A 144,179-nucleotide genomic window follows, 5' to 3' on the forward strand; every position below is an offset into this window, starting at 1 on the left:
AGCCAGAAAAAGTGTAGTGTGTTGTATGTGAAAAGTGTTGTGTTGGGTTCTGTTGTTATGATCTGGATTCTTAGCCGCAAGGTCCCTAGTGGGACTCCACGTTGTCCGCCATCACCACTGGGAGGTGAGCCAGGCTATCCACAATACTCTGGCTGCTCTTCATTAGGGTTAGCCTGAGCTATCTGATGGAGAACCGGGGAAAAAAAAAAAAAAAAAAAAGAGGTGAGATCGAGTGAGGAAGATAACACGAGAGTGGAATCAAAGTGGGAACAAGGCGGAGGACGAGGAAAGAAGGCATCCTCCGGCGGAGCAAAGAGGTGAGAGGGAAGAAGTGGGAATCACCCGTGACATTGGAAGCCCACCCATTGCCTGGGAAAGAAAGACAGTTTTTACAACAAGGGAGGTCTGCAAAGGAGAGCGCCATGATGGAATCCGACATCTGGCAAGCCAGGTGTCAGTGGCACCCGACCAACCCAAAGGTATTCAGTACGAAGCGAGGAGTTAGCGTTGTCAGTTGGATTGTGCTGGAATTGGTAATGTGTGCCTCGGGTGGGAAGAACGCCTTCTCTGGAATACACCTTGATCGAACTCAGTGAGAGCTATGTAGAAGTTTTCTTCCGTGAGAAAAAGGTGCTCAGAATTTCGGGGATTTTCCTGTAAATAGTCTAGTCCGGTAGTCATCATACTGGGGGACAGAGGTATATGACATGTTCCCAGTTTCCTTCTTCCCCACAGACAGAATAGGTTTTCTTCAGTTCCGAACGTGGTTATTTATGTGTAAATAGGCTATGCCCTGTGAGCATGAGCAGGAAGGTGACCTGGAGTCCTGGTGAAAACGAGGGAGGAGGTTTTGGGTACGTCAGTGATACAGTTGGAATAAACTTTTTAGTTACAGCTCCTTTTTTTTTGTCGAATCCCGGTGACATTGCCATATTTCACGCAGTTTGTCTGCTATCCTTCTCTTTTCTTCTCCACCTTGAAGTCATCAAGACTTCAAGGTGGAGGGGCGTATAGCCAGCCAGGACTTGGAGAGCGGGGGTGCTTACACTGCAACAAGCTCTTGTGATGGTTAAGAGCATATAACCCAGTTTTTTGCGATTTCTATCAAGGATGACTCTGTGACACCACACAGCTGCACCGTAACAGACTATGGGAAGGAAGATAACTCTGTAGATGAGAGAGAGTGTGCCGCCCGTTTAAGTCCACAGTCCGCTCGGCTAATGAGTGCAATCATGAAATTTCCCACTTGCAGTAATTGCAAGTGGGAAAAAATGTTAGCTTTGAGTCTATCAAGATTCCGAGGTATTTAATCTCAGAGTGGAGCATGATTGGTTCATTTATGATCTTGATTGTTGGAGGTCTTGAAATCTTTCAAAGTTCCCTTCAACAGGATTAACTTGGTGTTTTCTCTGGAAATGGGGAGTCGATGTAGCGCAGCTCAGTCTTGAGTTTTCTGATTGCATGGTTGGATATGGATTTCAGCTGTGCCCTAATCTCGGCATAGACTATCATAACGAGGTCATCAGCAAAAGCCATAAAGGAGGCTTGCTCAAGATCTAGCCTAATTTTATTTTAAGTATTTAAAATTTCAAGTAGTATGAAGCCACCGACTCATTAGTCTTTCGTTAGGCGTGTTAAGCGCCAAAGTCACTAAGGCGTGTATTGTTTAGTCGGTTTTTCTTTCAAAAAACCGGATTTTACCAAGATCATCTGCAACAAATCTCAACTACATCTCATCATTTTTCCCCTGGAAATGAACATGATTAAATTGCAAATAAGGGACCTTTTGAAATCTTCCAAGAATTTTCAAAAGAAATCTTCGACGGCGCCAGCTAACCGGCTTCCCTAGGATATTAACCCCAGGGGCTCATATCTGGTGAGTATGGGCTTGGCACACCCAGGGTCCTGAGCTGGATATCATCATTCTTCTCTTTCTTGGTGATTCCCTTCTACTTCTGACTCTCTCTCTCTCTCTCTCTCTCAGGGTAATTCAGAAATTTTTTTTTTTGGCTGGTGCAGCATAAGCCTCAGGCTTCCTTGCACCATATGGCTAATAATAATAATAATAATAATATCCGCCTTATAACTCAATTATAATTTCTTATGATATAGTTACCTGCCTCCAACAGAACTTATTGATTAACATTCTTGTTTTTACCCAACTTCATATGTTTCTGGCGTCTACCCGACTGAGGCTTCTGTTTTGCCTGTGTCGTCCTGGTCAACTGTACCCGAAATTTTAATTTACAAAAACGACTATCAGGCTTTGCCTCCTGATTTTCTCCAACGAATAGCCTGCTAATTGCAACCCCCAGACTAGGCTACATGAAGACTGCTAAACAGATCTATCTCGTGTTCCATACTCACTTCTCTTTTCAATATTCCTGCTGGCTTGTTTTTTTTCCCCCTTTACTTTTTGTCAATTTAATTTTTTTTTTATTATTTGTGTGTATTTATTACTTTATTTTAATATACTTATTTATTTATTTACCTTTTTTTTTGTTGGTACCGCCGGATTGGGCTCCCAGTGGTCGAGATTTGCTGGCATCCACTGGAATCGATTTTTCCTCCAGTGGATGGGGGATTAATTCAAAAAAATTATTTTCTCGAAATTTAAATTAATTCAATTACCAAGGGAGAAATACAGTACTGTTTTTCATTTGATAAAGAACGTATGCAATCTCCTTCATGACTCAAAATCATTTTCACGTTGGCTGTAAGTCAGAATTTTTTATTGTTTACAATATCGAGGCATTGTCTCTTAAAAATCGCGTTTTGTGGTTTGAAAACGTCCTAATAAATATGGAGCGCCGAGATAATTGGCTAAATGTATTATTTGCAACCCTACTCTCTCACAGTACATGTAGAGAGCTGAATTGTGCGTTGGATTAGGATATTAAAGAATAGGAAGCGCCTTCTTTCTTTATATTTGTCTTTTGTAATGCATGCTGATTTATAACGCATTTCGTTTTGTTGACTTCTGGCAATTCGTTTCAGGAAAGAGATGAATAAGCGACTACGAGGAAGCTATTCAGGAAATAGAACAACGAGTTGTAATGGCTAATGTTCCGGGGATTTTATTGCAGCGGACCATGTAAAATTCTAAAATGTTTGGTTCAAAAGAAATGATTCGTTGGTTGTATTGTTCAGATGCAATGATGAGTTAATCACATGAGACAAAATAAAAGTTAAAGGAATATTTCTGAAGTACATGGTAACGGAATCAGTGCAAATTTTGTTCTTGATTTATAAGTTTTGGGAAAAAAAAATAATAATTAATTATGTAATGCGGGACAACGTTCAGTAGAATTAAAAAGAAATGTCACTAGAAATATCTTTTTTCTTTTTTTTTATCGAGGTATTGTACTTGACGAAAGCAAGCTTACAGCCACCTCTAGCGACATTCATGTTATGATAATAATTTCCCAAAAATAAATAAATAAATATATAATAATAAATTATTATTATTATTATTATTAACAATAATAAATAAAAATCATTAAATTAAATGCTCACTAAAAATTTCAGTAAAAACTACTCCAGTAAACTTAGATAAAAAGTTCCGAATTCGAGGGTTATAAAACAATGCTGTGCATGTTCCAAAAATCTCAATTATATACACTGTGCTGCCACTTTATTAGGTACACCCCTGCTGTGCACACAAATGGTTTGTTCCACAACGTTGCAAGACACATGACCACAGTTGTGGATATAAATGCAGTAGAACAACATTTCTAGTATCAGTTAAGCGTGCAAACCGTACCAAGAATGGGGAAAGGTGCGCTCTAACGGACTTCGAACGTGGCATGGTAGTAGGTGCAAGACGTGCTGGACAAAGCATCTCTGAAACGGCAGTTCTCCTGAACTTTCACGCATCACAGTTTCATGGATGTATCGAGAATGGTGCAAGGAATAGAAAACATCCTCTCAACGGCACTCCTGTGGAAGAAAATCTCTTGTTGATGAGAAAGGTCAGAGGAGGATGGCTAGAATTGTGGAAGCAAACAGACGGGTCACAATGTCGCACATCACGTCAGAATAAAACCTTGGTGCACAGAACAAAATATGATCACTAGTCGCAAATGATCACTAGTCGCACCTTGTCGCGAATGGGCTACAACAACCGACGGCCACATCGCGTACCTTTGTTATTAATGAAGAACAAGAGAGCACGCCTCCTGTGGGCACAGCAAACCAGCACTGGACTATCGAGGATTGGAAAACAATTGCTTGGTCTGACGAGTCGAAGTTCCCGGTGCATCATGTTCATGGAAGACTCAGAATTTGGAGAAAACAACATGAATCCATGGACCCGTCATGTTTGACGACTATTGTGCAAGGTGGTGGGGCAGTGTTGTAGTGTGGGGAATGTTTTCTTGGCATTGGGTCCATTGATACCTAGATTCACGTCTGAATGCCACATCGTACCTAAACATCGTTGCTGAGTAAGTGCATCCGTTTATGTTGACAGTTTATCCTCAGTCAGATGGTTATTTCCAGCAGGATAATGCGCCGGTGCACAAAGCCCGAATCAGTATGGAATGGTTCCAGGAACATGACAATGACTTTTCTTTGCTGCAGTGGCCTGCTCTGTCTGCGGATCTCAATCCTATTGAACATCTCTGGGATGAGCTCGAAAGGGCTGTTCGCTGCAGGCCTACACCTCCGTCGAATCTCAAGGAACTGCATGACACACTCATGTCTGCATGGTACTCCATTCCTGCACAACGTTTTCAGCATCTTGTTCAATCCATGCCTAGACGAATTTAGGCTGTTTTGAAGGCTAAAGGAGACTCAACACCACAAGTGCGCACCTAATAAAGTGGCAGCACAGTGTATAGCAAAGAACAAATCAAGTTTGCTACAATTCACATTGATCTTGTATTGCTTCTCAGTACCAGACAACTGACTGCCAGTTGTGTCGGTCGTGCATTTAAAATAAAAAGAACTGCTCCATAGAACCAAAAGAAGAACCCAAAAGACTCTTCAGACTTTCGACCCATATCGATCAGTTGTTCTCTTTTAAAACTCTTCGAAAAAGCCATTCTTCCTTCTTTAATAGAACATTGTTTTGCGCACCCCACCTCCATACCGTAGTACCGAGACGATCCACTACTACTAATTTGTTGGAGACTCTACAGAATGCAACACGCTTTAATTGAAAAGGCCCAAAGTGACGTCATATTCCTTGACATAAAGGCAGTTTTCGATAATGTGTCGTTACCTGCCCTTGAAAATATACTTTTATTTCCGCATTGAAGGAAGCTATTACAGATTATCAAGACCATTTTGAAGCCAAGGCACCTAATTGTGCAACATAAAGAATTCCGTGCAGAATACACCATCATTTGTGGAATACCTCAGGGAGGTGTCTTATCAGCTTGGCTGTTCGCTGCCGCCCTGGAACCCTTTCCAGCTCAGAACCGTAATTTTATTTCTTATGCTGATGATATAAAGTATTTCGTTGTCTCTAACGAAAGAGCTCTTGTGTTCAACGTCTATATCCACGCCAACGCCAAGCTTCACGAACTGCATTTATACTTAGATAAAATCGGTCTATGGGTAAACTCTGACAAGTCAGCACAACTGACAATAACTAACAAGAAGATAAAAAATCAAATTGAATTATCTATTAATGGAGCAAAGGTGAATAAAGTCAGCTCTTACACCGACCTGGGAATGACGTGGGACGAGGGCCTCACCTTCCAAAGACATTTTCAGAACACCAGATCAAAAACTCTTGCTGCCATATGGGCTGTAAGACAGGAAATAACTGGGATTCGAAACCAGCAACTAGTATATGACCCAATATATTCAAAGATGTATCGTTCTTGTATTCCTATATGCTTCAACAATTTGGTTCTCTGCCCCAAATACTAATATGTATTAAGAAATTTCTCAGCCTGGAATACTGGCCGCTCCGGTGGCTGAATAGGATTTTCCAGGAAGTCCTTCACAATTTCAAAATCCATACTCTATGCAAACTTGAACACAGCTCCGTGGATTCAGATGGTCACCTTACGTACCACCTGCACGCTGGCACAACTTCTGAATGGGAGTTTAGATGCCCCTCAAATCGCAAATATTGTGGTCAGGCTCCGCCCAGGAGCCCGGCTCCACTGCCCTCATAGTCTCTGAAGCGCTCTCCATAACACGGACGGATTAAGGCGAATGTTTCTTGCCAGTACTGTGGTAGCTCTTTAGAGTCTTCAAAATAGACCCGGGCAGGTACTGCCATGACATTGCAGCGGATCTGTACACTAAACTACAAATATAATGAAGAATGCATTTCAAGAAAGAAGAGTTTTGTTCATAGCAAAAGACTTCAAAAGCCAATGAACTCATAAAAACTATAGTGAACGCTTTATAGTGTCTTCAAAAGACTCTTATAGGACTGATGATATTCCATTCAGCAGAATGACTATGACATTCAATTCAGGTGTAAAATGACCGTAGTTATTCTTATTCATTTATTTAATAATTATTTATGTATTTTGTGATATTTCATTTTATGTAACTATATGTGTTCCTATCTAATAAGTTATGTTCGATGTATGTATGAGCCACCCTCCTAGATAACTTCTGTACAGGGGTGTTTGATTAATAAACTGATGATAATGATAGTAATAATAATCATAATTATTAATCTTGTAAACCTTTGTTCTCTTATGTTTTTTCGACATATCGTCAATTTTTTTAAAGAGTTTCCTTTCTAGTGATATGGGATCGAAATCGTTCATTTATCTCCCATTACATTCTTTTTATAGACAGTAAAATGTGTTTTAAATGTCACTAATGTAAAGAACTCTGCATGCATCGCATAAACCCATCTGACCTGAGTCACCTGACCGTCGGCTTGTATACGAGAATGCAACGAGTTCCGAGACTTCCCGAACCTTCGGAATAATTGCAGTGGAATCCTTCTCAAGAAGCAGGCAGTTTCTTGAGAAGGTTTTCTCATAACATTCCTGAGTAATGACACAAGGTAATTAATGCCAGTTATCCAATTACTTAATTGGATACGCTACAGGTTACTCTTACATAAAATAGAGGCACGTGCTGCACGTTTTTAGTTCCATTCTTGAATTTTTTTTCAGTAAAATGATTTCGCGAGATATAAAATACACTTTCTGCGAAATTTATGTTGGAATTTGCTGACTCCATGTTCAGAAATGTCGGCTCACTTTTTATATGTCGTACTCAGATCTGAATTAGATATTCATCAAATATTGATCAGAACAAATTCACTAACCTATGAATTCAAGCCGAATTTAAATGGAAACTGCATAAGTGAGTTCATAAATAGATTATTTGAATTAAAAAAAAAAAAAAAAAAGAAAGAAAAAATTTACAGTTTGAAGCAGTATGTGGACATGTGTTGTGTCTTACGCACGGCGGCCCCTGAACGTTATACAAGACTCTATACAATGGCCAGAAATGAGTGTAGTGTTATGTTTGCGTAGTGTGTTTGGCCACTTTGCTACCAGGAAAGCTGCTTCCCAGTACCAGTCCACGCCACGAGGAGGCGGCCCCAACTATACACGTACTAAACTAAATGTAATATTTCAAGCACCCATAGGAATAAGCGCAAGTCTTATGGGTGCAGCAGTCCCTTTTAATCACGTACGGTGGTGAATACCACAAATAATCCCGCACCACTGCAGAAAGTGTAATAGCAATGGATGCCAGCAGTTCCAGTACCCAGGAAGCCCAAATCTGGGTACAAGCAGTTTAAAATCAAATCCCGTCTCTAATAAACTGGAAAGCAGTATAAATATTTTTCTTTTTCTCATTATTATTATTTTTTTTTTATGTGCTCGCCCACTCTTTTACTGTTAAACTACTCGCTGAAATTTATAAATCGGTAAACCTTTGTAACTTTCCTTAAACGTTCACCTGTTATTTTTTTATTACTATTTTTTTCATTTGCTATATACAATAAATAACTTCGCAGTAGCACAGTTGCTATAACCACCGTCCTCCCCACACCAACTGGAAATGACCTGAGTTTGAATCCTCAATGGCACGCGGAATTTTTATGGGCCTTTTTTTTTTTTCACAACATGTTTAAATTACTCGGTCTCAGTCGAGGGTAGCATGGTTTTTTCTCCCGGAAACTTGAATTTTTTTGTCCAGTAAACAGGCAAATCGACCACAGAACACACGCAATTTACAGATATAATACAAATTTGTACATATGGCACAATATGGTCTCAATCGCTGATGCGCTAAAAAAAACCGACAACTCAGTATTTTTTCCTGTTGTGTATACTTCGAGTCAAAAAAAATATATTTCTGCTTTCCTTACTTTGATCACTTCAAATCTACAAATTTAAACTCAATTGGAATTTAAAATATCTATTAAGTTTTTGACCGATTGACCTCTGTAAGCAACAATTTAGGTTAAAATGTGATAGTTATTTCAATCAGTGGAGAGAACATTCACTGGCAAGCCTAAATATCATTTCATGCTGTCCACATCCAAAATTTACTCAATATAATCAGATATATGCTGATGGCTGGCTCGAAATCAAACAAAACAGTAGGTGAGTGCTGCTGCAACCTTAAAATTTCAATTTCAGTTTTGCAATTTCTCTGCAGAACGTCTTGCTGTCTACCTAGTTCTTAGCAGTTAAGATTCCCTACACAACACAAGGCACACTATACCGATTCTTTAAGTTCTATAAACTGAATGCAGAATGAAACACACAATTACCATCCCCTACCTGAAACAAGATGCAAAATCTCAAATAAGATACAGATTGATTCAGCAGAATACCACCCTGTGATGGTATATGGTGGTATTCTGCTGGATCCTAGCTCATTCTGGAATGCTGTACTCCTAAACGAAAACGCAGATTAGGCAGCAAAACCATCAATAAATTCAATTGTGATTAATATGAACATTCCTGTTCAAAACTAAAAAAAAAAAAAAAAACATTATACGAAAAGCCTATCATTTTCATTGGTAAAATATATGGCATAAATATAACAGGAAAAAACCTATGAAAATTAAGATCCAGCCGTTCTTCTGGACTTCCAGAACCATGAAATTAAGACAAAAAGAAGAGGTTTTTTTAGATCTAACACGCAGCGGACAGTCACATGACTCATCTTTGCCCTCTCAGAAGCGAAGGCTCTCCACTGTGTATTCACTGCCATAGTATTCTTATAATGAAATCTATTTTACTCGATTGTCCCAATTCGTACAAAAACGGTTTATTTTGGATATCTCACTTCCGATCAGCATGTTCGGCTAAAAACTTACAAACTCGAACCTTTTATAGTATTAACTTGAAAAAGGCACAATATGGCTGCTGTAGCCCTTGTGCAAAAAACCGGCATCAGCAACGACTTTTCTTTCTTGCAGTACAATATATTATTGGTCTGCTAACTTTATTTATTCATATTTATTATTATTATTTATTTTTTTTTTTTTTTTTTGTGTGTAAAAACATTGGAGTTTTTAGTAATTTCCTTGGAAATGTAACAAAATTCGTCTGAATATTTTCATGAAGCTGCATATTAATCCAGAATTTGTTAGAATGCATTTTTTATTACAGATATGTATAAATGCTTTTATGCGATTAGAAGAAAGCAACACCGTTCACTTTTTTTAATTTTTTCCCTTAATTAATATATAGTCTTACTCTTTCTTTCTTTTATTTCTTCCTCTTTTCAACCCCCCTAGCAAGTGGATGTGATGATTTCTTTATCCAGTACTTGCTACTTGTTCTCTCCAGCTATGCCACTTCGTTCAAGGTTAAATGCGAACGTCTGCACTTCGCTCTCTGCATATTTCCGTTCTCTCTCTCTTTCTCTCTCTTTATCTACTTTTTCTTGTTACAAGCACGACTTAAACATCTTCGGGGCACATTCTTATTTTGTGCTACTTTCAAAATTCGTCTGAATTCGTCCTAAGCCTTGCATCTCAAAAGATATGCATCTCAAAGGATATGCATTCCCTATATATACAAATCACGAACTATGTAGAAACAACCATTTCACAGTTTGGTGCGAATTTTTGGTATTCTGAGTACTTTGAAGACGAAACAAAACTGGTAATGTGACGTAACTGTCTTACCACAAAGCTTCGCAATATCAGGAATCGCTGGCCAAAGGTTAGGGTTACTAGACGTCTTAGCCGGATGGTAAAAATTAAAACAAAAGTTCCGGATTCGGCCGGCTATGAAAACAAAAAAAAGAAAGAAAGAAAAATCAAATTATAAATCATTTATAAATGAAGTGATTGAAAGTGTAAAATATATAAATAGAAACAGGCAAATTGACCAAACAGTCTTTATTATAGACAGTATACACAATCGGCTTTTGTAGCCTTTGTGTCAAAAGTAAAGTGCAGCAGCCTGAATATTAGCATATTATCGATTAGTGAATATTGTTCAGTGTGCCGATCTTATTCAGAAGGACCGATCCATTATTTTTGGATTTTTTATTGCAATTCGTGACAAATTGAATGTTAGCTAGCACTTTGCCGGAAAGATTTGTTCTCTATCATTAATTATCCGACAAGACAGTGCTTTTTAACCAGGATTGAAATTCAGCCAGGAATTGCAACTTGAGATCCTATGACATACACCATACAAATCCTGATTTTCTTATGTTTGGACCACAAATATACTTCGAGAGCACAAGTTCAAGAATGATGCCGAAATTCAAAATGGGGTGCATAAGAGTAACTGTCTATATTGTTTAACAAACTTTTTTCTCTGATGAAATCATAAAGCTTGTCATTCACTGGAATAAAAGTAGAAAGATACTTCCGGCAGTATAGTGTTGACAGCAAGAAGGAGTTCTTCTTGTCTGGATTGAAGACCCTTCCGCTCCTCCTTTGGTGGAATTTGGGACCCTTTATAATCTGGACCTATCTGAATTTCACCCCAAGCACTGGCCCTCAAGGTAGGAGGTGGTTAATGGGGAAATAGTCTGAAATGTATCATACATTTCACGCTTAGTGATTGCCTGACGTAGTCGAGTGGTCAGGTGTCTGAGCGAGTATAGGTCCAGATTTTACCATTCTTACAGTAGATCTGGAGAATTAGGCAGCCAGGGTAGATGTTGGAAATATTCTTCGATCCATTTAGATACAAGTTTTGCACAGTAGATAGTTTCGTTATCATCCGATACGACAGAAAGATCCTAGAGCCTCTTCCATGCATTGCAAATTTGGTTCCGATCAGACCATAAACTGTTGTTTCCAGAATTATTGCCGAGTCAACTAAGGCTTATTAAGGTGAGTCGCTTATTTACTCACCACTCATTCAAATCGACCATGTTTCCTGTAGGGGTATGGCCTGTTTGAATAGATTACAAACTTTATATAAACTGTAATTTAAATTGTACATGAATCTACATATAAGCCCGATGCATACAGATAAAATCCAAACGCGTACAGATGAAAATGTGTACAGATTGTCAGAAAAATAATAAGGAAACACTGTTATGCCAGCAGGGCATTGCAGATAGAAAAAGAACAATCAAGCAAAGACATTCCAAATGCACATTCAATAAAACGTAGAGTAATATGTACTTTGATCATTGACAGTAGAGCAAAACAATCCCACAAAAATTTTTTCTGGGATTGTTTAATGAACATTTTCACAGGCTTCCATATCGCAGTTTTTGATGGTACTTTATGACAGCAATTGCCTACAAAAATTACGGTGAATAGTTTTAAAGTACAGTAATGTTCCACCATGATTACACGTTCTACGCTTAACGCTATACAGTATTCATTTTCTGCTTGCAATGGGCATCCGAATTCGTAGTTCTACAAGTTTCCGACAGGTAGCGACACCATGCACAGAATAGAGACTATTACTTGTAAATTTCATGTCTCTAGCATTCTTTTACTCGAAGTTATTCGAATTTTCATGGGTTCTCATTTAAAATTATAACTCTGATGTGTTAGATGTACCACCCCTATTCAGCAACATATCTTGGTCTGATAAAAGATAACATAGAGTCTTAATTACGTGAAGCTTGAATTCTTCATTCTGTAGAATACAAGTTCTCTGCTACTTGTCTCAATAAACTGGAGCAGTGTGTTCAAACTGTAGATTGCGTCCTTTTTAGCAGCGTTAGCATATATATGCGCAACTCGCATATTGTCTTCACTGTGTCCGTCCGTCCGCATGTAATAACTCCACTCTCAGTGGATGGATTTTTATGAAATTTTATATTTGGCTCGTTTCGAACGATTTATTGGGCCTTCTTAAATTTCAATGAAATGAGACATATAATTGCTGTATTTCCAGTCGAAACCCAGCAAATATTTATTTATTGTCATATCATATAGGCTATCCATATACCGTGTATCGTAGTGAAACACATCATGTTTGTTGCTATGAGCTAGTTGGAGGAATGAACAGCCAATGTGGCGGATGCGCAGAAACGAAATGTTCTCCGTCCGTAGTAGTTTTTTTTTTTTTTTATATAAATCATAAATTATTATTATTTGCTAAGTTGCCTGAAATGTATCCTACTTCGTGCATTAACTATTTTGTTTTTAAAATAGCTGAAGGACAGTAAATACAACGAATGAGGTCTATTTAATTTCGAAACAATGGATGTTAAATTTTTATATTTTTAGTTTTTCTCATTTACCTACGGTATAGCATAAATGTATAACTGTTATTTTTAAACAAGTGATCGTTTAGGTGATATAGAAGTTTAATGTAATGCCTCAAATTTATATTGTGTCCTTTTTTTCAGTTTAGTTAAACTGGTCCAAACTGAATTATTCTGCGATTATTTAAATAAATGCTGGTGAAAACAGTTTTAGCACATTAATAGATTCATAATTAACATTCAGGAGACGGTACGTTGAATTCTGGACACTCAGACGGCAAGGAGGAGTAGGCTAAAAGTAAAGAAAAAAATTACAACGGGAAGTGTATGACTTAACAAACCTGTTTGTTATTTGTTGTACCTGAGGATTCAGCGAAGGTCAATGACGAGAGGACGTTGCCCCAAAACATCTAGGGATACTACATACATACTAACAGGTATTATGCGTGCGATGGTGACATCTCTGGGTATTACTATTTTCATAACAGAATCATTTGCAAATAAAATTATTTACGAGTATCCTTTAGGGTTCTTCTCACATGTGCAAACTGTGGAGGTATTCGAAAAATTCGTTCGCGGGATTGTTTAATGTTTATAGTTTTTAATTTTGAGAGTCAAAGGACTCCTTTATTAATATTTCTGAATTTTTTATTTCTAACCAACCTAGTCACAATTTTAATGTCGTTAAATGCATTTTAAATCCATGTTTATAAAGGGTTATTTTACAAAAATGCAAAAGTTGTTGATTAAAGGCATAGTTATCCTCAGGAAGTGCTTCAAAAAGTTTTACCATGCCCCCCCCCCCATCTCACAAACAACGAAATCAGTGACATCATGTCACATTAACTGGCAACATTTGATTCATAGTTGGCTATCCAGGTGTTTCCGTATAGTCATTTCCTTTTGACTGATTCTAATCTGTAATGTGACCCACTCCTGCAGTCATCGATGGGTGGTGCTGAAATTTTTGAACTTCAGACTTTGATGGCAATCACCGTGAAGTTGGAAAATAGTTATATTTTCGATATATAATCGACCATGCCTTTTCTGCTTCTAAGTTCACCTTAAGAATTTATTTTACTTCTTATGAATGGGAGAAATATGGGAAATAAGTCGAAGTATCTTGTTGCTTGGGAGGAATTCAGTATTACATGCATGACAAATTGGGAAACGTTAGCCACATGGCGTTCGATAAGTAATCGATATTTGATATTGCAAAATGTTTACCTATTTCCTTTTTTTAACTTTTTTGTTTGTTGTTGTTGTTGATTAATAGGAAATATCTTGTTAGTCCAGAGGCAAATTGTTTTGGAAATTATTGTGACAAATCTCTTTGAATAATTTATAAATTATCTTGGAGCTAACAAATGATCTTTTTAAAATGTTTTTATAATTTTTAATGAACACTTGATAAAAAAATATTGCTTACTATCTAATGTAGCGACTCACAATGGGAGTATCCCTTGATCCCTTCCCCTGGTGATCATAACCTGGAAGTCTGAATTGGAAGATATTTCATGTCTTCCTGAGCAATAAGAACTTATAGATAGATACTGTGTCTTGTGCGGTATTCTGGAGGTACCAGAGGTCAACTTATCCTCCTATTTACTCTGAGGTGTAGCTTACTATTATGGTGTGTTGTTAGATTGGCCGCTTTGCGATCAGGGAGAACAACAGAAAGGAGGCCTCTCTGGTTCTCGTTCCTGTCACGAGGAGGCAGGCCTTTCGTCTATATAGCGTGGCTTCTCCGGTTCATAAGAGCATGAAAAGAAGAGCCAAAATGCAAAAAAAAAAAAGAAGAGTGAACAAAAAGACGAAGATAAAAATAACAAATAAGGGAAGAGAAAGAGGGAAGAAACGAGTATCCATCCTACCTCCAGACAGCCGAGGTCAAAAAAGAAAGTGAAAATGGGAAAGAAAAGGGAGAGAAAAGGAAGGACTAAAAGAGTAAAAGAAGGGGAAACTAGTGAAAGAAAGTACAGTAATTCTCAAGCTATCCCACATCTAGCAGTTAGGAGTCTGCAGAGGACGATGAAATTAGGAGTCTGCAGAGGACGATGAATAGATGAAATTCATGAGTTTGTGTGTAGTAAATGGATGGCCAGTGCTCAAAACAGAAGGAACTGGAAAGTTGCTGGAGAGGCCTTCATTCTGCAGTGGATTGAAAATGGCTGATGATGATGATGATGAGAGGACGATAAAAATTTTTGCTCAAAAAATATCAAGTAGAAAAAAAGTTGTGGGGGGGGGGAGAGAGAGAGAGAGAGAGAGAGAGAGATCAAATCCAAGGAAATGAATAAGTAGAAGTTAAGTTGTCAGTTTGCATAAGATTTCAAGTTATGAGAATTCGAAGAGGTGTAGAGCCAGCCCGAAAGGTCTGATGCAACTAGGATAAAGCCAAATATTCAGTTCAGTTGACTCTCGGGTGGCCCTAATCCAAGTATTTGGATAAGTAGGAATCTGCCTGACATCCAAAACCTTGACTGTGTTCTCTGGAAGTTTGCCACCTACATAACCTACAAGCATTCTGTTCTGAGTGCTTCCCTAGCTACCATCTACCTGATGTAATAATTCATGTCGTCTAGATGTGCTGTCATCTAGAGAGCCTGTCGAGATCATGGTGCCAAAATTTGCTGCCGGTTCTTGTAGATAGGCCTTTTGGTTGCCTGTCTGCGTTGGATGGACTTCGCCAGATTTGAACAATTTGTCGAATTCTTCAATAGAGATCGATTTTAATCGTGTAAAATGTTTGTTAGCATTCATAATAAATTCTTTCCAAAGCGATTTTCGTTGTCGTAGGGTTTTGGGCGCATCAGCAACTTAGGCCATATTGCGCCGTAGAATGAAACGAGAATTATTGCTTACCAACGCGTTACTACTGCACATGTAAACAGCATTCATATTGTGCTGTTGCTTGTTTTTCTCTACAGATTACTTTTTGTTTCGTTGCAGTCGGTTAAGTTTTGATTGAACTGTGTCTCTTTAAGTGTACGTTAATGAAACCATGAATCGGCCACATGTGTATGAATTGCATAAACGGTTCAGAGAGGGACGGGAAGATGTCCACGACGACAAGAAGACAGGAAGACCGCCATCTTCACTAACAGACGAGAATGTTGAAAAAAATTGGAGAGATCGTGCGCCAAGACAGTCGATGAGCATTCGACTAATCGCAGGACAGAGAAACAAAGAAACAGCAAGAACACCTTGGACACAGCGGTTGGGAATAAGAAAGGTGTGCGCCCAATCCGCCGTGTCATTCCTCTTTCTCATTGAGAGATTTTTTAATGAAAAACAAGCTCACAACATTGGAGCACTCGACTTATTCGTTATATCTGGCGCCACGTGGCTTTTTTCTGTTCCCGAAAATCAAAATAAAATAAAATAAATTTTCTGTTTATACTCCGGGACGACCAAACGGTCAGTTCAAAGGAAAACAATTTGAGGACTTAGCAGACATTCATAAGAACACAACGCAGCAATTAAAGGCGGATCTAAAGCAACAGCGGAAGTCCCCAGAATATTTTCTGGAGACTTCCGCTGCTGTTTTAGATCATGGAAATCGCGAATCTACATAGGCACGGCTAGAGAGTACTTTGAAGGGAATAAACATTGAAATTGTTTCATTTAAAATAATCAATGATTTCAAAAATATTTCTCGTTTCTCTTGCACCTTTATGGATGTAAATTGCGTGTGTTCTGTGGTCGATTTCCTGTGTGTTGGACGAAAAACCCGAGTTTCTGGGAGAAAAAACCATGCTACCTCGCCTGAAACCGACTAACTTAGCCACTTCTCATAAAAATTTCTCGCGTCATTGACGGTTTTCGAACTCGGGCCTTTTCCACTCGGTGTGAGAAGGACCGTGATTATATCAGCTGCGCCACACGCGAGGACTGTGATTGATGTTAGTGACACCACCAATCAGATTTCGATCGTTTACAAGCAGCTTACTTTTAAGTGAACCGTAGATTGCGAATTCTGCGAGGCAATTGAATCATAAAATACACTCAATTTATAAGACGCCTAACGCATTTTGATTTCACATGGATTCGGCAAGGAGTGCGCCAGTATCTCTGGCGATATTAGTTTATTTCTGTCCGAGAAGGATATTGAGATCCGTTGAGCTCGCTGGGTTGCTGAGGCAATCGAAAAGATGTTGGATAACGTTGTAGTCGACTTTTTACCGTTCCTGCACAATTCGCACCTTGCGTTCTATGGTATTTTCATCCGGGAACAGTCTATCGCCAACTGAATAAAACTGCATATTATCAGATGAACTTAACACCATGGATATTAACATGCATCTCCAGGATAACTATGGCCAGATATTAATGAGCTAAAAAGAATCTTCTCAGCCAACACTTAAGTTTTTACAACAAGTTGATGGTTGAGTCAAATAAACTTCGTGAAGATACCAACTACGGACGGTAGATCCTGGGTAACAGGTATCCATTGACCAGTTATAGTGACAGGTCCCATTGACCAGCTATAGTTAAACGCTTGAACTAAATGCTCTTTTTCGAAGGTATGTAGCATTGGGTGATTGGATAGACTGCTATTACGAGTAACTTGTGACTGGGACTATTATAGCCAGAGATACACTCAGTGATCACTGAATTATGACCGCCTACCTAATACCGTGTTCGGCCACCGTTTGCACGGAAAACAGCCGCAATTCGCCTTGGAATTGACTCCTGCAACTCCTGCAAAGTTTTTCACAATGTCGGAATAGATGACGATTGCTTGGCCATATGCCTCACTTTCCATTCCAAAACATCACACAGGTGTTCCATTTGATTGAGGTCAGGCGAATTTGGAGGCCAATCAAGATGGGTAATATCGTCACTGTGTTCCTTGAACCACTCGTGGACAGTGTGGGCCTGATAACACGTCTCATTATCGTCTTAGAAGATCCCGTTTCTGTCCGGATAAAAATGCAACATGGCAGAGTGCACACGTCTTCTAAGAGCTTCTGTTAGACTTCACCAGCGAAACATTGTTCCATACGCACCAGAAGTCCTAGTTCTTGCCAGCAAAACATGCCCCTACTATGCGACAACGACTACCACCTGCCTTGACAGTGGGCACCATTCACGATGGGTCCACGGAATCGTGTTGCTTGTGCCACACACGATGGCGTCTGTCGGCGTGTTGTTCCAGGTATTTGGAGCCATCCGACCAGCACACTCGTTTCCAGCCCTCCAGTGTCCAACCTGCGTGTTTTTGACACCAGAGCATTCGCCGTCGACGAAGAGCAGCGGTGAGGAGAGGATGTCTCTTGAGTCATCTGCTGGAATCCCATGCGTATGAGTGTGCAACACATCATCATCATTTGGGATATTATTCTTGCATATTGCGATGTCAACTGTCGCACAGTGATCCACAGATTATATCAGGGGAAATAAGTCGGCCAAAACTACCAGCTGCAGACTGGTAAAGGGACCGAAGCCATGACAGAAGGAAAGACTTACAAATACCTGAGGGATGATGCAGGCTCAGAAGGTAGAGCACAAGGAGATCAAGGCCTGCCTGACCGAAAAATACTATTAGCAAAGCTGAACGGAGGGAACACAGTTAAAGGCATAAACATCTATGAAGTTCCAGTACTAACATTCCTCTGGTATCATAGAATGAACTAACAACCGGAGGAGATCATGAGAAAGATAAGGATAATAATAACAAGAGCAGCGAACAACTCTTCCTCCTTTCCGAACTAAGGTCAGTCTGACCATAGTTCGGAAAGAAGGAGGAAGTGGCTTGATAAACTTCATCGGGCAACAGAAGAAAGCGATTGAGAACCTAAAGGATTACTTCCAGAAAAACACAGCGCCATTCTTCCAGGCCATAAGGAATATAGACAAGCGGCATGCCAACTCAGCCTAAGCGAGGAGACCTCCCTCTTGTTTAGACAGAAAAAACTAAGCTAGAGAGATGGGCAAAAAATATACTCCATGGCAGACACTACAATGACCTTCATCAAGACCTTATAGATAAAATGGCTTAGCTTCCAATGCACGAGCCGGACATTCTTCCCCGAGACTGAAAGATTCATGCTCGTCATTTAAACCAGGTAATTGACATCAGAAACTATAGAAAATATATTGCCATGGTTTCGAATTCTGAGTGACAGATGATATATGTCGATGTTGCCACCTGTCCCCAGAAACAATCCAACACATCACCGCAGGATGATCACCCAGACGGAGTACACTCATAGACGCGAGCAGATCGCCAGGATACTACATCAAAAGCTAGCGAGAAAATTCTAGTTGATCAAAGAAATTGTACCGTATTACAAGGACGAACACCTTTCTGTGCTAAGAGACCCAAACCCACAAGATGTACTGGGATCGCGAGGAACTTTAGTGGGCTCTTTTCACTCCGTGGCTGAGTTAATCGGTCTCAGGTGTAGATAGCAAAGTTCCCCCCCGGAAAACGGTTTTTTTTCGTCCAGCAAACAGGCAAATCGAACCGGAGAACATACGCAATTTATAGACAAAAGGGACCCTAATATCATAATTTTTTTATTTTTTTTTGTACTGGGATCGCACCATAATAACGGACAACACAATCCTGCACAACCGATGACCGTGTCGACGACCGGTGTGGTGCCAAAGACAAGAGTCTGGAAGCAATAGGTGTCCCAGAGAACGTCTACAAGGAACTCCATGAAGTCGAAATCCTGAACACCAGTAGGACAGTCTGAGTTCCTCGACCAACAGTAGTAATATAACGACCACCCTGTACACTGGGTACCAGTATCCGGCAAGGGGTGGAACTCTCCCCTATCTAATGATAATAATAAGGGGGTTCAATTAGCGCTAAATACATTTAACATTTTATGCACCCACAGACTGATAATCTCTTTTATGCACCCACTTAAGACTGATAATCTTTCTATGGTACCTTCCGATACCTATAGCATGGGCGGGTACCATAGAAAAATTACCAGTTATAAGTCAGTACTTAAGAAATTGACACCTATCATTCGAAGTTGATTTTTGCATCCATGGCGGACCCGACAGGCCCATTGGAGGAGTAATTTCTTCCTGCGGCACTTGTTCTTCCAGTTGCTCTTTGCAGTAGTAATTGAATGCAGATCATAGACATTGTCGACGTCTATATGAGTGAACCTCGCTGCTGCCCATAGCGATGCTTCAGCTGCACGAGATTTCTAGTCGTGTATGAGATCGCTGATTAAAAAAAAAAAAATAAATAATAATAATAATCAAAATAAACTTTTTTTATACTCCATTAAGGCCCAAAAAGGCAGAGAAGTTCTGTCTCATTGCAGCTACTTTATTGTAGCCGATATATCAGCGCAACAAGAAGGGCTGCAGTTTTTATGGCAGCATATAGTTTGATCTCATAAAGTGTATATTGACGTCCTCTTTCGACTTAAATTATTCCACCAAGCAGCTGTTATATTCTGTCATATGATGGCAATGCAATGAGTGTAAAATGATCAGAAATATCCCCCCCCCCCTCATTGCAAGCTATAGTACTACCCTCGAACCTTTCAAGAGTTAACAGGTCAGTCAGCACTCCCCAAAAAATATATCTATTTCTTCCTTTGCAACCTGCAGCGCGGAATTGGGTAGAATTTCTTTTTGATTTCCCTCCCCCCCAATGAAAATTTCTGGTGACGCACCTGTATGTAAGTACATCAACAGACATCATCTAGACGTCACGATCGTCTACAGTTCGCATTGTCAGAAAGATGTTTATCTTGAATCTGTACTTAAGGAAGCTACATGTATTACAGCCGAATTCCCTCTCATATACGCAAAGTTGTGTTTTCTTCACCTTCAGAAACTATATTATCTATCTCCAAGAACCCCCCCCCCCTTGAATGTCTGACTGTTCGTATTCTTCTAAGAGTATAACATTTGTAGTGAGGGCTTGCGAATTCCAAAACAAATGTATCCTATGGTCCAGAAAAATGTAGTAATTGCTTTTCCAACGTCTGAAAGAATTGGGAGGGTAATTAGATTTCTGTTTTAAAATAACTTTCTCCCTGAAGGGAGTTAAAAGAGGTTGCGAAATGTTAGATATTTAATCCTTTATCTTTCTTTCCAGTAACTGACTACTCACAATTAGTTGCCCTCGCCATATTCTCCAACATGCGTTTTCAACTATGTATTTTAAACACTATTGGGTGCATTTGCTAACACAATACTGGTGTTGCGTTAGCAAATTTTACTTGTAACTATGGTCTGAGGATGGGTTTCGGCAAGGTTCTCGAAACGTTACCTTAATGTATAGTGATTTCGTTAATAGCTAAATAAATTCTTAATATTCACGTGGTATAAGAGTGGTTATTATAGAAATCTGGATTCCATCGAGTGCCTAATAGTACCATAAAAGTGGTAGATGTGCAGTGAAGTTTTATAATAGGCGTCTTCCTCAAGGTGACTTTGTCTATGCGACAAAGACAACAACTCTCTGTGACTCGGGAGATTACGCTGATACCTCACAAAATCCAGCAGCTTCTACGCACTAGCGGCTTCCCTTTAATTAACCAAACCTGTGTTCTTGCAAAAACCAAATCCTTTACTGGCTCTTCCTTCAACACAGATAAAATCTACAAGAAGCCACGAAATACATTGCTAGTGGCGAGCTGCAGATTTGTTAGCATGTTTACTATGTTTATAAATTACTCCGGCCCTATATGTCTGTCCTGAAATATAAACAGACAATTTACTTATAATTTTAGTACGTTAGGTTTAGGTGGTGCTCCTCTCCTAACTTTTGACAACTAAGAAGGTGACTTATGCCTCTGTGTGAATACTATCGTCTTCCCTCCATAACTTTTTTCACACCGTTGCCGAATTACTCTGTCTTAGACGAGGTTTGCGTTTTTTTACCCGGAAACTCGTAGTTTTTACCCACAAACGGAGACACCGGCGACAGACGCAATTTACAGACAATAAAATGACGCCTCATGACCTGAGTCGCCTCTGCGAAAATATTAAATACACTAACCACCGCTGCTATCCAGTTTGTTTCTTTTACTGACAAGGTGAATTACCAACACTAGCTCCTCTCAGGGCGTAAACATGAACAGCATTCTAATGAAAGCTATTAGAACCTATAATATTTTAGTATTGCGTATGGGTTTCAGGTTCAGAAACTCATTTGTTAATATTGGACTTGTGTATGAAAAAAGGTGGTTAATCCAAAGAGCAGAAGTAGAAGGATTAAATGAGGAATAGAAAAAGTTAGTTCTGTGCGTGTGCAGTTAAACTGTGAACGAATGTTGACCGTTGAGGGAGATCGAATTACAGATATAATTCAGAAGAACAATTCCCATGGAAATATCTATAGAAAAGGTATACAACAGAAACTTAATTCATAAGGAGTGGATTTAAGTTGTTTGATATGTCATGATATGTTGATATCATGATCAGGATTCATGATAGTCCTTGCTCACTTTAAAAATTAATAACTCGAAAGTTATTAATACATTAAAATAGCATTAAATTGCATTAAAGCAGAGTTTTCTTTAAGCAATAAGAAATATTCGAAATTTAACTACCACGGGCGTGCAAAGTTAATAATTTAGAAAAATAACACAAAAGTAAAATTTTCACCAATCTTTATGGATGATAACTCTTGCAGCGACCACCATTATTTTCCAATAAGCAATTAAGACGGGGTTTTGTGTTTCCTACAGCTGTCTTCAAAATTTCCCAAGGAATGGGAAATTTTTAAGACAACATGGGTTTCTGACAAAACCAAATGGGTTTCTGAACCTGAATGTTTCCACCTCCTGACGAATTGCGTTTTTCAGATCTGCAAAGTTGTTGCATCTTATTAGCATCACTGTTGTGATGTTGAGGAACGAATACTTCTAAGATTAGAAGTTAGAATTAGCCTTCTTCCAAACTCTTTACAATGTTTAATACGGTTTTTTCGAACAATGAGCCTTTGAGACATTTTTATTTTTCTTTGATAAGCCCTGAGAGCTGCAGTAACACTACCACCATTTTTGTAATAAAGTTTAATTTGACCTGGTGTTCAAATTTCGAAACAATTTTTATTGTTTAAAACAAACTTCCACATATACTGATTACAAAAGATCGTTTTTCGATACTTCCTATAGGTTTCGAATTATTATTATTTAAGTGGGAAAGAACTGTATAACCATCCTATACATGAAATTCATACTTGAATGTGCTGTGCATGCAGTTTAGAAAAGTGCGTAATAAATTGAAGGGCATTACAAGGAAAACTGCATTTTCCCTAATGTCTCATAACAGGATTTTTGAATGAGATAATAATTATTATCCCATCTGCTGTTCTCTTTTTTCATGTTGTGTACGAGAGCAGTCTTCAGGATGTTTAGAAGATTTAGGCAAATGTAATAATAAAATATATGTGGTTTTTCCTTTAATAGTGTGTCAGCAAGAATGCTTGCCGAAAACACTATTAGGAAAATATACAGTCTTACTAAAAGTATTCACAGAAAAAAAGACAGTGCAACAACAAGCGAACCAACCATTGAATATTAATTTTACACTCCTGTGTGTTTTTACTTTGATGATGAAAAGTTGGTAGATGGCAGGTCTTCATCGGAAATCCTGTTGATGCAATGCCCTGCATGATTCTTTGTGAATTCTGAGTATAGTTTTTTCGGATAACAAGACCATTTTTTTTTGTATTTATTGTAGATCTCTTTAAAATATGTGGTTTCAGTGAACGATATTCAACTTTGCCATAGTCAAATGTCTTCTACTCACTTGCGATGTTCGAAAAGGTTTTATGAATTTTGAGAAGCATCGATTATCAATGACCTTTTTTTGTAGCCTCATTTGTTCCTCTGTGCTACTACGCTGCCCCTAAAATATTTACATAACCAACAGTTTGTATAAAATTTTCCTTTTTGTTAGTACGTTTGGTAACATCAGGAGCGAATTTACAACCAGACAAATAATAATTGCCTATTTTGACAGGTCCTTTGACTTCGGATCCAGGATTCGTTGCATTAATCAGATATTCTTTTTCGGTACGTTAGGTCATAGTAAGCCATATATCATTTTTAATTAAATAAAAGTTAGCTTCAAATTATTGTGCCATGCTTCATTTGAATTATTATTGTTTTTTTAACCTGGCTGGGACTTAGGGAACCATGTACAAATATTATGTTAATAGGGGTCTAAGGCTCGTGCATGGTATTTTGTCTAGGACCAACAAATTTATAAATGCGATCCCGGAAAACAAAATGTCATATTAGGGCCATCCGAGAACTAATTCATCTGCCCATGTGTGTTCATAAATTACGTGGTTCTCTTGTCGGTTTTCCAGTTTTGCTGAAAGAAAACTCAAGTTCCCTGGGGAGGGGGGGGGCTTGCTATACATGCCCGAGACAAACTCAACTACGGAGTAAAAAAAAAAAAAAAAAGTCCATAAAAGTTCCCGTCATTGGTTGGATTCCATAACTATTATAACCGCGAATAGCCCACAAGATTTTTAGATTCCATAATACCTTCAAGTGACCCTCACAATCATCCTTTTTTCGAAGTCCATCAGATCACGTACCTTGCTCCTGTCGATCACATCTTCGTATGGACTGCATACTACAAACTTGCAGTATCATATTTACCGGATCTCATCGCAAAACGTGTGCGACCAAGCTGGGAGAAACGGCCAATTGCTAAAATGCTGGGGTGGTTATAATGTTTTGACTGAACAGTGTACAAAAAAAAAAAAAAAAAAAAAACCAGGGGCTTTATCATGCTATGCCTGCATCTTATTTATGCAGCTATAGTGAGGTATAGAAGAACAGAAGACCTTTAAAATAGTCAGCAAAAAGGAAAATATCGATGCGCCACAAAATTGGAGCATTGGACCATTATCAAATTTTTGATAAAAGAATAGAATGGACCAAAAGTTATTTATGAACGCGTGAAAGCTGTATACTGTATGTGGTGCTGCTATCACTTTTGCTCTCATAGGTAGAACAGTTGGTAAGATCGCCTTCCTCCCCACACCGAGTGGAAAAGATATGTGTTCGAATCCCGTCGATAACGGGAGGGATAGACGTATTAAAGTGTTTATGATTGTCGGAGAATGTAATATTTTTAAGGAATCGGTACTGACCACCCTCTATGAACACTTGGCCATGTGAAAAATCAGTTTTCGCTGGGGTGTCAAGGATGCTCACATCTCTTCAGGAGTCAAATAAAATTTGGGAGTAAAATTTAAACATGCATGACACAGATCCACAAACTTTCGTTCAAGCATTGTAACTGATGGAATATGGATTTGTCACGGGGATCTTGGGAACAAAATAGGAGTCTATGCAATGAAAACACCATGGATCATCATAGGCCAAAAAATTCAGGACTCAACCCTCTGCCGAGAAGATCATTATCATAGTTTTTCTGGGTATGGAAGGAATTGTTTTGATAAGAATAAGAAAACAATAAATAAAGCTTTTAAAAGTTCTAGCGTAACAACTAGTACAGGACAGGAGCTGCTGATGCCAATGTTGAACCCCAAGGGCAATGAACAACACAGCAAAAACTTTGAAACGTATTCTTTATAAAATAAACTTTTGTTAATTTCTCTTGGACAGCACTTTGATTATGATTCTTCCCCCTCCCCTCTTTCACAGCGTTTTTAGCCCTCGTAGTTAGCACCGTTGGCAGAATCCCGTCCTTCCCACAGCGGGTGAAAAGACCTGAGTTCGAGTCCAATCGATGACGTGAGGAATTTTTATGGGTCATTTTTGACAACTGGCTGTGTTAGTCGGTCTCAGGCGAGGTCAGGATGGTTTTTTTTTTCTCCCGAAAACTTGGGTTTTTCGTCCTGCAAACAAAAAATCTGCTTCAGAACCCGCAATTTACAGACAATATACACTTAGCAATGCAGCAGATACTCCTAAAACCCTACAACAACAACAACAAGAGGTTTAAAAGACCCGGGTTCGATTATCGTCGTTCTTTGAGCCTGTATAGCATTAGCTACATTATAACTTTGAAAAACAGTGCTTTTTTTTCTTTTTTTTTTTAATTTGAATAGTATCATGGTTGTCAGTCTTGGGCAGTTCACTAATTACGTATGCAAGGTGATATAAAATGTTACTATATATTGTGGATATGAAAGATGTTTAAAAAAATTACATAACGGGTTGTTTCATTAAAAAAAAAAGTTACTTGAATTGGAGTATTTCTTAAGTAATATTGGGGCGGGGAAGATGAAAGCTGTTTCTACTACGTATGACGGGGAGGAAAGGATTTGAAAAGTTTAAATAATTGCATTAATTTGTGAACAGCGCCCATTTAAAAAAAAGTTTATTGCAATAATTTTACGTATTGACGTTTTGATTTTTTATGATTTTTGTTATTAATAACATTTTACTTGCATTTATATTTAATTATTTTGTTGTTCTGTAATAAATATATAATGACAAGGACAGTCTTGTGTTTTTTTTTTTTTTTTTTTTAATGAAGAGTTATGGGAGGAGTTTGCTCACTTTCTATCATTGACGTTAATTTAATTTTTTCTCCTCCATTTTTAAAGTAAGAAATTACAGCTCCCTCTATGAGAAGCAAGTTGGGAAAAAAATAAATAATAAATAATTTGTTAATTTCGTCAGAGAACTGAGAATTTTGTTCCAACTTTTATGGGACTTATTAGATAAAAGACAGAAACTTAACAAATATGCATATTTATAATAAAAATTATTATAGAAAATGTTTTTTAATGTAATAAACTTTGCATGCGTTTTGTAACATGAGTATAGCAATAACTTTCAGCAACAGATTTCCCATATATATTTTTCTAAGAGTTCTGAGAAAGGGGTAAGAAAATGTCTTATTTGTTTATCACTTTCCGTCGAACGTATATTTGATTAATTTCACGTGCTCGCACTTGATAACGGAAATACGAATTAATCGTCTGATTGCTGTCTAAGAGATGACATTACTCACATCCTGTGAGGAGGTGGCCACAAAGTCGTGCGATTTGCATGAGCCGCAAGAATCAAAACACAGCCGAGTTTCCAGAAGCATCTGACGAATAGCGTCCTCCCCTTGTTCGTGTAGTAGGTGGTACCCGACGCGCCGATATAAAAGATCAGTGGGGGTTGTCAGTTGTTAATGTTGACTGTGGTAGTCAGTAGAGTTCGAGCAACACTTGGTTAACAGCTGATTGCTCACGTAAACATGAAGTTGATTTTGTTGGTGTTGCTGGTATTCGTTATCGCATTCTCCTGCGCCAACCACGATGAATTGAAGAAACGACGAAAGCGCTTCCTGGATTCCCGGTTTTGGCCTGCATTGCCCGAGAGGTAAGATACGATCTTGCGCGTTCGTTTATAGATGATGTAAAGGTCAAAATGTAGCTATGAGAATCATACTTTTAACGTGCAGAAGTTTACGCATTACATTGCATGGTACAACTTGCAAATCATTGAATTAATGTAATTATTTATGATACGCATGTCCATAGATTAATAAGATTGGTTTTAGGTTTTGAATATTTAAAACTTCAATGAATCTTGAAATTAAGAAAAGACACATGTGCTTGTGGGGTAAAATACTGTTAATTTTTTTTTTTTTTTTTTTTCTTTTGCCATCGTAGAAATATATTGAAAAGAAAGGCAAGGGAGGTAATCGTCATACTCAGCTGATTTAATATGAAAGCGAGTGTGATTGAGCAGCGCAATCTAGAAATGGGATTTGAAATTATTGTATCATCTTACCCAGAAATACTTGTTCTTATCTCTTTGCGCTCTGCATGATGGGAGAGGCATTTCCAGAACATGCTACAGATGGCTTTCTTTTGAGCATCTTAAAGTATGTTTTTTATATTTCGAATATCTGTTAAAAAATAAATAGCTACCCCTCCTACCTTAACTGTAATATCAAACACGGAAGGTGGTAAAGATTTTTAGTAACACTTTTTATTTGAATTTCTGTAGCCTGCAATTTTCAGGATATGCGGGTGATGCTGAGAAATAAAATAGTAGGAATGGAAAAGTAAACTTACTTCGATAAGTGTGGATTCACTCGGTGACGTTACTATGGTAACAACGCGGAAGGGTCAGAAGTCCAATAGCTGGTTCTACGTGGTTAATTGGACACTGGAAGGTGTTAACAAGTCTGTTGGGGCCCAGAATTTGTACTTACAATACTGAATTCCATGGATAGTGGGTGATTGCTACACTGAACTGGGAACTGGCAGAAATAGATTCCAGTTCAGAAAAAATTTTTTGCTTTTTTTAGAAAAAGCATGCCTCTAATGGGGAGGTCATTGATAACTCCGGACCAGGAAGTTTGTTAGTGACTGCACTTATGCGCCAGCTTTCAGGGCCGGCGAAATGAATAGAGAACGACTCTACAAATGTAGTAGGATGACGAAAAATGAATACTGGGACTGCTTTCATGTAGTAGGTTGTGGTGTTTTTTTTTTTTTTTTTAATCCGGACGCTTGTCCTTGATTAACCTGATCTGTCATTGAAGCACAGCTGAGGATTGCAATGGTGCTATCACAGATAATTCAGAATAAAAGTAACACTGATGCTTTGGTATATGTATAACATATATTGTATTAATTTTCTATGAGAAAATTAGGGAAGAATTCCAGAAGATGGAAATGACAAAAGAAGAAAAAATGATTCTGTTTTAATCGACTTATAAGATGAAACGATTTAAGATAAATTACATCTTAAGTTCTAAATTTTGTAAATTGAATACAAAACACTTAATATGTACAGAAGTCAAGGTCAATTCGAGAGTAAAAGGTAAACAGTCCCAGCGAAAGCAAAACTTTGAGATGGCATAGTTTTAAGACCCCGGACTTTATTTTGCAAATGGGATAATTGTGGAGACAGATAAGTGACGTTAATATGGGGTCAACTGTTATCGCTTTTCGAAAGTAGTTTGTCTTTATCAACCAAATAAAGTTACTAACCTAATTTTGTGGTTGTGAAAAGATTGATTACTTTGTTAGATGACGATACTTCAAACTGTATTTAAATTTTTTTTTTTTTTTCTCCTCTCCCTTCTAATATTTTAAGAGCTCGTGCGCATAAACAAGTATCCTGCAAATATTACCTCACTCTCGGGATGAGTAAGTATTTCTTAATTAAATTAGACAAGAGATGATGATAAATTGGATAGTAGCCACTCATTGATCTTGCTCAGGTGCCTATACACTTGTTACCATGATTCCCAGAATGTTTTGGCTTGAGAGACTTTTTGTATAAAGTAAAACTAAAGTTATCTCAAAAAAAGTATAGGTAACGTTGTTTGACCCTAAACCCTCGATTTCAGCTGCTGATTACGGGTGTGTTGGCTCGTCCTCGAGTCCCGTTTTCATTTAAATGGGGTTCGGGGCATTTATGCTTTGGCAAGCCCATTTCTTTAGTCTCAATCAGGGCCGCCACAAGTGGGTAGGCGAGGTAAGCGTCGCTTACGGGCGGCAGTTAAAAGTGGGCGCAGAAATTTCTTTTGATATTGTTTTCTGATTGGTTAAAGCTTATCAGCATTTAGGGCGGAAAATTTTATTTTGGTTACTGGTGGCATATAGGAACTTGGCGCTACTGGTCTCAATTCTACAGGCTGAGCAGTATGACATGATACCCTTTCTTTCTGAAACAGGAAAGTTCACTACTGCACAATGTAAGTAGAATGGAATGTTTCTGAATGCATTCGAGGGACGACGACCAATATGTCGCTGACACGCATAGTTCTAGAGTGAAGCAGTTGGTTCTGCTTGTTTCTAACCAGCAGATGGTGGGTATTCATTTTTCCCATATCCCAGGAAGTGTCCGGATACTCTATGCCGTAGGGGAGTGCTCATGCGCGAGGGTGCTTTGAGTGACCAGGGTTCAGGTCCGTGACTGCTAAATACGGTGCTGTTTCTCGTATTCTCTGTATCTTGAACTCCTCTGACCATGTGGTCGTCCTGTATAGTATAAACAGAATATTTATTTATTTATTTATTTATTTATTATAAATATTTTCAGTTTTGTAAGTAAACTGACATCAGCGAGGTAGGTGCGTAGATAAATGGTCTCTAGAAATGCTGGAGGTTTTAGCGGACCGAGGTACAATACAATTACAGTAGACATCACCTCAACATCTGAAGCCTGTTCCTTGCCATTCTTCTGCTAAGGAACCAGTATTCGGGGCCCAGATGCCGCTTCATTTGATGCCACTGATCAAAGAAGTGGGTTAACTAATTGGATTGATGCTTTTGACGATTATACTGCACCGAATTCATTAACGAGACAAAACATTTTTATCTTTTATTAATTTCAAGTTTTTTTTTTTTTTTTTTTTTTTTTACTAAGTAATCGTAAGTGACTGACTCTTGATTAACCGATCTAATCAATAGCTTTAATATCTTCCGTAAGAATTCCGATCAGTTTTGATTACCTTAAGCTGTTGACTTCAACAAAACCGTAATGACTGCAGTTAATCTCTTAGCAATTCAACTCGACCATACAAAAGCTAAGAGCTCTGTATCGTTTTCAACATGCAAGGGTAAACTTTCACCCGAGACTGCTTAACCCTGGCCGTTGTGTGGAAAAGTGTCTTTTTTTTTCCCCTCGCGCATTATGGAAATTGCGATCGCAATTTGACCAAACCGAAGTTTTATTATACAACGAATGAGAAAGAAATCCGGCCAAAGTAGCTATTCTACTTTCATGTTATGATATCGCGGGCACTATGATGAACTACACTTGTCGAATTAAGCAGCTGAAAATGAATTTGAGTAGATACAGTGGTGCACTAAAGTTTGACTCGTGTGTATTTAAAAAAAAAATTGTGGAATCTTTTAACTCCAAACTATGGTCGTATGAACAGAACTCAACTGTTGAGGGGACGAGAGAATTGAGAATTAATGATATTTATTAGGTTGGTGAAAAAGCTCTTAATTTTAAGAGTACATCTTAATGAACAGCAGGTTGTCCATGTTAGTATAGTGGTTTCTGCACTCTTATTTGGAGAGGTCTTCTGAATATTGACAGAAGAAATTCTTTTCAATCGCGGCTACCTGCAGAACGTGAAAATACAGTTATAAATGACTCTTGCATTAGTAGGGGCATATGATGCAAGCTTATACAGCATCAGGCAAAAAAACAAAATCCTATTTCGCCCATCCATTCGGTCTACAAGTTTCGTCTAGTTCTTCCTTTAATCTATTTAAGCTGTCAACTTCCACGACAGATGGAAGTTTTTTGTTTCAGCAATGAACTATCCGCTGGCTAGAGGCAAATTTCTGCACATCTATTCTGCAATTATCTTTCCTCAATTTGAATTGATGCACTATCAGGTTCGTAATCTGAGGAAGAATCCCATCGGCATTAAGCCTGCTCAAGCTATTCAAGGCCTTATACACCTCAGTCAGATCACTTTGCAGGTGCCTGTCTTCAGACGCTGCAATTCGCATAACTTGAGCTCTTTCTTGGCAAGAGCAATCCTTTGTTCCCTCACCGATCTTGTTGCTCTTCTCTGTACTAGTTCTAACAACTCCTCTTTCCTAAAAATAAGGCCTCTAGACATGTACTCCAAGGCGTGGCCTGACTATTGCCTTATACAAAGGGATAATCGCCTCCTTTTCCCTACTAGCAAAATTCCTGTGTCATTGACAAGACCCCCATGATCTGCTCTTGCAGCCTGTCTGCGGTACTCAGAAAACTTCATGTGACTGCACAATTACAGGTCTTTCATTTTCTATGCCAAACATAGTTGTATTCGAATCCATGATGTGATGCCACTAGAATATTGTAATATTTTGGTGGTGTTTTAACTCTTTGTGTTCCTTTGTGGCTACATAGGATTATAAACAAAGATCTATAAAAAATCGCCTATAGTATTATTCTACAGGAACTGACGGACTAGGACTAAGGAAACTGAAATGGTCAATAAACAACCCCCCCCCCCTTTCTCTCCAGATAGAAACTTCGGGCATCAGTTACAAAATTAAATATCGACTGTAAAGAGAAGACATTGTTTCTTCAGATTCGACGTTATTCGCACAGTGTTCCCAAATTCCCTTAGAATTTGGGAACTTGTTCAATTGTGAACATTTGAAGGGGATAATTTTGGCATTACGTTCGCTGATAATGGAATTGCTGTTTACGTGTTGATAAATGAATGTTTTTAAACTGTATTGTAGACAGGCTGGAAGCGTTAAGTGAGGTAATCATTGTTGGAAAAACTTCATTCAGCTGTAGAGGGGCTCCAGTTTTTAAACACCCGTAATAGTTGGGATGTCCTTTCTCATTTCCTAGAAAGACTTTTTTTTTTTTTTAAAGTGATCACGGGAGCAGAAGATACTCTGGTTACTTGAATAAGTATTCAAGTGTAGTATCCTATGCTATTCAGCTTTGAAGATTATTTAAGGTAACGCTAAATATATACCGAAGTGTGCCATACCAGCAATATCAGTTACCAGATAGAGTACAAGTTTCTGTATACGGTCAAACTGGGTACTTATATTCACTGGTAGCTGTTTCTCTTTAAGTGTGGTGTGTTGGGACAAAGGGCCTGTTCAATCGAGGGTAACAGGCAGTGACAAAGTCATCCAGTAAGTTAGGAACAGTTACTGACCGTATATTAGTGACCTTGTACGCCTGAATGCAGCGGTACCTTAGTAATAATACTACGATACCTTAATTAATAGAAGATAGGTAATCCCAAGTGTTGGGAAAGTCAGAATTTTGAAATCCTTCCGCACTGAACTACTGTTCAGTGCATATTTTATGGATGACTTTTTGTCTGACTCTTTTCCCTCCTCCCAATTACTGGGCTACCGGTTTTAGGGCAATTTTATTAATGCATCTGTTTTGTTTAATGTGAATAGACGCTTAGGAAAATAGCAAATAATGCTGAATGGAGTACGGGTATATCCAGAGCGGCGTCGGGGAACAAATCTCTTCGAGTTTTGGGTGGGAAGGGAATAAAATTTACAGCACGACAGTATCATGAATAATGTCTGTCACTCAGTTTTTTGTATAAAGGGACGGACTATTTCAAAAGCAGCCATGAATGAGCGAGCGATTTTGAATGCGTATACGTGCGAACCACCCACTAGGACTAATCATCACATTATTATATATGTGGTAAATGTCGGTGACAAAGAACATAATCCACTATTACCCCCCCCTCTCTACGGTTACGTTTTGAGTGAATCAAAAGCAGACCAGTGTGTGCCATCTGCACAGAGCATATCGAACGATACAAGAGTTACGAGAACAACTTTCTGCAGTGAATTGTGACACGATGAAACAGGATACGCTTCAAATTCCTTGGTGCCTCCGTAGCCAGGTGGGAAGGAGCAGCAGTGCGTAGCACCCGCTTCTTGATTAGACCGCGGTTCGAGCTCGTCACCACCAAATATGGAGGTTGCGGAAAGGTTAGGGAATGACCACCGCATATTCCCGGAGGAATATAGCCTTAGTTGCTAATGCTCCTAAAAACCAAATAACAAACGAGCTTCAAATTCCAACTGTATGTATAAAGGAGCCCATTCAGTAGTCTCCATCGCTGAATAAATTTTAAAAATGCAATCATTTATAGAGAAGTGGTAACAATTCCTCTGGAATTGGCAGGATTTCATCTGTGGATGTAACGCTGCACATTTTCTTACGGAAAAGTTCCATTACTGCATGCTAGCAGTGTTCTCATTCAGCTAAGCGACAAGTAGGATTTCATCAGAAATAGCATGAAATATCCTGAGCAATACTCCCTAGATTGGTTTCTGTTTTGGATCACTCGAGGATAATCTCAGAAGCTACAAGTTCTGATGTGATGCAGTATTAAATGTGACTAGATCCATAGAATCTATTCAGCAGAAATTAAAGATGTACCAGATCGGTGGGGGGCACTCCTTTAGCGTGCAAGAGTTGCAGAAAGATTGAATGAGTGCAATGAAAGATTACTCCACTTGCTAGCGCACTTATTTTTATTAAAAATAAGTATACGTTGATATTGAGTCTTTCATGGTTGATTGAAAGATGGTGGCATGTCGCAATTATAAATAAACTAAGGTCATTCCAAGTGCGTGTGCTTCTGTACTTTTTTTTACTCATGTCGGCCAGTAGGGAGTTACAAAAAACAAAACCGAAGTTAGGTTTGGAGACAGTCGCGATGGTTAGAAAACCTGACTTCTAATTATGTTTCATACAACAACATATTCGAACTGATTCTCTTTATTTTAGGCATTATCTTAAAAATGCCAATTCAGTAAACTTCCTTTGCAAATATGTAGAACCTTCAAGCTTGAGTTTTCAGTTGCTTGAATTCAGTCAGTGGCCAAACGATGTTCAATGTAAACACTGCTGTAGTAATAATTCTCTTTAGGTCTCAAAAACTATGCCTTCGTTTGGTTCAGTTGGTGGACAGACCAAAATCTGGGCATTATTAACGTAAATACGCAGTTCAAGTGATAATATTTTCAGGTAGTCAACGAAGGATGCAGTTTCATGGCTTCAGAACAGCAGGAAATGTTTTATTCAGTTGAAGCTGTTCTCAGTTTCTTTTGCATTTTTTCCAATGCAAAATAACCAGACACTAGTTATTTTGCATTGGAAAATAATTATCACTCTTGTAGCACTACCGAAAACTTCCATTCGGCTAACAGCTGCAGCACGATTAAAAGGAAGTAATACTCCCGTTTCCAAGTAACCGGCCGTGATAAGCTTTCTGTCGTAGCCTCTCCAATATCCTGTTACATTTATCCTAACTTTCATGGTTTTTCGTCCATCGAACAGGTTAATCTACTGCAAATACACAAAGCTTAGTGGGGTGTTTTGATAAGTTTCTAGTTCAATGTAAGAATTATTTGATGTTGACTTAATTTTTTTTTTTTTTTTTCCGATTTAGTCTCCTTGAGACTCCATGCACGCTTTCCAGTGATACTCCTAGATTCACTATCCTTTTCCCCCCCTCCCTTGAAGGTCCTGAAAAAGGCAGCGTGCGAACACTATCATGTCTCACCTAAACTTCCTTCGGACAGTTTCGTTTTTTATTTCAAGATTAAGTGGAAATACTCGTAGATGGAGCTAGATCTGTTGGGTAAAGCAACAATTCAAAACTAGCCTGATTAAGTGTAGCCGATGTGAAGTGTATTGTTCTGGTGAAACAAAAGTTTTACTGACCTCTTTGACATAGTTATAACTGAGTTATCCGAAAAAAAAAAGTAGATTATCTTCCCTTCGGAAGATAATCTACTTTTTTTTTTTTTCTTTTGAATCCCAGAAGACATCCACCATGACCTTGCTTGTTTATGTATTGATTTCTCCTTTTTTGGAGATGACTCGACTTGTTTGATTGTACTCAGACACTGAATGGTAAAGAAGAAACCTGTTTCCGTACTCGAATATCTAGCCAGAAAGGTCAAGATCTCCTTGTCAAGGAGCACAGATGTTTTGAATCGTAGACTTTTCTGACTGTATGTGAAAAGGTGGAGGGGACGGATCATGCAGAAACGTTTGCTGTGTCTAACAACAGTTATTCATCGATCACAAACTAGTGTCATGGACGTCATTGAAGTCGTCTAGTGATTGCTATTAATAGAAGTCTACTGCTATGCCCATATTTTGGTTCTGCCGTTTTTAAATTCAGGAAATCCAGTTGCATGTGATGCGACTTGCTTACCATGTCTTCGTGAATATCGTTGTTCGATAATTCCCTTTTGATAATGATTTTATCACGGCAGAATGTTCATTCTTCCCCCCCCCCACCATGAGTGTCTAATTGTTAGCCATAATTTTCGATTCTAACATCGAAGCTTAAAAAAAATATACATCGCCCTTCTGTGGCCATAAGCGTGGCAAACAGTTTATTTTTTTTTTTTTGCTTTTGACACTCGAACATGGTATAAATCTCAGCAGCAAGTAGTCGTCCACTTTTAATAAAGTGTAGTAAATTTTAGCTACATCTGTGCCCGATTACACCCAATCTTCCGAACATTGGGATTAAGTGCAATTTCTTCCATATGTTTTTTCCTAAAATTGTAGGATTCGGTTTTTTCTAATTTTTTAGAAAAGTTCTTTTTCGGTAGCCAAATTCTATAAATAAATGCAAACGTATTTAATTTCCAATTTGGGAATTTATTTTCGCGAGAAGATTCTCGTTTTGTAATATGTATAACTTGCGTGGCTAGTCCAATTAAGCGATTTTTCTTAATTATAAAAAATCGCGTATACTTTTTTGCGCAGGCTTAAATCTAAAGAATTCCTTGGCGAGAAACTTAGCTTGGTCTCTGCAACGGAACTTTGCTTACATTCTAGTGTTTATGCTACGTGCTTCCCTCGTTTATAGCAACATTAGACCTGTGCCTTCTTGTCTGATAGCCCCTTATTGGACTTCAATACTAGGTCAAAGAATGAAAGGTAAAAATACACAGATGGTGTGAAAATAAGATCTCATGACGATCGAATGCAACAGCCAGGCTAAAGCTGGCTATGAAATGAGTGTGATATTTCAGTATCCTGTCCTAACGCTTTTCTCTGTAAAGTATGGCAGATAAAAAGTCCAAAGGCTGCTTGTACTTTGCGCGTTTATTTTTCTTTTTTATGGTTGCTCGATTTTGTTAGCAGACTGACGCATGCTTTATTATAAGCAACATGATTGGCTTTTCTTTTAAAAATATTCTTAATATACGACCAAAACTAGCTAAGCATACAAATGAATATGTTCTATTTTTAATTATATAATATTTATACTATATTTTTTGCAATTCTGAATTAATTGACTTAGTTTTGAGCGATTTTGTACAGTGTATCCTTTCCTTGAAAAATTAAATTCTTCATGTCGAACTTGGAGAGTATTATTCTGATTCCTTTTAACCTAAAAAATCTGAAGTCGGTCAAATTTCATCCCGAATATTGGTATGAAAATTTCTGCTGCCTCTCCGTGTGCCTGGGACTTTAAAAATTTTGACTTTAGATTTGAGTTGAACTCCTAATTTTAATTTTTTCGAAACTTGGTTACTAATCCTTCGCTGTGATCGTCTAACCCTCCTGCTGTCCTTAATTAGGTGTTTTGTGAACTGGTATTGACGTTTACATTTAATGAATCCGTTTGTGATGTTGGATATTAATCCTTCTGATTTCAGGTTTTCTGAATGGAAAAGTGAAATCAACAATGCAGCAAGACTAACAGAAAATTTTGCTTCACGAATAAGAGACAGTATAGGGTCTTTTATTGATTCCACTAGGGATGCAGCCGAGGATTCCTACCATCAAATAAAGGATCGAGTGGACCTTGCTCTAGGTGACCAATGGGAACGGGAAAGCGAAGAGACGACAGAAAGAAATGGCGGCGAAAAGGAAGGAGCATTTGACCCCAGAGTCGTTATAGTGGACACTCCATCCCAAGGAAGCCCCGAAGTTGTTGATCCGTGGGATTCCTTCAACATTAATAGCCCTGACGGCGGCAGCTTTTTCTTCAGAATTGGAGGAGTTAAGCCTTGGTGGAAGGGGTATGTATATGATTTTGTTGTATCATTGGTTTCTGGTGTTTTTAAAGTATGGACTTATTCACTGCAATAATTTTAGTTCTATTTAACAAAATAATTTGCTGCATTACACCAGATTGTTTTGTTTATAAAACAACTTCATAAAAATGTAACTATTATTAAATTTTTTTTTTCTCTTTTGATATCAGAACTTTAAGTTTACATCTTAGTTGAACAAAACGAACTAACTTTAAACTCAACCTACTCCATATCCTGTCTGAAATATCATATTTTGAAAAATAGATGCTAAAATCATTTTTGGCAACCAGAAGTCATTTGCCTATCATACAGATACAACTTTGTACTGCAAGAATAACTTTCGTTGATTCTTAAAAAATTAGCAAACAGTGCTAAAATTCCAAGAAATACTAAATTCTGACCTATTTAATTTCCGAAACTCCAATAATCAACTTATCAATTTCTAAACTAAAATATTTATTTATATTTAAAAATACCTATATTCTCTTCTTTTGCAAAGTAATGAGGATTTTCGTTTCCAAATATTGAAATACAATATATGTATTTCAAGTTTGCATCATTTCGACTTGTAGCTGAAGTGAAACTCCAATAATCAACTTATCAATTTCTAAACTAAAATATTTATTTATATTTAAAAATACCTATATTCTCTTCTTTTGCAAAGTAATGAGGATTTTCGTTTCCAAATATTGAAATACAATATATGTATTTCAAGTTTGCATCATTTCGACTTGTAGCTGAAGTGAAACTCCAATAATCAACTTATCAATTTCTAAACTTAAATATTTATTTATATTTAAAAATACCTATATTCTCTTCTTTTGCAAAGTAATGAGGATTTTCGTTTCCAAATATTGAAATACAATATATGTATTTCAAGTTTGCATCATTTCGACTTGTAGCTGAAGTGTTACTTATACGAAGTAGCGCAATGTCATGGTAACTCGTTGTGAAGGTATTTGCAATATGAGATATACTTAAACATGCTACTTTGTAACTACTTAGTAGTTGGCTACGTGTAGACATGCCATTGCACAACCTTATAGGTGACCAGTGGGAAAGCGAAGAGACGACAGAAAGAAATGGCGGCGAAAAGGAAGGAGCATTTGACCCCAGAGTCGTTATAGTGGACATTCCATCTCAAGGAAGCCCCGACGTTGTTGATCCTTGGGATTCCTTCAACATCAATAGCCCTGACGACGGCAGCTTTTTCTTTGTAACCTGATGCTATTGCCCTAAATAGAATTATGTAATATAAATTCTGTAATACTTTTATGGGTAATAACCAACTTTTCACGCGGTAGCACATTACAACTCGCCTAACTGACAATTATTGTACACAGTTGAATAAATAACGTCAATTCCAAACCATACATCTTTTTAAAATTCTTCAAGCACTGATGCGTTGAATATTTCGGCTTGTCCAGCGTTCACACTCCTGTAGTCTACATGATGATAAATGTAGTGGGTTGATACCGTCAAAGAAAATTTCACATGGTACAATAACATAATGAAACTATATTTTCAATAAAAGTTGCACAATATTTTCTTAAATCCCGGACAGATATTAAAACCCCTGCCAAACGCTTATAAACGAGTACATGTCCGAGAAAACTGGAACGTCTGGTAACCCAGACGTTTTGAGGTGTATAAGGCCTTGAATGGGTTGAGCACGCTGAATTCTGATGAGATCCTTCCACTTGTTCAGATTACGAACCTAAGGGAGCATATTTTCAAATTAAGAAGACAAATGTAGAATAGATGTGCGGAAATTTGCCTTTAGCCAGCGGGTGGTTAATTGCTGGAGCAAACTTCCATCTGTCGTTGTGGAAGTTGATAGGTTGAATAAATTTAAGGAGGAACTGGACAGGCATTTGGAGGGAATGGTGTAAATTTTTTTATTTTTTTGGCTGATGCTGCATAAGCTCATACACTTGCTATCTTGCATCACATGCCACTACTACTACCCTATAAATTTCTCAACTTGATTCATTTTTCAGTTATTTGTGTTTACCTTTCTTTTTATCTATTCTGTTACATAAATTGGTACAATAACATTCATTTTTGATATTGGCAATTTGAGTACCATTTGCTTCCCAAAAACCTTGCACCACGAGAAGACAATTTTTATTAAAAATTACAAATAATTTGTACGATTAACTTTTTGGCCTAAAAAGTTGAATTAACAAAACGCTCGAAAAAAGCTGTTTCGAAGCCTTCTTTTTTATAGTTTGTCTTTGGAACTAGCATTTTTATGCTATTCTAGTCACTTTTGTCACTCTTATTATTGTCTTTCCTCTATTTTCAATAGGGTCACTGCATATCCTGCAGCCTCATTCATGCTAGCGAACATTCTAAAGCGATCAAGGGCAGAGGAAGCTAATTATATTTAGAGGCCTGGCTAGATAGGCATGACAGTAAATATGCTTGACGCTGAAACACGAAAGCACTTTTTTGTCATGCGTGGAAGTTAACCCCCCACCACTGTAAAATTAAACTTGATCAATCCGAAATTTTTAGAAATCTTCAAGTACCGTGTTAATGGACTAGAAAGGAATAGCGAAAACTTGATCAATCTTAAATGATTGATCACCCTGTAGTGATCAGTATCCCTACAAGTTAACCAAATTTTTAGCTCCTAACGAAAAGTAACCAACTAATAATAGGAAGGGCCTGAGAAAAATATTTATCGCTTATGATTAAATACTATTAGTATAGGCTAGCCTTTGTATTAGACCCTTCAGAAAGTAAGGCATTTTTCTTGTAGTCATAAAAAAAAAAAAGCCCAAATTTCACTACCTATGTCGCTCGTCCGGATGTAAGAACTCCATCCACTCTTAGTGGACTGACTTTCATGAAGATTCATATTTGTGGGGTCCATGCCGAATTTAATTCGGACAAATAAAAATCTGGCAAATTTTTTTTTTTTTTAATTCTATGAAAATAATTCTGCTTTAATATAGCATTGCTAGACATACAGTCCGTGTACGCTTCGCGCGTGTGGTGTCATCGCTTACGAAGATTTGAGGGGGATTTTTAAGATAAAGTAAGAGTAAATATTATACAATTGTAATTAAACTGAATGGAAAGTTAAATGTGATATTAAAATTACCCTTAATAAGAGGACCAACTGTATTTACTTTTCACCTATATTTAATCAGAAAATCCATTTAATTTGGGGAAAGAATGCCGATGAAATGTAACGCACTATTCACATGAAAACAAACATTTTTGAATTCGCGTATGGGGTTATGTTCGCTAACGAAGAAATTAAGGGATTATACTCAGCAAGGGTCACCAGTTATCGATCCGCATTCGGACCGCGAATTTTTTTTTTTTTGCGGACCCCGAGGTAAATAAACCTAAATCCATTAATTTAAATATACAGTAGGACTTAGCCATAAAGAAGTTCAAAGAACTTCTTTATAGCTAAATATTTTTTCCTCTATAAGAGCCGTACTGAACTTGTTTCGATGGCCGCACTACGTGATTCGATGAAAAATTAGCGTTTCTTTTTACATATAAAAGGAGCTTATTTTTGGGCATATATAAAAAAAAAAAAAATCAAATTCCCAATATTTGTACAAAAATCTAATTTTTATTTTTTGATTTCATTAAAAGTGACTTTTTTTTTTTTTTAAATACCTTGCTTTTGAATGGTTACTTTAGAAAATTTTACAACCCGAAAAGATCACTGCTTTTCAATATTAAGGTGCATAAAATATTTAAATTAAGTACACTACACAGTACCATTTTTTACTGAACAAAACTTGATGATTGAAGCTGGATATTTATATAAATTGTTAAAATGTATGGCTGGAAATCTATAGATGGGAGAGCCTTGTAGAACTAAAGTAGTATATTTTTGCCATCTGTATACTTATTTTTGAAACATGTTTTGGTTTGAAGATCAAAAATTAAAGTTGCCAAGAGGAAAAATCCCATCAGCATTGAGCTTGTTCAACCTGTTCAAGGGCTTTTTAATCTCAATCAGATCACCTCGCACATGCCTTGTCTCCAGGTACTGCATTTGTAGAACTTTGCTCTCTTCTTGGTAATAGCACTCCTTTGTTCCCCTCACCAATCTTGTTGCCCTTTGTACTCGTTATAGCAACTGTACATCCTCTCTAAAATGAGGCCTCCAGACCTGTACACGGTACTCAAGGTGTGGCCTGATGATTGCCTTATACAACTGGATAATTACCTCCTTGTCCCTGCTAGCAAAATTCCTATATATCATTGACAAGACTCAGACAGGCTGTCTGCACTGCTCAGCAAACTTCATATCTGACTGCACAATTATCCCCAGGTCTTTTTCATTCACTTCCCTGAGTGTAGTACCCCACAGTTGGTTCGTTTCTCTTGGGTTACTGCTATCCATGTGCAGTACTTTGACAAATGCAATGTGAAACTTCAGTTGCCACTTCTCAGCATATTTGCCCAACTTATCTAGATCCTGTTGCAGTAGCATACTGTCATTAACAACCCTGCCAACCTTTGTATAATCTGCAAACTTGGACATTAAGCCTGATATACCTTCATCAATATCACTGAATATACAAAACAACAATGGGCCCTGGACTGAACTATGGGGGAACTCCACTAATAACATTAGTCAACAAAGAGCAGTGTCCATTGATAAAACTGTCTCCCACTCAACCATCCCTTTTATCCATTGTAGTAACTTGCCCTTAATGCCATACTGTTCCAATTTGTACAGAAATCTTGCATGTGCAACGGTATTGAAAGCTTTCCTGAAATCAAAGTTCAGCCACTTCCCAGCTTGGGTAATACTTGACTTATGGAAATTTGACTTTACATTAAGTTTTTGCCAGCTGGTGAAAACTTAAAAATCGTGTGTGGAAAAAAAACAATTCCAGTTATCCAGATAACTGGAATTCTGTTGTTTTTACATTTGGTGTTATGGCGAAATGAGTTTCCCCTTCACTGAAACTTTCAATCATATAAACTTTTCAGAATCTTTTCTTCATTCCTTTTAACTTACAATAGTGAAGGGAAAGGGAACAACAGAAAGTGGCAGTGCTAGGAAAAGAAACAAAATTGATTTAGAAATGAAGGTAATTAAGTACAAAGCAGGACAAAGTTTGTCATCTTTTTCATGGAATTAGGTCTCGTTGATTTAACAGTGAATACTATTTTAAGGGACAGTGCACGTATAAAAGAACATGTTAAAGGATCAACACATATTTAAGATCAACAGTGATCACAAAGCAGCATTCAGATGCTATATCAAAGATGGAAAAGCTATTAATAATATGGATGGAAAATCAGAAGCAAGTGCCTCTGAGTCCAATGGGCATTCAAGCAAAAGCAAGAAGTATTTATGAAGACATCAAGGATTAGTAAGGCAAACCCCAAGCCAAGTTTTTGGTGAGCAGCGGGTGGTTTAATAGGCTCAAGGATTGTGCTGGTTTCCAAAACATTAAAGTATATGGTGAAGTTGATTCTGCAGCTGCAGAGAAATTTTGTGATGTGTTGGAAAAAAACCCTTAATCTCCACAGCCCTCAACTTCTGCAGTGGTGTGCTTATCAGCTGGAGTGTTAATTCTGGCAACAATGCTTGAAAGGTAAAACTTTCTGACGTTATGCCTGTCTCCTCTCTTTTTATAATTTTGAAATTTTTCCTGTGCATGAGATTAGAATAAATAATTCTATTTGCATGTTTGTCGAATTTTTTTTTTTTTTTTCGCTTCCATCAAATTTGAGTGCTGCATAAGCATTTAGGAAATTCTGATTTGCATAAAGTTCCGCAGAGCGCAACCCTTATGTAAGTTTGGGAGTGGCTGTATGATTTGAAAATTATTTTTTGCATCCAGTTCTTTTGTGACCACATCATAGTATCCAGTGAAATTAGTCAGACAAGACCTCCCTTTAACAAACCCATGCTGGGTCTTAACTATTACTGCAGTAGTGTCTAGATGATCCTACAATGCTTCTTCAACCAGTGACTCCATTATTTTCACCCAGAACAAAAAGTTAAATTAACAGATCTCTATAATTGTCACCTTTTGAATCCCCTTTGTGAATTGGATACAATTAAGGATACACGCCTCCAGTCCATGGGGACACCATCCCTGAGTCAAGGAAGCTCTAATAATTATGGCTAAGGGTTTGCTTACTTCCTTTGCTGCCTCCTTTAATATAAATAGATAGATCCCATCCACCCCTGTTACCTTCCTTTTGTTTTAACTTCAACAATTTTTCCCTCCACTTTGCTCTCAGTTATTACAAAATTACTTAGCTCCCAGTTAGTTTGATAAACTTTTGGCATTCTCTCCTTGAATAACTCATGTGTGAATATAGTTGCAAAATACTCATTCAGTTTATCAGCTACCTGAGAAGAATTGTCAGTGTTAAGTGGACTAATCTGATTCATCCCTTTCCTTCTAGAGTTTACATAAGTCTTTTTGCAAAGATTTCTCGTAATCTGCCTAACCTCTTTTGACTTGATTACAGACTAGCTTATATCTGCCCTAGGCTCATGTCACCTGATAATTTATATGCATCCCATGCATTTTTTCTTCTCTGCCACGAGCCTCGTTAATTCATCTGACATCCATTTAGGCCTTAACCTGAACAGTATACCTTAGTTGGTATGAAAAGCCTATTAGCCTCCAAGATTAAGTCCCCAAAGGCTTCCCATTTAGAATTTGCTGTTGGTAACATCAGTTGATCTTGCCGTATAGAATTTAAAAACAGTCAGACCACTGTGGTTGCCATTGGTTTGCTGGGATCGCTTTAACTAATAAACATCAACCAATTTACAAAAGCAAAAATCCTTCCCTTTACCATTGATGGTACTTGCATCTTTAACTAAATCCTACATTAGTACACTCATCACTGTCGCCCAGTGGTTCCTTTATTTGCAAATTCTTAATGCATGAATAATCACTGCTGATAATCTGATGAAGAGTATTATTCCCTTTGGTTGCCTCTCGAACAAGTTGCTGTAGAAAAGTCTTCCAATAAATCCACAAAAGTCGTGCGAGTGACTAATCCACAAGTTCCAGTCAATATCTGTAATCTTTAAATCCCCCATTTATAAAACATTCTGATTTACTGGCCTACCCTATTTTTCTCTGCACAATTGTACATTATACTCGTCTGTCATTAGGCCTATAACACACACCTACTCATTTTCCCTTTCCCAGTGCTTATGTCACACCACACTGACTCAACATTGACATTTCCCCCAATGTTTGGTGCATTATGGCCTTAGTTGCTAATGTGCCAATAAAATCCAAACCAAGTCCCCAATGTCAATTGGACACCTTTCTTAGATTTAGTTTAACTAACAGCATAATCCCTCTTCCTTTCCTTTCTGTACAGAAAAGACAGACAGGAAATACTACCTAAATTCCAATTCTGCACTGCTGATATCTGTGTGACACAATACAATGTCTCTGATCTCCCAACAATTCTGCCTTTGTCTTGACCAGCACTTCAAACTTATTAACTATACTTCTAGCATTGGTGTACATGCAAGTATATATGCACCTGTTCCCACTCTTAGTTACTCTAACACAGCACATGTTTACTTGTTCCTCTGATTCCCAGCAGTCCTGGAAATCCCCAGCAAGTGCTTTCCAGAAAGCTGCTCATTGTAATAGAAGCAGTGCAAGAATCACTTTTGCCTCTGCCTGCAGCTACTGTTAATATTTTAGTCTGTGAATCCCCTCTCCACCCCAAGCTAGCAGTTTCTGACCCATCTAACACTTCCTCAATAGCATTGACAAATATTTTTGTATTTAAGTGTACTCCATTCCTGTAGAAGCAAGACTCTTGATAACAAGCACTGCCATGCTGAAAAAAATGCTACCCCACAAGCATTGCATTGCACCTCTCCAGGGCCAAATTGATTATCAAGGCTCTTGTCATATACTCCATTCTATAGTGTCTGGGCAGAATTGCAGACACTTTCAAATTCAACCCTAACTTGCAACTTTCTTTCAACATTGACCTGTACTTGTTAAGTAAATCTGCAGATCTCTCTTAATGTCTTTAGTGCCAACAGGATTGTCCAGATTTAGAACTTCAAGTCCCGATTCCCAGTAATACCTTTTTTCCTGATAAGAGGAAAAAAACTTAATTTATTGATCTTGCATATTTTAAATTAATTCTTATTGGAATCTAACAGATGTATTAAATTTTTTCTAATACAAGAGAAGTGAAAGTCTAAAGGCATTTTGTTTGTCTGAGGAAAAGAAAAATGAGTGATTTAAAAAAAAATGGGTTTAATTTTTATAAATGAAGAGGCAAATTTGTTTCAAATTGTAAGCTCCATGTTAAGCATTTCACATTTGAAATGGTTCATCAGTTTTCAGCTTAATGAAAACTTCTTGGCAGAAAGAAGTCTTCAACTTTAGAAGTTGAACTTATGGAAATTCCTGTTCAGAATTTCAAAAATTTGTTTTTTAAATCTTGAAGGAGAAGAAATTTTAAAGTAGCAAAATCAAAAGAAAAATATATTAAGTAAAAGTAGTGTTCCTTGCTATTTTTTAAAATAACTATTTATAAATAATACTATAGTTTGTATTGTATGTAAAAATACATGTTAACAATTGTATAACAAATACTATGAGTAATAAAAAAAAACATTGTAATTTTATATTTTTCTTTTCCTTTTTGAAGGAAAAAATGCTATACTAAACCTCATTTAAAATAAATTTTGTTGTTCCACTTAACAATTGTCAAAATATGACAACCCTGTCAGCCATAGAAAGCAGATTAGATTTGTAGAAAAATATTGTAGTTTTCAGCCATGGATTCTGAAACCAACTAAGTTGGTAGCAAAATTTATTTCGCATGGGGACATCAATCAGTTTTAATGCAACATTTTGGAATGGGTTGCAGTTCACCCATTACATTACAAAATCACTGAAGATGCCTTGCAACCTGTGATTAGTGGCACTTGTGCATGTCAGGATCTTTTGTTAACAAGCTACAGCAGACCCAGTTTGTCTTTTTCCATCATTAGTGGTGTTGAATTATGTGGCTCTGACCTGAAACAGTCCTACTCCTCTCAGTGGAAATTTTTTTTTTTGGTTCTTGAGGGCCAAAAAAAAAAGCAAGCAAATCTGAATCAAATGGAAAGATCATTTCTTGGATTTTCAGGATTCTTTGAACCATGAATTTGGTTCCCATTATCACACAGTGAATCAAGAATACTGTAAAACAGTATTATAGTGATTATAATCCTTTTTCAGAAAAAAGGATGGGAAGTGGAACTTCTCATTAGCATTACTGTACAATCACTTAGTTCAGATATTACCTGCAAAGTATTCCATGCCTGGTTTCCCTCCCCTCTGCCATACTCACTGGATTTAGATACCTGTGACTCCCCCCCCCCCAAGCTTAAAGCCCACATTTGCAGATACTGTGATGTTATTTTGAGTGCAAAGAGAACAAACAATTGCAAAAGAAGCTTATTGAAGAATACTTTCAGAAGTATTGGAAGTTTATCTGAATAATGGATATGATTAATTTAAGAAATATAGTTGTCCTGAACCTTTTTGATCTTTCCATTATGTCTATTAAAAGCATCATGATAGTTGGCAAAAAATGTGACAAGTGAAATGCTAATAGTAATTTAATTTTGTTTGAAAGGGAGCAATTTACCCTCTTGTCTCAGTCAAATTTTTTTTTTTTGTTCCCTTTGTGAAGGGCTCCACTTTCTAAACTGCTTAGGGTTTAGTATGGAAGGATACAGAGGCTAAAGGAACTTAATGGGCCACTGGCACAATGCAGCTGTTAGCTGGGCTTGGATAAGAATTGCCTACTTTCATCTATGAAAAGATGGGCTTATCATACAGCAAGCAAGACATCGAGGAATTTAAGCACACCTGACTAAATCTAAGATGTGGTGTGGTGTTTTTCTAGCAAGTTATCCTAATTTCATTTCAGAATGCATAGTGATCAACCACTTGCCAGCTGCTGTATTGTATTAAGGCCTTAAACTAATTCTATACAAGTAGTAAAGAATTAAATCTTAGTAATTATTTATTTTCTCTGAATAACTTTTTATTTATTATTATTATTATTATTATTAAAGAATCTAAAGTTTCTTGCATAGAAACTTACTGTAATTATGCTAATAACACCCCCTCCCCAACAAAATCCTTTTCTGGCAAGATTCTGAAGAGGTGGTGATTCTTCTAGCTTAATGACAAAAGAATAAAGTGCTTATTAGCTTATTTAAACAGATACGCCAACTGTTTAAAACTTATTTAATAATAAAATAATACAAAAGACTGTAAAATAATATTTACAAAGATTTGATTATTTACAAAAAAACTAGTTTGAGACAAATATAAAATAAGTAAATACGTTAAAATGCATTAAAATATAAATTTAAAAGCGATAAAAACACTATTGGAGCTTTCGGAGGTGTCTGCCTCCTTCCTCAGCAATAAAGAAACTTAAGCGACACATCCTTAAATACCAGGTTCAATTTTAAATTTGTGGTATGAATAATCCCAACCTTAGAGGCCTCATTGCAGCTTCTTTAAAATTTCTTAGTTTTAAAAAATTTCTGACATTAGAAAATGTGCACATTTACTGAAATACAGTAAGTCATTAAAAATATGCAAGGCAACCAACAAAAATCAAAAAATTACTTTTTTTAAAAGTGAGTGTTCACTTATTGTACCACTATCAGTCGTAAGACTATGATATACAGGTCTGGTTAAAAATTCAATATGACCCTTATGCCGGTAAGGCTCTTATGTGCTCCAGAATGAGAGTTGTATCTGACAGCATCGAATATATGCCAAAAGTCTTAACAGAAAGTTGTGCATGTATGCTTAATTAAAACTTACTGGTAAATACATACTCAGAATAGAGTGTTACTCTGTTTACTTCACTTTTTTTTTTCTCTTGGAGAAAAATCTGATTTGACTCTAAACTTAGACTTCATATTTCTTTTACTTTAGCATTTATTTTTTGTGCTATTCACTTTTTTCCAGACCAAATGTTTGTGTTGAAAGAAAAGAAATTGATGAAGAAGAAAGTGTTAGTAATGATACTTTATCATTTGGGATCAAGTATTTACATGCTTCCAATTGCAGAGAAACTGAAACTTCTTACATTTGTACCACTAGGTAAGAAATAACTTTCAATGTTATATGTAAACAAAGGTACCCTTCCCTCATAGGAATGGTAAATGAAAACTTGAGCAAAAGAATTTGTAGTTTCCAGTAGGGAATGACCCAGCAGTTATTTTGGTCAAATGTCTCCCTTTTTCTAATGAAGAAACCAAAGATGTTTGCATTATTTTTTTATTATTATTTTTTAAAAAATTCTTTTGGGCAAGTTTTCATGCAGAATACTTTAAGAATAAAGTAGAGAACTAAGTTCTTAACCTAGAGTAAGTTTTATTCAAAGTGAGTTTATCTGAACATTTTACAGGAAAATAGGGGTTATCAAGATTTTTGAATTTCCACGAACAGTGCTAAGTAGTTGGGCCATCTTATTTCTGATTGAGTGTCACTTGCTTTACTGAGTAGATTTTGCTTTTCTCAAGTAAAATTGCTGGTGCAAGGTGTTGCAATAAAAAAACTAAAGATAGCAAGTGCAAATGGTTGTGTGGTTTTTTTTTTTTTTTTTTTTTCCCCCCTTGACTTGTCAGAAACAATTTTTACTGAAGAATACAATTTTGAAGGAAATATTTCTGTGAAATAAATAGCTTAGCTTAGCTTATCATGCTTGTATTATCAGCTATCTTATTAGATTTGTTCTTATTCCAGAACACTGCCTTGTCTATTTGTGGATAGGAAATCAATTGATATTTTTTCGTTACTCCCTGTAAAACCAGTTTGTATTTACTGTTTCATTGTCTTATGCAAGAGGCTTCTGTTAGCCAAAACCTCATGAATTCTTGATTTGACTTTATATTATACTTAGACAAAAGATCCTTAAACACCAGTTATGCAAGTCTTGTTGTCTTCACTGATTCTCTAATTTCAATGTTTCCATTATGTATTCTTATAGGTCTTTGTGTTGATAATGCAAGCAGAGAACCCTTAACTCTAGTGGTAAAATTCATCATAGAAATTTGTGCTTCCACCTGTGAGTGTATGCTTGATGCAGAGTGGTCATTATAAAAGTAGGTTACCTATGCTGTGTTTGAATCTATATAACATAACTTGGTTAAACTTCTTGTGAATTTTAGACAGATTAAAATCTCAATGTGAACTGTCAGCTATTTAAAGTTTATAATTATTCACAAGCTTCTGGATGATTATCAGAAATGAGTGGTATTTAGATTTAATAAACAATGACCTAATGCTGAAGACTCCTTCAGAACTCTGTCAAAAAAAGCCACCATCTTTCACATGTGAAGACTGTGTAGTGTACTGTATATCAGACTATGCTCATTGCTTCAGGAGCAGTGAATTCAGTTAAGTTCATTGACTGTGGACAAGGCTATAGCCAAAGCCAGGGAGTAGGTTTATATACTACGAACCTTTACTCACAAAACTTGGCATGTATTGGAAATAAGACCTGTTTTTTATAATTTCTTGCAGTAAAAGACTCTTTATTAGAAAAGGCTGTATATGTACTATTCCATTTTGTTTGAAAGTTGAAATGAAAATGACTAATCCTTCATGACTACTTGTTTTTTTAAGTAGTCATATTAATGACAAGGAAAGTTTCATTCATAAATATTTAAATGTGGCAATATTGTTAGCTTCTGAAGGATAGTATATGAAAATTAGCCTTAGTAACTGAAAGCATACTCTTAGAGGTATCACTGACTAGGCTTCCAAGTAATGTGAAAAATACATTGGTGTTAAACCATGTTAATGTAAGGGTTTTTTGGTATTGTTCTGAGACTCAAGTTTTTATCCTTTTGGATAAAGGTTGTGTATCCCTCTTGGTTTAAGCCAGGAAAAGTGAACAGTTTGGATTTTTGCACAAGGTAAAGCACCTCCAGTTAGACCTGCTGGTTTTATTCAATTTATTTGCAGTTATGCTAGTTTCACTGTTGGTTTTTATTAGACTTCATTTTAAATATTTCTTTGTGTTACTTCTGTATATTTCAGTAAGTCAACCTTAAGAGATTTGGCTCTGAAATTGCATGTACTTGTACTGGGATACTGACTTTTTTGTTACTTAAATTGTAGTAGGCTAAAATTTTTTTTTTTTTTTTTAATCCATGCTTTTGAAGAGGTACCATCTGTATGGAGACAAGTGCTGCAAGTTTAAAAAGGACCTCTACAAAGTAGATGCCACTAGAATCTTATTTTCATATATACACAACATGCTCATTTCCTTGCATAAATTTTGCCAGTACTAGTATACTGATCTCCCAAAGCCTTTTTTTTTTGGGGAGAAAAACATTTCCCTAAAGTACCAGTATACTAGTACATTTGGGAAATGTTGGCAAAAGCCAGTTGTGTATATAGCAAAGTGCAAGCTAAGTTGTCCACAACACCCTTTTTGTGAAGAGCTGAGATGAGCTAACTTGACATTTTGTGTGCACTTCCAAAAATTTCTTTGCAAAAGAAATTTGTTTGAATTTGCATGTTGTTAGGATTTTTAAAATCTCATCAGTGGATAATTAAACTTCACTATTTCTTTAGATTTTGCTCTTAATTTCTCTGTAATATGACTTAATAATAGACAAGCATTAATTTTATGTATTATTTTTTTTTTTCTACATTCATTTAATTATTTTAATACTTAAATTCTTCTTATAACTGAAAAATACTCCTTGGTATTTAGTATTCTTAATTTGAAAACTTTTTCAGGATAAAAAACAATGACATGAATAAGAGCTTCATTATAAAGAGACAGTGCTGTCATGGTTTTAAGAAGAGAGAAGATGGTAATCCTGGTTGTACAGAACGTAAGTGGTGTTTTTTTGTTTTTTTAGCATCTTTTAATGCAGAGTTATTCTGCTTTAAATATTTTTTTTTTTTTTTTTTTTACCTGGGAGCAGGGCCATAGGAGGTGGGAGCAGTTTCTAAAATATGCTTCATGAAACTGCATATTTTGATTATCAATCAAATTAACCAGCTGGGAAGGCAGTTTTATTCTGTACCTTTTCTGTGTACACACCCAAGTGTTATTCAGTATAGCTTTTCAAGGTAGCTAGTGGGTTCAAAGGATCATAGCTTTGGGAATGCTATTAGTGAAAACCAGTCCAGTACTGGATCTGATTCAGATGAGAATCTGAGAAGATATGCCTAATGTACACTTCCTTGGATCTTTAACTGGCAAAAGTAGTGAAATATTACTTTGCTTAATTTAATTTTTCATTTTAAGTTAATGAACTATATAAATTATTCTGGAATTTAAATATTAAGAAATGATTGTTATTAAACGTAACTTAATATATCATGAGTCAGAATAAACTTAATTATATTAAGTTGCATTTGAATTCTATTCAGGAGAATGTCAATGCAGATATCATTGAGACTTAAAATCTGCTTTATCTAATAAAGCACAAAACATGAGGTTGTTTTTTTTTTTTAATAATTTTTTTTATTCACAAATGTTACCTAAACGATGTTAGTTATCCAAGCTTCTATTAAGTAAGCCACCTATCAAAACAGAATTTTTTGCATATTTTAAAAAGAATACACAAATCAGGTTGATTAGGTGGGTTGGAAAACTGCTAGCTTGGGATACAAGGACTAATAGATTAACAGTAGCCACTGGTAGAGGTGAAAATGATTCTTGCACTGCTTCTATCGGAATAAGCAGCAGCCTGGAAAACATGATGCAGGGTATTTCAGAGACTGCTGGGAGTCATTGCGGTATAAGTAAACACATGGGTTGTGTTAGGGTAGCTAAGAATAGGAACACGTGCATGTATACTCGCATGTACACCAAGGCTAAGCGTTTAGTAAATGAATTTGAGGTATTGCTCAAAACATCAAAGGCAGATATTGTTGGGATATCAGACTTGGTGTCACACAGATATAAGGAATGCAGAACTGGAATTTGGAGAGTACCATGTGTATAGGAAGGGAGGAGGGGTTATGCTATTAGTTAAGAAACGCATAAAATCCAAAGAGGTGAAGCCAGTCAACATTGCTGGACAGTGCAGTGTCAAGTCAGTTTGGTGTGACATAAGCATTGGGGCGCCTCCGTAGCCAGGTGGGAAGGAGCAGCAGTGCGTAGCACACGCTTCTTGATTAGACCGGGGTTCGAGCCCGTCACCACCAAATACGGAGGATGCAGAAAGGTCAGGGAATGACCACCGCACCGGAGCAATATGGCCTTAGTTGCTAATGCTCCTAAAAAAACCAAACCATAAGCATTGGAGATCAAAATTGGGAGTGTGCTACAAGCCTAATGACTCTGATGAGTATAATAAGAAACTGTACAGGAAAATAGTGGGCCAGTAAATCAGTCTTATAATTGGGGTATTTTAATTTCCCAGATATTGACTGGAATTTGTGTTGGTCACTCACACACTACAAGACTTTTGTGGATTTATTGGATGATTGTTTTCTACATCAGCATGTTTGGGAGACAACTAGAGGGAGTAATACTCTTGATCTGATAATCAATAGTAATTCTTCATGCATTAAGAATCTGCAGATAAAGGAACCACTAGGTGGCAGTGAGCGCAGTGTGCTGAAGTGGGATTTACTCAAAGAGGTAACTACCATCAGGGGTAAAGGGAAGGGTTTTTGCTTTCGTAAAGGCAACTACGATGGTCTGAAACTGTATTTAAATTCTATACAGTGGGACCAACTGATGATGTTACCAACAGCAAATTCAAAATGGGAAGCATTCCAAGAACTTATCTTGGAAGCTACTAGGCTTTACATACCAACTAAGAAATAGTTCAAGGTTTAGGCCTAAATGGATGTCAGATGAACTAATGAGGCATATGGCAGAGAAGAAAAATGCATGGGATACATTTAAATTAATGGGTAACATGGAAGCCTATGATAGATATAAGCTGGTCTGTAACCAAGTGACAAAGGAGATTTGGATTAGGCAGATTATGAGAAATCCTTTGCAAAGGATGCAAAGAAAAACAGAAAAGAGTTCTTTACCTATGTAAACTCTAAAAGGAAAGGGATGAATCAGATTGGTACACTGGATATTGATGGTTCAACTGCTGATAATCCTGCCCAGGTGGCTAACAAACTAAACAAGTATTTCGCATCTACATTCACACATGGGGAGTCCTTCCTTCAGGAAGGGGAATGCCAGAGGTGAAGTGAGCTAGATGATTTTGTAGTAACTGATTGGAAAGTGGAGGATAAACAAAAAAAGGCACCCGGGGTGGATGGGATCTATTCAGTTATATTAAAGGAGGCAGCAAAGGAAGTCAGCAGACCCTTGGCCATAATTATGAGAGCTTCTTTGGACTCAGGGGAGGTACCCATAGAGTGGAGATGTGCAAATGTGATCCCAATTCACAAAGGAGGATCAAAGGCTGACACAAGTAATTATAGACCTGTGAGTTTAACTTCTGTTCCAGGAAAATTAATGGAGTGCATTAATGGGTAAAGAAGCACTGCAGGATCATCTAGACATAACTTCAGTTATAGCTCGGACACAGCATGGCTTCGTTAAAGGAAAGTCTTGCCTGACCAATTTGATTGGATACTATGATGCAGTCACAAAAGAACTGGATGCAGGGAATAACTTTATTATATATTTGGATCTTAGAAGGCTTTTGATACTGTTGCACATGCAAGACTGCTGTACAAATTGGAACAGTGTGGCATTGGAGGCAAATTGCTGCTATGGATAAAGGGATGGTTGAGGTGGGGGGAGAAGACAGAGTGGTAATCAATGGACACTGCTCATCGTGGACTAATGTTATTAGTGGGTCCCTCGGGGTTCAGTGTTGGGTCCATTGTTGTTTTCTGTATTTTATAAATAATATTGATGATGGTATATCAAGCTTAAAGTCCAAGTTTGCAAACGATACAAAGGTCGGCAGGGTTGTTAAGGATGCTACTGACGCTATGCTGCTGCAACAGGATCTGAAAAGGTTGAGCAGATGGGCTGAAAGGTGGCAAATGAAGTTTAACATTGGCAAATGTAAAGTACTACATATGGGGAAATAGTAACCCCAGAGAAATGTATCAACTCTGTGGTACTACACTGACAGTGGTAGAGAATGAAAAGGACCTGGGGGGTGATCGTGCAGGCAGATATGAAGTTTTAACTGAGCAGTGCAGATGGACTGCAAGAGTAGCTCATGGTCTTTTCAATGATATACAGAAATTTTTCTAGCAGGGATAAGGAGGTGATTATTCCCTTGTATAAGGCAATGGTCAGGCCACACCTTGAGTACTGTATACAGGTCTGGAGGCCTCATTTCAAGAAGGATGTAGAGCTGCTGGAACAAGTATTGAGAGTAGGAGTGTGCTATAGGCCTAATGACTCTGATGAGTATAATAAACTGTACAGAGAAATAGTGGGCCAGTAAATCAGTCTTATAATGGGGGATTTTAATTTCCCAGATATTGACTGGAATTTGGGGGCTGGTCACTCGCACACTAGCAAGGCTTTTGTGGATTTATTGGATGATTGTTTTCTACATCAGCATGTTTGGGAGGCAACTAGAGGGAGTAATACTCTTGATTTGATTATCAGTAGTGATTCTTCATGCATTAAGAATCTGCAGATAAATGAACCACTAGGTGGCAGTGATCACAGTGTTCTGAAATGGGATTTACTCAGAGGTAACTACCATTAGGGGTAAAGGGAAGGGGTATTGCTTTTGTAAAGGCGACTACGATGGACTGAGACAGTATTTAAATTCTATACAGTGGGATCAACTGATGATGTTACCAACAGCAAATTCAAAATGGGAAGCATTCCAAGAACTTATCTTGGAAGCTACTAGGCTTTACATACCAACTAAGAAATAGTTCAAGGTTTAGGCCTAAATGGATGTCAGATGAACTAATGAGGCATATGGCAGAGAAGAAAAATGCATGGGATACATAAAAAATTAACACGTGACACAGAAGCCTATGATAGATACAAGTTGATCTGTAACCAAGTTACAAAGGTTAGGCAGGCGAAGGCAGATTATGAGAAATCCTTGGTAAGGGATGCGAAGAAAAACAGCAGAGTTCTTTAGTTATGTAAACTCTAGAAGGAAGGGGATGAATCAGATTGGTCCACTTGATATTGATGGGTCAACTGTTGATGATCCTGCTCAGGTAGCTAACAAACTAAATGAATATTTTGCATCCTCATTCACACATGAGGAGTTATTCAGCGAGGGGAATGCCAGAGGTGTATTCAACTCTGGCAGTAAGCTAGAGAATCTTGTAATAACTGAGAGTAAAGTGGAGGAGAAATTGTTGAAGATAAACACAAGAAAGGCACCTGGGGTGGATGGGATCTATCCAGTTATATTAAAGGAGGCAGCAAAGGAAGTAAGCAAACCCTTAGCCATAATTATGAGAGCTTCCTTGGACTCAGGGGAGGTACCCATGGACTGGAGATGTGCAAATGTGACCCCAATTCACAAAGGAGAATCAAAGGCTGACACAAGTAATTATAGACCTGTGAGTTTAACTTCTGTTCCCGGAAAATTAATGGAGGCACTGGTTAAAGAAGCATTGCAGGATCATCTAGACAAGACTTCAGTTATAGCTCGGACACAGCATGGTTTTGTTAAGGGGAAGTCTTGCCTGACCAATTTGATTGGATACTATGATGCAGTCACGAAAGAACTGGATGTAGGGAATAACTTTGATATTGTATACTTGGATCTTAGAAAGGCTTTTGATACTGTTGCACATGGGAGACTGCTGCACAAATTGGAGCAGTGTGGCATTGGAGGCAAATTGCTGCTATGGATAAAGGGGTGGTTGAGGGGGAGAAGAAAAGAGAGTGGTAATCAATGGACACTGCTCATTGTGGACTAATGTTATTAGTGGAGTCCCTCAGAGTTCAGTATTGGGTCCTTTATTGTTTTCTGTATTTATAAATGATATTGATGATGGTATATCAAGCTTAATGTCCAAGTTTGCAGACGATATGAAGGTTGGCAGTGTTGTCAAGGACACTACTGACACTATGCTGCTGCAACAGGATCTGGAAAGGTTGAGCAGATGGGCTGAGAGGTGGCAAATGAAGTTTAACATTGACAAATGCAAAGTACTACATATGGGAAACAGCAACCCCAGAGCAACTTATCAACTCTGTGGTACTACATTGACAGTGGTAGAGAATGAAAGGGACCTGGGGGTGGTTGTGCAGGCAGATATGAAGTTCTCTGAGCAGTGCAGACGGGCTGCAAGAGTAGCTCATGGTGTATTGTCAATGATATATAGGAATTTTTCTAGCAGGGATAAGGAGGTGATTATTCCCTTGTATAAGGCAATGGTCAGGCCACACCTAGAGTACTGTATACAGGCCTGGAGGCCTCATTTCAAGAAGGATGTAGAGCTGCTGGAACGAGTACAGAGAAGGGCAACAAGATTAGTGAATGGAACAAAGGGGTGTTCTTATGAAGAAAGGCGAGGTGATCTGATAGAGGTGTACAAAGCCTTGAATGGTTTGAGCATGCTCAATGCTGATGGGATTCTTTCTCTTGCTCAGAATAATCACCTGAGAGGGCATAAATTTAAATTGAGGAAAGACAGATGTTAGGATAGATGTGCGGAAATTTGCCTTTAGCCAGCGGGTGGTTGGTAGGTGGAACAAACTTCCATCCCTTGTCGTGGAAGTTGATAGCCTAAATAAGTTTAAGGCTCAGCTGGACAGATATTTCGAACGAACAGAGGGGTGAAGTGGAAGTGGTTATTTTTTATATATTTATTTTACTTTTTTTTTTTGGCTGATGCTGCATAAGCTTGCTTTCTTGCATCAAATGCCTCTGCTAATGCTAAAGTACAGAGAAGGGCAACAAGATTAGTGAATGGAACAAAGGGTTGCTTTTATGAAAAAAAGACTTTAGTTTTGCAAATTCCAGTGTCTGGAGACTAGGCACTGGCGAGGTGATCTAACAGAGGTGTATAAAGCCTTGAATGGTTTGAGCATGCTCAATGCTGATGGGATTCTTCCTCTTGCTCAGAATAATCACCTGAGAGGGCATAAATTCAAATTGAGGAAAGACAGATGTAGGATAGATGTGAGGAAATTTGCCTTTAGGTAGTTGGTTGGTGGAACAGACTTCCACCTCTTGTTGTGGAAGTTGATAGCCTAAATAAATTTAAGGCTCAGCTGGACAGGTATTTTGAATGAACGGAGGGGTGAAATGGGAGTGGTGTTGTGTTTTTTTTTTTGGCTGATGCTGCATAAGCTTGCTTTCTTGCATCATATGCCAATGATCAGCTGAGCTAGTTTCAGACTGTGTTTATTTGACAGTTTGAACTAATGAATTGGATAACTAGAATTTGGAAATAATAAATATTAGTAACTAAAATTCTAGTATTTGGTGACATGCAGGATTAATGTATGTAAACGTTTTTATAAACCACTTTTCACTGCCTTTGTTGTTAGAATGCCATGATTTAATTATATACATTTAATACAGTGACTTTTTTTTAGCCTAACAACTATAATAAATTTACTGAGTTTGAAGAAAATTTTTAAACTGGTGCATCTAGAGCCAGTGTTGAACATTAGGAAATTTTAAAACTTTAATTTGCTTTTTAATATTTGATTTAAGTTAATGCATTCAAATGTGCAGTTTTTAAAAACAAACCTAAGAGCTCTGTATTGTACATCTTACAAAATTGTATATTGTGAAATTCTCCATGACAAGCTGCCTGTCCCTTACTGCAAATGGTTTTTGCCATTAGTCAATTGGTGTCACCACCCAAGCAGCACTATGGTGGATGTGTAGGCATTGACAACTCTCTTCACTTTTCACAAAGTGAAAGAAGCCCAAGCACCTGTGAAAAGGTCAAGTTTTGGTATGACAGCCTTGGTTGTTGTTCAGCCAGATTGTTCTTGAAAGAACAATCTTAGTTTGGTACTCTGTCTAGAATCTAAGCTCATGAGTGGCAACTGTACTCTGGGATTGAATCAAGTAGTACATGATGATGATATGCAAAAACCTATTCTCTGAATAGGCCATAAGTAATTGAAGGTAACCTTTTTATATTTGGTTAATCATCTTTGTTGTCATCCATTAGTAGTAATGGAGGCATATGATGCAAGTGTTATGTAGCATCAGTGCTACATATCAATTTTGTGCATCCATTCCCTCTAAAAGTTGGTTTTTGAAATTAACCACCTGCTGGCTAAAGGCAAATTTCTGCACATCTATTCATTACATATTTAACATTTATTCATTATGCCTAGAATAATTGTCTGAGAGGGCATAAATTCAAATTGAGGAAAGACAGTTGTAGGATAGATGTGTGGAAGTTTTGGCTTTAGCCAGCATGTGATTGATTGCTGTAACAAACTTCTGTCGTTGTACAAGTTGATAGATTGAAGGCAGAATTAGACAAACATTTGGAGTGGGTGGATGGGTAAAATTTGATTTGTTTTATTTTTTGGCTGATACTATATAAGCTTTCTTTCTTGCATCATGTACCTTTACTCATGCAAATTCTATAACTGTCTTTCCTCAATTTGAATTTATGCCCCATCAGGTTCATAAACTGAGCAAGTGGAAGCATCCCATCAGAATTCGGAGTGTTCAACTCATTCAAGGCCTTATACACCTCAATCAGTCTGCCTAGTCTCCAGCAGCTGCAATTTGCAGAAATTTAGCATTTCTTGTTGCCCTTCTCTGTACAAAATCAAGCAACTCTACATTCTTCTTAAAATGAGGCCTGCAGACTCAAGGTGTGGCCTGACCATTGTCTTACAGAAAGGGATAATTGCCTCCTTTTTCTTACTAGCAAAATTCCTGGCAGTAACTCTGAAGCACTTCCTGGCTGAATTGTAGTGAGATTTCAGCCAAGGTTGAAATAAAATGATCGAAGACTGCAAAATCTGGATTGTTGCCCTTCTCTGTATATTATTAGCCATATGGTGCAAGGAAGCCTGAAGCTTATGCTGCATCAGCAAAAAAAAAAAAAAAAAAAAAATCAGAGTGACCCTACACTTACTATTTAATAAAATAGTGGGTATATAAAATTTGGTAAGGAAGGTTCACATGTCTTAAATTTCTATTTGTAGTTGACTTGAAAGATCTGGTTCAGACAATGAAAGATTTGGGTGCAAATAGGTTTGCTGATCTTGCATCATCTATTGGTCTTGGTGAAAAGATGAAAAATGAGAATCTGACTGTTTTTTGTCCAACTAATGATGCTGTTATGGATTTTGAAGATGACAATGAAAATGTAGGTATATATATTTTAGATACCCTGACAAATTTTTTTTTTTTTTTTTTTTGGATTAATATTCTAATGTTAAGATTAGAAGTAAAGCTTTTTTCTTTTCTTTCTTCCCCCTTGTTTATTGGATTGTACAAGGAGCCAGTATTAATTGGGTTTGTCATATATTTGTAAAACAAAATGATATTGTTAATCTCTTGTATTTGCAGGAATGAGATGGTGTGTGAGATATATATCCATCCATAGTTCATTAATCGTCTATATAATCTAGTTGAGATTACTTTTTTCAGTAGTGTGGCTTTGCATTGAAGTGCTTGTATCTGTTCTATTTTTTAATTTTTGCTGCATCAGGACCACTGCTCAAGTCCTCTGCACTGGCGGTTCGATCTGTGAATTGGGTGGCAGACTGATCTTTCAATTGACTTGCCTTTGCGGTGATTTGTCTAGCGATCGAAATGCAGAGATTCACTAATTCACATTATTGGTCCTCTGTTGAGATGGGTGTAATGGTCAGTCTATTTTTGTTTTATTTTATTGTAGTGGTTTACATCTCTGTTAGTGAAATTTCACATAAATTTGGACCTGGTACCTGTCAGGGGGGGGGTGCCATTAAATTTCTATTTAATTGGCTTTCAAAATTTAATAAATTATTATTTTATCTTTACATTTAGATACTCTAAATTATCTTAGTTTTCTGCTGCAATATTTTTACTCTTGTTACCCCTCTCTTCCCTCCCTGTTGGTTTATCGTTATGTTTAATCTTGGTTATTTTCGCTCTTGTCTTGCCATACTGCTGGCATTATTTTTAATTCTTATTCTAATTTATTTCTATGGTTATTTATATATATATATATATATATATATATATATATAAGTGAATTTTTGAGAAAAATCAAGTAATTTATGATTAAAAAATTTCTTTTCTGCATAATCCTTTGCTGTGTGTAGATAGTTACTTCTTTGATTCATGAACAATGGACTATTACTGAAATTTTATAGTCTGATAGCAATCTGAAAATGGAAGTGGAGCATTCCATTCCACTAAATAAACTATAAAAGAATTATCTTTAAAAGTGTGCAGGAGATAATAATTAGTATATAAAGATGGTTGTTTCAGTATAATGATAATTAAAGTGTGACAGGTTGTCTGCATTGGTGTATTTATGGGCAGATTTGAATAGACTTCTCCAAGCAAGTGCTTCTATTCTACTGTTGAGTCTTTGCCATGAGCTGCAGACTTATGGCAAAGTAATGATTAAACTTGAGTTTAATGTGGTAATATGATATGCTATTTTTGTTGGCTGACTAATTATAAATTCTTCTGACATTTGTGCTCATGCATGATTATAAAGAGTAGCATTTATAGTTGAATCCAGGACATCCACAATTGGAGAACAGTGTAATTAAGGTTGTTCATCTGCTGTTTTTTTTGTGGGCTATATGAAAAAATATATATATTTTTCTCTATTTTAATCAGTATGGGACATGAAGTAGTATTATTCAAACCTATGGGAAGTCATGGTGATGCAAATCCTGGTAATATCTTCATAATACGAAGGGCTAGGTTATGTGTCAACCACAAATTTTATTGAGTCTTTTCTAAGTAAAAGACTTGGAGTAATTGTGACCATTTTATGGTATGAGCTATATTCTTTGGTTGCATTTAAATTTTAAAAGTAGTGGTCTCATTTTAGACCATGGGTTATTATTATAAAATACTATGGGTTATTATTATAAAATACTAGTAGGGTATGTATACAAAGAATTTTAAGTGTGTAATTGAAAGCTTGTGCCATAGTATACTCTGTATGGGGAAAGTGGTAAAGCAACATTTGTAACTACTGAAAAATATATCAGTAAACAATGTTGCAGGGTTTGAAGAGAAATTTAAGGATTCCATGTATTTCTGCATTTTGGTCCCCTCAGTAAGAGGGATTAAACCTGGTTCTGAGTGAGATTTCTGATTCTTTGCCATGGCTTTTTGGGTGTTTTTTGTTGAAGTGAAAGGATAAACTTTGCCTTAGTGCAGTGAATTATCAGAAATATTGGCCTTAGTAACCTGGTTGATCAACTTTGGGGTATGATGGGATTTCAAAAAAAAAATTTTTTATTTTGCAATAAATGGTTCTTTTCACTTCTTTAAAGTGAAGGCTTTCTATGTTATAAGTCTTTTTTATAACATAGAAAGCAAAGTTTTTTTGTTATGATAGGTGGCAATGATATTTCATTCAAAGTAATGTATGAATTACTTTCTGTGAAAGTGTTAGCGATGCATGGAGCTTATGTTATCTAATTGGTTGAAGCTATTAAAAGGATGGCAAGGTGAGAAGGAAGAGGTGAAAGATTCCTGCTGGAAATGTTATGTTGAGTCACTTAATTTCATGGAATGTTGGGCGTCACAAAACTAAATTGTGACTGGTGATTATTGCTGAAGTGCCTTAGTACTAATTAAAGAAATTTATATCATGAAAATGAATTGTTAATCCCCAGTAATGTCTTGACATCCAGTTCTTGGTGGCATATTTCAATCTAAAATGTGAGCCAAAAGAACAAATGTTGTTAGAAATGTGGTGGTGAAAAAGCTATAGCTGATGTACTGCAGAAGAGCATATTAAAAAAGTTGCCTTTTTGAAATACTTGCAGTGGATTGAATGTTATGTTTGAAGGCTAATGTTCAAAATAGTTTTGATTTCAAGTAGTTGTAGGTTTATTTTTTTTAAAAATATTCTGTGTGAAATTGTGGATTCACTTATTTCAGTAGATCATGGGTAGTTTTCATGCCTGGATGATCAAATGGAAAGATGGTCTATTCAATAATAAAATCTTTAATTTTATTGTTAGTTGTGTAGCCCAAGTTTAATTCCCCCCCCCCCATGTTCTGTCTTGTGTTTTTGTAAAAAATTGATGTATTATTATTCTCTCTTGGGCATAAGTGTGTTCTGTTCTGATTTAAAAATATATATAGTGTGGTGTGTATTGTGTTTTTTTTTTAAAATCTGTTCTTGGAGATTGGATAGCTGATCTTTGACATTTGTTACTTGATGTCCAGGTTTGAGTAATAAAGTGGTTTTATTTTTCATGCCAAGTAGGTCAGGAGATTAGTTGGTTATTCTGACAATTGTTAAAGATATTTCTTGACTAAAATGCCTAAGAGTATGAAGGAGTTTTTACTTGTGCATGAGTAATACACACATCATTTCTACTACCAAGGTAGTTTTAATGCATCATTTGATTTTATTTCATATTATGAATATCTTGACAAGTTGGCATGGTATGGCACTAAAATAAGTAATGCTTCACCTGTGGAAAAGATTTATTCTTGGTGGATACCACCACTCAGATGGCACAGTTCGAAGGCTTTTTGGTGAGTGGGTAGGTATTTGGTTGTTGCCATAGTGACAACCCAGTTAAGAACTACAACCTCTACAATATGAGAGATGTGTGCATGGTTTTATCTGAAAGATATTTTTGGGTAATGCACACAATTTTACTACCAAGGTAGTTATACCTTCACAATGTGTTGCCACCCACTGAAGAGCCAAAAAGCCTTGAAACAGTGCCATCTGGGTGGTGTTGGTATTTGCTGAGAATAATCTTTCTCCATAGGTGAAGCATTACTTATTTGAGATAGTGCAATACCATGGCAACTGGTTGTGAAGGAGTTTACACAATGAGATTTAATTAAAATGATGCATTTAAAACTACCTTGGTAGTAGAAATGATGTGTGCATTATACCTGCATAAGTAAATTCTTTCAATAAAATTTGAGTGCTGGGTGCAGTCACATGGGCTTGAACTGTACACTGAAGTGTATTATAGTACTTTACACAATTGTGCAGATTGGGCCTCTGACTTAAGCTGGTAATATTAAAGAATAAAATATTGGGTAAATTTTACTTCTGTTTTAACATCCTGAGTTAATCTTAAATATATTATACCAACATTTTCCCTTTTAGCAGACTTTCTTCAATCATAATTCTAACTGCATAATAAATTTAAAATGTGCATAAGTCTTGTAGAATTGAGCTGCATATTTAAAAAATATATAAATAAATAAAATCTTGAGTTAGGAGAATCATTGTAATCTGTGATTAAGTTAATTTAGGTGTCAGTTCCATATAATGAAATGTTAATGTTTCTTTTTGTGCTAAACAGAATGAAATTCCTCAGGGTAGAATTGTTCGTAGTACTGACATTGGTTCAATTGTTGCTGGTCATTTTGTACAAGGGTTACTAAAGTCAGGTGACTTATTTGATGAAGAAGTGCTAATCTCTATTAATGGGAATTCAGGAATTCGTGTCAATAAATATCATATTCCAGAAAAGGTATGTTTAATATAATGAACTATTCATGGTTTGATTTTGGATTTTTTTTTTTTTTTTTTTTTTTTTGTAGCATATGAAAAATCCTTCTTGGGAGATTTTTATTTGTGAATATTTTGTTCCCATAAATGGAACATGGGTGGTTGTGTGGTGTCTGAGAAATGCATTTAATTTTTTTTTTTTTTTTTTGTTGAAATAACAGTTGTAAGCTATAATTGATGTAAGAATGCCTATTTGTATACTCCTTGTAATTAAGAAAATGGTTTAGATTGTGTGGCATTGGCATGTGCAAGGTCTAATCTTTCACCTTTTGGTAAACTGAAACCAATTGAAAATATTGTATCATTAGTTGGAATATTTTTAGTCAAAGGTATATGAGTTTAACTTATTTAGGGATTCTTTTATTTTTTCTTTGTCAGGCACTGCATTCCTCCATGTTTTGTTTTTGTGAGTATTTCTGTTACTAAGCCATTTAATTTATCCAATTTGCATTTTTTTTTTTTTTTTTTTTTTATGTTATACTGGAAGTAGTAATTGATCATGGATTATTATTAAAATGGAGCTGGTTATGTCTTTATTTAAAGTAAAATGTAAAAAGCTACTTTTAATAAATTAAAAGTAGCTTACCTTAAATTGTGAGAAAATGGAAGCAAATCTTTCTGAATATTCATGTACTTCAGTGTTTGTAGTAAAGAATAGTTAAAATAGGTATATTTTAACCTGGCCCTTATGAGGTAAAAGGACTGAGTGAAGGAATTCAAAGATGCCCCATGCCCCACTTTTGAATTGTCTTTTTGGAAAAATTTTTTCTTGTAAAAGCTATTTGAAAGGGCTGTTAACAAATCTTTCTTGGAGATGAGAAAAGGAATATCCATAAATTCAGAAATATGAACAATTTTAAATTGTTGCCAGTTCTCAATGTCTGGAATAATGTCTCTGGGACCACTAATATTTCAGTTGCAGAAGAGAAAGAGTAGTCAAATTGGTGCTGGCCCTTGCCTGGCATGCCAAATGTTACAAATCATGAAAATTTAGTAAAGAGGGTGGCAAAAATCTTTCTGCCTGAGGTGTGAAAATACCTTGGTTGAGCAGTCAAATAATTGTTAGATAACTTTGAATTGCTTTTCCCCCCCTATGCTAAAATTATTTATTTTATAATGTTAAAGTACTTATGTTGGCTTACCTACAAACTGGTTTTGATACCAAATTTTTCAGTTCTAGGTGATTTTGAGCTGATATTTACTTTTTTTTTTTCCTTGGAAATTCCTAATTTATGTAGTAACTAAATTTTGGAATGTTTGCAAATGTTCAAAGTTGATTTGAGCAGGTACCAATCTGATGGGTTCTCTTAATGCATTTGGTACTTGTAGATGGAATGTTTTTATTCTAATTTGTAGACAAAGTGAGATTGAGTTGTCTACAGGGTGATTCACTACCAGTGCGACAAACTTGCAGGAGGTGTAGGGGGCACAAAGACAAATTGGAATCACATAGCATTGCAGGGTCCGAAATGCCTTCATGCGGTAGAGGACGTTGAACGGGAGGTCGCGTGAACAGTGATCCCACTGGAAGTCAGCATTTGCAAACTGGTTCCCGAGGCAGTAGGATGGACGAGTATTCAAACGTTGAACTGGCCAACATGCACCTTGCGTATGGAGCTGCGGACTGTAACGGGCGTGCCGCTCTGCGCTTGTACCAGGAACGGTTCCCGCACAGGCGTGCTCCTCATCATACGATTTTCGCGCGTGTGCACAGAAGGTTACGCGAGACTGGTTGTTTCACGAGAGGTACCATGAATCGAGAGCGAACGACAAGGACGCTAGACAATGAGGAGAATGTCCTACGTATTGCAGAAGGCAATCAGAGTAAGAGTACTTGAGTGATAGGCCAACGATTGGGTATTTCCCAATCCACTGTATGGAGGATACTGTCAACAAACCAAATGAGTTCATACCATCTGCAATGCGTCCAATCATTGGAGCCTGCGGATTATCCACTCCGGAGGACTTTTGCTACTTGGTTTCTTCAACCGAAATGGTTTGGAAATGCTGACTTCCATCGGGATCGCTGTTCACGCGACCTCCCGTTCAACGTCGTTTACCGCATGACAAAGGCATTTCGGACCCTGCAATGCTATGTGATTCAGATTCGTCTTTGTGCCTCCTGCAAGTTTGTCGCACTGGTAGTGAACCCCCTTGTATATCTAAACGGGGGGCAAAAAATGTGAAGTACTATTGAAGGCAAGTTGTATCATGTGAAAAGGCTAGTACTGTATCAGTTAATAGTGTGTGATAATACCCAAGATGAACTTTGGTTATTATGTTGATGACTTCCATGTTAAATATTAGTAAAAATATCAATGTGCTATTTTTGATTTAAATATTCAAAAAACCTTTTTTTTTTTTTGAATTGTCATTATATGCAAAGAAGTCTGGAATGCACAAAGCAAGTCTTGGTGAATCTATAAGAAGCCATTGTGCATGGTGTTGCGAGTGTTTAACTTTTGTAGTAGAATGTCTAGTACAATAAATTATTAATGTAATTTTTCTGAATTCTAGTATTATTTAGAGTAAGTGGCATAACAGTAAATTTTATGAGAGGCAATGTGTGATGGAAGCCAATGGCATATTTTTGAATTTACTGTATTCTGTGGTGTGAACTGTGTAGGCAGGTTTCTGTTGGAAGGTTTTTAAAGTCAGTGTGGTTATTGGTCACATCGTAAGCTTTGCGCCTCAATTTTTGATTACAAATTTTAGTAAGAGTTAAAAAAAAAAAAAACAAAAAAAAGCATGATAATTTAGGGTAGCTACAATTAAGTAATTGTAGGGCTTGTTGGCATTTACTCAAGTTAACTATGGTTTTTGTGGAATATTTTTTTCATAAGAGTCTAATTTAATAAAGTTGCTGTTTTTGGTTAATTGCACGAGGACAACTTTGTATAACATTATTTTTTAGAATGTTTTAAGTTTTATACGAGGGCATTCGATAAATTACCTATCTAAGGTACTTTCCATAGTTATATAAGAACAAGTCATTCAAATATCTTATCTTGAATCATACTAATTGTTTCTACTGTGTTTTTAGGTGTCCTGCTATAGCAGAAAGAAGGAAGACACCTGTATGAAATTGATTTGCTGAAATTGGCATATATTGTTCAGAAACTGAATTTCTGTCCAAGGAAGGAAATGGTTGAAAGAGTATTTGTGGAAGGATGGTGGCTGTGTGCATCTGTAGAGTATTAGGTGAAGTTCTGGTCAAAACAATTTAAGTTGGGTAATCCATTGAAGACTAGTCAGGTCCAGGAAGGCCTGTGACAGTAACCACTCCAGAAATGTAAGAAGTTGTGGAAACCTTTGTGCTGAATGACATATTTAAAGGTGTCCTATATCTGAGGGAATAGTAACTATTTTCCATGAATGTTTGGTCACTCTGCACTAAGATCAGTCCTCAGATTTCTGACCACTGTCTGTGCCAAATCAATTTAGTGTACAGTGAGAGCATTTGCAGCTCTATGGAAGGCATCTTGAAACTGACTTGCAGAATTGTTTACAGGTGGCAAAAGTTGGGCTGATCACTGGGATTCTGAGATAAAGCAAGGATTAATGCATGGAAGTGCAAGGGTTTGCTCCCACCCAACCAAAAAATTTTGGACACCAACCTTAGTTGGCAAGATTATGGGCACTTTTTATGAGATGCTAAGGGAATTTTGTACATTTGCTATTTGGAAGAAAAGTAGATTGTCACTAGAAGTCTTATGCATCCCTACTGTTAAATCTAAGGGATTTCATAAAGGAAAAGTATGCTATGGAAGACTTTTCTGAGTTGTGCTGCTTTTTCAGGACATTGCACTAGTCATGCTGCTGCTCCAGTGAGAGAATGACTTTTTACAGAGCTTGGTTATCCACCTTGCCATTCAGATAGTCTGCCTGACTTGTAAAACTCTTTCCTGTTTTGACACATCAAGAAAAATTTGGATGTTGCTTTACTGTTTCTTCATTCTTTGATAGGCAGGAGAATTTTATTTGTCTGGTATTTTGTCATTGCCAACAAAATGTAACATGTGCATGGTATGGTAAGGGAATTTTGTACATTGTCAATGGGAGTCATATACATCCCTACTCTTAAACTTAAGAGTTTTCAGAGGCCAAATTTTTTTTTTTTTTTTTTTTTTTTATTTACATTGAAAAATAAAATATTTTTGGCCTCAATTTCATAGGTAGGTAGTTAATGTATTGAATGGCCATTGTATTTGCAACTTGAGTGCTGTTGTGTCTGAGAAAATGATTGTGTGGTATGTTGCTTATAGGCATCAGTTAAAGACTTCTTTATTTTCAGGTTACTACAGCAAACTGTGTACGTGTTACATCTGCCAATAACTATGCTACAAATGGGGTGGTTCATCTTCTAGACCAGGTGCTTCCCTTTCCAACTGCAACAGTTGCTGATATGATTGCTAGAAATCAGGAGTTTTCTATTTTGAAAGGAAGTATGTGTCAATTGTTTGCAGATGCTTGTAAATTTTTTTTATTGTTATTGAAAAGATTAATAGTAATTGAGGCATGTGATGCAAGCATATGAGCTTATGTAGCATCAGCCAAAAAAAAAAAAAATTAATTGGAAATGATCCAAGAAAGTAATTTTTGATATTGTATAAGCTGGGGGGGGGGGAACTATACAGCTCATCCATTCCCAGAACTTGTAGTTATTTCTTGAATTTATTTAAAGTATCCACTTTTTAGCAAGTTGGTTTCTATAATTATTCACCTACTGGCTAAAGGCAAACTTCTGCATGTCCTACAACCATTAACCCTTGGTTTAAATTTATGTTCTGTATACTATTTGCCGTATAGTATAAGGAAGCCACAGACTTTTGCTGTGCTGGCAAAAAAAAATAATAAAATACAAATTACACTGAGTGGTACTGAAATCATGGTATAGCTATCTCATAATGTGTAGGTGCAACTTTTGCTTGGATAAGGGGAGTGACAAGGTAAGGTGAGGCATTGTCCATTACATCATGAAAGTGTTCAGCAGATATGTCCATTCATTCTTACTACACTGCTATTCATAATTCTGTTGCAATCGTAGGTGGAGGATCTAAAGCTCGAATGGGCCTTTCCACACCCCAGGGTTCTTGTCTGGTGAATGGGAAGCCATTTCACGGTGATAAAAATCTGTGGAACTCTTTCAACTGTGTTCTTGTCACAATGGCTCTGTGTGCCACTATGATGGGATGCAGCTGGATATGGCCTGTTTAGGGATGTCTTGATGTACCTGTTGAATGCTGTAGAGCAGCGGTTTCCAACCTAGATTTTCTGAAATCTTATATTATAGAATACTTCTAGTACAGGAACTCTGACTTAAGTAATACTTGACTTATGCAAATTCAACTAAGTTAAAAAAATGTATTTTGCATCCTGTAGGAATAAATGGAGGTATCGTGAAAACATCCTAATGTGAACCCAATAAGGTGGTGTTTTTTTTTTTTTTTGTAATTCGTTTCAAGTCCTTGGAAGCTGAATTTTGTTATTTTACTAAGCTATTTATCTCTCAAAGGTCATATTTATAATGTAACTTGCACTACACTTTCATTGTTATCATATGTTCCCATTATAAGAATCAATTTTGACTGACTTTGTGATATTTTTCTGGAGGTCATGAATGAAAAACAACAAAAACAATTTGCACTTTCTGGTTTATTGGGCTTTTCTGTTAGTGCATCTGCAATAATCCTGATAACTGGAATTCTGTGGGTTTTATGCTATTATGGTGATGTGTTCCCCTTCACTGAAATTTTCAATCATATAAAAAAACAAATTTTTGGAAACTTCTCTTGATTCCTATTTATGTATTACAATGATGAAGAGAAAGGAGCAATGGAAAGTGCAAGTGCCAGCAATGCTAGGAAATGAATCAAAATTGATTTTGAAATGAAAATGATTATGAAGCAGGACAAAGTTTGCCATCTATTGCAAGGGAATTAGCTCTTGCTGCTTGAACAGTGAATACTATTTTAAAGGACAGTGTGCATTTAAAAGAACATGTTAAAAGATCAATGCATTTAAGAACAACAGATTAAAAAAACAGCATTCAGGTGCTATATTGAAGATGGAAAAGTTGTTAATAATAATATGGATGGAAAATCGGATTCAGAAGCTAGTGCCCCTGAGTCCAATGGCCATTGAAGCAAAAGCAAGAAGTACTTATAAAGATATTAAGGATAAGTATGGTGAACCCCAAGCAAAGTTTGTGGCAAGCAATGGGTGGTTTAATAGGTTCAAGCATTGTGCTAGTTTCCTAGACATTAAAGTATGCGGTGAAGTTGACAGTGCAGATTCTGCAGCTGCAGAGAAATTGTGATGTGTTAGGAAAAATTATTGATGAAGGTGGTTAGGTTATTTAACATATCTAATTTTTAACACTGAAGAGTGCTCTGTATTTGAAAAAATGCTGGATGGAACATACATTGCCAGATTTCAAGGCTTCAAAAGATAGGACCACGCTCTTGCTTGGGGCTAATGCAGCGGGAGATTATAGATTAATACCACTCTGGAAATCCTTGTGCATTTAAGGGCATCAATGAGCCATCCTACCTGTGCATTTCCAATGGAGCCAGAGAGCATGGATAACAATATCTCTCTTTGAGGATTGGTTTTAATGCTGCTTCATTCCTGAGGTTGAAAAATATTGTAAAGACAGCAATGTTCATTTCAAGAATTTTTTGTTTTTATTAGATAATGTCCCTGGACATCCTATGCATGTAGATGATTTCAACTTGAACAAGAGTCATATTTCTCTTGCCAAAGAAGACTTCACTCATTGAACCTATGGATCAGGGTGTTATTTTGAATTTAAAAGCATTATTTATATAGAATTTTATGTTAAGAAACTTTTTTGGAAATCTTACAATATTTACCACACCTTAAACATTTAATAAGGCCTGGATGGAAATTACTAAAAATTGTTTAAATGGTGCATGGAAGAAAATGTGTCCATGGCACATAAAAGGCTTCAGAAGATTTAAAAAGAAGAATCATATGCAGAGGTTACAGATAAGATTGTAAAGGTTGCAGAGCTACTTCAGTGGAGGTTAATGCCAAATACGTGGAGTTAGAGCAAGAAAAAAAGGAATTATCTAACAAAGAACTTATTGACTTGCAGGCAGTGATAGCGAAAGAAGAAAATGCTGATGAAGCTCAAGATGAATGAAATGAGGAGCAGAGATGCTTCATCATTGGAGAAATGGCAATTTTGCAAAATTGCATGGGCAATGGTGAGGTTTGAGATGTATCCTGACAGTGAAAGATTCTTAAAAGTTAAAGGGGTGAATGATATGTTGCTACAAAGAAATGTGATGAAAAGAAAAAGGCCACCATCCAGTCATTCATTAATGTTTTCGTAAGGTTGAGCAGCTGACTCCTAAATCTCCACAGCCCTCAACCACTGCAATGGTGTACTTATCAGCTGAAGATGTTAATTCTGGCAAGGATGCTGGAGAGGTAAAACTTATGATGTTATTACTATCTCCTCTGTTTTGCTATTTGGAATGTTTGTTTTTTTTTTTTTTAAATTGCAAGCTTTTCTAATTTTTCTGGTGCAAGGAAAAAAAATAGAATAAATAATTCTATTAAATGTTTGTTGAACATTTTTTCTTTTTTGATTCAATCAATTCAGTGAGCACAGCTGTGAATGCTGCACAAGCATGGGAAAATTGTAACTTGTGTAGAGTTCTGTGAAATACTATTACATAAGTTGGAGTTCCTGTACTAAGTTTTTTTTTTTTTTTTATAAGCAGAATTGTATAATAATAAAAAAACTAAGATATTAAGAATATCTTTATTGTACAATAAAGATATAATATGTGTGTGCCATGGCCAGGGGCTTGACTATTTATTTATTTATTTATTAAATCGGTTTATTTCCCAAGAAACCTTGGGTCACCCCGGGATGGCTCTGTGCCAGAAGGGCATGAATATTGACAGACTAGGTGCGAGGAACGCAATGTACCATAAACAAGAGTACATGCGTGCTCGACCCGAAACTTTTACAGGATTAAATATACAGTTAATATACAAAATATAAAAAAAAAACCAGTCTGTCATGTCCAGGAGCAGGTGAGTATTATAAGTTCATTATCTGGTAGCAGTTCTTGAGGATTTCCTTCCTGTAGGGCTTGTCTTCACAGAACCTATCAGGGTGGATCCTAAATTTATTGAAGATCCAAAGACAATTAGCTGGAAACATGTTCCTCAGGGAATCAGTTTGACAGCGTAGACGTAGAGGGAGGCAGGAGTCGGGGTGCTCCCCTCTTGCTCTCCTCGGGCCAGAGATTAATGAGGATACCGATGGAGCATCAATTCGCCTGGTTATAAGTCGTGCAAGCGTGAAGGCATTTTTTGTCATGATTATGTCTCCAGGGAGTGGTGCCCAGATTTGCTTGTAGGATAGATCTGGAGATAGTTAGGGGGTGGCCTACCACCCTGTTCATCCATCTAAGCAACCAGTACTCTAAACTGAGATACTTCTGAAGGTATGAGGCAGGGGCAGATGACCAAATTTCTGAAGCATAGAGAGGAATCGGTGTAATACACCTCAAGATGTGCCGAACAAGCAGCACTGGTTAATGCACACCAACGAGCTCTTGATGCACTGCCCAAAGAGCAGCGTACGTCTTCTACCTCATCCTGGCAAAGTGAGGCTGAAAAGTGAGCCCAACATCCCAGGTGAGGCCAAGATCAGTATGAGAGGTCACCTTTTGCATCGGTTCCCCACTAACAAAGATTTGGATATCATTTTTGACTTTCTTCTTGGTTATCGTCAGTTGTGCTGATTTGGAAGGGCTGAGATGGAGCCCAACTGTGGCAAGATAACTTTCGAAGCTCAATATCTGCCTAGAAGCTTGTTCGTTGATATCATGATTCTGATCTGAGCTCACGTGTAACTTCAGATCATCGGCATAAGAGACAAAGTTCGGATTCTGAGCAAGGAAAGGCTCCAAAACTGCTGCAAACAGGACAGCTGACAGTACACTTCCTTGTGGGATGTCTCTTGAGATGTCAATAGTTACTTGAAATTCATTGTGGGTCCCAGAAGATGTCTAGGAAGTAAAATAGACTTCAAAATTTGAAGTAAGATATCCGCCAGGCCGAAGTAGTGTTTCAGAATGGTAAAAAGAGATGGGAGGTGTATTCTGTCATAAGCCGATTTTATGTCGAGGAATATGATATCAGTCTGTGATTTGTTGTTAAGGGTGCGCTGAATTCTGAAGAGGGTATCAAGAAGATTGGTAGTTGCTGATCTCCTTTGTAGAACGGTATGCAGGTACTCGGGCCTGTGGGCAAAGCAATGCTGGGCAATTGCTGGTTGAATTACTTTTTCAAAAATTGAGTAAAGAACAACTGATGGATATTGGTCACAGGTCTTTAGGAGATTTGGGTTTCTTGATCTTTGGAATGGGCTTAACATGGTAGGTTTTCCAAATTGAAGGAACTATTCCAGATTGCAGGATTTGTCTGAAAAGGTGAAAGAGAAGGTCGACTATATACGGGCTGCAAATTTTGATAATATAAAGTGGGAAACTATCTGGACCTACAGTGGCTTTGTTGGGTAGTTTATTGATGACATCAATTAGGGTCTCTCTAGTTATTTCTATTTCAGACAAGTTTAGAGGGTAATATAAAAACATCTGACAAATAGATTAAATTAAAATGACTTTAAATTTATATTATTTTTACTTTGTGAAATAGCTATTAATCAGGCTAAGAGTAGAAAACTTGTCCAAATGGTAGCAGAGCATTGTGGTCTCTTGCCAAAGCTATTGGTTGCAGTTTTTGCCCATCTCTGTTCCCACCTGTGTTAAAACCAGATGGTTTTGTTGCTGCTTTAGCTAAAGAAAGAGCTGATCTGCTAGCATCCTGTTTTTCTTCCAACTTGTGTATTGATGATCTTGGTAAATCAATCACTTCAAACTGTTTTCAGCACAGTGCATTCAATGCCTCTTGTGGTTTTCTGTCAAAAGGATGTTAGAAGGATCTTGAATTGTTCTGAAAGTCTGTGCCCCTGCACATACTCCTGTTTCACTTTGCTATTTCAAAGTTTTCCTTCTGCTTGGAAATTTGTTCATATCTGGGCAGTTCCTAAGAAGGGTGACAAATCCTTTCTATTCCATTAGAATTACTTTACCTCTTTGAAGGTAATGGAGAAATCAATTAATTGCTATCTCTTAAATTATCTGGAAATCTTTCATCTGATCAATGATTGCCAGTATGGATACTGCCAATGAAAAATTTGAAAATGAAGTCATTGCTCTTGACATTTTAAAAGGCTTTGATTGTGTTTGGGATAAAGGTCTTCTAAATAATCTTTCATCCTATGATTTGCCAGCTGTTCTTTGTAATTGGGTGTCTAGTTTTCTGAGTGCTCAGTATAACTTTGTACTTTTTTTTTTTGAAAGAAAAAAAACCCAATGTATTATATTGAGGTAAACTTCTCTTGTTATTTTTCAAATTGTATAACTTATTAATTTAATAATCTCTTTTATTTAGTACTTCAAAAAGCCAATATGTTAGACATGCTTAAGAATCCAACTGGCAACTTTACAGTTTTTGCTCCTAGTGATAAGGCATTTGAAAGTCTAAAACCAGAATTGTTGACAAAACTAAAAGAAGGAAGAGGATGTATTTCAAGTAAGTATAAACATTTTATATGTAAATGAACTAATAAAAATAATTCCTTTTTAAAAAAAAAAACAGAATTTGATCTATAGAACAAGCCCAATCCTTATACCTAAGTTGTTCTTAACAGTAAAAATAGATCTGATTGTGTAGAGCAGGGATAGCCAACCATTCACAAATGGTATCCAAATAATTTCTGGGAGATATGTGACCCAATTTTCCACAATTTTTAGGACCATTAAAATGGTGTTTAATGAAAAATTTTTCATAAGCAGCTTTATTTATTGGAATATTTATAGGAACTCCCCAACTTAAGCAATGGTTGTTCCATGGATTGCTACACAAGTTAGATTTGGGATTTCCCCTCCATGCTTGTGCAGCACTTGCGCAACTGTGCTTGCTGAAGTGATTGGATTAAAACAGAAATGTTTGAACATATAAATAGATTTATTCAATTTTTTTTATCTCATGAGCAGGATAAATTGTGTGCAATTTATAAAATTACAGAAAAAGAGGAGAGGCATAATGTCAGTAAGTTTTACCTCTCCAGCATCATTGACATCTTCAGCTGATAAGTACACCATGCAGATTTAAAAGGCGTTGGCTGCTCAACCTTACAAAAGAACATTAATGGTTGACTGGATGGTGGCTTTTTTCTTTTCATTGTAGATTGCTTTGTACGAAGCAAGCATATCATTCATCCTCTTAAATTTTAAGAATTGTTTGCTGTCAGGATCCATCTTCTCAAACCTCAATTGCCCATGCAATTTCACAAAATGCCATTGCCATCTCTCTGGTGATCATTTGGTCTTGGCTCCTCATTTGGTTCATCTTGAGTTTTGTCAGCATATTCTTCTTTCACTATTGCTGCCTGCAAGTCAATAAGTTCTTCCTTAGATAATTCCTTCTCTTCTTGCTCTAACTCTTTAGTCTTTGGCATCAACTGAAGTAGCTCTGTAACCTTTACAATCTTATCTGTAACCTCTTCATATGGTTTTATCTTTTTCAAATCCTTCTATGTGGGGCGGCACCTCCGTAGCCAGGTGGGAAGGAGCAGCAGTGCGTAGCACACGCTTCTTGATTAGACCGGGGTTCGAGCCCGTCACCACCAAATACGGAGGATGCAGAAAAGTCAGGGATGACCACCGCATATCCCAGAGCAATATGGCCTTAGTTGCTAATGCTCCTAAAAACCAAACAACAAACAACCTTTTTATGTGGTGTGGGCATATTTTCTTTCATGCAGCATTTAAACAACTTTTTGTAATTTCTGCTAAGGCCTTAACGTTTAACATGGTGTGATAAATATTGTAAGATTTCCAAAAGTCTCAATGTAAAATTTTTCTCACTGTATACTTCAGACAATGCCTCAGTGAATGTGTGTAAATAGTATGCTTTTAAATTCAAAACAACACCAATAGAAATGACTCACATTTGAATCAAAATCGTCGAGATGAGTATAATGTCCAGGATTATTATCTAATAGAAGCAAAATCTTGAAAGGAACATCATAGTCTTCCCAATTTTCAATGTTGGGAATGAAGCAGCATTAAAACCAATCCTCAAACAGATTGTTATCCATGATTTCTGGTTTGATTGGAAATGCACAGATAGGGTGGTGCCCTTAAATACACAAAGCATTTCCAGAATGCTACATAAGCAGTGGTGTTACTCTAATCTCCTGCTCCATTATCCCTAAGCAAGTGTGGCCCTATCTTTTGAAACCTGTCATTGCATTTTCCTCTTTTGCAATTTGTTTGATCCAGCACTTTTTTTTCCTCAATACAGAGCAGTCTTGTCAATATTAAATTCTGTGTTGAATATCCACCTTTATCAGTAACTTTTTTCCAACACATCACAATTTCTCTGCAGCTACAGAATTGGCACTGGCACCCTCACAGCATACATCAACATTGTGGAAACTGGCATGATGCTTTAACCTGTCCACCTGTTGAACCACCTGTTGCTTGCCACAAACTTGGGTTGGAGTTTGCCATACTTATCCTTAATCTTATCTGCCATACTTGTTGCTTTTGCTTGAATGGTCAAGACTCAGGGCATTTGCTTCTAAATCTGATTTTCCATCCATATTATTAACAGCTGTTTCCATCTTTTGACATAGCACCTGAACACTTGTTTTTGAGATCACTGTTAATCTTAAATGCATTGATCCTGTGACATGTTCTTTTATATGTGCACTGTCCATTTAAAACAGTATTCACTGTTGAAGTAATGAGATACAATTCCCTTGCAATAGATGACAACTTTGTCCTGCTTTGTACTTCTTAATCACTTTCATCTTCATTTCTAAATTTTCTTTAGTTTCCTGGCAATACCACCACTTGCACTTTCTGTTGGTTGCTTTCCTTTCATTGTAATATGTAAATAAGAGTGAAAGGGAACACATTACACCATAATAGTGTAAAAATCCACACAACTGCACTTATTAAAAAATGCAATAAGGTAGTTTTACAACCCATTTATAATTAGATGCACTAACAGAAAAGCCCAATAAACCTGAAAGCAAATTTGTGTTTTGGTTTGACCTGCAGAAACTTGCTTTAGAAAAATATATCGCAAACCATTCAAATTTCATTCTTATAATGAGAACATGTGATGAAAGGATAGTGCAATTTCCATTATAAATATGACCTTTTAGAGATAAATAGCTTAGTAATATAGCAAAATTTTAAACTTCCAAGGACTTGGAATGAATTTCAAAAAAATTTTTTTTTTTTTTTTTGTAATTCAAATTATATTTTCATGATATCTCCAGTTATTCCTATAGGATGCAAAATAAGATTCCACGATTTCTTTAAGTTTGCGCCAGCTGACAAAAACTTATGTAAAGTAGAATTTCTGTAAGTTGAGTATTACATGATTTGGAGTTCCTGTAATTTTATTAATAAAAAATATATGGAATATAAATTCATGATAAAATACAATTATAACAACAAAAATTTACATAAATATAAAATAGTTAATGAGAGATTTCATGCTGTTTATTTGTATGTATCTGTATAGATGCTCGTAATAGCAATACACTATTTTCTGAATCTACATCAGAAATTCCATTAATTCAAAAATATAATTGAGCTGTTTATTACAGGGTATTATCAAAAGGTTTATACCCTGACCTAGATAAAACATCAGTAGGAAGATGCTGTTTTCTCTTAAGTTGTCTACATATACACTGGTGTGCAAAACTTAAGGACTAACACTATTTCTAAAGGTTAGTTACAACCACAAAATCAAATGAAACAGCCAGTGGCAATTTGCATAACTGTGGCCATTCAGTTGAAAGCTGGTGCACATTCAAAAACTTAATTTTCACGAGAGGGTTCACAAACAGAAAACCAGCAGTAATGTGCAAATTACTGAATGCTGAGCATGATTTTTACAGATGTTTGGTTTCATACAGTGATACAGACAATGAAATGGCCAGTAGATAACATCAGGATGATTTTATCCTGGGTCCAATAATTGGTAAGGTTGGAGTGTGGCTGCAGAGTTTGGTATTGCCTGTAGTGTTGTCTCACATGCATGGTTGGCCTTCAGAATGACAGGTACAGCTGTTTGAAGGACCACTGGTGTTATTCCATGAAAAACAATGCCCAATGATGACTGCTATATACTCCTACAGGCAAAGATGGACTGACACCAGACAGTGGGATCCATTGCAAACCTACTGTGCAGGATATTGTAGTTTACTGTAGCCAGGCGACTCCACAAAGGTGGACTGTGTTCCTTTAATACCTGCCCATTGAAGACGCTGTTTACAGTGGTGCATCAAACACAAGAACTGGACAGCGGTGCAATGGAGTAAGGTACTTTTTACTGATCAGAGTAGATTCAGTCTCGGCAGCCATTCTGGACGTCAGCTGACCTAGCGAGAGTTTGGCACATGGTATCACCCCACAAACATCACTGAAAGGGATCAATATGGCCGCTGAGGTGTTATCTTGGATGGATGGTACACAACTCCGGAAGGCAGTACTGTACCGAGGTAATCCTTCCCCATGTGCATCTGTTCAGAGGTGCCATTGTCCCCCCCCCCCCAAGTTCGTGTTTACGGATCATAATGCCACACCACATTGCACTGCAGCTATTGATATGCTGTTGGAAAGTGAGCACAATGTTTGTATGGATTGACCTGCTGTCTGTTCCCCTTATTCAAATCCCATAGAACATCTTTGGGAAGATACCTAGCAACACATCCACACCCATCAGAAAGTCTTTGCTAGCTGAAGATGCCACTGACAGGAATGGACAATGTTACCACAAGAACTTAACAACATTGTTCTAAGTATGGACAGGTGGTGCAATGCCTGTATTGACATTAGGGGTGTCCATATCTGAGGACCACCTCTTCCCATCTTTGGCAGTGATGCATCTGTATGGTGGTAGCCAGTGCTGTGTTGCCATTTTTGAATAAAGTCCCTCTGTACCATTTTGTTGTTTTGGTGTTTCCTTCATTTCTGTACCTCCATGAGGTTCCTTTGGTATGCTTCTCCCATAACTGGCCACTCCTATGAGAAGCTACAGCTGAAAACCCAACTGGTCCTAAGTTTTGCACAAGTGAGACATGGAGTAACAAGTTTTTACAAAGCTTAAAAATGAAGAGAAGTTCTGAAATTTCTTCTTTTTATATATGACTGATTCCATTAAAGGAGGATACCCATTTCACCATAATAATGTAAAAACCCGTTGAATTCCTGCTATTTGTAGTATTACTAATGCAGTTTACTGCCAATTTAAAATAAATTGCGCTAACTGAAAAGCCCAATAAACTGCAAATTGGTTTTATACTAGTGACCTCCACAAATGTGCTTTAGTAAAATGTGAGGTGATAGTCTGTTACTGCCTTATTCTCTTAGTCAGCACCACAATACCAGTCAAAATGAAGTATTCTGTAAAGAATAAGTGACAGTGCTACTAGTAAACCTGCCAATAAAAAGAAAGTGATTTGATTTGGATCAAAATTTAAAATAATAACAATGTATGAAAATGTTCAAACATTAACAAGTATTATGCAGAATTTATTTGCCAGTGTCAACAGTGAACACAACAATAAAGGACAAAGACAGAATATGAGAAGTGGTGAATGGATTAGCATCAACAAATTTAACTGTAATAACCAAGGCTACAAAACACATCAGTTTTCTACAGTACAATAACATCCATTTTTGTTTGTGTCACTAATTGCTACTTCACTGCTGTTCCCAGAATTTTTTTTTTTTTTAATTGACCTAATTAAAAAATATCTTTTTTTCCTCATTCCTGTGATGACTAATTTTGGCATATCAAGAATATAGTAGCAACATTTTAGTCATTCCTCATTTATGTTAAACTTTACTTCTTACATAAGTCCTAAAATGTATCTGTTATGTATGTTGGGGACTTCTGTATTTTAGGACCTGTTTTTGTTGGCATATATATATAGGGGCATGATTAGAATTGTGCCCTAAATAAAATAGTTTAACTATTGCAATAACATTTTTGACACATCAAAAATACCAACTTAAAAATTAATTCTCTATAGCAGCAAAAAACATAAGGAAAAATGTACATATTTAGAGGGGCCAGACATTATACACTAAGTTGCACATGTTAAATCTGCTTTACTTTGTAACTTTATCCTTTGTTTGCTGGGTCAATTGACAGTCAATATATACACTATGAATTATAGAAATTTCTTGATTTCTATTATTTTATATAATCCTAAACTCCATATTCACAATCTCAAAGCTGATTTTGCCAATAGTGTGCATAATGATCATTACAAAAACAGAACCCTTTTGTTTTTCCCTTTCAATTTGGATGGTTAACCCTGAAACAAGTTGCCCAAATTGTAGGTATATGGTGACAAGTTCTTGTATATTATCCTTTGTGTCTTGGTACTTTACCTACATGTTTCCTGTAGATTTATCTAGTTATGTCCTTTAAAATAATCTTCCCTATAAACTAATAAGTATAATTAACAAAATAATACTGTGCATGCCTGTCTGTCTGCATATAATAACTGGACTCCTATGAATGGATTATCATGAAATTCTATGTTCTGGCCTTTCAAAACTATTTGTTTATCCAATTTTAATAAAATTGGAAATACAGAAATCTTGCTATATATATTTAATATAGTCTAAGTATTCTGTTTAAGTTGTTAGTAATGGAGGCTAAAGTTGTAGAATACAGAATCTACTTTATGGTATAGTTATTGCGGGATATGGTGCAGACAGAGAGCGACCTACGCAATGCAACAACCAGGGAAACATACAATGGCCTCAGTTCTGGGTTAATTTAATTTATTTATACTGATATATTTATTAAATATATCAATGCATTTTGCTTATCATGGAGATATATATAAAATTCTTAGATTAAATTTAGGTTTAATTGCTTTGTGTTTGTTAGGTAAGATTTGAATGTAGAGTACTTATTCTGCTTGGGGTACAACTGCAGAATAATAAATATTACAACTGAATGCCTAAGTTTAGAAAATGAAAAATTATAGTGTGGGTTTTTAGTAAGTGTTTAAATTAATACAGTTAGTTCATTTAAGAAAAAATCTAATCTCTGAAATTGTGTATGCTATATACATTCAATAACTAAATGCTGTACTAGTGTTAAGACCAGAAAGGCCCAAAATGAATGCCCTTTCTGGCTGGATATTAATGATAAAGACCAAATCTGATAACATCTTGATTTGCTGAAATAGTAATCCTGCACAATGAGTATATATAAAGAATATAAACTCAAGTGGCTTGAGTTTACTGTTTTACACAGCTTTTAGTGTTGACACTAAACATCACTTTCACTTAGTGTGTATTATCTCAGTAACCATAGTTCCTTCAATCATGTGTTTGAATTCAAAAGTTGTCCAAAATCTGATTGCAGATCTTTCAGTTTGTAAATTGCCTGAGCTGAGGCAACTTTTAGCTCTAACGTTAACAGTGCAATATTCTGTCATATGGTTTATCTGTAGTTCTTGCAATTAGCATAAGATGATGGTCTAGGTTTTAGCTCATCCCTGTACTTCCTAAAAGATTTTTAAATGCTCACTGGATTTAGATTTCTTAACTATAGGCCTGATCTGTCTAAGCAGACAGCACCCCTTTGGCTTTGTAGAAGAATATCATTCTTGCAGATTCCCATGCACCTAACACTTGGTAGCAGCATATGATGCAAAGAAGCAACCTTATACAGAATAGCACAAAACCCATCCATCTCTAATTGCTCTCTGATTGAAAGCAAACTTTTGCACATCAATACAGATGTGCAGACTCCTAGTTTAATTATTTAGCCTGACCATTTTGTTGTACAAGATAATCACTTTTCTTTTGCTTGCAAAATTTGTGTGCATAAATGACAGAACCTCCTGAGTTTCCCCATTTGGAACTGTGGGACTATACTGTTACATCTAAGTCTCTTTCATTCTTTTCACTTTAGTGCTGCCCATATGACATCTGATTGGAGATTACTACTATACATTTATGTGTTAAACTTCAGTTGTCACTTCTCAGCCCATTTGAGTAACTTCTCTAGGTTTTGTTGAAAGAGTATACCCTTATTCCTATTTTTAGTCACACCCTGTAATCTGTTGTCAAACTTAACCATTAAACTTTATTCCTTTTAACCATAGCAGTAACGTAGCCTAATGCCTCACTTGCTTCAATTTTAAGTAGTCTTTCATGTGAAATTTATAAGGTTTTACTGACATCTAAGTACACATCAGAACTATTGTTTAGTTTGTCTGTTGTAGATAATCAATTGCATTAGTCAAACAGGACATCCCTCTTAGAAAATCAGTCCTGTTATTGCTGTACAACTGTATTCCTGACAAAGCCAATATCCAAGACTATGCTGTTCAACAAGTTATTATATTTTCATAACCATGTGCTGTTCTGAACAGAGCTTAGATAGGCCTTTCTTTAATGCATTTCACCTGCATGAAGTGTATTCTACTCTTGTTGACCAAAACTACTTGTTATCAGGACTGTAAATGTATGTAGAAAATGACCAGAACTATGCTGAGGATGAAGCTCTTACCTCAAGCTTAAAAGCTGAAAGGGGGTGCTAAAACTAAGATTAAATAATTGCTAATGTTTTCAATTTTATGTTTTCATTATTCCAATCCATTTATTATCTTGCTTTTGCAAGATAAATCCTTGTTGCACCACTGTACAGATGCTGAACTCTGTGCAGCAGCACTATCTGGGATGTGTGTGTCACCATTTTTATAACCTCAATTTTACTTTTTTTAAATATTTTAGGAGAGGATGCAATTTTTTATTCCTACCTTGAGTACTAAAATGGCTTGGCATTGCCCTGTTAATAACTAGATTAAAAAAAAAAAATCAATTCACTGTGTGGATACATGCAGATTTCCTTATGGTTTAACTGGCAGTAACTTAAACCCTATAATAAGCACAAAGTTGAACAGTTCTTGAAACCAAGTGGTTGGCCCCAGCTAGTGATTATCTATTAATATAAGCATGTTCAGTTACTCTCTGATATCTGCTATGATGATAGTGCTACTACAATGTGAATGCACGTTTTCTGGAACTCCTGAATTTAATATGTAACAAGATAATTCAGTTAATAAACAAGATGTTCACAAAGCTTTAAAAAGCTAAAATGTTCATCCTTTCAAGGATTTAGGTCAGATGGCCTGTTCCAGTCTCGGTCCATTTCTTTCGATGTCCTCTATCTCTTCTTCCAACCGGCTGTTATTTCATAATCTTTAGTAATCTTGCTGGGTGCATCCTGTCAAAATGATTAATTCATTTTCCTCTGTATTTGTAGATTCTATCTATGGAATTAATACCAAATTCTCTGCAAATATCAGAACTTTTTTTTTTTTCTTGTTCTTGTCTAATAATTTATAGCCATTGGCTTGGCAAGGAAATTTCATTTCAGCACTTTAAATCCTTTTCTCATCTTCATTTAATTGTCCCTGTTTCACTTCCATAGAGTAAAGTGGGTCTTTCTATTACCTTACAAGCCATTTTAGTACATTCAAGGTAGGAATAAAAAATTGCATCCTCTCCTAAAATATTTTTAAAAAAAGTAAAATTGAGGTTATAAAAATGGTCATGCATCCCAGATAGTGCTGCTGCTGCTGCTGCTGCACAGAGTTCAGCTTCTGTACAGTGGTGCAACAAGGATTTATCTTGCAAAAGCAAGATAATAAATGGATTGGAATAATGAAAACATTGGCAATTATTTAATCTTAGTTTTGGCACCCCTTTCAGCTTTTAACCTGAGGTAAGAGCCTCAGCATAGCTGAGGTTGAGGCTCTACATACATTTACATATGTATCAGGACTTCATTTTCTACATACATTTACAGATTTACATATTCTTTTGAGTCAAGTTCAAAAGCATATATATCCTTGTATGTGTTTGAACTTTATTTGGTTAATTCTATCTCTTTTCTTGGACATAAGAGAGCATCCAAGATACTATTACTATTTTGCTTCTGATTGGACCTTTTTTTTTTAAATGCCATATAACTTTAGTCTTATCATTTGAAATTTCTATTCTGAATGTTTTAGCAATATTATTTAAGGTTAAGTATTTAATTTAAGATTTTAAAATCGCAGTTTGATAGTATTCTTAGACTACTGCATTTATATAAATAAACAATGCTGACATTAGGCATTCTTGACTAACTCCTCAATTAATTGATTTCCATTCACTTATTCCAGAGTTGGACTTCACTGCAATTTTGTTATTATGATACATCCATTATAGCATTTGATAACTAATTAGGGATATCTAATTGTTTTTAAATTTTCCCATAATCTTCCTCTAGAGACCATATTGAAACCTTTCCTGAAAACAATAAATGTTTCAATATTATATTCTGTTTTTCTCTATTAAAATTTAATGTAAAAGCTGAGTCAATACATGGGCTGAGAGGTGGCAAATGAAGTTTAACATTGACAAATGTAAAGTACTACACATGGGAAACAGCAACGTATCAACTCTGTGGTACTACACTGACAGTGGTAGAGAATGAAAGGGACCTGGGGGTGGTTGTGCAGGCAGATATGAAGTTCTCTGAGCAGTGCAGACAGGCTGCAAGAGTAGCTCATGGTGTATTGTCAATGATATATAGGGATTTTTCTAGCAGGGATAAGGAGGTGATTATTCCCTTGTATAAGGCAATGGTCAGGCCACACCTAGAGTACTGTATACAGGCCTGGAGGCCTCATTTCAAGAAGGATGTAGAGCTGCTGGAACAAGTACAGAGAACGGTAACAAGATTAGTGAATGGAACAAAGGGGTGCTCTTACAAAGAAAGGCTTAAGTTTTGCAAATTACAGTGTCTGGAGACTAGGCACCAGCGAGGAGATCTGATAGAGGTGTATAAAGCCTTGAATGGTTTGAGCATGCTCAATGCTGATGGGATTCTTCCTCTCACTCAGAATAATCACCTGAGGGGGCATAAATTCAAATTGAGGAAAGACAGATGTAGGATAGACGTGTGGAAATTTGCCTTTAGCCAGTGGGTGGTTGGTTGGTGGAACAGACTTCCATCCCTTGTCGTGGAAGTTGATAGCCTAAATAAGTTTAAGGCTCAGCTGGACAGGTATTTTGAACGAACAGAGGGGTGAAGTGGAAGTGGCGCTTTTTTTTTTTTTTGGCTGATGCTGCATAAGCTTGCTTTCTTGCATCAAATGCCTATGCTAATGATCTTCCCTTTCTAACTCCACTTTTTTCTTCATATAAAGCTGGATCAATATATCTTTATAATTGATATACAACATTTTACAAGGCTTATTCCTCTGTAATTCTCATAAGATTTCTCCCTTTTTTAAATATAGGGATGACAAGGGCATTCTAGCTTGATGGAATTGTTCCTTGGTTTCAAACTAAATTAATAAAAAATGTTACTGTCTGAATTTGATATGAACTTAAAACTAAAGGACTATTTATTCACCAATCAGAAAATTGCACCATAATGACAAAACCAAAACTGGTTTTGTCATTATTCTGTGGTGGAATTTTATTAACCCCAAGGTGTACTTAGTTGTAGTCTGCCACCACTGCATGCTTCAATTATTGCTTTTTTAAATAGATCTACAGTTCTGAAATGGTATAGAAAATTTATGAAGAATCCCTGTTTGTGTAATCGTACCAGCCCGGGGAGTGGCCAAATAAGTTGTTGAGGGTACAGTGAAGCTAGTTCAAGCAAACTTTATGCAAAGCCTAAGGAAATCTGCCTAATGTTATCGTATATGACAACATTACTGTTTACGATTGAAACAGTCTAATGTAGCTTGTACAGAAGCTATTAATCAATGGCAAAACCAAGACAGTTTTGTTGTTAATTCTGCCATAATTACGTTACTACCTATTGTAGTAACGTAATTATGGCAGATAATGCCATATATTTTGATAATTTGGTTGATTACCTGGAAGTGGCTTTAGGCTCTTATCATAATCCCATTTGCATGATAACCTTTTCAGTTTTTTAAGGGTTTTCTGGACACACAATTGTGTTCTCCAAAAAGTAAATGGTTTAAAAATTAGTTGAGTGAATGAGTTGAAAAGCCCATGTAATTTCAGTAAGCTTTTTTATGTTATTTTATAACTTTCTTCATTTCATTAAAACTTACTCATTTTAACTTAATACATTTTCTAACATGTCCTCCTTACAGGTGTCATAAAGAACCACATACTTCAACATGTAATATGTTCTGCAGCTATTCCATCTGAAGCTCGGTCTATAAATTTGTTAGACAACTATTTAACTCTATCAAAAGATGAGAGTGAAAAACTTTATGTGAATGGAGCTCAAATTCTAGTTAAAGATATAGTTGGAAATAATGGAGTTATTCATATGATTGAAGAAGTTTTAATTCCTTCTGAAGGTAAGTCCAAGAACACTTGCTGTTTTAAATTCTTAAAAATACATCTATATTTGTTCAACTCAATGTTTTTGAAGCATTTTAAAAATGTTAAATCCTTTAGAATGGTGATTTTTAAAGCTCCACAACAGACCAAAAAACATTAAGGCCAAATTGCATGGTGGTAGTAGTAGTAGTGGCATGTGATGCAAGAAAGCAAGTGTATGAGCTTATGCAGCATCAGCCAAAAAAACGCACCATTCCCTTCAAATGCCTGTCCAGTTCCTCCTTAAATTTATTTAACCTATCAACTTCACAACGACAGATGGAAGTTTGTTCTAGTAATTAACCACCCACTGGCTAAAGGCAAATTTATGCACATCTATTCTACATCTGTCTTTTCTTAATTTGAATTTATGCCCCCTTAGGTTCATAATCTGAACAAGTGGAAGAATCCCATCAGAATTCAGCATGCTCAACCCATTCAAGGTTTTATACTCCTCAATCAGATCACCGTGCAAGTGCCTAGTCTCCAGCCACTGCAATTTGCAGAACTTAAGCCTCTCTTGGTAAGAGGATCCCTTTATTCCCCTCACCAAACTTGTTGCCCTTCTCTGTACATGCTCAAGCAAATCCACATCCTTCCTAAAATGAGGCCTCCAGACCTGTATGCAGTACTTGAGGCGTGGCCTGACCATTGCTTTATACAGAGGGACAATCACCTTTTCCCTGCTAGCAAAATTCCTGTATATCATTGACAAAACCCCATGACCTGCCTTGGTAGCCTGTCTGCATTGCTCAGAAAACTTCATATCTGACTGCACAATTACTCCCAGGTCTTTTTTGTTTTCTACCACCTTAAGTGTAGTACCACAGAGTTGGTACTTTTCTCTCAGGTTACTTCTACCCATATGCAGTACTTTGCATTTGTCAAGGTTAAACTTCAGTTGCCACTTCTTAGCCCATCTGCCCAAATTATCTAGATCCTGTTGCAGTAGCTTACTGTCATTAACAACCCTGCCACCTTTGTATAATCTGCAAACTTCGACACTAAGCCTGATATACCTTCATCAATATCATTGATAAATATACAAAACAACAGTGGACCCAGCACTGACCCCGTGGGACTCCACAAAGAGCAGCACCCATTAATTACCATCCTCTGTCTCCTCCCTCTCAACCATCCTTTTATCTATTGTAGCAACTTACCCTTAATACCATTCTGCTCCAATTTGTACAATAGTGTGCAACAGTGTTAAAAGCTTTCCTGAAATCCAAATATATGATATCAAAAATTACTTTTTGCATCCAGTTCCTTTGTAACCACATCATAATAACCAATCAAACTTGTCAGACAAGACTTTCCCTTAACAAACCCATGCTGTGTCTGAATTATTGCTGCAGTCTTGTCTAGATGATTCTGGAATGCATCTTTAACCAGCGACTCCATTATTTTACCCGGAACAGAAGTTAAACTAACTGGTCTGTAATTACTCGTGTCACCCTTCGATCCCCCTTTGTGATTTGGGGATACAATTGCACATCTCCAGTCCGTGGGAACCTCCCCTGAGTCCAAAGTGCTCTCATAATTATGGCTAAGGGTTTGCTTAGTTTCTTTTGCCACCTCCTTTAATATAACTGGATAGATCCCATCCACCTGCTTTTCTTATGTTTAACTTCAACAATTTCTCCTCCACTTTGCTCTCAGTTATTACAAAATCATCAAGTACCCTGCTACAACTTGATAACCTTCTGCCATTTTCAAACCTTAATTCCTCATGTGTGAATGTAGACGCAAAATACTCATTCAGTTTGTTTACTATCTGAGAAGGATCATCAACAGTCGAACCATCGATGTCAAGTGGACCAATCAGATTCATCCCCTTCCTTTTTAGAGTTTATATAAGTAAAGAAATCCTTGCTGTTTTTCTTAGCATCTTTTGTCAAGGATTTCTCGTAATCTACCTTCGCCTGCCTAACCTCCTTTGTGACCTGATTACAGACTAGCTTATATCTGCCATAGGCTTCTGAGTCGCTTGATAATTTATATGCATCCCATGCATTTTTCTTCTGTCAAGAGTCTCATTAGTTCATTTGATAACCATTTAGGCCTAAACCTTGAATAATATTTCTTAATAGGTATGAAACTTTTAGTAGCATCCATGATTAATTCCTTGAATGCTGCTCACTTAGAATTTACTGTTGGTAGCATCAGTTGATCCCACTGTACAGAATTTAAAAACTGTCTGAGACCTCTGTACTCGCCTTTACGGAAGCACCTTTTCTCTACCCCTGACGGTAATTAAATCTTTAAGTAAATCCTATATCAGTACACTGTGATCACTGCCACTTAGTGGTTCCTTTATCTGCAAATTCTTAATACACGAATGATCACTCTTGATAACCAAATCAAGAGTATTACTCTCTCTGGTTGCCTCTCGAACATGCTGCTGCAGAAAACAATCATCCAATAAATCCACAAAAGTCTGACTAGTGTACGAGTGACCAACCCACAAGTTCCAGTCAATATCTGGGAAGTTATAATGGGGGCATTATAAGACATTCTGATTTACTAGCCCACTCTGTTTCTCTGTACATTTGTACTCATTCGAGTCATTAGGCCTATAACACACTCCTACTCTTATTTTTGCTTTCGCAGTGATTATGTCACACCAAACTGACTCAACAGTGCACTGTTCATCTATATCAACTGGGTGCACTTCTTTTGATTTTGTTTTTCTTAATTAACAGCATAACACCTCCTCCCTTCCTATACACATTGTACTCCCCAAATTCCAGTTCTGCATTCCTTATATCTGGGTGACACCACGTCTCTGCTATCCCAACAATATCTGCCTTTGATGTCTTGACCAACACTTCAAATTTATTTACTATACTTCTGGCATTGGTATACATGCAAGCATACATATTCCTAGTTAACCCTAACACATCCCATATACCCACCTATTTCACAATGACTGCCATCCACACTTCCCAGCACATCTTTTGAAGAAACATTGCAGTTGGGTTACAGGTGCTATAGTGAAGCAGAATAAATAAACTTTAAATCCAATAGACCAGGATCAGATGGTAAATAAAAACATTTGTATTTTCTGGAAAAGTGAACTTGAACCATAGTCTACTTAAATTTGTGCACTAAATTCTGTACCTGTGCTGACTGTTCTGTTTACAAAGGCTGATTCTACTTTAGTCTAAATGTTGGTAGTCCTGGTTCAAAGGTTTTAAATTGATGTTAGCATTTCTCTAAGCCTAACATTCAAATATTATGGTTATTTGGGCTAAATTAGTTTACATTATTCACTTCAAATCTCTGAATTGACACACTCAACAAGTGATGCACTGACTCCTAGTGCTTAATTCAGAAATTCCTCTTTTTCTACTTGTATTTATCTGTGTTCTCTACTTGATTCAGTAACCTTAATCCATTAAGCTGTAATATTATGCTGTCCAAGGGTGTGAATAATTCCAATGTCCAGCAATTATAAAAGTTCTAATTCTAGGACTGTTACTTAGTCCGTTTCTAAAATGTTCACCATTGTTGGATTTCACATGGCAGGATTACCTAGATAAACCAAATGATCCTTCTTGATTGCAATAACAGTTTAAGTAACTATCTTCACTAAGTACTTTTAATTTAAAATTTTTTTACTTTTTTAGTTCTGATTAGGACTAATGATTTTGATAGTATGAACCAGAGGTTTAATGCTTCTACTAAAAGCTGATTCTACTTCAGAATAGAACTAAGAAAAGCAAAATGACAAGAGAACCAGGGTGTTTTTTTTTTTTTTAGCATCGGCTTAAAAAAACCTATCATTTAGTCCTTCAAAATGCATTGTTGGTATAAAGATTAATATAATGGAAAAAATGTCTACAATAATTGTTAATTATAGATTCACTTTCTCCTCTCTCAAAAGACCTTTTAGGTCTAATTTTATTTGCTTCATTTGTGAAAACTTTAGATGCATACTGGCTTATTGTAATTTACAATAAGTCTGCACTTTTTTTTTCTTTTAAAATTTAAGTTCTGTTTCACTTTTATGACATTTCATTCTATTTTGGATCAGTAAAAGTTCTTGCTAGTGTTAAAAGATGTCTTTAAACTTTAAGATCATCAATGCCATTACCAAAGAATAGCTTGACTAACATCACTGCTAATTGGTCTCTCCTTTCTTAGTGATCATATACAATTTTTTTCCCATCTCTTTACTAAAGCCTATATTATGTTTTAGTATGTCTTATTAAACTAACAGCACAATTTTTGTATGGTAAACTTACTAAGAGCTATTTATTTTCTACAGTAACTTATTTATCAATACAACTTTCTTCTTGGGTTTAGTGGTTGTTCACTCTAAATTATTGCTCCAGAGCAGTAACAAAGTATTAAAGAAAAAAGATTTTTAAAGTTAACTCTAAAACATTTCCATGTAATGGAATTCAAATGAGTAAGGCCATTTCCCTTCCAAAAATTAACAGATCGTCTGATTAAGGAAAGAAGTTTCCCAAATATCTTATGACTAAATATCTAGGTAATGACATGGACAAAAATTGCAGGGAAAAAAAGCTTAAACTATGTAAATTATCATGTGTGATTTCCCTTACTATTACAGTGCCATAAACAATTTTTGCTGCATATTTTTTTCCAACCAAAATAATTTAAATTAAAAACAAATGCCGCACATTATAAATTTTCAAATTGATAATTTTGAGGATTTAGGATATAATGGTGCACCCACTTGATGGCAAATGTAAATTCTGACAAAAGTGCAAATACTTTAATAAATAAGTTTGACACATGACAATTTTTTATTTTTAGCTTTAAAATGACCATAATATTAGATCATTAGTTTTTTGCATATTTTTTATCTTTATGCACTCTGCCTCTTTGACCTTCTGGCAGCAAACCTGGCTGCTGAGAACTTTTGATACTAAACTTTGATTGCCAATTCATCAATAATGCAACTTAATTATTGCAGCTCAGCCAGTTACAGAAGTACTACAAGAAGCTGAAATGGTAGATTTGTTGGATCTCCTGGAGGATGCAAACCTAAAATCTATTTATGATTCAAATGAAAATGCCACATTCTTCATTCCCAGCAAAGAAGCAATTCAAGTAAGTTATTTGAGAAACATTCTATGTGCAAGTGCTTTAATCAGTTTTTTAAAGACTCTTAATTTCATTATAAAAGGCTTATTTTACTATTGTTACACTTAATAACATCACTTTCAAAATTTTTCCTACTATAAAAAGTTCTGTAGCAGGATTTTCCCCATTATGGAACTTATCAGTTTAATTTTTTTTTTTTTTTTCCTCTAACTAAAAAATAGAGTACATTTGGAAACTGATGCTGAAAATCCAAAACAAACACTTCAAGAGAATAAATATTGTTCCACTGATACAATATATTGGTTGCTTAGTCTTAGTAAACAAATAAAGAACAAAATTGTTTTAGGGAGAGTGGGGATATCAAATCTGAATGCCATTATAAATGGCTAGCCTAATAAAGGCTGAGAAAGTGAACTAAAAGAGCATTTTTTTTTTTAACATGTCTGCATAAGGGTAAAAATCAGATTTTCTACTTCTATAATGGTTGTGTATTAACAACCCCAGCTAAAGTAAATGAGCCTTTTATATAGATTTTTAGATAAGTCCCTTTGCAGTAACCAGAAATTGTGCCAGTGAATCTGAATACTTTTTTTTCTATAAAAAAAATTTGGGATTTTGTGTTCCCTCTGTTTTAGAATTGAGATTGGCATAATTAAAAATTGAAGTTAATTGTCAGCGCTTTGTTAGATTTGTGGATGGAATAGTTTAGACTGAACAAGTGCCACTTTATTGCCAATCCATAAAGGTGGTGATAAGAAGAAATTGGGCAACCAAACATTCAGTCTCACTTTGTAAAATCATGGTGACAATTATTAAGTATGAAATAAGGGTTCTGTATAGAGGGTTTAAGGGAATACAGTCCTTTTTCTAAAAGGAATATCTTGTTTAATGAAAATGAAGCTATTATGACACCGTCATTCAACTGCATTGAATCAGGAAATAACTTTGACATTTGTTTATTTGGGCTTTAGCAAAGTACAGTAAGTGCCAGTTATAGTGATCATGTTTGCAAATTGAATTTTGATTCTAAAAGTGAAAATAGACAAATATTATCCACAGGCTATAAAATTAAAGACAAGGCTCAAATTTATCCTTTATTACCAAAGGCTTATTACAAATTAAATGACATGAAAATTAAAAAATATATATATTATCCACAGGTTAGCAAAATATATATACTTGTGTATATAGCAAAGTTTTATGTTTAACATGCATATTAAACATAATACTCCGTAATATGATTATAATTTAAAATAGTTACTTTAAAACATTACTTTAAATTATCACTCAAGTCTATAGATTTTTTAATATTGTATAACAGTCTATATTAATGATCACTTGCACCAGTTTCTTTCAACTTTTCCTCAGAACAGCTATAGCTTCAGGAATTTTCCAGTTCTGTAACTGAAATTTGCTCTAATAAGTGAAAACACCAATTCGTTTTCTTCTTCAAAAAGCTAATGATTTTGCTGAAAAGTTCAGAGGCAATGGATGGCTAACAATGTGGAAGGAGAGGCATGATAGTTACAAAAAACATCTTAATCCTGTTTTAAGTTTTTTGTAAACAATATTGTGCCTCTCCTTCCATATTGTCAGCCATCTGTTGCCTAGTGAAATTCTTCAGCAAAATCATTAGCCTTTTTGAAGAATGCTACAATTGATTGGTGCATTAAATGAGCTGGCTTTTTCCTTTACACTCAAATTCACTTTTTCTTTTTGCTAACTTTGTTTTTAATTTTAGTACCAAAAAAAAAATAGTGAAAAAGATAAGTGTCAATCAATAACAAAGCACATATCACACAAACATGATAATATGAAGAGCAGATTTCAGTGAAGGGGAAATGCATTTCACCACAGAATACCAATAGCCAGAAACACCAATTCCAGCTATTGGTATTTTATTGCACTAACAGTAAAGCCCAATAAACCAGAAACTGCAAATTGTTTGGAGGTTGTGACCTCCACAAATGGGATTCTAATAAACAGTGAAAGTGTAGTACACTTTACTGATTTGAATCTGTTCTTTGAAATTTTATTCTATAAAGCAGCTGATTCTAATACCATTGATCACTATAACTGGCACTTACTATATTATTTAATCAGGTAAGAGTCCTCTATAGGCTGGTACATTGTGTGTTCACTGTTATGATACATGAGAGGCAAAGAGTTACAGTTAATCTTTAAAATGAGTTAGCATTTGAACTGCACCTGTTTCTGTCATTTTCTTAAAGGAAATGATTAAGAGCTAATGCTTGTCCTCTAACATTTGGAGGGTTTGAATTAACACAGGAAAAAAGATATGATCCAGGCATACACTATTCATCTAATAGACAGGTGGTGAGGATGGCCTGTGGTGTCCTATCAATGATTGATTGAGTGGGACTTGTAGAGATGGTGAAGCCATTAATTTTGCTGTACAAGGAAATTCTGACACTGTACTTGGAATAATGTCCAAATCTAAACACTGCGCCTAAAAAGACAACCAATATTCTTCAAGTTCAGATAGTGACATGCCTAGTGAGAATGGCAACAAGAGTGTCCATATGAGGAAAGACTTTGAACAAATGGGTAACAGCAGTTGGTAAGCTGACAGGGGATAATGAAATTTGTAAAACTATACTAGAACTAAGAGCATAAACTGATATTTTGGGGAGTTGTACCTTGCACTATAGGAAGTTTTCCATTAATTCAATGGCTAAGTTACTACCATATGTGTCAAGTGCCTCCCCGGCAGCCCAAAGGTCGTGGGTTTGAATCCCACCTTGGGCTTGGATCAAAGTAAAATGCAAAATCTTTGGGAGGTGCATTATGGCCACAAAAGCCGATGCACCAACAACTAACAAAAAAAAAAAAAAAAAAGCTACCGTGTGTAGTTTAGGGTGACATCCTGGGCCAGTTCAAATGTCTATCTGACCTGTGAATTTCCCCAGATTTTTCTTTTCTTTTACATGTCTTTCTAAAAATCTTAATTACTTTGATACATACCCTAGTACTATACATACCTTAACTTTTCCAATAAAAATTTGATTTTGCAGACTGCATAAAACAATTTCTTGGACTGGAAGTAAATTTAAAATGGATTGAATGAATACTTATATGAAGGGGGGAAAAATGGATAATGGTAAACAGTGTGCAAAAAAATTAATAAAAATTTTATTATTTAAACAATGTTTCATTTTATTCTTTCATCCACAAGGAATTCAAAAAGGTTTCATTTGAGAAACTGAAAAGTTCCAAAAACAAAATGAGAGATATATGGTTATACCACATGGTTCCATCTGCAATACCAACATGCGATTGGGAAAACAACATGGAATTATCCACATCTTTGGATAAAAAGACTCTGCGGATCAACCTGTATGGCATGGTAAGTTTACTCTTTCATTATCTCTCAATGCTAATTTTGATTTTAAAATCAACTCGGTTACAACCTTGAATAAAAGGCTGCAAATTACAACTCCCCCCCCCCCTCCCAAAGTTCCATAATGATTTAAAAAAAAAAAAACTGAAAGTGCCCATCAACTAATGGGACCTGTTCTCTTTCAAGTATCTCCCTCTACAAATTTGCTATAGGTTGTGGAAGCAAATCTGGAAACTTGTTTTGGGAGTATTATTCACACTGTACTGGTTGCTAAATAACAGGGTTGCTGTTTAAATGTGTAAAAAGTTGTAACAGCCTTTTGTGTTCTTTCATCCGTGAGAACAAAGTTCAGTATTGAAATTCTGGGGGAATAAGTGTTCAACTTAAATATTCATGAGCAAGTAGGCTCTTGTCTTAACTGATATTATAGTGACAAACTCCTTGTATGTAATTGCAAAAATGGCTACTATAACTCTGCAATGTGCCTTTAATTTTTGTGGACCAACAGTCTGTGACATTCAACTAGTTTGCTACAAAATTGAAGGTACTGATCCTGTAACCTAGCAATGAAATTCTAAAATTGGCATGCCTATTTGTACTTACATTGAATTTTTTCTTCACACCAAAAGCTTGTTAATAATTTAAATCCTGCAACTCTGATTCCATCTTTCTTACACATCTGTATCTTCTACTTTTTGTAGAAAACTAAAATATGAATGTCACATGCTTGATGAATTTCCTCACATAATTTTGATTCCATGTAATTTTCCTTTCCCTAAGCTACTGAATTGAAATAATTTAAATTTTGTAATTTTCCTAAACAACTATTTTTGCTCTTTTTAATGTGCAGCTACCTGGATTTGCAGACCGTGCAACGGCTCAGTGTGCAAGAGTTATTAGCAGAGACAATAATGCATGTGGGGGAATAATACATGTAGTGGACAAGGTAAGCCAAACGGGAATAAATTTCCTTTTCTGAATTAATATAGTGAATGAAAATTTATTTATTTTATTTTATTTTTTGTTCATGAGCTATTTAACTTATAGGTATTAATGCCTCCAGAGAAGAATGTGATACAGGCTTTAGAAGACATGGAAGGATTTACCATTCTTAAACATATGTTGGAAAACACAGATTTAGCTACACAACTAAAGGATAAAGGTCCATTTACACTGCTTGCTCCCACAGATGAAGCTTTTGAAAAGATGTCTAGTAAAGAGCTTTCAGAGTTAAAGGAAAACAAAGAAAAAGCTGAGCACTTACTAAAGTTACACATCTTGCCAGGTAATGATTCTCCCCCCCTTTTTTGTAGTGATATTGAATTTACTGGATTATTTAAATAGGCTTTTAATTTTTGCAAAATTAAATTTAATTTGTGGAGGAATATGTAGAACACATTCCTAATGGTGTTCTTCAGCAAATAAATATAAATTTAATTCAAAATGATTACAGTAATAAAATTTAATTAAAAAAAACAATTAAATTAAAACAAGTTCAATGTAAATTTTGAAAACTTTTTTTTTTTAACTAGGAATATTTCTTTTTAACTAGGAATATTTCTTAGGTAAGGTAGGGTTGAAATAACTGGTGTAATTCTATAAATGCAAAAATTTCTCTTCTTTTGGAGTGCTGAATTCCAACCATCAAGACTGCCTATACCCATACTGTAATATTACAACATAACTCCCCCCCTCAACTACAGAATAGTTGAAAAGTAACTTAATCCAAAAATATCTAAACATGCATCTACATGCAAAAAATAATATAATAACCAACTTTTGTGTGATCTCAATTTCCACTGTTATAAATGTTGCCCTTCACAATCAATACCAGCTTAATTTCAGTAATGAAATTATGAAAAGCAGTCTCTAGGACATCTTTGGATCATATCTGATGCAGCCTTTTCAATCACCTACAACCAGTGCTCACCAATGACTGATGTGTCCATATGGACCACCTTTCAGTAGCTAGATTATTAAAAGATTGCCTGGCCTAATACCCTAGTTTATCTGAAATGAGATTTTATAATATGTGTTTATGAATACAGTACTGAAATGTCCACTTTTTTTTTTTCAAAAAAAAAAAGTAGGGGTCAATAAAATCAAATCCTGTTTGCATGAGAAGGCAATACCCTTGCCTTCTCATGCAACGATTTTTATTATATGTGGGTTTTCTTAGAAAGTTGTCTCTTTTGGTGGTAAATATCCACCAAGATAACTCTAATAGGTCTTTAAATTTGAATAATATCAATGTGAATTTTACTTTTCCATCCTTATTGATTTGACTTTCAATCTAAATCTTTTTTTTTTTTTGTTGGAGAGATTTGGCCATAAAAAAATTCCCTCAAGGTTGATGCAAATGGGCTTTTCATTTCTGAGATGCTAGTCATAACAATAAAAACAATGCTTATAGGTGGCCATTATGTTAAATGGCACAGACAGAGCATATAAAGTGCTCTGAGCAAGGGGTGTTTTTAAAAAAATCAAATATTTTTGATATAAGAAATGAATTTTTCATAATTTATTGAAAATAAAGGTGGCATCAAAAAAGTAATTTGCAACTTTCTTGCAGATTAAGGGATTACTTTTTCTAGTGGCACTCTGTAGTCAGGAGTGCAGTAGCACACTGTCTTTGAGTAGACCGGGGTTCAAGCCCCTGACTGCTAAATATGGTCGATCTGCCAATCCGCACTGGACCAGCGTGGCAGATTATGGTCCATTTCCCTCAGCATGAATTGTTGAGGAGACTTCCATCCTGCAGTGGGTTGATGATAGCTGCAATTTACTTTTTTTTTTTCCACAAGTGATTTGCAAAAAAAAAAAAAAAAACCCTTAATAAAGGGGTAATAGCCACTGTCAAACTCTTAAAATGCAGTTAGATTTCTTCTCAAGTGGACTAGTGTAAAAGTTGGACTGAGTTCTGGATCAAAGGGCTACAAATAACTGTTTTCAAACTTAAAAATGCAGTTTCAGGATTGTGGTCATTGTTTTCAATAGACATGGATTGCGCTGCATTCTAAGTATATTCAATAGACATGATCTGCATTACATTCTTAGCATGCAGCTGCACACAACTCATTTTAGTCTGGCTAATCTTGACTGTGCTTTCTAGCTGTATTGAGGGATGGTTTTTTATAATAATATATCCACTTCAAAATTTAATATCAATGCTTTCAAGAACTAATCCGGCAAGGCCCTCTGTGCCTTGGTTCTCTCCTACAAGCAGCTTTTGGGGCAACCTTAGCATTATTATATTTTTGATAACATTTAGACAAGGATTATTCCAAAGATAACATCACTTTGCGTGGATGGACTAATACACTTATTACTTTTGTGATGTGCATTTTCTGATTAATGTGCCAACAAAACAAGTGCATTGGCTTCCACAGAACTCCACATATCGATCAGGATCATCTTTGCTCAATATGAAAAATTTGTAAGGGTATCAGTGACTTCTTCTCTTCGAGACTATAAATCTTCCAGATATTGCTTTTTATTAATGATTGACTAGCAATGTTGTAAAAGTTCTTAATTAAAATACTTTTCTATTTCAGTGGCTGTTTTTTTTTTTTTTTTAATACAGACAATTAAAACTAGTTTTTGTCACTTTGTGGCAGTGATTCATTTGTTACATGGTTAAACTTTAATAGGAAAGATTTTGTTCAAATTTATATACAGGCAGTTCTCGCTTTAAGAGTTCCTGGGTTTAAGAGGCATGGGTGTGCGGTTTTTTTCCTTCCCTTCCCCTCAAGTATCAACAAAATTGAAAATATCGACATTAATTTCAAAAATGAATGAATGTTAAACGTTCATAAATACTGCATTCCAAATCACATGCTTAGCTATATAGTATAGTGTATCCCGCTTTACCATATTAATCAGTTCCAGAGACACTGTATCATTAAAATGCACTAAACTTTCATTGTTATCAAATCTTCCATTATAAGAATCAATTTTAAATGCCTTTGTGATATTTTTCTAAAGCACATTGCTGGAGGTCACGACCATAAAACAATTTGCACTTTCTGGTTTATTGGGCTCTTCTGTTACTGCAAGCAATTATAAACGGGTAGTAAACTCGCCTCTTCTTGCATTTGCAAAAATACCAATAACTGGAATTGTGTAGTTTTTATGTTATTATGGTGAAATGTATTTCCCCCTTTACTGAAATCTTCAATCTTATAAAAAACATAAATAAATTTTCAGAATCTTCTCTTCATTCCTTTTTTTTTAAGCTTCGTAAACTTGTTATTCCATGGGAATCGTGTTAGTTGCAACTTGTGTGTGCCATTAAATGCTTATGCATGCAATCGTGAAATTTATAATTAAGAGATTACCTTAGAAACAAATGCCTCTTGAAACATTTCTGAAGAAGACGTCTTTGTGCAACAAACCAATGAGTGTGCATTTAGTTGAAGAAGTAAGGCGTAAATAATTTCTCTATTATAATTTGCTTTATTTTACAGGCTACGTTTTCATTTCTTTTGATAAATCAATCATTGTTTAAACATCAACTAATTTCATTGTTGAGAACGTAACCCCTATTTTTAACCTTATGTCTATGGGGAAATAAATTCCTGCTTTACGAGCATGTGCTAGGAACAAATTTAACTTATAAATTCAAGAACTATCTGTATATATATCCCTTGACCAAAAGTTGTAAGCATGTTTTTGTAGTTTGGACTTTTTTTTTTTTTTTTCAATTTGTGGAACATTGAAACAGTGCAACAAATTTCCAATGGTTACCCAAAAATTATACTAGCTATCCATTTTGCATAAAAACACACTATTTTCAAAAATGAAAACCAATATTTTTATAAATATAGTTAATACATTAAATTTTCAAATCTAATTGCTGAGTACAAAGTAACTAACTCTGGTTTTTTATGTATATTACTTTTTTTCTCCTTACTCCACTTGTCTCAGATATAATCAAAAGCACACCACCCTTAGAAATTACTCATGCATACTTTCAAATCTTCATTGACATTCTTGTAATCTTAAGAGCAATAAATATAATTAACATTGAATAATTCAGAAAGAAAAACTTATTTCTACATAAACTTTTAGTATGTCAAAATACAGCAGCATAGAAGAAAACCCACCCACAGAAATTTGAAGTATAAACCAATTAGGAGCATGACATTTGTATAATATAAAATTAAAATAACAAATTTTGCCTTTCCTAAAAAAGTTCCAACAACTCCATACAGAATCAATATTTTATACACCTGCATTTACATCCACTCCTATGTGCCAGTGCATATTAACAGTAGTGAACCAAACCAGTCCTTTAAAGCCAAGGACTTGAAGGCTAATTTTTCAGTACATGCAATAAAATTTTAACTCCTTTATCTTCACAGCAAAAAGATTAATTCCCTTGTTTTATTGCCAGCAAAAAGCATTTTGTATTAAAATACAACCCTATGATTGTTTATCAAAACAATGCTTCTAAATATTAGCTTGCTTAAGATTTTTCTGTCTGGATTGCTGTTTCTTTATTTTAGAGACATCAACTGATTTTTGACTGATTCAAGAAAAAATGTTGCACATGCTTTCCCCTCTTTGGAAATGCCAAGTGAAGTACAAAGGCCCTATTGTCAAGTGCTTTGGCAGAAGCACTTCCAAAAGACAGATCTGAACTTAATTTGTTTTTCTAATCTGTGTGAATATTCCCTTGTACTTATCACTCCTAAGAGAAACATTTTTTAAAATGACAAGCATGATTTGACATAACTTATATTTCCAGCTTCCTTGTGCACTTGACAATTCTCCAACCAATGACCACTGAATATCAGTTATTCCTTTTATAATAGGATCTGGTTGCTTCTTACAGATCAACTGATACTGAAAAACATCTGTCACTTCATCTTGAATGGCACAAAGTACCAAAAACTTTTCGACAAAAAAAAGAAAGCGATTCACTACGTGTGAATGAAATTTATACTACTGTCGTCAGCTGTTGCAAGGACTTCATTTTTTCCACTGGCAACTTGTAAGTACAGTTGAGCATGGAAATATAGATCACAGCTGTAATGAGCAAAAAGCCATAATGATTTTAATTTAATTGTATTCTCATACCACCCACTATTATAACAAGCATACCGCACAGATATACCATACAATTCTGGTAACTATGCAAACATTCTTAATTGCTCGGGTAGTCAAAATCCCTTCTTGGAATAGACAAAAAAGAAAAGGATATCTCTTTTAAGACCACCAGTATTGGATTACTGGCTGGTTTATGCCCATGCCATTTTGGGGATAAGGGCTATACAACAGTGCATTTGCTTCTGCTTGTTGCATTACACTAAATTTGTCGGGACTTCTGAGAATTTTGGAAATGGGACTTATAAGAACTTTGTATGCCGATCACTTTAAAGTAAAATCGGAAACAAACCCATCCTTCAGAAACATATCTACCAACAAATTCTCTCTTCGCAAAAAATTATTTGAGAGTTAGAATGTGGTGCAAAAACTATTTTGATATACTATGAAAATTTCTTTGTCCTCTTTAACAGTATTGATATTGTGGAAAAATAAGCATGTTTACCTATTGGCACTGAAAAAAATTTAAAAAGTGAGAGGTTACGAACATTGGGGAAGCATTGCTTCACTGCACAAAAGTGCTGGATTTTCAATAGACTGTCCAACCTTGAAGACTGAGCAGAAAAATTTGCTAAAACAATTTTTTTTGTAACAGTGGTTGGCTGGATCAATTTAAAAACCAAATAAATTATTATTAATACAAATAATATGTAGGTATATACTAATATTTTTCTCTCAATATTTCTTTTGTTTTTTGAATCTTTATCAAGTGATTGAGAATTTAAAAAAATAGGAGGTAGATTTCACTGATATAGGGAGTAATGGTTATGAGGAAATTATCGATCCATTGGTACTTGTTATAACCAAGTTCAACTATTTTTCTCACTGAACAAGAAAGACTTCTTATTTTTCTCTCTTGGTAGAAGAAATGCCTTTTGACTAGGTCAGGATCATCCTTTAGGTTGAGTGTGCCACAGTAAAAAAAAAAAAAAAACTTTCAAAATGGAATATATAAAAACAATTTGACAGTTTTGCATATAAGATCCAACATATCTGGGAGTAATCTGTGTACTGATATCAGTTATATTCAGTTGAAGAGCTGTTTTGAATTTTCTAATGTTGGCAAATGGCTTTCTTCAACCTAGAAGATAAAAATATGAGGATAACATGTCTGTTAGATAGCTTGGCTGGTTTAGGATTGGTTTCACCAGAAGATGCAACTCAATTTTTATTTTCATTAGTTTGCTTTCTTTCAAAATTTTTAGTTCAGGAACTGGATTTGAACATTAGTGACTACTTGTTTGTATTCTGAAAACCTTTTGCATCTTATTTCTTTCACATCTTACTGACAACAATTATTAAATTGGTTAAGACCATATAAGTACAGTGAAATGATCAACATTACAAAATAATGCTATTCTGTATTTCTATTTTACAATGCAAACCTGATTGGGCAGTTTGTTAAAGAAAATAAAAAAATTCACAAAATTTTAACTTCTTTTTTTTTTTATAAAAAGAACTTTCTGGCAAATGACAAACTCTGAACAACCATTGCACTGGACAATTGATGGCTATTCTTTTATTAAGCCATCCTGTGGCAGCCTAATTAGCACACGACATCCATTTGTCACTGATTTGAGAGGTTTTCTGAATTTTAAAGAAAACTATAGTTTTCTTTAAAATTGAAGCAAGTAAGTTGCAGAAATGGTTCTTTTTTTATAGTTCTGCCATTAAGAACAATCAATAATTTACTAGTCCTCACACTTTCTTTAAACTAAGTGTAACTTGTTTTGTTTTTGTTCATTTAGAAATGCTCTGCTGCACTGGAATAAATCACTCGCCAATCTTCCACAGACAGCACGTAAGGAGCCTGGATGGTAGTGTTCTTCCCATTCAGCGCAGTTTTCATGGACATCTCCGTTTTGGTTCTGCCCGTGTAACCAAGTGTGATACAGTAGCTGAAAATGGTGTGATTCATGTTACTAATAGAGTTATTCACGCAGAGAAGCCAAAAACATTTTCTTTGGGTATATTTTCCGATCCATTCTTTCCAAGCTTTTTCATTTAAAAAGTGCAACATTCTTATTTAACACTAATTTTTATTGTGCTTAGGTTCAAACACAAGTCAAGCTGGAAACTAGAACAATCTTCCAATGTAACTTGAACGATATTTCACATAATATACTCAAGTGTTAGAATATCTGTTTGTCTTTTTTCCCCAATACTACCCAGAAGAAATAAATTTACTGTTCATATATTGTATATAAGGAAACAGGGTAAATCTTAAATTTTTTTTTTTTTTTTTTTTTTACAAAAGTAAAAATTGCATAAGAGAAGAAATTCCTAAAAGTTTTCAAAATTGGTATATAAATGTACTTTTTTTTTTTAAATATATAGTGAAAACTTTAACAAATCTTACTGGTAGAATATTTAAAGCAAGCAAGTTGCTTTCAATTTTCTGCTTGTTGTGATCTTGTAGATGCTTTTTTTTTTTTTTGTACAGATACTGTGTTGAAACCAAAGTGAAGAAAAAATAAAATAATTTTACAAAAAGAAATTGTATTTGATTAGTCATATAGAGTTAACGCTCAGACTAATGTGGACAATTTACTAAACCTTACGCATTTGTGAGGTCACATTTAGAAGTCAACCAATACTTTCACTAAATACTCAACTTCAAGTATTCAGAAGATGTTAACATTCAAAACAAGAGTACTGCAATTAACTAGTTTTTGCTAAAATAACATCAAAAAGATAACGAAGCAAAAATTTAACCTGTACAATACTGTCTATAAGATAATGTATAGTAGGCCGGAAGAACCACCTAGTACAAAATAAATGGCATTACAGTATAGTCCTCTTTGGTAGCACAGTGGTTGGTTATGATTATAATCACTGCACTTTCCACACCAGATGAAATACTAGTAAGGCTGTGAACTTTTCTGGATTTTTTTCATACTGTGGCACTCTCAGGAGAATAGCAAGGTTTTACTGTGTTAAAATAGGAGTAAAACACAGGTTCTACTCCTGTGTTTTACTTTGTTACAATTAATTCTGTTTTAAATGTGTCCAACAGACAACTTACATCCTGCAAGTATACAAGAAAATAAAGTGTAGAGACCAAAGTTCTCTAATTATTCATTAAGAGTCCATTTGGAAATAGTTTACAATGTTTCACAAAAAAAAAACATAAGAAACTAATTCTAATTTAAATAAATCTTTTGATAAAGAAGATTATATGTTTAATTATTTTTTATCTGTTGTGATCTTAAAAACAAAAAAAAAAAATTACAAACAACTTACATTTTCACTATTTAATTCTGAGGGTGGTGTTCTCTCTCTCTCTCTAATTTTCTGCATACTTTTTTTTGCTAGATCATTGCTCTTTCACAAGATCAGGTACATGTCTGCATAATGTTTTAACTTGACAGTGACAAAATGCTTTTTTCCCTTTAAATAAATTATTTATCTTATTAATTGTGAATAAACAATAACAAAAGCATGCAGGACTAGAAACTGGAGCAAAATTTGTTGTTGTTGCTCAACTTTGGCCCACGGAGAAGAGCTCCAAAGTGCTGCTATATGAGTGTGGGTTATGTGCTAAACCGACAGAAGACGAGTTGGTCTTAAAGGGGCATATTTACAAATATGACTATATAAACTGAAATCAGTAATAAATACAAAAGATATATAGTAGACCCTTGCTAAACTGGATTAATTGAGGTCATCCGGATTAGTGAAGCAAGAGATAGTGCTACAAGACAAAAAAAAAAATAACAACAACACAAATAGAAAATTTAATGTTATAGGTAGTGCTGGTGAAAACAAATAAAAAAAAATATATATCACTGTAGAGCTTTTATTTAAAAACTATAAAATGACAATACATTTATCCATTGATAGAAGACTTGGAAGTTGTACAGCAACCTCCCGATTTACCGGGATACGTCAAGACTCCAAAGTAAAAAAAAAATTTGCTGGAAATCATAAGATTCAAGTAATAAATAGAAAGGTATAAACAGATGTTTTGCAAGTTGTTAATAAGCTACAAGACGTGGCGTTATAAGTTGTGACTGGAGACAAATGTACCTATTATCCTGTAACCACCATTGTCTTCACATCTGCTGCTCAAAAAAAAAAAAAAAATTTTTTTTTTAGTTTGTTTTAGTGCATAGTGTGGATTGTTGTGCTCTGTTCCACCACAAAAAGACAGTTTATGTCACAAGTGTCAACTTTTTTTTTTTTTTTACTAAATATATATATATTTTTTGTTTAGAAATTGCAAAAATGATGGGTAAACAGAAAAGAGTTATGCTTTCAATTAAACAAAAACTTGAAATTATTCAAAAGTTTGAAAACAGTGCATCTGTTAAATCTTTACTGAACCATTATAACGTTAGTGACCAAACCATACACAACATTATAAAAAATAAAGAGAAGCCATTAGATTTTGCAGGCACATCTGATAATGTTAAAGGACTATCGGAAAAAATGATGAAACAATCTACATACAAGAACCTCAACAAGGTTGTAGTTTAGCTAACAACTATATAAACCCATAACATATAAAATTCATTAACTTATGTACATATATGCATAAAAGAAGTATGCAAATGAAGTGATAAGAAATATCGTCTGTCTCTCTCTCTGTGCAGTCAGAGTGACTCATCTGCCTTTGTAAATCTTGTCTTTTAAAATACAGTACTCAACTGTGAAAGAATTTTTCGTATTGTGATCTGGATTAGCAAAGGGTTTATAAGTACCATAAACCCTCACTAATCTGGATTAGTGAAGCAAAAGATAGCTCTAAAAGACAAAAAAACTTAGAACACAAATGGCAAATTTAATGATACAGGTAGTGCTGATGAAAAAACATATCACTGTACAGCATTTATTTAAAAAAAAGACTACATTTATTCACCAATTGATGGATAAATGTACAATATTGTCTTTTTATACATTTATCAGGTGGTGTTGCTTGTCACACACCAATGCCACTTGATCATTGCTGTGAACACTTAATACAGCTTCTTCCAACAATGCTTCTTTTGGCTTTTTTTAATGTCTATTTGATAACCTGCTTTTATCACTCCCCACATCGAATTTAAAAGCAAATCCCTATATAGATTCTTTTTGTTTTTTAATATCTGACACAGTCTGTTAGCCAATATCAAATTCTTCAGAAATTTTTTTTCCAAGGAACACAATTTTCAAGTTCTTCTATCACTTTGAGCTTGTTAATGATAGTTAAAGTAACATGTTTTCTTTTTATAACACTTTTCAATACTTTAGAACCCATAAAGATATAAAATGTTAACTTATAGACATAAAAATAAGTGATATAATAATAACATCCGTCCAACTCAGAGTCAACAATATTGAACAACACGTAAGACAATGTATTGTCCATCTCTCTCTCTCTCTCTCTGCACAGAGTGACTTATCTGCCTTCCTAAATCCTGTGCGTCTTTCAAGGTACTCAATTGTGAACAGAATTTTGCATATTTCGATTCGGATTAGCAAGGGTTTACTGTATTTTTATAGTGTTATTGTGCCAGTGTCATGGCTCAATAGTATTAGTAATGGCCATATGGTGCAAGGAAGCCTAAGGCTTATGCTGCATCAGCCAAAAAAAAATAAATAAAAATAAATAATTAAAAATAAGAAAAAAGGAAATAGATAACCTATGCAGTTCCTTCCTCCTGTAGGTAACTATTCAGCTGACTTTTGAATTTCCCCAAACTGTCAGCCTCTACCACCCATATAGGTAACTTATTCCACTAATTATAACTTGTGGCTAAAATAAAACTTCCTGCAATCTAGTCTAAACATCTTCTACCCCCCTCCCCCATAACTTGATGGCACCTTATAGCCAACTGCCATTGTAACTGTTTGTATTTATGAGTATAACCACATCAAGGTCAAACACACACACAAAACAAACCTAAGGAGATACACGATTTTCCCTTTTTTCTTTTTGCAAGAAAAATAAAAACGCAAAATTCTTATCCTTCCAAGCGAGGCACACAAGTTCAGTGTGGCCAACTGCATTCTTTAGTTGTTAGATAACCATCCCCTTTATTTGAAATAAATACACTAGAGAAACCAAGTTAAAAATTATAAATGCTCCACTTTAGTATCCTGTTCCCAAAAAATTTTCCAAAAGCACAAGGAGTCTTCCAAGCTTGCCACTGTCAAAACTACTGATAAAAAAAAATTGCCTTGTTACAATAAAATCTGTCAGACCCTATTATTGGCAAAATCACCACCTCTTTTTGGGCTTAAAAACTAAATAACACTACTTGACAATTTTACTTTTACAACAGGCTCCAATGTAAAATAACATTCTATTATTAGAATTGTTTTCAACTGCCTGTCTCCTTTCCTATTCTCTGTTTCACATGTATTTATCTCCCAACTTTCACCATTACCAATAATAAATGGTAAAAAGCATCATTCTAGAAGTATCCTAGTCAACATATACAGAAACTCCCCGACTTACATAATACTCAACTTATGCAAATTCTAATATGTACGTTTTTGCCGGCCGGTGCAAACTTAAAAAAATTGCAGAAACTTATTTTGCATCCCATAGGAATAAATGGAAATATCGTGAAAATATTGTAATGTGAACCCAATAATACATTGTGTGTGTTTTTTTTTTTTTTTTTCGTAATTCATTCCAAGTCCTTGGAAGTTGAAAATTTTGCTATTTATCTCTCTAAAAGGTCATGTTTATAATGGAAATTGCACTACCCTTTCATTGTTATTTGGTTTTTAGGAGCATTAGCAACTAAGGCCATATTGCTTCGGGATATGCGGTAGTCATTGCCTGACCTTTCCACATCCTCCATATTTGGTGGTGACGGGCTCGAACCCCAGTCTAATTAAGAAGCGTGTGCTACGCACTGCTGCTCCTTCCCACCTGGCTACGGAGGCGCCCAATTTTGAACACCTTTGTGATATTTTTCTAAAACACATTTCTGGAGGTCATTGCCATAAAACAATAAAAACAATTTGCACTTTCGGTTTATTGGGTTTTCTGTTAGTGCATCTAATTATAAACCGGTAGCAAACTCGATCTTATTGCATTTGCGATAACACCGATAACTGCAATTGTGTAAGTTTTTACGCTGTTATGGTGAAATGTGTTCCCCTTCATTGAAATCTTCAATCATAAAAAACAAATTTCAGAAACTTCTCTTCATTCCTATTTACGTATTACAATGATGAAGGGAAAGCGACCAACAAAAAGTGCAAGTGATAGCAGTGCCAGGAAACGAAACAAAATTGATTTAGAAATGAAGATGACAATCATTAAGAATTACAAAGCAGGAACAAAGTCTCATCTATTGCAAGGGAATTAAATCTCACTGCTTCAACAGTGAATACTATTTTAAAGGACAGTGCGTGTATAAAAGAACATGTCAAAGGATCAACGTACTTCAGATCAACAGTGATCACAAAATTCAGGTGCTATATCGCAGATGGAAAAGCTGTTAGTAATATGGATGGAAATTGAGATTCAGAAGCGAGTGTCCCAGAGTCTAATGACCATTCAAGCAAAAGCAACATTTATAAAGATATTAAGGATAAGTATGGAGAACCCCAACCCAAGTTCGTGGCAAGCAATGGGTGGTTTAATAAGTTCAAACATTGTGCTGTGGTTAAAGTATGCTTTCACCGCATACTTTAACCACGTCAAAGTATAAAGTATGTGATGAAGTCAGCAGTGCCAATTCTGCAGCTGCGGAGAAATTTTGTGATGTGTTGAAAAAATTATTGATGAAGGCGGCTATTCAATGCAGCAAATTTTAACGTTGACAAGACTGCTCTGTATTCTTTGTTTAATGCCAGGCTTCAAGGCATCAAAAGATATGGCCACGCCCTTGCTTGGGGCTAATGCACCAGGAGATTACAGATTAAAACCACTGCTTTCGTACCATTCTGGAAATCCTCGTGCATTTAAGGGCATCGATAAAGCCACCCTACCCATGCATTTCCCATCGAACCAGAGAGCATGGATAACAATATCTCTCTCTCTCTGAGGATTGGTTTAAATGCTACTTCATTCCCGAGGTTGAAAAATATTATGAAGACAACAACGTTTCTTTCAAGATTTTGCTTCTATTAGATAATGCTCCCGGACATCCTACGCATCTAGATAATTTTAATTCGAACGTGAGAGTCATATTTCTATCGCCAAACATGACTTCACTCTTTCAACCTATGGATCAAGGTGTTATTTTGAATTTAAAAGCATACTATTTACGCACATTTGATCAGGCATTGTCTGCAGTAGACGATAAGAAAAATTTTACATATAGAGACTTTTGGAAATCTTAAAATATTTAAGAACGGAAGAAAGTATGCCCACGGCAAACGGCTTCGAAGGATTTGAAAAAGACAAATCATATGAAGAGGTTACAGATAAGATTGTAAAGGTTGCAGAGCTACTTCAGTTGGAGGTTGATGCCAAAAACGTGGAGGAGTTAATAGAGGAAGAAGAGAAGGAATTATCACAAAGAACTTATTGACTTGCAGCCAACAATAGTGAAAGAAGAAAATGCTGACGAAGCTCAAGATGAACCAAAAGCCGGGACACTTCATCACCAGAGATGGCAATGGCGAGGTTTGAGAAGATGGATCCTGACAGCGAACGATTCTTAAGTCAACAGAGGGATGAATGATATGCTTGCTTGCTTGCTACAAAGAAATCTACGATGAAAAGAAAAAATCCACCATCCAGTCATCCATTAACATGTTCTTGCGTAAGGTTGAGCGGCCAACCCCTTCTAAATCTCCACAGCCGTCAACCTCCGCAGTAGCGTACTTATCAGCTGAAGGTGTCAATTCTGGCAATGATGTTCGAGAGGTAAAACTTACTGACATTGTGCCCGTGTCTCTTTTTTGGTAATTTTATAATTTTGAAATTTTTTTAAATTGCACGCTTTTGTAATTTTTCCTGCACGCGAGATAAAAAATTGAATAAATATAATAAATAATTCTGTTTACGTGTTCATCGAACATTTCTTTTTTGATTAAATCAATTCAGCGAGCACAGTTCCGAGTACTGCACAAGCATGGGGGAAATCCCAACTTACGTAAGTCGGGGAGTTCCTGTATACGCTCATTATGGAAGAACATTATAAAGAGAATAAAGGAACTATTACAGTTAATTACATTTCAAAAATAAGGCTATTAGAGGACAAGGAAAAATAACATTAAAATTTACTCACATATTTTGTTTTACAACAGTAACATCAATTAGTTCTCTTTTTAATATGAACTTCAATAGTAGTCTTAACTTACACCATACAAATCTTCAATAAAGTGTACGTAAAAATACAGTAAATTGTAGAAGCTGAAAGGAATTTACTTGGAAATGCAGATACGATCTCTATCTTCATTTATTTACCTGTTCTTTGGAACTACCTCCATTCTACCTCTGTTCTTTGAAACAACCTTCCTTATGTATTTTCTTAAACTCAAGTCCAAATTCAACTATCTTTTATCTTCTCAACCTCTACACAGTACTACAGGTTCTACTAATATTTTGTGTTACTGTTTCATGACCCAAAAAAAAAAAAAAAAAGAAATTCACATATAACAGAGCATGTATCTTAAATATTTAATTTTTCTTTAATTTTTTTTTTTTCACTGAGCCCATTAAAAAAAAAGTTGTGGTATATATTAAACTGCAATAGGGTGTTCCGACAATTACTTTAAAAAATTATTTGGGACAATCTGCTGCAGACAGTTATGTTTCCTTGCATTTAGAAAACAAGAATTATACAATTTTTTTCACAGTAATGTAACCTATTTTAATTTTAGAAATGCACTCTAAGACATGGAAATTGCAATACCCAGGAAAGGTTGGATATCGGTAAAAATTTGGATGGCACATCAACATGATTCTACATACAAATGACTGAGTGCTTTTCAAAACCCTTCAGAGGAGAGAGATAAATGGTACCTTGAAGCGGGGCAGTGTTAACGCCGGCTCTATCGCCACACGAATTATTTCAGGAGTACCACATAACTGATCTTAGTGAGTCTAGGTGGTTCACTCTGCAAAATAAAGCTCTTACTAGCTATGGTGTTTCAACAGTTCTGGACACAGTGGTTACCAGAAGACAGTCAACATACACTGGGTCAGATCTGGCAGAAAGAGACAAACCACACATCACGAGATGTGCAATTAGATGATGGCATCTGACAGATAACAATGGCAACTATTTAACAATACATAAAACAAATTCTGCACCGTCCAGTAACTATGTGAACTACTGGAAGATGACCTGCAGAGGCGGACCAGCACAACACTCACACTATGCTGCTTGCCACTGCAGGCATCAGTTGTTGTTGTTTGGTTTTTAGGAGCATTAGCAACTAAGGCCATATTGCTCCGGGGATATGCAGTGATCATTCCCTGACCTTTCCGCATCCTCCGTATTTGGTGGTCACGGGCTCAAACCCCGGTCTAATCAAGAAGCGTGTGCTACGCACTGCTGCTCCTTCCCACCTGGAGGTGCCACAGCAGGCATCAGTGAGAAAACTTCAATAAGGGTACAATAGCTTCAAGGCCCAAAGGACACTTTATCCTCAATGACAAGGCACATTTTCCCCTTAGGTGCAGATGATAACTGCATTTTTAGATGGTACAACAATCAGAGATCTGTGATATCAACCATTTGAGATCTCACAACAACAACACAGGACAGCGAGTGTCATGGTACGGGTAGCACAGGTTATGACAGCTGGTTTCCTCTGGTAACTGCTCCAGGAAGTTTGACATCTGGATGACCTGATGCACTGCCCATCCCAGCACACATACCTGTGTTCAGGAATTCAGCGATATATTGCCTACTCACATACTGTCGCAATCTCTGTACAGTGTGTCATGCGAACACTATACAGAACTTCTGCAGGCCCATCAGCAGCCAGCACAAACTACAGTTTGATTGACCAGTTGCAAATGCATGATGGGTTCTTTCATAAAATGCAGTTAATTGACTGTATGACTTTTCCTCAACATACAGCAGCATATATTGCCAACCGTAGGAATTTTACTAGATACTGGTTGTACTAATTTCTGAAAGAATAAATTCTTCTCTTGCTCTGTAACTATAATTAGTGTATGATGTAAGAAAGCAAGCTTATATAGCATCAGCCAAAAAAAAAAAAAAAAACTTCCCATTTCACCCATCCATTCACCCAAATGCTTGTCTAGTGCTGCCTCAAAATTATTTAAGTTGTCAACCCCCATTATGACATATAGAAGTTTGTTCCAACTATCAATCACCTGCTGGCTAAAGGCAAATTTCCACACATCTATTCTACAATTGTCTTTCCTCAATTTGAATTTGTCTCCTCAGGTGAGTAATCTGAGCAAGAGTAATAGAATCCCACCAGCATTGAGCTTGCTCAAACCATTCAAGGCCTTATACACCTCAATTAGATCACCACTTTTCTTTCTCCTAACATAACATAACCTATTGTATCCTATGACCTATCCTATGCTTAGGTGCAGTACCAATCAACCTGCTGAGATTAACAGGTTGTAGAACTATCACTCTTCATCACACATGATACAATGGAGTGCTGTTAACAAATCCACAAGAGTCATCATATCATGATATTCGTGATGACTCTTATAATAATGTCAGTACGTTATTACTACCCAGTGTTTTGGCAATCAGCCATTCCTCCCTGTCTGGTGGCACACATGTTGCAGTGAGAGCCAATAAATACAATACCGTAGGTTCGTACTACATGATATGAACCCAAGCAGCACAGTGACTGGTTTGGGTGCTAATTTGAAAAGAAAGATAATTAATTTGTATATATGCTGTAAACAGATAACTGACCTTAAAAATAACACTCTGTAGTTTTATGGTTTGTACATAAGATGAATTCATGTTTTCTAAATGTAAGTGTGCGTATATACGTTCTTAAAATAATAATCTGAAAATTGCAATATCAAATTTTTTCAGTGAATTTTACAAAAATGAAGCCTGCAACAAAATCTTTTGCTTAGGGTCTCAAAATCTCTCAGAGATGCATTCAGCAGGTGGCTCATACTTCTGTAATAACACTGCTGATTTTCATTTAAATGGGAATTAATCATCAGGAATACACTTTGGTTGCAATCTCCTCTCTCCATTTTCCCCTCACCAAATTTCTGTTGCTCATAATTTCAAGATCTTCTGAAGTACAGCCAACTGATGAATGACCAGTTTTTACATGTTTTTGGGTATATTTGTTATGGTTAATAATCTAGTAGAAAAATTGATGGCTCATACGGAATATTTTTTTATATTTAAAGTTCTCTTTATTATCACACATTGTTTTGTTTGACAAAGCTAACTGGATACCTATAAAGATTTCGAGCCAAGGATTATAAATATCATCGACAGATCACAGCTTCTTTATATTGGCATAATCAGAGCATCTTTGCTTAGATAACACAATTTAAGGCATGACTAGGTATTTAATTCTTTCTTATAGAAATTAACTGCAAATATTCCAAATTAAATGCAAATTACACAAATATAGTGCACATGAGGATCATTTCAGATTAGTACAAAAAACTGCATAATAAAGATGCCTCATTACAAATAAATATTTTCTTAATTATAACAGCGTATAAATTTTGATTTCATAAATACAAAGATCATCCAAGAAACTCTCTTTGATATGTACCAAAGAGTCTAGTCTTTTTCTCCTACAATAATACCACAGATAATAAAATGTTGCCAAACTTTCACAAATGGCTTTTCCTATGCTGAGAAAATTTTCCTGACTGAGAAAACTGTTTACCACATAACTCACATTTATAAGGTTTCTCTTTTGTGTGTACCCTCCGATGCTCGGTAAGATGATGTGGCAATGGAAACTTTTTCCCACAAACTTCACACATGAAACGCCTCCCATTTGGAAAATTACAGTGATCTAATATACTTTCCCAATCACATAATTTTTGCTTACACGAATGGCAACACTTAAACCTTTTATCATCGTTTTCTCGTTTCTCATATACGTCTCTAGGTACAAAAAATTTTTTACCACAAATATGGCATATCAAACGTTTTTCTCTAGTATGTACTCTATTATGATCTTTAAGATGTTTTGCCTGGCCAAATGTTCTTCCGCAAATTTCACACATGTAAGACTTTCTTTCCCTTGTGTGAACTTTTAAATGTTGACCAAGATATTTTGCTGCGAATTTCTTTCCGCAAGTTCCACAAGAGACTATTTTCTCGTTTATATGCATCCTTTTATGGTTACGGCAGCTTTTAACATCCAGAAATGTGTTTTCGCAAATTAAACATTTGAAACAATGATTACCTGCATCTATCTTCTGCACAGAAAAACCTTCCTCCAAAATACTAGAAGATGCCAAATTATTTAATGAGTGCACCTTGACATGTTTATTACAGCGCTTTTTCCATTTAAACTTCATTCCACAAATCTCACAAGCAAAAGGTTTATCAGCAGTATGTGTCCTGCTGTGAACTTTCAGGTAACTTGATGTCGAAAAGTTCTTTCCACATGCATCGCAAGAAAATGGTTTTTCCTTAGTGTGACTTCGTAAATGTACTGTAACCTCTCTTGAACGTAAAAACATTTTCCCACAAATCTGACAACTATATGTTTTCTCATCTGTATGAATCTTCTTGTGCTCCTTCAGGTTAGATGACTGAGTAAAAGAACGTCCACATATTTCACACATAAATGGTTTTTCATTTCTGTGAATTCTGTTGTGTACATCAAGATTGTCTTTTGACGAAAAGCCTTTCCCACACGACTCGCATAAAAATTGCTTTTCGTTTGTTTGAGATTTCCCGGTAAGGTTATCAGTTTCGTATACATAGCCATTTCTAGAGGTAGCAAGCATGAAGCACGTTGAAGAAGCATGAAGATGCACATTAAGATCTTGTTCATTTAAAAATTTACAATCACAACTTTCACATATTAAAGATTTCTCCTGCACCTGAATTTTTTCTTGATAATTGTTCCCCTTTGTGTGAATTTGCTTATGTTTAGCTAAATTTGATGACTGCAAAAATTTCTTCCCACAGGTGTCACACACATAAGGTTTATCATTTGTGTGAATCCTATTATGATTCTCAAGATTTTTTTTTGATGAAAGGTGTTTTCCACAAGTTCCACAAGCAAACGTTTTCTTATTCATGTGGCTCCTTTCTTGCTCACTAAGGACTTCTTTGCAGGAAAATGTTATATGAAATATTTTACATTCAACACGTTCCCCATCTGAAAGAATTTCACCTTTTGTATCAATATGCATTTGTTCTAAACATATCGTTACGTTAGTTTCCACTGCATTTTATGCCTCTGTATCATATATTATAATCAGTAAAAAAAAAAACCAAAAAAAACAGGTAGAATTATAAGGGTTTCTGAAAGATACATAATGATTGTCTTAATCGTGATTGAGTATGTCAATCTTATAAAATTTTCGTATTTTGGAAGTTCCTTGACTTGCAATATATCCTCACATCTCCAGTTATTTAATATATTCACTTGTTTCATTTTAAATTAGTACTATACCTGGAAAATAAGACAGAAACTGGGTAATGTCATTATTTGATATTGGGCCAAGCAGCATTATCACCATCTGAAAAATATATATAATATAAGAAGAAATCAATTTCAAATAAAAATTTGTTATAAGTGTAGTTATAATTTTACAACAAATTAAACACTAATAATAACAAATGTTTCTAAATAAATTTTTCCATTGCCATACAAAAATAACATAAAATAATTAAAAATTACAGAATATATTTAACTGTTATATTAATTGGCATTAATAAATAAGATCTTTATTGTACAGTACATCGGTAATAGTACCAAGTGATGCAAGAAAGAAGGCTTACTGAGCATCAGGCAAAAAAAAAAAAAAAAATAAATAAATAAATAAATAATAATAATAAAATAAACCCCTTCCCACAACACATGTTCATTTCCTCTAATATTTGTCTTATTTTTCCTTAAATTTATTCAAACTGCCTGCTTCCCAAACACCAGATGAAATAAATTTCATCCTTCCTCAATTTAAATTTATGTCCCTTCATGTGTGTGTATTGTCTGAGCAAGAGGAAAGATGCCATCAGTAGTTAACTTACTCAATCTAATCAAAGTCTTAAACACCTCAATCAAATCTCACAGGTGCCAGTCTCCAGACACTGCAATTTGCTGCCTGAAACCTTTCCCTCATAAGAGTAGCCTTTTGTTCCCCCTTCTCTGCACTGATTCCAACAGACCAACATCCTTCCTAAAATGAGGATTATTATATTTATTTAAATTCTTAATTATGTCATCACAATAACTTATTTTCAGATCCTTATATTTTGTAGCTCATAGCAGAGCTACATATGTTTTAAATTTCCCCCCCTTCATAGTCACTAATTTAATGACGACTCCAAACATATAATTCATAATGTAAAGTTACTTTTACAAAAAAAAACTTTTGCCTAGAAAAACAACAAAAACAGACAGACCCTGGGGCAAGAAAATTTGCTCATTTGTGCAAAGTATATATTATGGTGGACTTACCTGTTGTTGGATGATGTATGTCCATTGGTTATCAATGGGTTAATAACCTTGTTGTGGAATAGCAACAGAACATATTCCTATTTCACATTATCAAATAACTGTTGTGACTTGAAAGTGGAGCAATGCAATAAGAACTTTTATGGTTCTGAAATGAAATCTCTGCCCATGCATTACACTCAATGACAAACTGTATTGTAGAAGCTAGGCATGATTTCTGGCATACATTTTTAATGAATTAATTAGTTATTTGATTTTTTATGTGCATCAGCAGATAAAGCCATAATGCACTAATTCAAACACTAAATGAAAAGCAATACGCTGTACTGTATACACTGCATTTCTCCACCTAAACGGTGAATTTTATTTAGAGGTGTGCAATACCAAGACACCTTGTGGCAAAGTGTGGCAAAATTAATCTGCAATATGAGATTAATGCAAGTAGCAACCCAGTTTGTTTAAAGCTGTTTACAGAAGGAGCCTGTCTTTCACTTTTGGTTAATAAGCATGTAAAATCTAAGACACCACTCAGATGACGTTGAGTCGGTTTGGCATTACATAATCAAAGAGAAAACTAAAATGAGAGGAGTAGTCTGCTAAAGGCCAAATGATGAAAAGAATAATGAAATACAGAGGTAGAGTGGGTAAGTAGATCAGAATGTCTTATAATGGCATGCTAACTCTCCAGTTATTGACTGGAAAATGTCAGTTAATCACAAACAGAAGAAAGCAATACTCATTGCTCTGATTATCAGGAGTGACCATTCATGCATTAAGAATATCCAAATAAAGAAACCATTACATACTAGATCACAATATATTGATGTGCAATCTACTTAAAGATAGAACTACAGTCAAGTGTAAAGGGAAGTGATTGTTTTCATGAAGGCAACTAGAGAGTGGTCCTAGACAGTTTTTTATACCAACAGGGAGCTATTGTTAAGATCGAGGTTTAAACGTAAATAAGTGGATGTCAGATGAACTGACAAGACTAGTGGTAACCAGGAAGAAAAATGTATGGAATGATTATGAATTAGAAAGGGGGACCTTTCTAATTCATAATCTGTAATCAGTTCGCTAAAGGGGTTAGGAAAGCTTAAGGCAAAAGAAAAAAAAAGTAACAAAGAATTCTTTGCTTATGTTAACACCAAAAGGAAAGAGGTGAACATTCACTCACTAGATATGAATGGCATAACTACTGATGATCCTGTTCAAGTTGCTCTCAAACTAAAATATTCTGCATTCTATATTGCTACATAACTAAATAAATATTCTGCATCCTTCACCTATGAAGGAGTTTTTAGGGATGAGCATATCAGAAGTACACCAAGTTATAACTGGAAGTTAACTATAAATTCTTTTGTTATGACTAAGAAGAAAGTAGAAGAGAAATTGCTGAAGCTAAAAGTAAATAAGGCATGTGAGGCTAAGGGGATCTCTGTCCAGTTATATTAAAAGCAGTAGCAAAAGAGATTAGCAAACCTTTTACTGTAATTGTGACAGCATCCTTCAGGGAACGTTCCTATACATTGGAGGCATGCAAATGTCTCTCCTATTCACAAAGAGGGACCAAAGGGTGATGTGGGCAATTATTGACCAGGAAGCTTGACCTGTTCCAGGAAAATAATGGAGCCAGTGGTTAAAGAAATACTGCAATATCATAGCATGGATCTGTTGGGGGTGGAGAGAGGTTACATGTCTGCCACATCTGATTACACAAAAGACTGCCATACAAATTGGGCAGTATGGCATCAGGGGCAAGTTTCTGCATAAAGGGATGGTTGGTTGGTTGGCTACAAATGGACATAGCTCCTCGTGGCCTGCTGCTATTAGTGAAATCCCTTGGGATTTACTGCCAAGTTTACAGTATTTATTAATCATATTAACAAAGGCAAATCAAGCTTATTATCTAAGTTTGGGGTCATTAATGAGTGGCACACTACTGCAGCAAGACCTAAATAAATTAGGCAGACGGGCTGAGAATGGAAATTGAGGTCTGACAAATGCAAGGTACTATACTCCAGGATGGAGAACAAAAGACAGAAATTTCAGTCCGAGATTTCAGCCAACTAACGAGGTTTTGTTAATAATATACAGAAATTTTACCAGCAGGCAGCATAAGGAGGTGATTATCCCATTGCATAAGGTAATAGGATATATCAGGGGTTTCCCTAACCATTTTTACCTGTAACCTCTTTAAAAAAATGCTTTCTCTTCTCGACTCCCCTCCCCAATCCAAAAATACACACATTTTAATTTTAACAGATGAATTACATAAAAAATCTGTTAATAACACTAGTTAACTATATATTAAAAAATATAAAATAATTATATTACATAGGTACGTAACAATATTATTATATAATTTGGCCGTCAAACCCACTCACCCCCTTGGCATGTATCGATCCCTTTTTCAAGACAATTGAAAGGGGGTCAGTCTGGAAGCCTCATTTTAGGAAGGATGTGGATTTGTTGGAATGGGTGCCAAGAAACACAATGAAGATTAGTGAGGGGGAACAAAAGGATGTTCTTACCACAAAAGAACTTTGAGGAGACTTGACTGAAGTACTTGTTCAAGGCTTTAAACGTGGAGGCGCAAACTAAAATTGAAAAAGGATGGGTGTAAGATAGACATGCAAAAACTTGCTTTCAGCCAGAGTGTAACTGATTGTTGTAAAAAATTACCACCTGGTGTTATGGAAATGGAGAGTTTGAATAAATTTAAATAAGAATCAGACATATTATTGGGCAGGATAGACAGATTAGGTGAGTAGTGTATGTGCATGTGTTTTTTTTTTTTTTGTAGTATTTTACCCAGGGTCCATTTAAGCATCTACTGCTAGTATGGCACTGGATAGATGCCACGTTTAAAAATTTTTTTTTTAATATTTGTAAATGAAATCAGTGCCTCCTGTGCACCACTGCCCGGCAATATTCATTAAATGGTTTTTTAATTTTAACAGATGAATTACAAGAAAAATCTGTTAAAAATAATGTTAATAATAAATATGTTAATAACACTAGTTAACTATATATATTAAAAAATATAAAATAATTATAATACATAGGTAAGTAACAATATTATTACATAATTTGGCCATTGAAACAAATTATCTGTTTTCAGTTTGATAAGCTATGAATTACGAGACATTCATTTATTGTTTGGATTTAAGATGCAAGATGAGAAAACTATCTTTCTTCTAGGCAATTCCACACACGGTGTCTGTGAGATGCCTGTGACAGGTGTCTAATCTTGCCATAGAGCTTTGGTTTCACTTGCTACATGCAAACAGCTGATAAAAATACGGACATTCACGTTGCGTTTTCCAGATGCGATGCAAGCATCTGTTTCAATTTGGGGTTGAGTGACTGTAAAAAATTTAAAAAAAATACGATAAAATATTTATTATTATTATTGCCGGCTTCTCTCATTTATACTGTTATTTTTTAACTAAGTTTAGCAAATCATAATTAACAGATCAATGTTTTTATCCACTATAAAGCTAAAATTAATTTTTTATAATAAAAACAAAAAGGTGTGTCTCACAGACACATGAGCTTCGTTGTTAAATTAAGGGTACAAGTGATAGAAGGTTAAGGAGGAGGAGCTGCAGTCTTGCATTAGTGGGTTTTGATTTTAGCTACTTTATGAATGAAATAGGATTTGTGGACTATTTTGATAAAATAACTACTATTTATAACATTGTTTCTATGGGAAAATGCATTCAGTACAATTTATGTAAGGAACAAGCATCCGAGCAACACTCTTTTGTAATTTGTATAACATCAAATGTAATAAATGCAATATCTATGCCAGATTAAAATCTCAAAAATTCTTTTAAAATCCAGAAATAAAAAGTATTTTCACTAATTTTATGGTGAATTACTGGGTACTAGTGTACCCAGTAATTTGCCCAAAAAAAGTTCAAAAAGAGGTTAAAATTTCCTAAAAGGGCTTGGTGTAAATTTCCTTGAAGGAAAGAATAAACTGAGGTGAACACAGTAACAACAAGTAACAAACTCATAATGATCTAATAACTTGAAAAGTGCAAAATACACTTCCATAAATATATTGTTACCTATATCATAACATAAAATAATAATAATTTTAGCACGATGGCTCTTTCTACTCCCAATACCCATAATTTTGGCCTGCTTCACAAGCCCTCTGTGAAGGCTCTGGAACAATGCCTCAGCTGCACCTACCTAGTTTTGCTGCTGCTTTCAACCTTTTAACAATCTCACCAGCAAATTTTCATCCTAATTTTAGGAGCATATAACCCTAATGACAATGTCAGTAATTTTTTTTTCAGTGAAATTTTGTATTCTGTTCAATATTACTGTACAGACTGTAAAACTAGTTAACAAAAACAACAAGAAAAAAAGCTCAAATTAGTTTGAGTTATTATCCAGCATATCAGTGATTGTAAATGATATTTTCCACTTCAATGTTTATAAGCATATTGTACAACTATGGATGAATATTTTTCTTCCCTCCTGATCAATGACGTTATAATCACTGTAAATATAAAATCTTCCATAATGGTAATAGTTATTTTTGAACAATTTGCATAACCTAAGTGATAATACTCAACGATCATCAACAACTTTAGCCACTTATGCTACAGGCATACCAACATAGTTTTCTGACTGAAATATGATCTTCAAAATCTATATAATCGAGAACGGTGCTTCTCAAACTATTTATGATGAAGGACCAGTTCCTTTTATTTCCAATCCGTCGAGGATCAGTACTTTTGGAAAAATACAATCGTCATAGACGACCGGTAACAGAAAAATTACAAAACTACCCAAAGTGTGGTCCGCATTACCAGTAACATGTACCACACTCTGGGTAGCATTGATCTAGAATACTCTCACATATACTGTACATAGTGTATATAGATTGGGTTATAAATGCCAAGTTCTAAGTGGAATGGTGATTATAATTTGATTGTCAGAATCATAGATTCAAAATGATGGATCGAAATTAAAACATCTTCACATTTACTGTAAATCTAGTTTGGATTTAACTGTACACACCAAAGTTCTAAGTAGGTCGTAGCTTATAATTAGAATGGTGGCCACCTTGTTTCAACACAGGGATTAAAATAAAAACGCCCCATTAGTGTGGTCTAGTAGCTCCTCACTTTAGTGTGAATTTGGTTTGAACCAATTTTTATACACAAAGAGTTCCTAAATGAGGGGTATCATTGCTGATTATAATTTGAATGCTAGTCATCTTGAAACAAGATGGCAGACTGAAATATGTATTCCCACCCACTTAAAACTGGTATTTACAGCCAGATACAAACTGTAAATGTAGTCTCTATCCAGCTGTAAATATCACAGTTCTCAAGAATACAATTCGAGAAGTGGTCACCTTGCTTTGAGATGGGAGACTGAAATAAACCAGTCCTTCAGGATAATCTAATAGTAGCTATACTAATATTTTACCAACATATGAAAAGTTTTAAAAAGAATTTTGTTGCTGCATAATTTTGGTATGAAGTAGATTGACGACAAAACAAATTTGTCTTGAAATAAAAAATGCTTTTTTTTTTTAAATAGCATAAAACTATCGAGTGGCTACATGCTGGTATATTTTCCTATGCATGTCTCACCACCTTTACAAATATTGTAAATTTAGTTAGTATCAAACTGTAAACATTAAAAGTTCTAAGTGGGCTATAGATAACGAGGAAGGAATGAAGTGACGCTTTTTATAATAATAATAAATTGGTGATATGTATATGCAGGGGGCGGCTCGTTGATAGGAACTGCAGAACTGCAACACCCCCCAACTTTTTAAATCTAAATATACAGTCAACGGAGTTACATGAAGAACAATGAAACGCAATTAATATTTTTATTAACAGGTCTCACATATAGTATACTCATCCTCTATTTCCAATAATAAAAAAAAAAAAAATAAATAAATAAATAAATAATTGTTTTATTTAATACAAGTATTAAACAAAGCCCAACCATAGCCAAAGGCCAAAAACAACATGGGAAAACAACAATTTCCAATAATTATTTCAATAATAAATAAACAAAAATACAAAATCCTTTTCAACTTTGCAGTTTAACTGTAGACGGAACTGTGTGCTATACAGTTCCACATTTTGCTCTTGGTGGTTGAGTCAATGCCTAGTTGGCAGGTTGCCAATACACATATTTTAGAGGTGACAAAATGAGTCAAAGGAACTGCAGAGCAAGCAGTGCCAATTTGAACACTGCACCAAACTTGAATGAAAAAGTTATTAATCTATTTTCAACAAATAAAAGCCAAAGAATGGATTTTATTTTTAAATAAAATTTCAAGATTACCCAAGTCTGTTAATGGTAAGTGTCCAGTTAATGTTTTGTAGTATTTTTAACTTGCTTATTATTATTACTATCTATGTCTACATGTCTTATAACCAAGGCAATTTAATGTAACTTTAAGAAGCAGCACCTCCATACATCAGAGTCACGAGCCGCCACAGTGTATATGTGCAGCAACAACTAGTCAGTTCATGTTGAGAAAAAAGAATAATTAGCAAGGAAGCAGCCCTATAGCCTCTACCTAAGACTGTAACTACAACCTCAACCGAGGAGGCCTTTAAGATTCAGGTTGAGATTTCAGCATCCATGAGAAATTCTGTAACGTGAGTGTAGTATGGGAAGATCTCATAGATATGAAAAAATTAAAAATTGGACAAATGACTAAAACTCGAGTACCAAAAAGTCAAAGCTTTATACTTTCCAAAATATTCCTCTTAATATTTTAACATAATAACCTTTAAAGTATTTTATTAAGTTTTCAAAAATATAAATAAACATTTTAAAATGAGTCAAGAATCCTGTGTCTGTTAGGCACATTGAATATTGCTAGTATCATTTTCTACATGCACATTGTTTACACACTTACATTCTGCACTCATTACATATTGCTATCTAATAGTGTTTGTTTGCTTTATTATGTAAATAACAATATAATAAAATAACTAGACAATGGCTTCTGAATGGTTTGAACAATCAAATGAAGAGGAAGAAAATAGGGTAATTTTTCACTCGAGTCAGATCTTTTTATTCAGACCCATCTATCCTGAGAATCTCATCCGATACTCAACAACCAGATTTTGCTTGAATCCCTCCCGACTTTTTAGGAACTAACTGCCTAAGAGCAAGTTTCCAAGGGGAAGGAAAAACCAGTAGAATAAGAAATTGTAAAAAGGTGAGACAGAATAGGAGTAAACTCGGTAGCATAGGTTTTGAGAACAAGTGGAGGGCAGCTTACACTAAGTGAACAACATAAACTGACAAAAAAAAAAAAAAAAAATCCATAAAGTATAAGACCAAAGCACCAACTAAAGAGCAACTCCTTGCTCTTTAGTTGATGTTAATTGAAATTCCATTATTTGAGTATACCCTGTAAGGTATGGAAAAACACGGCAGTAATCTCCAACGTGATTTGAACCCATCGGTCACCCTTGATGAGTGAGAGTGGCGATTTATTACATATTCAAATACGTTAATTACTTACTTGCTCCTTAAGAGCTCTTCTAACATTTTTCTTTGTGTACAAAACTTTAGGAAATAAAAAACGTGCAACTTTATTATTTTTTTTTATGACGAAACCGAAACGAACATCACACTACCCAAAATCATTAATAACCAACAACGCCGCCTCGATCCCTCCAAAATAAACCACAAACCCTCGTGATATACTTAAAAATTGTTAATTTTTAAAGCATATTTTTGAAAAATAAAAAAAACAGATTTTTTTTCTCATTATCACACCGCTGAGTTATAATTAATCCACCAAGCGACCGTACATGAAAAAAAAAATAAAAATAAAATTTGTTTTAATATATATATTTTTTTACCTTTACTGGATGTCATAATTACCCATATGAATAAATAAATAAATAAATATGGTGCAAGGAAGCCTGACGCTTATGCTGCACCAGCCAAAAGAAAAAAAAAAGTGAGTTACCCTGAGAGAGAGAAGTAGAAACCAAGAAAGAGAAGAATGATAATATCCAGCTCAGGAGTATGCCATTGCATGGACTTGGAAACACAATCTCAAATGAACATCACACAATTCAAATCATCAATAACCAACTTGGTCACAGCCTACTACAGTACTCTAGTAGGCTATGACTTGGTCGGAGACAACAAAGTAAATATTACTCTGTGCCAAAAATGCAGAAGTCTTTTCTTTCTTTCTTTCTTTTTTTTTTTTTTTGTAACAAGTATAAAAAAAAACTCAACCCGATGACGAGATACGCTTAGTTGGCTTTGCATTAGCAATACCTAATATCTCGTGGGGGCCTGTAAAACAACCAATACACGTCTTGGCATGGACACCACAAGGTGTCCTGTGGTAAAGCCACCCATACGTTGCATAATTCGTTTGGTAATGCCCACAAATGCTCAGTCGTAATATCGAATTTTCTTTTCTAGTAAGTCACAAAAATGTTCAGTTTGGTTAAGATCAGTTGAGTTTGGCAGCCATGGGAGGGTGGAGAATTTATTGTCATGTTCCTGAAACCAGTTGGCAACCTTGAGGGGCTTGTGGCGTTGCACGATGCGTTGTTAGACACCGGAGTTGTTTGTATGCATTATCCTTACGAAGGGTGTACTTGGTCGGCGTTCCCATCGAGCTGTAGATTAACGGTGAACAGCATCGTCTTCAAACCATAAAATCACCCTCTCCAGCCTGCCAAACATCTGTGCATCCAGGTGCTACGGCCTCATGTTGATTTCTCCAAATGCATATAGGCCCATCACGATAGACTTATGAAAGGATTCATTAGACAAGGAGACAGATTTCCTTATGACGTTGTCATGTTGACGTGGCAATGCGAGCCACAGTTTCTTGTGTCTCGCAGCGACCATGGCACCTGTGACAGCCGTCGACTGCCATAGCCGAGCTACATCCGGCGCATACCTAATTTTTCTGGATCTTTTTGTAGTAGCAGTCTGCTGTTATTAACCACACTGCAAACCTTCGTATTGTCTGCAAACATGGACGTATAGCAGTCTTTTATGATATGCCCTCATAAATATTATTATTATTATTATTAGCCATATGGTGCAAGGAAGCATGAGGCTTATGCTGCACCAGCCAAAAAAAAAAAAAAAAAATTCTTTAATACCCCAAGAGAGAGAGGAATCGGAATCACCAAGAAAGAGAAGAATGATGATATCCAGCTAATGACCTTGGGTGTGCCAAGCCCATACTCACCAGTGAGCCCCTGGGGTTAAATATCATGAATACACATTGAGAACAACAATAGGCCTCCGTAGCCAGGTGGGAAGGAGCAGCAGTGCGTAGCACACGCTTCTTGATTAGACCGGGGTTCGAGCCCGTCACCACCAAATACGGAGGATGCGAAAAGGTCAGGGAATGACCGCCGCATATCCTGGAGCAATATGGCCTTAGTTGCTAATGCTCCTAAAAACCAAAATAACAACTAACAACAATAGGCCCAGCACTTAATCCTGGGGGATTCTACTAATAATATTAGTGCAAGAAGAGCCTTGCCCATTGAAAACTATTTTGTCTTGTCCCACTCAGTTATCCCTTCCTTCATGGCATTAACTTGTCCCTAATGCCACAACTGCTCAAATTTGTACAGCAGTCTTTTATGTACTACAGTATCAAATGCTTTTCTGAAATCTATGAAATAAATTTGGACATTATGTGATGTCCTAATTATTTTCTTTCATTCCAACAAAATTTGGTACAAGTATTGATGGCTTCGGATTTCTGTGATGTAATAGAATTTTAACTTTTACACTATCTTACCAATACTGTACTCAGATTGTATGTCAGTAGTCAAAAGCAGTGCCTTTGCCACTCTGGCTGAAAAAGGCCCAGGATCGAAACTTGTCAGTAACACAAGGAACTTTATGTGCCTTTTTTTTTTTTTTTTTTTTTTAAAGGAAACTCGAGTTTTCGTCCAGCAAAACAGCCAAATTTGTCCAAGAATACATTAATAACCAACGGGTTGCAATTTATGACATTATATACAATGTTGGATGAAGTTCTTCTCGGTAAATTATTACAATTTTTTAACTCCACTCGGCACTAATATTAGTATAACTATTACTACTGAAAATGATGCTAGAAAGCAAGCTTATACAGCATTAGCGAAGAAAAATAAACAGGATACATATTACACACGCCCGCTGCTTACTCTACCGAATCAACGTTCGAAAGAGGTTAAGCCAATAGCCTAATTACCCATTTGTTGAATAGTATGATTTCAACAATACAAGTATTTGTTATACAATCATACTATCATGTTACTCTGTCATGCTTTGTCTCAATCACACATACAGCGCTTAGATTTGCAAGAAACGTCAGCATCCACTCATAATACGCTATCGAAACTATGACTTGGTTCAGGATCTCGAGTACAAGCGCGAGATAGTAACGCTGCACATTCCATTTCGCAATGAGGAAACAGAGATACTGTCACAGATGAAATATGTCAAGATCAACGACGACAATGAAGATCTCATACTAGATCGTAAATTGTATTAATTGCACTTGGAAATTCGGAAACCAATTGAAATATGTAAGACCCTGACGAAGCATGTGGTGGTAATGACCTGCATATCCTTGTAACGCGACTGCGAGAAGACCCCTTTCGAAACTTTTACAATACAATCCAAACAGCGTGATGAATGAGGATCTAAAGCTTGCCACGCTCAACCCACTCGGCGCAATTGCAAATAAACGCGAAAATTTGATTACCAACGAGGACTTCTGCAACTTAATGAGAATGGCCAATAAGCAAAAGATTCTCCTCATACATGCAATTTGGAGTCTGTTATCTCCCAGTGGCGAACTGATTCAGCCGCTTGATGGAAATATACAACCGCTTTAGTAATACAGACGGGTACTGTAATGCCTATATTACATGCACTTCAACTGGTAAGGCTGAAGCGCATGTAATGTAATGATTTTGAATGTGCTCAGAGCTGGTTTATGCCAGCTCTGAGCACATTCGAGATCATCACCCTCAAGATATCCATTTTTCTGGTTCCCGAGAGGTTTCTGCCAATGGTTAGCCCAAAGCCACCTAAGTGGTACCGAACCATAAACGTTTTTCTGCAACCAGCTGGTCTTTGCCAGCTCTGAGCTCATCCAAGGTCACCTCCCATGATCTCCTCTCCCGACTCCGTTTTTCCTTGATATGGAACGAAATGACGTAATTTCCGCGTCGAAAAATAGTGACAAATTGATTTCACTACCGCCCGAAATTTAGTAGGTGCTGCTATAGATGTTTACACTTCAAAAAACCTTTCCATCTTAACCTGGCCATCATTTCTTAGTTTGTTTAGTTTTACCTTGAATTCATTCAAACTGCTCGTTTCCACAATAGATGGAAGTTTGTTCCAACAATCAACCACCTGCTGACTGAAGGCAAACTTCTGCACATCCTGCAACCATCCTTTAATTCGAATTTATGTCCTTCATATGTGCAGTACGACAAAGAGGAAGAATTCCACTAGCATTGAGCTTGCTCGATCTAATCAGACTTAAACACGTCAATCAGATTACCTCTAAGGTGTCACGTTTCTAGATATTGCAATTTTGCTATGCAATGTATGGACTCTTTGCAGCCTTTCTAGATAATAGCAGCTTTTTGTTAATTTAATTAATATGATCGATTAGATCCATTCTACTCTAGATGCTATTATGTTTTATCTTCAACAATTTCTTTTCCAATTTAATCTCAGTTATCATAAAATCATTTAGTTCCATCTTAGAATCTGACAAACTTCTGGCATTCCCCTTCCCTAAAGCATTCCTCCAGTGTGAATTTAGAAATCTAAAATACCTATTCAGTTTGTCAAAAGATTGGAGCAAGATTATCAATTCCCTAAAGCCCATTCCATTTATATCTAGTGAAATAATGTAATTCAATCCCTTCCTTCTACTGTTAATATAAGTAGTCTGTTGCTTTTCTTTGCTATAGGCTCCTCTTAAACTGCTTTAGCTTGCATAACTCCCTTTGTGCCTTAATTATGCTACTTTATATCTATCATAGGCTTTTATATCCCTGTATAATTTATATGTATGCCATGCATTTTTGTCCTCTACCATAAGTCACATCAGTTTATCTGACATCCATTAAAGAGCATTTCTTAGTTGCTTCTATGATTACATCCCTAAATGCTTCCCAATTAGAATTTATGCTTGGTAACTTTGGTTGTTGTCACTGCACATAAATGAAAAGCTGTCTGAGACTGTTACAGAAGCGCCTCCGTAGCCAGGTGGGCAGGAGCAGCACACGCTTCTTGATTAGACTGGGGTTCAAGCCTGACCACCAAATACAGAGGATTAGGCCTGACGTAGCCCAATCACCTTTATGAAAGCAATGGTCAGGAGCGAGAGTGCACAGCACGCGTTCCTTGAGTGGACCGGGGTTCAAACCTGTGACTACTAAATACGATAAATATTTGTATTGACGATTTATTGTAAACTCTACTAACTTGGTTGTCATGCCGGAGTATAAATAGAAAAAAAAAAATAATAATGTGGAAAGGTCAGGGAATAACCACCGCATATCCCCGGGGCAATATGGCCTTAGTTGCCAATGCTCCTAAAAACCAAATAACAACAACTGCTATAGACACCTTTATGAAAGCAAAAGCCCATTCCTTTAATCTTGATGGTAAGTTACTTTAAGTAAATCCTACATCAATACATTGTGATCACTATCTCACCTAGTGGTTCCTTTATCTGCAGAGATTCTTAATGCAGAAAGAATCACTGATAAACAGATCAAAAGCATTACCATTCTTCTTTTACCTAATATGCTGTTGTAGGAAATGATCATCCAATAAATCCACATTTTGCCATGTGAGTGACAAAACCACAAGGTCCAGTCAATATCTGGAAAGTTAGTCTTACATTATAAGTCAATCTTATTTACTGGTCATCCTTTGTCTGTACAATTGTTCGTTATACATCATTAGGTCTATAACCAGGTGTGCTGGAGCCAGCTCACATGAGCTGATTGCTACATTTTCAAGAATTTTGCGAGCCAGTTGTTGACAATGGCTATAAACTGTAGAGTGGCATGCACTACAATCCATAATGGCTAGCAGCATTTGGGCTTTAAGCTTGTATATAATCCAGTAAGGGCATGCTTATTTCGGCACTATTGCAATCAGTAGTGTGAAACTGAAAGAGGTTTCAGTTTAATGAACATAATTTGTATTTAAAGTGAGAAATAGTTTAACAATAGATCACATATGGGATTTAATTATAAATTTATTGGGAAAAGAGTTAGTGGATTGGGATGTAACTCCATTTGTCAAATCATGGTTGAATCGCAACCAGTTTCTCTAAAGATATGCACACACATTCTTGCCCCCCTCCCTTTTTTAGAAAGCCAGTTAAAAATTTCCCAGCACACCACCGCCTTTAATACATTTCTACTCTAATTTTTGTTTTCCCAGTTGTCACACCAAACTGACTCCAACATTGTACTGATCTTATGTCAACTGGATGCATGCTTTAGATTTTATGAGCTCTTCTTAATTATGAACATAACCCCTCCTGTTCTGTATCCATTCTGTACACATACACATTGTATTCCCCATAATCACATTCTGCATCTCTTGTCTGAGTGACACCATGTCTGATATCCCCATAATGTCCGCATTTGATTTGATCAGTACTTCAATTTCATAAAATTTATTTACTATGCCCCTTGCATTAGTATACATACATCTGTAACTGTTTTTACTCTTAGTTACCCTAACACAGCCCATGTATTTGGTTTCACAAGGGCTCAGGAGACCTTAAAACCCAACACCTTGCTTCCCAGGCTCTGCATGTTCCAATAAAAAAGCAGTATAAGAACCACACCTCTGCCTGCGGCTGTTGTTAACTAGTCTATAGATCCCCTCCCCATGCTTTCAGTTTACCGACCCACATATCTGCCTCGATGGCATCTGTAAATATTTTTGCACCTCCAATTTAAGTGCATCCTATCCCTGTAAAAAGTCCCCTAAAAAATTCAAAAAAATGCACTAAAAAATTCTACCCCCATGAGCCTTGTTCAGTCTCTTCAGGGCCAAATTAATTGACAAGGCTCTTATCATATACTCCTTGTATCATACCCGGGCAGATTGCAGACACTCAAAATTAACCGTAACTCACAACTTTCTCTAAAAATTGCCCCGTACTTGATAAGTGCTCATATCTACTCTTAATATCATTAGTGCAAATGAGTACAATGTAACTTTCTTGCCTTAAAAAAAATATATATCTGCTCTACATAACTTTTGTTCCTGGCAGACATACCCTGGTGATATTCCAACTATCCTTTTTGCTCAATATATTTCTTGTTTCTCTGACAATAGCCTCAGATAATAAAACTGTGGGATTGGTGCGTTCTGCTTTGGAGATTGTCACTGTATTGCCTGATGTATAGAAGTGTGAGCTGTGACGGTGGGGTTGGCAGCTGAGAGCTTGATGGTCCCAATTTTAATTCCTTCAAGGGTATTCATTGTGTTCTTCATGCTCTCACAAACACCCATCAGAATACTGAGTTTATGCTTAATTTTCTCTCTTTGCACCAAATACACACAAATACATCTTTGTCTGTATCCTGCCCCATTACTGATATCTGCAAACATTGAATAAGTAACACATTTTGTAAGGCTGTGATTAGTAGAACTGTCCTATTCAATTCTTCCAACCCTGAGCCAGCCATTGCACTCTCGCTACTTTGAGCCTTTTGCTTTGCTGTCCTACGCATAATTTCCATTTAAATTCAATTTCATTTAAGAATACTTTACTAAACTAACAGATACCTAATAACACTACTCTAATCACAAGTTATACAGTAAAATATATTACACTAGCAAGTTTATGTTATATATATTATGCTATAAAGTTGTTTATAATTTTATAAATTAGTCTCACTAGATAATAAAATTTCTTAACTAAAAACAAACAAAAATTGCAACCTATGTGATTAGAACCTTCAGGCAATTGTTTGACCACAATTAAACACTATTACTACCACAATTAAAATTACTATTACCAGGCAATATGCTACATTACCAAATATGGTAAATTATTAGCTACCAATTGCAGTGGGGAATACCCTAGGTATGCCTCTGTTCAAAGACAAAAGGTATTAAAACTTATAGTGCTTTAGTACCCAGTATTGGTTTGAAGGTTATTTATTGACTTTGGGCTTGAATTTATGTAGATTATAATTTTTGGGAAATATATGTGACCGTTGGATTTTAGGTGCACAGACAACTTAGACCATATTATGCAACGTATATCTGTAAATTGCGTGTTTTGTGGTTGATTTTATTTACTGGACAAAAAAAAGAAGTTTCTGACAGAAAAAATGCTATCCTCACCTGACATTGATTAACTTAGCTACACTGTGAAAAAGCCCCATAAAAATTACTCATTTCCTAGATTGGATTCAAATTCTGGTCTTTTCCACCCAGTGTTGGGGGGGTGGCGATTATATGAATTGTAGTACCCACAAGGGCATGCATAGATGAAGGTTGTTCCAAAAAAATGAAGTATGAGGGATAAATGAAAAGTTAGTTCTGAGAGTTTGGAATTGAACAGTGAATGGGTGTTGACTAATTGAGGCATGCGTTTGGACTAATTTCAAAAAGAGAGGTTGAGTTACAGAACAATATTCCATTACACAGTTGCATGGATTTCAAATCCTCAACAGAAATATATTAACAATTATATAAAAACAGTTCTCAGTTTACCATTAACATAATTAAACGCAGTAACAGGCCCTATGGTATCCAATTTATTTATTAGTCTACAAACAGCAGTGGCCATTTATTATTCTTTGCCGCTTGCTATTTATCCTTTTATCCAGTGCTTACTTGTCCCTGTCACATTGCTGCAACTTATACAATTGTAAATACAGACAGTACAAAAAGCTTTACTGAAATCTCAGTATATGAGGTGTGATCAAAAATTTCGAGACTGACACTGCATCTTGAAATTGTGTCATAGAAAGTTGCAACTTGTCACATTTAGTGATTGTCTAGACAGAATGCATGAATCACCTGTTTTGTAGAATTTTAAAACGAGTGACTTAATGTGCAATGAAGTTGCAACAAACTTTGTTTTAAATTAAAGAGAAGTGTAAGGGTGATTTGATTTTTTATGGCATGCGAGTACAACAGAAATCTGGAGAACATTATAAAAACTGATTTTGGAAAAGATTTGAAGACTTTTCAGCAGTTCACAAAGTTTAAAGAGGGCCACTTGTAATAGTAATAGAGGCATGTCATTCAAGAAAGCAAGCATATGAGCTTATGCAGCATCAGCCAAAAAACAAATTCACACAACCATTCTCTCTAAATGTTTGTCCAGTTCCTCCTTGAATTTATTTAAGCTATCACCTTCCACAACAACAGATAGAATTTTGTTCCGGCAATTAACCACCCACTGGCTAAAGGCAAATTTCCACACATCTATTCTACAACTGTCTTTCCTCAATTTGAATTTATGCCCCCTTAGGTTCGTAATCTGAGCAAGTGGAAGAATCCCATCAGAATTCAGGGTGCTCAACCCATTCAAGGACTTATACACCTCAATCAGATCACCTAGCAGGTGCCTAGTCTCCAGCCGCTGCAATTTGTAGAACTTAAGCCTCTCTTGGTAAGAGGATCCCTTCATTCCCCCCTCACCAATCTTGTTGCCCTTCTCTGTACATGCTCAAGCAAATCTACATCCTTCCTAAAATGAGGCCTCCAGACCTGTACGCAGTACTCAAGGCGTGGCCTGACTATTGCCTTATACAAAGGGATAATTACCTCCTTTTCCCTGCTAGCAAAATTCCTGTATATCATTGACAAAACCCCATGACCTGCTCTTACAGCCTGTCTGCATTGCTCAGAAAACTTCATATCTGACAGCACAATTACTCCCAGGTCTTTTTCATTTTCTACCACCCTAAGTGTAGTACCTCTGGGTACGTTCCTCTGGGGTTACTTCTACCCATATGCAGTACATTGCATTTGTCAATGTTTAACTCCAATTGTCACTCCTCAGCCCATCTGCCCAAATTTTCTAGATCCTGTTGCAGTAGCACACTGCCATTACTGTCATTAACAACCCTGCCACCTTTGTATCATCTGCAAACTTCGACACTAAGCCTGATATACCTGCATCAATATCATTGATAAATATACAAAACAACAGTGGGCCCAACACCGAACCCTGTGGAACTCCACTAATAACATTAGTCCACAAAGAGCAGCACCCATTTATTACCACCCCTCTGTCTTCTCCCACTCAACCACCCTTTTATCCATTGTAGCAACTTACCCTTAATACCATTTTGCTGCAATTTGTACAGTAGTCTTTCACATGCAACAGTGTCAAAAGCTTTCCTGAAATCCAAGTATATGATATCAAAATTATTTTTTGCATCCAGTTCCTTTGTAACCACCTCAGAGTATCCTATCAAATTTTTCTGACAAGACTTACCCTTAAAAAACCCATGCTGTGTCCGAATTATTGCTGCAGTCTTGTCTAGATGATCTTGTAATGCATCTTTAATCAGTGACTCCAAGAACCACCTTTATCATCCAATAAAGGTGGTCCTTGCTCTGGCCACCCTTCAAAAATCAATGATTTTATTGGTTGTGTTCCCAATCTTGCCAGGAGTGACCAACATTAATTATCTGTGAAGTTGCTAGTGAAATTGGTATTTCTTATGGGGATTTTCCAATCACTTTTAACATGAGATTTGGGAATGCAGTTCACTTCAGATAAATTTCTGCCTCCACACTATGATCAGAGTGCTAAGTTTATGCATGTTAGGATCTTTGTTAATGTGCTGCTGCATGGCTGTTACCTGGAAACAAAAGCCCAGTCCTCTCCTGGTCTTCTATAAAGCAAAAAAAAAAGATAACTCACAGGTCACTGTCATTATGAATTTGTCCTGCATGTTCAAACAATGAACCAGAATTCTAAAAAATATTCATTTAAAGTTGAAATTAAATTTTTTTGTCTTATATTATTGTTTTGCTGATAAAATGTGGCATTAGTTGTTAAAAGTTAAATACCATTAAGGCAAAGAATTAACATGGCAACTGGACATTTGAATAATCAAGAAATTTTAAAGTGCTAATGGAAATCTGAGATAAGTTCAAAAACCAAAAAGCTGTGCATTTGCCACAGCAGAGCAAGTGTACACTGCATGCTCAAAAGAGCTAAGTGGAAACGTGCCAAGATCATTGCACAATATGAAGATGATCCCCTACATCCAAGGTAAGGTTTGTGAATGGTTTTAAAGCGAAGCTAGACAGGAACAGAAATTTTCAGACAAGATTGTGTGGTTAGATAATAACTGTGTGTACTGATCCCTTGATAATCCAAACATTCCTGTAAAGAAATGTTTGGATTATCAAACTGATCTGGTCTCGTCCAAAGGAATTGTTGGAATAATTTTTTTTTTGAAGGGGCCATTATTGTTGATATTTACTCCTACATGCCTAATGTATTAATTGTGCCATTTATGAGCTGTATGGGATGACATGGTTTAGTACCAAAAGGATGGTACATCCCACATTATCACTGTGATAGGCAGAAGGGTAATACAAGGGTTATATCAGATGATACCACAATCATCTGATTTAACCCACAACTTCTACTTGGGGAACCAACTGAAGCACAATGTATGGTAGAAAACCATCCACACTTCAACAATTAAAGGATGAAATTAAACAAGCACGTGAAAACATGCTTAATTTCAGTGTAAAACATTTATCGTTCAGTTCTTCACTACCGTGAATGGTGCCTAGAAGCAAAGGGTGGACAATTTGAATATCTGTGCTAGTTCACCACGTGTCACAAACTACGGCTTCTGTTCACACCCAAGAATACTTTCTAAGGTTTGTAATTAATCTTATTTCCTAAAATGTGTGCATATCAACTTTAATTATCTTGACTTCAGCAAAGCTTTAGATATGGTTTTGTATGAAAAGTTATATAAACTGGAGCAAATTGGGAACAATACTAGTAAGGTCCTTTGTAGGATCAAGAGTTTTATACTGGTATTAAAAGCTCCCAAGTGTACACTCATAACCATAGGTGTATTATGTCTGTAGGACGTGTTCATTGGCCGATTTGCATACTGTGCAGGCTGAAAAACTTAGAATAAGTCACTGGGGAAAACCATAATTGATCTGCCCAAGATCTGCTAACTACAGCTTCAAATGAGGAAGACTTGAGAAAATTCTCCAATCACCCAAGGGGAATCGAATCCAAAATTTAAAATTCTTAAATTGAACAGAAGAAACCACAAGAACTGTAACCATACGTTCTATGCTTAGAATTCAAGGATACAAAGTTAATTTTTGCCTATCAGAGATAAAACTTTAAAATAAACAAAAACATCAAGAGCACATCTAACTAAAATAAATAAATTCTTTATTACACAGTATAGGTTTTAATATTTTTCATGTACAAAGCTATTCAGGAAACTTGCTTTCTCTTTTTCTCTCTATCCCTTTTTGACACAAGCACAGAGAAAGGAAGATTCCATTTATTTGTAACTATGCTAATATCATTTAACACAAACTGTTGTCAAATCTTCAAACATGACTCGGCAGATTGGTGACGTTTCCTATGCTGAGAAAGCTGTCCTGATTGAGAAAACTGTCTACTGCACATCTCACATTTGTAAGGTTTCTCTTTTGTGTGCACTCTGCGGTGCTCAGTAAGATGATGTGACAATGGAAATTTTTTCCCACATATTTCACACATAAAGCGTCTCCCATTTGGGAAATTGCACTGCTCATCTAATATAATTTGCCAATCTTGTGATTTCTGCTTACATGAATGACAACACTTAAATATTTTATCATCATCTGTTCTTTGCTCATATACATCTCTGGGCACAAAAAATTTCTTCCCACAAATTTGGCATATTAACCTTTTTTCTCTGGTATGTACTCTCCCATGATCTTTAAGATGCGACGGTTGAGCAAATTTTCTCCCACAAATTTCACACATATAAGGCTTTTCTTTAGTGTGAACTCTTAAATGCTTTTCGAGATGGTGCTTTGTTGAAAATTTTTTACCACATGTTTCACAAAAGAGAAATTTTTCATTTATATGTCTCCTTTTATGCAAGCGACAGCTTCTAATATGTAAAAATGTCTTTTCACATAGTTCACACTTGAAACAATGAGTTTCTGCATCTGTTTTCTGCATAGAAAAACCTTCTTCCAAAATACTAGAAGTCTGTGAAGGATCAGAATTGTCTAAGTGCTTTTTTATGTGTTTATTACAGTCCCGTTTCCATTTAAATTTCATCCCGCAAATATCACAAGGGAAAGGTTTATCGTCGGTATGCACCCGTCTGTGAGCCTTAAGGTAACTTGATGTAGAAAAGCTCTTTCCACATACATTACAAGAAAATGGTTTTTCCTTAGTGTGACTTCTTATATGTACCTTAACTTCTCTTGCACGTAAAAATTTTTTTCCACACATCTCACAAGCAAATGATTTCTCGTGTGTGTGAATTTTCTTGTGTTCCAGAAGGTTATACGGTTGATTAAATGAATTTCCACATATTTCACACATAAATGGCTTTTCATTTCCATGAATTCTTTTGTGTCCTTCAAGTTTTTCTTTAGATGAAAAACCTTTTCCACAAGTCTCACATAAAAATCGGTTTTCATTTATATGAGATTTCTTCAGATTACTAGTTTCCTGCCCACAACTCTTTCTTGAGGCAGCAAATATGAAGCACATTTCTGAAGCATTAAGATGTACATTAAGGGTTTGTTCACTTGAAAATTGACAACCACAACACTGGCATATCAAAAATTTCTCCTTTATGTGAATCTTTTTGTGAACATTAAGGTTTCCTTTGAGGGAAAACTTTTCGCCACACATTTCACATGCAAAACTTTTCTCCTTTGCATGAATTTGCTTATGTTTGCTCACATTAGATAACCATGAAAATTTCTTCCCACAGGTATCACACGCATAAGGTTTCTCATTTGCATGAATCCGATTATGACCTTCAAGATTTGCTTTTGATGACAGATGTTTTCCACAAGTTTCACAAACAAATGTTTTTGCAATTGTGTGGTCCCTTTCGTGCTCGTTAAGAGTCTCTTCAGAGGAAAATGTTATCTGACATGCTGTACATTCAAGAGGTTCTCCACTTGAAAGAGTTGCAGTGTTTGTATTAATAAGCATTTGTTCTGAAAGTAACCTTGTGAACTCATCCAGTTCACATTCCTTATTAGGATCAGAAACATTATTAACAAGAAAACTTTCTCCTGAGAGTGCATGTTCATAAGGATTATGTAAAGCAGGTACAGTAATAGGACTAGCTTGTAAAGATATATCAATACCATCACAAACAATGGTACCAGGGAAGTCCATCTTTTAAAAATTTCTTATACTAGAAATTCCTTCATTTTAAATATATTTTGACTTCATTAATTAAAGAATGCTCACTAGTTTATGGTATTTTAAACTGAAACCATATGAACAATACGGTTTAAAAACTGTAATGCCATTATTTGATGGTGGATTGCTCAGCCATATCTTCATCTGAAAAATATGCAAAATACAAATCAATCTAAAGTAAAATTTTCTGAAAAAGTACAGTTTTAATTTACAAGTTAAATGTCAATTATAATAAATATTTTTCTGAACATACACTGGAGTCCAAAAGCTAAGTTGCAACAATAAAATCTAAGACAGAGAAAAATATGCACAAAACTAATGCATGATGTGCTAAAGGCTTGTATATGTCTGTAAACCACTTAATATGTTTATCCAATATATTGCAACAAATGGTTTCTTTTTCACTTTCGTTAGCTTTTATCCAGCAAGGAGCTTCTTCCCATCAACAAAATGCCAGCAGGATTAAAATGGGTATTTGGGAAGTACATTTTTTTTTTATTTGTTTGTTTTTTGTTTTTGAACTCTGTTAATTCTCAACAAGTAAAGTTTCAAATTTAAACTATTCAATTTGCAATTAACCAGGAACAGCTTTTACTCTGAAGTTCAGTGGATCTCAACACCTGAGGCTACTGCTCGGAATAAATGGTTTACAGAGTATATGAGACATTAGCATCTTGTGCATTGGTCTTTCAACTTAGCTTGCTTAAACTAATTTGGATATTTATCTTCTGCTAATTGGCACAAATTATAATTAATTTATGTGCCAATTACCGTATTTCCCCATGTATAAGACAAACCTTTTTTCGAAAAATTTGGGGTCTAAAAACTGGGTGCGTCTTATACAGTGATTGTAGATTTTTTTTACTTGCATTTCTCGCTTTTTCATGCTTGTCTTTGCGCTCATTGTTTCGCACTTGATACCGGTATATTAGGTTACGTTTTGTCACATTCTGCCCAGAAATGCTCAGAAAAGATTTTCATACAGTGCTGAATTCAAGTTAAAAGTGATCCAGTTTGCAAAAGTGAATGGAAATCGTGCTGCTGAACGTAAGTTTGGTCCTCCTCCAACTGAGAAAACAATCCGAGACTAGCTACGGGAAGAAGAAACCCTACTGAAAACACCATGGCAGAAGAAGAAGGCCATTAGAGGCAAGTCAGCAAAATGGCCTAATTTAGAGAGGGAATTGAAGATATGGATTGAGGAGCAAAGGGCAATTGGAATTCCTGTGTCCACAAAGATGGTTCAGCATGAGGCAAGAAGAATTGCTGATGAAAAAGAAGTTACTGATTTCAAAGGAGGACACAACTCTTGTTTCAGGTTCATGAAACGGAATGGACTAAGCATGTGTACACGCACCAGACTTGCCCAAAAGATGCCTGAAAGCTATGAGCAGAAGGTCCTTGAATTTCATCGTTTTGTCATTCAATGTCGGAAGACACATCAGTTTGAGTTGGGACAGATTACAAATATGGACAAAGTCCCCCTTCAATTTGATATCCCAAGTAACAGAACTGTTGATAAGAAGGGGTGAAAACTGTAACTGTGAAGACAAGTGGACATGAAAAGAGCCATTATACAGTTGTTCTAGCTTGCTGTGCCGACGGAACCAAGTGCCTCCTATGCTGATTTTCAAACGCAAAACAATGCCAAAAGAAGACATTCCTCGAGGAGTGATTGTCCACATTCATGACAAGGGTTGGATGGATCAGGATTAGATGAAGATCTGGTTTGAGAAAGTTTGGAGCAGGAGACCAGGTGGGCTCTTACGCAAATCTGCCCTATTGGTGCTTGATCAGTTCAGGGCACATATAACAAAAAATACAAAGAAGATTGCTGCAGAGCAAAAAACAAAACTTGCCGTCATACCTGGAGGCTTGACATCCCAGCTCCAACCACTTGATGTCAGCATTAACAAACCCTTCAAAGCTGTCACGAGAGATGAATGGAACCAATGGATGAAGTCTTCTGAGGACAATTTGACACCAGCAGGAAGAGTGAAGAAACCAACTATAGAGGTTTGTACCTGGGTGAAAAGATCCTGGGATAATATCAAGATTGAGATCGTTGTCAAGTCATTTAAGAAGTGTGGCATTTCAAATGCCATAGATGGAACTGAAGACGAGGCAATATATGAAGACAGTGATTCGTCATCAGATACAGATGAGGACAAGCTAATAGATGGGAGTTTTGACAGTGATGAGTTGTATGAATTTTATGATGAATAAAACTTGAGTTCAATAACTTTATGTAATACATTTTTTTTTCAAATTTCGAGCCCCAAAATTAAGGTACGTCTTATACATGGGGAAATACGGTAGTAAAAAAATTTGCAAACATTTGAATTATAATTACTTTTTATTAATTAGTTCTTTAAATGCAGTAGTATAACAACTCCAGGCCCCTCACTAATAGAAACCTTCTCCTTTCCACTTTATCTTTTGAATTACCTTATTTCCAGGCGCATTATAGCCTCCGTAGCTAATGCGCCAATAAAAACAAAACAAACAAACCTTATTTCCAACTATTGTCTTCTTTTTTGCTTCACTTTCTTTGTGTTTAATTTCTCTACCACATTATCTATCCTAATGCAGGTGTAAAAACATATTTCAATAAAAATAAAGGTTGGTTCGTCTGCTCAATCCAGTATATTCCAACCAAGTTTTTCTTGCTTCATTTCACTGACTTTTATTTATCTAGTATAAAAGGATGCCTGTTTAAATATCAACAGCATTCAAATGGTCATCTGGGAAGAGTTTTTAAATGATGAATGAAAAAAGTTCTCAATGACTATAGGTTTAAATTTGTACAGTTTAAACCTATTATCTCTGAATCATAGTGTCCTTTGAAGTTTAGCAAGTCTTGACGCTCAAAGTCAATGCTCAAGATAAATTAAAGATATATGCGAGGAATTCTATCAAATATTCTATGAAAGAGATTACAATACTCACATACACTTGAGTATATTTTGTCATTCAAATATATTTATTTGAATGTCAAGTGCTGGTACTATGTCTATCTTGTTTCTGATTTTCTGCTGTGATAATGACAAGGAGGGAGAATAACATTAAAATTTACAGACAATAGAATAGTCAGAGGGATAGTTAATTATGTAAGTCACGCTCAGTCTTTCAGGAAGATTTGGATAGGTTTTGCGGATAGCAGAGAAATTACAGTTATAATTCCACCAAATGCAAGATTCTGCTTGGGAAATAACAATAAAATGAAATTATTTCAATGAGGAGAGAACCTTCAGTTTTATAATACAATCAGATATGAAGATAACAATGGAGATGAACAGGTGGACAAGAAAGTACAAATGGTGTGTCTTATCCACGATCTACCAGTTGTTTCTGTACCACAGCAACCAAGGATTTAAGGCACCAGTGTATTATGGCTGCAAACTGTCTTCAATAGCTGGTTTGTCTGTTTTTCTGGGAAGAGGATCATGTATCCTTCTTGAGACCAATTCACTCTGTATGATATGATAAAAGTCAATAAAACTTTTGCCAATCTTGACAGAATTTGAACTTGAGCCTTTTTCACAGTCTGGAAGGTAAGTGATCATAGCCCCTTAGCTACCCGTGAGGATAAATTACTTAATGAATGAATCAATTGAATGATATAATTCAAATAATCTAATAATTTTCTATAATCAAGATAATCTATTATGTCCATCAGTATTTGATATACATTTGGAGCAGTAGGTTATGGTCAAATTATACAGTCAGTGATTAAACCACATTTAGAATACTGTGTTCAGGTCTGGAGGAAACATTAAAGACAAGAAATTCAGCTTCGTGAAAGAATCCAAAGGCAAGGAACTCAACTGGTGAGAACAGGATGCTCACAGATGAAACTACAAAGATGCGGGTTACAAAAGCATGGAAACTAGGAATCTTTGGGGAGGGATGGTGTAATTTACATACTGAATAGGAAAACAAACATTAAATACAAATTCCAGGAGAAACTAACAGATAAAGGATAAAAATGTTTGGAGGTTAAAGTGAATTCTCAAAAGTTAAAACTGCCTCCCTGGGTGTTCAAGACTGGCAGCATGGCAAAATTTAAAAGGATGGTCGATTGGTACTCTCTGCTGGGGAAAGAGCATTATAAGAGCAGACAGTTAAGAAAGAAAAAGACTCAAGCTAATGGGAGTGCTGTGGCTCAGAGGAGAACTGAAGGGGGGACAGTTGCCCTCTGAATCACAGCCTTTTAAAATGCACTGCTTGCATGATGTTTGTGGAGCAATCGGGTACGGGACATGATATTGCCATGGGAGATGTCTTTGTGTGTGCGCGCGCGATGCAAGGAGTGTAATGAAATCAGGTGACAACTCAGCGTTGTTATGGACCTATATGAGAGCTTGAAGGACAGGGTGGATGCCCTCGAAGGATATAAATTGAGGGGACCCATCAAGCTCTCAGCTGCCCACATCAACGCCAGAGATTGCACTTGGTCATCACGCAACACAGCAGCAACCCCCAAGGCAGAATGCGCTGGTCCCACAGGAACTAGTAGTTGTTGGTGACTCTATTGTCAGGGAAACGGGGAACATGCTTTATAAAAAGGATAGTTGGAACAAGACCAGAGTATGTCTGCCGGGGCAAAGGCTGATGACATTGTAGAGCGGATATCATCTTTTAGGGGCACAAAAGGTGATATAGTTGTACATGTTGGCACTAATGATATTAAGAGTAGGAGACCGGCAGAATTACTTAACAAGTACAGGTCACTGTTGAAAAAAAGCCGTGAATTAGGGTTAAATTTGAAAGTGTCTGCAATTCTGCCCAGACACGATACGAGAGAGTATATGATGAGAGCCTTGTCAATCAATTCGGCCCTGGAAAGATTGTGCAAGGCTCAAGGTGTAGAATTTTTTTCAGCCTGGTCTGTACTTGTTAACAGGAGAGACTGCTTCTACAGAAAGAGAAATTCTTGCGCCCTTTCTGTTTCTACAGAAACAGAAAGAGTGCAAGAATATTTGCTGATGCTATCGAGGCAGTGTTAGGTGGGTCGGAAAACTGCTAGCTTGGGGGGGGGATACAAGGACTAATAGATTAACAGTAGCCACTGGCAGAGGTGAAAGTGATTCTTGCACTGCTTCTACTGGAATGAGCGGAAGCCTGGAAAACAAGATGCAGGATATTTCAGAGACTGCTGGGAGTCATTGCGGTACAAGTAAACACATGGATTGTGTTAGGGTAGCTAAGAATAGGAACAGGTGCATGTATACTTGCGTGCTAGGAGTTTGGTAAATAAATTTGATGAATTTGAGGTATTGCTCAAATCATCAAAGGTGGATATTGTTGGGATATCAGAGGCATGGTGTCCACAGATATAAGGAATGCAGAACTGGAATTTGGGGAGTACAACATCTACAGAAAGGATAGACAGGATAGGAAGGGAGGAGGGGTTATGCTATTAGTTAAGAAACACATAAAATCCAAGGAAGTGAAGCCAGTCGACATCACTGGACAGTGCAGTGTCAAGTCAGTTTGGTGTGACATAAGCATTGGGAGATCAAAATTGAGAGGAGTGTGCTATAGGCCTAATGACTCTGATGAGTATAATAAGAGAGGTGTACTCAACTCTGGCAGTAAGCTAGATAATCTTGTAATAACTGAGAGTAAAGTGGAGGAGAAATTGTTGAAGATAAACACAAGAAAGGCACCTGGGGTGGTTGGGATCTATCCAGTTATATTAAAGGAGGCAGCAAAGGAAGTAAGCAAACCCTTAGCCATAATTATGAGAGCTTCCTTGGACTCAGGGGAGGTACCCATGGACTGCAGATGTGCAAATATGACCCCAATTCACAAAGGAGGATCGAAGGCTTCAAGTAATTATAGACCTGTGAGTTTAACTTCTGTTCCAGGAAAATTAATGGAGGCACTGGTTAAAGAAGCACTGCAGGATCATCTAGACAAGACTTCAGTTACAGCTCGGACACAGCATTGTTTTATTAAGGGGAAGTCTTGCCTGACCAATTTGATTGGATACTATGATGCAGTCACAAAAGAAGTGGATGCAGGGAATAACTTTGATATTATATACTTGGATCTTAGAAAGGCTTTTCATACTGTTGCACATGGAAGACTAGGCGCCTACGTAGCCAGGTGGGAAGGAGCAGCAGTGCGTAGCACACGCTTCTTGATTAGACCGGGGTTCGAGCTCATCACCACTAAATACGGAGGATGCGGAAAGGTCAGGGAATGACCACCGCATATCCTCGAGCAATATGGCCTTAGTTGCTAATGCTCCTAAAAACCAAATAAATAAACAATAATAATAAATAAAAACATGGAAGACTGCCGAACAAATTGGAGCAGTGTGGCATTGGAGGAAAATTGCTGCTATGGATAAAGGGATGGTTGAGGGGAGAAGACAGAGAATGGTAATTAATGGACACTGCTCATCGTGGAGTAATGTTATTAGTTGAGTCCCTCAGGGTTC

The 144,179-nt window shown here is 36.0% G+C and overlaps 1 protein-coding gene across 2 annotated transcripts; it reads left to right on the plus strand.

Annotated features, from left to right (window-relative positions):
- Positions 1–26,596: 26,596 nt before the first annotated feature.
- Positions 26,597–102,895, plus strand: LOC150087439 (transforming growth factor-beta-induced protein ig-h3-like). Of its 2 annotated transcripts, none has more exons than XM_090371190.1 (14): positions 26,597–26,885; positions 36,671–37,036; positions 48,037–48,171; positions 50,824–50,921; positions 59,150–59,313; positions 63,464–63,634; positions 67,967–68,117; positions 74,176–74,316; positions 85,973–86,185; positions 91,156–91,292; positions 94,483–94,653; positions 95,498–95,593; positions 95,695–95,932; positions 102,504–102,895. In XM_090371190.1, the coding sequence occupies exons 1-14, from the start codon at positions 26,761–26,763 to the stop codon at positions 102,761–102,763; spliced, it is 2,466 nt and encodes an 821-aa protein (XP_090227316.1). In that variant the 5' UTR covers positions 26,597–26,760; the 3' UTR covers positions 102,764–102,895. The 2 variants fall into 2 exon arrangements, with proteins under 2 accessions (XP_090227316.1, XP_090227317.1); XM_090371191.1 differs by having other exon boundaries at positions 26,599–26,885; positions 36,773–37,036.
- The last annotated feature ends 41,284 nt before the right edge of the window (positions 102,896–144,179 follow it).

This window comes from Mastigoproctus giganteus, chromosome 4 (genome assembly GCF_048544385.1).
Source record: "Mastigoproctus giganteus isolate SK-2022 chromosome 4, ASM4854438v1, whole genome shotgun sequence".
NCBI classification, from domain to species: Eukaryota; Metazoa; Arthropoda; class Arachnida; order Uropygi; family Thelyphonidae; genus Mastigoproctus; species Mastigoproctus giganteus.

Bases quoted from the DNA above. Each gene is read 5' to 3' on its own strand.
- LOC150087439 (XM_090371190.1), top strand. From the start codon at position 26,761: ATGAAGTTGATTTTGTTGGTGTTGCTGGTATTCGTTATCGCATTCTCC. The intron at 26,886-36,670 runs GTAAGATACGAT...TTCTGATTTCAG, and splicing joins TGGCCTGCATTGCCCGAGAG to GTTTTCTGAATGGAAAAGTG. The intron at 74,317-85,972 runs GTAAGTATAAAC...TCCTCCTTACAG, and splicing joins AGGAAGAGGATGTATTTCAA to GTGTCATAAAGAACCACATA.